The sequence below is a fragment of the Meles meles genome, chromosome 18 (assembly GCF_922984935.1).
Source record: "Meles meles chromosome 18, mMelMel3.1 paternal haplotype, whole genome shotgun sequence".
In the NCBI taxonomy this organism is placed as follows: Eukaryota; Metazoa; Chordata; class Mammalia; order Carnivora; family Mustelidae; genus Meles; species Meles meles.
Genome location: NC_060083.1, coordinates 58,593,572 through 58,709,650, shown reverse-complemented (window position 1 = coordinate 58,709,650; position 116,079 = coordinate 58,593,572). Strand labels below are relative to the sequence as shown.

Genomic DNA, 116,079 nt, shown 5'->3' with positions numbered 1-116,079 from the left:
TCAGTGGATTAAGCCTCTGCCTTCGGCTCAGGTCATGATCTCAGGGTCCTGGGATTGAGCCCCACATCAGGCTCCTCTGCTCAGCAGGGAGCCTGCTTCCCCCCCTCTCTCAGCCTGCCTCTCTGCCTACTTGTGATCTCTATCAAATAAATAAAATCTTTTTTTAAAAAACCATAAAGTTGTTCACTTGGAATACATGTAGTCAATCATATCTGTATTATACCTCAATAAAGTTATTTAAAAATTGTGATGAGCCTAGAATGTCTTGTTACACCCACAAGGGAGAAAACTAGTCATTTTGTCAAAAGGATTCAGGTGCCAACTTGAATAGGCATCTAGCCAAAGGAGGGAAAATGTGTCAATTAGGACACTAACTAGAATGGATTGAAAGAGAACACATATGTTAAATTATTTTATTTTTTTAAAGATTTTATTTATTTATCTGAGCACAAGTAGGGGGAGTGGCAGGCAAAGGGAGAGGGAGAAGTGGCCCCCAGTGAGCAGGGAACCCAACTTGGGGCTAGATCCCAGGACCCTGGGGTCATGACCTGAGCTACAGACAGATGTTTAACCAACTGAGCTGCCCAGGTACCCCTTATTTTATTTTTTAAAAGATCTTATTTATGTATTTGAGAGAGAGAGAGCATGTGCAGGGGGAGGGACAGAGAGAGAGGGAGAAGCAGACTTCCCACTGAGCAAGAAGCCCAATATGGGGCTCCATCCCAGGACCCCAACACAGGGCTCAATTCCAGGACCTCAGGATTATGACCTGAGCCAAAGGCAGACGCTTAACCTACTGAGCCACCCAGGCGCTCCTATTTTATTGTTTTTAAGTGAACTCTACATCCAACATGGGGCTTGAACTCACAACCCTGATATCAAGAGTCACATGTTCTGGGGCACCTGGGTGGCTCAGTGGGTTAAGCCTCTGCCTTTGGCTCGGGTCATGATCCCGGAGTCCTGGGATCGAGCCCCACATCGGGCTCTCTGCTCCGCAGTGAGCCTGCTTCCTCCTCTCTCTCTGCCTGCCTCTCTGCCTAGTTGTGATTTCTCTCTGTCAAATAAATAAAATATTTAAAAAAAAAAAGATTAAAAAGAGTCACATGTTCTATCAACTGAGACAGCTACGTGCCCCAAGAATAAGTTTAAATCCATGTGTTCATAATGATAGATATAAAATATGATTTATGTTGGCACCTGGCTGGCTCAGTCCATAGAGCATGCAACTCCTGATGTTCGTGAGTTCGTGAGTTCGAGCCTCATGTTGGGCATAGAGTTAATTTGTGCTCGCTTCGGCAGCACATATACTAAAAATTGGGCATAGAGTTAATTTTTTAAAAAATTAAAAATAAATTAATTAAAACAAAATAAAATATTTTGTGGTCATAACGATAATAACAATAAAAAAATCTCATTGATCAATAGCCTTTGGAATATACTAGGGAACCAACTAATGACTTTGAAACTGCTAAAAATAGTCACAAGTTTATCCTGCCTTTCTTCTATGATGTGGACCTCATGTAATTAATTGACCAATGAAGGGACGTTCCTCTGCCAGGTATTCCAGCTTAAATGCTAAAGTGATGTCACTGTGTACTGCCCCTAATCAATGCAATGATATTAATGGCTGCAAACACCACAAAATGAGAGACAAGCGTGCATTGTGATTCTTCTTATGGAGGTACACAATTCCACATAAATAATCTTGTTAAAAAAAAATCAAACGTGATTTGATCAGACTGCTTAGATCTCACCACCAATATCCAGAGAACACAGGAGGCAGAGAAAGATCTTTTTTTTTTTTAATTTTTTTTTTATTTTTATTTATTTATTTGACAGAGAGAGATCACAAGTAGACAGGCAGGCAGAGAGAGAGAGAGGGAAGCAGGCTCGCTGCTGAGCAGAGAGCCCGATGCGGGACTCGATCCCAGGACCCTGAGATCATGACCTGAGCCGAAGGCAGCGGCTTAACCCACTGAGCCACCCAGGCGCCCCAGAGAAAGATCTTAAGACAATTCCATTCAGAGGCCACCAGCAAGATCCAGCTTGCGGAAAACTCAACAGGACAAACCACCTACCTTCTTTTTTTTTTTTTTTTTAAGATTTTATTTATTTATTTGACAGATAGAGATCACAAGTAGGGAGAGAGGCAGGCAGAGAGAGAGAGGAGGAAGCAGGCTCCCTGCCAAGCAGAGAGCCCGATGCTGGGCTCGATCCCAGAACCCTGGGATCATGACCTGAGAGAAAGGAAGAGGCTTTAACCCACTGAGCCACCCAGGCGCCCCAACCACCTACTTTCTCAAAAAAGAAATGAATAGGGGCGCCTGGGTGGCTCAGTGGGTTAAGCCTTTCCTTTGGCTCAGGTCATGATCTCAGGGTCCTGGGATTGAGTCCTGCATCAGGCTCTCTGCTCAGTGGGGAGCCTGCTTCCCCCCTCCCCCGCCTGCCTCTCTCTGCCTACTTGTGATCTCTCTCAGTCAAATAAATAAATAAATAAAATCTTAAAAAAAAAAAAGAATAAAGAGAGAAAGAAAGGAAAAGAAATGAGAAGAAAATGAAAGAAGTTGCAAACAAACAAAAAAAGATAAAACGAGAGGGAAACCATAGATTTGAAAAGACTTGAGATATATTAACTAGTTGCCATGTATAGGCCGGAGCTCAATTAGACAAACTTAAAAAAAAAAAAAAGAAACACATTTTATAGACCATTCACGGAAATGTAAACACTAATTCAGTATTTGATGATATTAGGAAAATTATTAATTTTGGGGGGCGGGATGATAGTTTGGGGGATATGCTTTAAAAGGGGAATTCCTGGAGCACCTGGGTGGCTCAGTGGGTTAAAACCTCCGCCTTCCCCTCAGGTCCTGATCTCAGGGTTATGGGATCCAGCCCCGCATCCCAGGGCTTTCTGCTCAGCAGGGAGCCTGCTTCCCGCCCCCCCCCCAGCCCCCCCCCCCTCCCCCGCCACCCGCCTGCCTCTCTGCCTACTTGTGATCTCTGTCAAATAAATAAATAAAATCTTTTTAAAAAAGTGTTTAAAAGGGAAATTCTTGTCTTTTTAAAGATACATTCTGAAATGTTAACTGGTGAAAACATATGATGTCTCTGGTATTTATTTCAAAATAATGTTGGGGGAATGATGCTTTAAAATTGCGTGTCAGGGGCGCCTGGGTGGCTCGGTGGGTTGGGCCTCTGCCTTCAGCTTGGGTCGTGGTCCCAGGGTCCTGGGAACGAGCCCGCATTGGGCTCTCTACTCAGCGGGGAGCCTGCTTCCCTCTCTCTCTGCCTGCTGCTCTGCCTACTTGTGATCTCTGTCTGTCAAATAAATAAAATCTTTAAAAAAAAAAATAAAATTGCGTGTCAAAGTGATTGCACTAACGGGGAAAATGCAATTAAAAAATCAGGAAGAGGGGCGCCTGGGTGGCTCAGTGGGTTAAAGCCTCTGCCTTCGGCTCAGGTCATGATCTCAGGGTCCTGGGATCCAGCTCCGCATCGGGCTCTCTGCTCCGCAGGGAGCCTGCTTCCTCCTCTCTCTCTGCCTGCCTCTCTGCCTTGTTGTGATTTCTGTCAAATAAATAAAATATTTAAAAAAAAAAATCAGGAAGAAATACTGTCCCGCAAAACACTGATGCTACTTGGCGTGAGAGCGGTAGGATGAGTCATTTCCCCCTGCGTTTCTACGTTTTCTGTAGCGTCTGTAATGTATTTTTATTTTTATGAGAAATTAAACATAATAAACCCTAGGGGGAAACAAAATTCTACATTTTTGCCGTCCTCTTCCTGGTTTCAAAAGCCCATCTGCTCTCTTTCCCAAGTCCTCCAGCTTCAGGTAAACTTCCCACCATCTCTTTTCCAAGTTTAGATTATCGGAGTTCCGGGACTACGAGGGTTTTGAAGAAAGCGGGTCAAATTCAGTGCACCCAACCCTGCCCCGCTCGAAAGACGACAGGAGCCACGCGCCACGTAGTGTTGCGACCTCCCAAGGGCACATCCGTACTTGGAGAAGCGCCACCTTCCCACGCGTGAATAACATTCGCGCACGCGCACGTAATGAGACTACACCTCCCAGAAGGCTCTGCCCCAAAAACGAGGACAGCCTCGTTAGCAATGAACTACATTACCCAGTGATACGTTGCAAGGGGTGGAGCCCATCGGTTACCATACAACTATTGGTCCAGCCCGTGTCGGAAGCTGCACGGTGATTGGTCCGGAAGCCCGCCAGTTACTGCCAGGCTCAATTAGTTTTGCTGTGAGACTGCGTGAGGAGATAGGAAGAGAAGCGCGCGCGGAGTTGTGCCGCGCCCTTCGTGGCGGGTGAGTGACCTCTGCTTTCTCTTTCCTCGCCGTGCGCTCGGGGACTGGGGGGTCGCACACAGGCGCCGGCACTCACGTGGGGGCAGGGCCTGTACGCGCACGCGTCATACCTGACCTGAGAAGCATCTTCAGGGACGCAGGGGCCAAAACCTCGCACACATTGCGGGACAGCCATACACGTGGGTGCGTGCTTCGCGGGCGTCGTCTCGGACTTGGGGCGAAAACGCCCCGAGGCACAGCTGGACATGTGTGTCCCCGCGCGGGGACGTCAGTGGGGACCCCTCGCTGAACATAACGGACACACGGGCTCGCGAGCTCACCGCTCGTAGCCCAGCGCCCGGGGCTTCCGCAGTAAGGGAAGGGGCATGGCGGAGGCACTCCCTGTCCCGCCCCCCGCCCCCCTGCCTCACTCCAGGCGCCCCGTCTCTACGTGCTCTGTTCTGTGTATCACGCGTATACAGTCGTATTTCTTTCTTATTTTGTCTCTTTAGGTAAATATCAAGGCTTACTGGTACAAGAAGGAAATTCGAGCAAGTGGAAAAAGTAAAGTAACTATGCAGCTATATTTAACCAGCCCTTTCGCTTGTTTTAGCCTTTTACCTTTACCTTACAAAGCTTACCGCGTATGGTGTCTTGCATGATCCTCCCAGCAGTCTGGGCTGGGTAGGGCAGACATCATCCCCATGATCCAGGAGAGAGCGAGGAGAACCCAGGTTAAATAAGCGTCCCCGGGTACTGGGGGAGTTTAGCCATAGCCTGGAGGACTCGGGAAAGAGAGTATCCTAGAGTGGGTTGTGGGGCTCGATCTCACGACCCTGAGATCACGACCTGAGCTGAAATCAAGAGTCGGCTGGTCAGGCACCCCACTGTTAGACTTTTTAAAAAAATGTATTATATCTTAGAATGCTTTGCTGCGAGTGCCACGTAGAAATGCCATGTTAATGTTAAGGATGGCTTGGAGCACGACTTTCATACATGAAAGCAAATCTGGGGCTGAGGGAATGGGGCAGACAGAGTTTCAGAGGCAAAAAAGAATCCGCTCGGCCCTGTGTGGACACTGACTTTCCTGTGACTGTTGGTATTCCAGAACTAGGTGAGCTCTGCAGCCCCTTCTAAACTCATTTTATATTTAGTTTTAATTGTTGTAGGGTGGGATGGGGTGGGGTGGGGCTAACAGATTCACAGGATATAGAATTGGGTAAGGAAAGGGAAAGACGTATTTTCTCTCTCCCTTTGCCAGCCCTTCCCCCAGAGGTGATCTTACCATCCTGTCCGTGTGTGTGTTGATACAGAGTTTTCCCCTGTGCTTTCTACTACTGTACAGAGTATATATAGGTCTTGCTGTTTTTCTTTTGCAGAAATGGGGTTATACTAGACATACTGTTCTGAAACGTTTCCCCCCACGTTTCAGTGTATCGTGGTCATCTTTTCAAGTGTGTGTCTCTCTCTAGCTCATTCTTCATGGCTGCACAGGATTGCGTGGATGTGACTTACTGTGTTTATCCCATCCCTGTGTCGATAAGCATTTGTGTGATACTCAGTTTTACAAACAGTGACGTAAATCATGACATTTTACACACCCATGGGAGTGTTTCTCTAGAGCAGCGGTTCTCGGGGCGCCTGGGTGGCTCAGTGAGTTGAAGCCTCTGCCTTCGGCTCAGGTGGCGATCTCAGGATCCTGGGATCGAGCCCCACACTGGGCTTTCTGCTCAGTGGGGTGCCTGCTTCCCCCTCTCTCTCTGCCTGCCTCTCTGCCCGCTTGTGATCTGTCTCTGCCAAATAAATAAATAAAATTAAAAAAAAAAAAAGATGAATTTAGAACAGCGGTTCTCAACCAGGAGCAAGTCCTGTGAATGCTTGAGGACGACCCCTGGATTGGGGGGGCGGTGCTCTTTAGCTGAGCCGGGGTGCATGGGAGGGGCTCATCTGGGGAAGAGTGAGTGGAGATACATGGGGCAGGGGGAGGGGGAGACTGCTGTGTTTCCGACATGGGGAATAGTAGGTGCAGAGGCAAGGTTGGCAGATAGGAACCCAAGCAGTGCTTTCTAGAAACCCGTCAGGAGCAGAGCCCACCCTATTGAAGTGGCTGAAGAGAGGTCCAGGGGGAGGTTGAAGAGATCAACGGGGATCAAGTGGGCCAAGGAACATCATTTCAAAGCCAAGCATGGCTCCGTTGCTGCAGCTGGCCTGCGGTGTGCAGACAGGGGTGGGGCGGGCGGGCGGTATGGGGGAGGTCTCAGGAGTTGCTGGGTTTCTGTGGATCACGTGGGCTTATTGGGGAATCCCGCGGGGTGCTCCTAGGCCTGCATTGGGCCTCGACGTCTGCCTTGGTGCTCAGCTGCAGTGGGCTCTGCTCCCTGGCTCAGGCTGGGACTTTCCCTCCGGCCGTAAAGCCGGTGTCTCGGAAAGCGAGCCGATCTCTGGAAGTGAATGATTTCCTACCAAGCCTGTTGGTTCATTCAGTCAACAGATAGGAGCACTCACCGTGCTGGGCTGTGTTCCAGGCACTGGAAATACAGAGATGGGCAAGTGAGAGCAAGGCCATGTTTTCATAGGTTTGCATTGTAGTGGGAGAAGGTGGCAAGAAACAGATGACCAGAATAAATGTCCAGTATATTCATGCTATGCAGAAGAATAAAGCAGGGCAAAGTGGGGTGGTCAGGGAGGGCTGCTCTGAGGAGGGGGCTTGTGAGCAGAGACCCTAAGAACTTGCTCTGGTGTTTACTTCGTGTCTCTTGCTTTTAGATTGGACTGATGGACGTTGTATGGGCCAGAGGCAGGGATGGTTGGCTATGACCCCCAAGCTGATGGGAGGAATATCTCCAGTTTTGAGGTGGCGGTGGCCGGGTCTGTGTCTGGACTTGTCACTCGGGTGATGATCAGCCCCTTGGATGTGATCAAGATCCGTTTCCAGGTATCCTTTCCTCCTTTTTTTCCCCATGTACTGGGCTGGAGGACCAGTTCTCTCTTTCTCGTCAAAGCAGTTTCCACAGTTTGGAATTTCATCAAAGAGAAGCGCTTCGCTGCCTTTGTTAAACGTTTTCCAAAATTTCTCCTTCTCACCCCACACTGCCCTGTCGTCCTGACCTTTTCGATTCTGATCCCCAGCTCCAGATTGAGCGCCTGTCTCGCAGTGACCCCGGTGCAAAATACCATGGGATCCTACAGGCTGGGAGACAGATTTTGAAGGAGGAAGGCCCCACAGCCTTCTGGAAAGGACACGTCCCAGCACAGCTTCTCTCTATAGGCTATGGAGCTGTCCAAGTAGGTGGCAGGGGAATGGGCCAGGGCCCTGGGGTCATGTTGCTCAACAGAGGAGCACTGGGAAGGTGGAGCCTGCAGGGACGCTGCCTGGCTGGGGCAGCAGGAGGCGGTCTCCACACTTCTGCGGGTCTTAACGGGGACGCTACGTGAAGTTCGAAGTCTGAAACTGAAGACAGAGTCAGACCAAGCTGTACCATATGGGCGTCCCCTTCCATACGTTCCTGCCACCGTGGGACTTAGCCCAAACTGAATATTAATTAGGCGTTGCCCCAGGAGACTGTCCTGACATCGTGCCCCCAGTGGGCTTGGGGGACTGTTTGTCAATGACTTTGTCACGTGCTCTTGTAGTTTCTGTCATTCGAGCTGCTGACCGAGCTGGCGCACAGAGCCACCACGTACGATGCCCGCGACTTCTCCGTGCACTTTGTGTGCGGCGGCCTGTCTGCCAGCGCCGCCACCCTGGCCGTGCAGCCCGTGGACGTGCTGCGCACTCGCTTTGCCGCTCAGGGTGAGCCCAAGGTGAGTGGCTGGGCCGGAGCAGGGGGGCCCGTGTAACAGGCTCTTTTCCTTAGAGGGAACAGAACCCCCAGGCTTGCCGGGGTGTGCAGCTCCTGTGTTGGTCTGTCTGTAAGACCTATGATCGTGCTGAGCACCATGCCAGGCGCTCGCAGCCTCACGACGGGGACAGAGCCTACAGCTGGGAAACAGCAAGTCAGGAGCAGTAGGCTGGACAGAGAGGCGGCCAGGAGACGGAGACCTGAGATCCTATTTCTGGATTATTGTGAGAGTGTTTTTGGTTCACACAAAGCATGGATGGAGGAAATGGGATGATTGAGTCAGATTCCAGGAAGAACTTACTGAGTGGAAGGGAGGGATTAAATCCTGAAATAGACCTCCCCACCATAATCTTTGTTTCCTGGACACACATAAGAGTAGCAGCACGTGCGCGCGCACGCGTGTATGCTCAACCAAGGAAGAGTGATTTTTCCATCTCCCTTCTGGTTCAGGGTATTTGGGTGGGAAAGGGCACTGCTTAAGGGTTTGATGTGCTTTAGAATGACCGTGATTTTGGTTTGGTTCAGTTCCATTGCCCGGGGTGGAGATCCTGGGCTCGTGGAGCCCTTTTGTTTAGGAGCCATCCTAAAGGCTTTTTTGTTTTGTTGTTGTTGTTGTTTTTGTTTTTTTAAGATTTTTATTTATTTGACAGCGATCACAAGCAGGCAGAGAGAGAGGAAGGGAAGCAGGCTCCCTGCCGAGCAGAGAGCCTGCTGCGGGGCTCCATCCCAGGACCCTGGGATCATGACCTGAGCTGAAGGCAGAGGCTTTAACCCACTGAGCCACCCAGGTGCCCCGGCTTTTTTGGTTTAGAAGGGCAAAGCGTCCTGGGAACAGTCTGCAAGCAAACGAATGGGGCACGAGAGCTTCTGAATGGCATGTTAGCGGGAAATAGAGCTTTCTCCTGGTGGGGAAATGAGATGAGGGGCCCTAGCCACTGAGCAGACAGCTAGAGGAGAAGCATGTTTGTAGTTGGAGAAGACAGACAGCCGCCAGCAAAGTGGTGGCTGCTGGGATGAAAAAAATGAGTGGTGGTACTCCACTGGCTTCTCCGCTCTGGGATGCCGGCGTCCTCTTCCATGACTTCCCAGCCTTTAGTTAAGAAAATAAAATCTGTGGGGCGCCTGGGTGGCTCAGTGGGTTAAAGCCTCTGCCTTCAGCTCAGGTCATGATCCCAGAGTCCTGGGATCGAGCCCCACATCAGGCTCTCTGCTCAGCAGGGAGCCTGTTTCCTCCTCTCTCTCTGCCTGCCTCTCTGCCCACTTGTGATCTCTGTCTGTCAAATAAATAAATAAAATCTTAAAAAAATTTATTCTTTAAAAAAAAAAAAAAGAAAATAAAATCTATGAGAAGGTACACCTGAAACAAGTATAACATTATATGTCGATAAACTTCTGTAATACATTTTGCAAAGAGGTCTGTAAGAAGGAAAGGTATGAGAAAGGAGGATAAACTCATTAGCCCTCTGGCTGAGATGACTGAGATACGGATGCTAGATTCTGGAATGATCAGCAAGTTGTGTGCAAAAAGGAGTGGAAGAGATCTGTTAAAAGCTGTAGAACCTCCAACTTCCGTAGATCAGTAGCAGCTGTGGTGTCAGTCCTCACCTTTGAAATGTCTCTTCGCGGCGCCTGGGTGGCTCAGCTAGTTAAGCTTCTGCCTTCGGCTGAGGTCATGATCCTAGAGTCCTGGGATGGAGCCCTGCGTCAGGCTCCCTGCTCAGCGGGGAGCCTGCTTTCCCCCTCTCCTCTCCACTCATGCTCGCTCGCTCTCTCTTTTTTTTTTTTTTTTAAAGATTTTATTTATTTACTTGACAGAAAGAGATCACAAGCAGGCAGAGAGGCAGGCAGAGAGAGAGAGGGAAGCAGGCCCCCTGCTGAGCAGAGAGCCCGATGCGGGACTTGATCCCAGGACCCTGAGATCATGACCTGAGCCAAAGGCAGCGGCTTAACCCACTGAGCCACCCAGGCGCCCCTCGCAGAGCTTTCTCTATGTCTTTTGCAATCTCTGTCTCAAGTAAAAAAGTAAAATCTTTAAAATGTTTCTTAATCCGGGGTGCCTGGTGGCTCAGTTGGTAGAGCATCCATCCAACTCTTTGCTTTAGGCTCAGGTCATGATCTCAGGGTTGTGACAACGAGCCCTGCATCAGGGTTCCTCGCTCAGCATGGAGGCTGCTTGAGATCCTCTCTCCCTTTCCCTCTGCCCCTCCCCCTGCTTGTGTGCACGCTCTCTCTAAATAAATACATAAATAAAATCTTTAAAACTTTTTTTTTTAAGATTTTATTTATTTGACAGAGATCACAAGTAGGCAGAGAGGCAGGCAGAGAGAGAGAGGAAGGGAAACAGGCTCCCCGCTGAGCAGAAAGCCCGATGCGGGACTCGATCCCAGGACCCTGGGACCATGACCTGAGCTGAAGGCAGAGGCTTTAACCCACTGAGCCACCCAGGTGCCCCATAAAACGTTTTTTAATCAGTGATCTATATGATGTATAAAGGTTAAAAAGACAGGTGGGTCTGCATGAATTATAACAAACACTACCAGCCACCCCCGATTCCAGTCCCCAGAGGCAACCACTTTTACTTTTATTTTTATTTTATTTTTTATACTATTTTTTTGGTTTTATTTTTTGAAGATTTTATTTATTTATTAGACAGAGATCCCAAGTAGGCAGAGAGACAGGCAGGGGTGGGGGGAAGCAGGCTCCCCACTGAACAGAGAGCCCGACACGGGGCTCCATCCCAGGACCTTGAGACCATGACCTGAGCCAACGGCAGAGGCTTTAACCCACTGATCACCCAGGTGCCCTTGCAACCACTTTTCATACTTGTGCTTCTTTCCGCATTATTTAACCTCCTGATTCTCAGTGATACTCTTTTACTGCTAGTGTTCTCTCTTTCTGTTTCTTCCTAATTTTTAAATTGTAGGCATTAGCTTTTGGTGGGAGGTGAGTTTACCTCAGGTACCACCCCCTCACGTGTGCTCGCACCTCCTCTGATTTCAGTGTAACTGATTCATAGACTTTGGCTAAATCAACACCAAGTGTCTGTGCATCATGATTATGTAAATGTTACTGCTGAGCTTTGAAATACATTATGATTACATTTTCTTGTATACCTTTGTCTTGCGTGAAGTTAGTGGTTGCCTTGTATTTTATTTATTTTATTTATTTATCTACCTATCTATCTATTTATTTTTTTTTTTTTAAGATTTTATTTTTTTTGACAGACAGATCACAAGTAGGCAGAGAGGGAGGCAGAGAGAGAGAGGAGGAAGCAGGCCCCCCACTGAGCAGAGATCCCAACGCGGGGCTCGATCCCAGGACCCTGGGATCACGACCCAAGCCGAAGGCAGAGGCTCAACCCACTGAGCCACCCAGGCGCCCCTATTTTATTTACTTAGCTTTCCGCATGCATATCACAAAGTTAACCTCAAACCGTCTTTTCACTTTATTTTTTTTAAGATTTATGTATTTATTTATTTGACAGAGAGAGCACTCGCACAAGCAAGGAGAGTAGAAAAGGGGAAGCAGGCTCCCTGCTCAGCAGGGAGCTCAATGCAGGACTCAATCCCAGGACCCTAAGATCATGACCTGAGCTGAAGGCAGTCTCTCTTTTTTTTTTTTAAGATTTTATTTATTTGACAGAGATCACAAGTAGGCAGAGGCAGGCAGAGAGAGAGAGAGGAAGAGAAGCACGCTCCCCACCAAGCAGAGAGCCCGATGTGGGGCTCGATCCCAGGAACCTGGGATCATGACCTGAGCCGAAGGCAGCGGCTTTAACCCACTGAGCCACCCAGGCGCCCCCCGAAGGCAATCTCTTAACCAACTGAGCCACCCAGGCGCCCTCAAACAATCTTGATAGGGTCAGCCTGTGGTCATCAGTCCCACGTTATCAGGGAGCCTCTCCTCGAGCCCCCAACTATGGCAGCCTTCACTCTCTGGCTTCAGTATGGACTCTTTGCTTCAGGACTATTAGCAGCTGTTCTGTTAGGAATTCTCTTATTGGGTCCCATGTCTTCCATTTCTTGATTAATCCCCCACTTGGTGGAGATACTGGAGATATAGCTTCTTTAGAAAAGCCTTGGTAGAGGGCACCTGGGTGGCTCAGTGGGTTAAAGCCTCTGCCTTTGGCTCAGGTCATGATCTCAGGGTCCTGGGATCGAGCCCCGTGTCAGGCTCTGTACTCAGCAGGGAGCCTGCTTCCTCCTCTCTCTCTGCCTGCCTCTCTGCCTACTTGAGATCTCTGTCTGTCAAATAAATAAATAAAATCTTTAAAAAAAAAAAAAAAAAAAGAAAAGCCTTGGTAGAAAATGCCTTTATTTGACTCATGATTTGGGCATAGGATTCTAGGTAGCCCTCAGTGTTGCTGTAGAGAAGTCCAGAACCACTCTGATTAATGATCCTTTATATGATACTATCACCCTTCCTGCCTTGGGCAGGAATCCCCTCTTGATTTTTGGCATTCTAGAGATCTACCAGTGGTGTGCACCGGTCCTTGTCTCTTTCATTCATTGTGATGGGCACTTCTCGACCCTTTAGTCTGGACACTCCTGTTTCTCTTGTCCATAAAATGGTCATGAGTGGTTTATTCACAATTGCTACTTTCTGTTGTTGTTGTTTTTCCCTTTTCTTTCTTCAGTAATTGATGTCAGTTGGGTATTGGACATCCTGGGTCTATCCTCTGGTTGAGTTATCTTTTCCCTACTATTGTTTAACTCTGTTTTTCTGTCCTGCTTTCTGGGGGGTTTCCTTGCTTCTATTGTTTGGGGCCTCTACTGAATTTAGAAAATGTTTGCCGATGCATGTTAGTTCCCAAGAGCTCTTTGGTTTGCTTTAGTCCGGTTTATTGAAGCTTACCTTACATACACAGTAAAATTCACTCTTTTAGTATAGAGCTGTCTGACTTTTTTTTTTTTAAGATTTTATTTATTTGAGAGAGAGAGAGCACAAGTGGGGATGCGGGAAGGGTTAGAGGGACAAGCAGACCCTCCTGAGCGTGGAGCCCCACGAGGGGCTCTAATCTAGGGCCCTGAGATCATGACCCAAGCCCAAGTCAGATGCTTAACCAACTGAGCCCCCCGGGCACCCCTTTGTGACTTTCGATGAGTGCATACAGTCACATAACCACTACTAGAATCAAATTATAAAACAGAAGTTCCGTCACCCCCAAAATGTCTTCCTGCCCCGCTTTTTAGTCAGTCCCTCTCCGTTGCCTGCCTCTGTAAACCACTGGTCTGTCTTCTAAATTTCGCCTTTCTCAGAATGTCACGCAGGGAATTATGTCTCATGTAGTTGTCCGAGTAGGCGCTCTTGCCCTCCACCTGGCGTCTGGCCTTGAGATTCATCCATGCCACGTGTGAGAGTGGTCGGTTCCTTTTCCTTGCTGCACAGTATTCTGTCACATGGCCCCACCGTGGTGGTTAGTGGGAAGATGTCAGGCATGTTCTCCAGTTTTTTGGTGGTTATGAGTAAAACCACCATGAACATTCACATACAGATTATTGTGTAAGGGGCTCCCAGGTGGCTTAATCGTTAGACGTCTGCCTTCGGCTCAGGGCACGATCCCAGGAGCCTCACATCAGGCTCCCTGTCAGCGGGAAGCCTGCTTCTCCCTCTCCCACTCCTCTGCTCGTGTTCCCTCTCTCACTGTCTCTCTCTCTCTCTCTGTCAGATAAATCAAATCTTAAACACATACACACGAAACAGGGGCACCTGGGTGGCTCAGAGTGTTAAGCATCTGTCTTCGGCTCAGGTCATGATCTCCAGGTCCTGGGATCGAGCCTCACGTCGGGCTCCCAGCTCAGCGGGGAGTCTGCTTGTCCCTCTGTCTCTGCCTCTCCTCCTGCTTGTTCGCTCTCTGTCTTTCTCCCTTTCCAATGAATAAATAAAATCTTGAAAACAAAACAAACAAAAAACCCACAACAGATTATTTTGTGAACATTTTGTTTCTCTTGGGTGAAAACCTGGGTGTGGGGTTGCTGAGTTGTATGGTGAAAATGTTTAATTTTATGAGGAAAAGCCAGCCTGCTTCCTACATGGCTGTGCCATTTCGCATTCCCACCAACAGTTCCGGCTGTTCCTAATCCTCACCAGTGCTTAGTGTTACCTGGTTTTTGTTTTTATTTTATTCTTTTTAAAATTTTTAAAATTTTATTTTTTAAAATTTAAATTCAGTTAATTAACATGTAGGGTATTATTTGTCTCAGGGGTCCTGGTCTGTGTTTCATCAGTCTTTTTTTTTTTTTTTTTAAAGATTTTATTTATTTATTTGACAGACAGAGATCACAAGTAGGCAGAGAGGCAGGCAGAGAGAGAGAGAGGGAAGCAGGCTCCCTGCCGAGCAGAGAGCCCGATGCGGGACTCGATCCCAGGACCCTGAGATCATGACCTGAGCCGAAGGCAGCGGCTTAAACCACTGAGCCACCCAGGCGCCCAGACTTTTTTTTTTTTTTTAAAGATTTTATTTATTTATTTGACAGACAGAGATCACAAGTAGGCAGAGAGGCAGGCAGAGAGAGAGAGGAGGAAGCAGGCTCCCTGCTGCGCAGAGAGCCCGATGCGGGGCTCGATCCCAAGACCCCTAGATCACGACCCGAGCTGAAGGCAGAGGCTCAACCCACTGAGCCACCCAGGCGCCCCGTGTTTCATCAGTCTTATACAATACGCAGTGCTCGTTACAACACACACCCTCCCCAATGTCCTGCACCCTGTTACCCCATCCCTCCACCCCCCTTCCCTCCAGCAACCCTCAGTTTGTTTCCTAGGATTGAGTCTCTTATGGTTTGTCTTCCTCTCTGGTTTTGTCTTGTTTCATTTTTTTCCCTCTCTTCCCCTGTGATCCTCTGCCCTGTTTCTTAAATTCCACCTACCAGGGAGATCATATGATAATTGTCTTTCTCTGATTGACTTATTTTACTTAGCATGATACCTCTAGTTCCATCCAGAATTTTACTCTTTTTTAAAGATTTACTTATTTACTTGAGGCAGACAACCTGTATGCCTGTGAGCTGTGAGGGAAGGGGCAGAGGGAAAGAGTCTCCAGCAGACTCCCTGTTAGCAAGGAGCCTGACTCGGGGCTCACTCTCAGGACCCTAAAGTCATGACCTGAGCCAAAACCAAGATCTGGGCGCTTAACCGACTCAGCCAGCCCGGCGCTTCTATTTTTATTGTTTTAAATCTTAGCCACTCCACTGGATGCGAACAGTGGTATCTCATTGTGGTTTTACCACAGAGATGCTGAATGCCTTTTTATGTGCTTTTTTGCCCTCTGAGCACCTTCTTGGCCGGAGCAATCTGTTCAAATTGTTTTCCCATTTTGGTGGTTTGTTGTTTTTGTTTTACAAATTTTTTTCTGTTTCCCGGGCTGTGGCTGCCTTCACGTCCTTATAGTCTGTTTTTTGAAGAGCAGATGTTTTTAATTTTTTAAAGATTTTATTTATTTATTTGTCAGAGAGTGTGCACACAAGCAGGGCAAGTGGCAGGCAGAGGGGGAGGGGAGACTCCGCAGTGAGCAGGCAACCCGACGCAGGCTCGGTCCCTGGACCCTGGGATCATGACCTGAGCTGAAGGCAGACGCTTAACCCACAGAGCCAGCCAGGCGCCTCCGTAAAGTCTAACTTATCAGTTTGTCCTTTTATGCATTTTGCTTTCAGGTTTGCTATCTAAGAAATCTCTGTGCCTGGGCGGCTCAGTGGGTTAAGTGTCCAACTGTTGGTGTCGCGTCAGGTCATGATCTCGCAGTCATGGGATTGAACCCCACCTTGGGGCTCTGTGCTCAGCGTGGAGTCAGCTTCAGATTCTCTCTCCCTCTCCCTCCCACTCTCTCTCACTCTCTCTGTCTTTCAAATAAATAAATCTTAAAAAGAAAAAAAAAATCTGCCTGACTCAAACTCACAAAGATTTTTTTCCCTCAGGAGTTTCTCTTGTCTTCTGAATCTTACCTCCTTTTAATTTTTTTAAATTTATTTATTTTTAAAGATTTTATTTATTTATTTGAGAGAGAGAATGAGGGAGAGCATGAGAGGGGAGAAGGTCAGAGAGAGAAACAGACTCCCCATGGAGCGGGAAGCCCGACACAGGACTAGATCCTGGAACTCCGGGACCATGACCTGAGCTAAAGGCAGTCGCCCAACCGACTGAGCCACCCAGGTGCCCTCTTACCTCGTTTTTAAATAGACCCTTTCCTTTTATCACAGAGGTGATGCCTTCTTTGTGGCCTGAGAATATTAATTCCAGTTTTGAGGTTGGCCTCTGTTTCCTTTAGTTCCTTCTTCTGTCTACGCTGTCTCTTCCTTCCACACGATCTCTGTGCCCCTCTCTCCCCCCATTGATCATTTTGGTCTCTGGGGATTTTTTGGTTTTTGGTCTTTTGTAACCACTGCGGAGCTCAAACTGATGACCCTGAGATCAGGAGTCGTGGGTTCTACCAGTGGAGCCAGGCAGGCGCCCCAGTCTCCTTTTTTTTATGAAGCCTTTCCTCAGATGTCTGGTGACCTTTGGCTGCCAGCCTGGTGTTAAAGGGGGCACAGAGAAGCAGAGTGGGGGTGTGGGTACAGGGTGGGCTTGTTGCCCCGTGGCCTTCCTCTGAGTCCGGGCCCTTTCTTGGAGGTCTCACTTTCTCGGTGCAGAGAACCTCCCTCATCGCTGCGCCCAGAGCCCCTCTGGTCCCCTGCAAACAAAGTGCGGGATGGAAGGGTGCTGAGAAAAATCAGTGCCCTGTGGTCTCCCACAAGGAGATAGCCTGTTGACAAGTTACAAAAGGTTAAATACACGCACACAGCAGAAAATCCCAGTAGCGTAAAATGGTGAGAGTTGATCTCCCTCTTCCCTGCCCCGCCTCTCCCTCTGTGCAGGTCACGAAGGCCCTTCCTCGCTTCTCGTGTATCCCTGGGGGTGATCCCTGCCCACTTTTTTCTTCCACGAGCACTAAGCCCGCCCGTCAGCCTCTCGCTGTGCCTATTCAGCTATATGTTTGGGGGATTATGCCTGATCTGTTGTGTAGACCTGGTGATCCTGTTTCAGCGGCTGCTCTGTGTCCTTCGGAACGGGTGTGTCCGCGTGCATGTGACCAGTCGCCCGGGGGCAGACCTTGTGTCCCTGCTGTTCTGCGGGTTGTGGTGGCAGCGGTGCTCGGACTCGCACTGTTGCACACTTGTGCGGACATACTGGCCTGTAAATAGTTAGAAGGGGGGTTGCTGGGAGCCCCCACCTTGGGACTTTTGTCCAGCACTTTGTGCCCCCGGAGAAGTCATGTTCCTGGGGCTGGGATTTTAGCCGAGGAGAGGTGCGCGTGACGGGCCGTGTTCTAGGGCCAGATCGCCCGCCTGCCCTCACTCGAGCTGCCCGTGTGCCGTCCAGGTGTATAAGACCCTGCGAGACGCCGTGGTGACCATGTACCGGACCGAGGGCCCCTTGGTTTTCTACAAAGGCTTGAACCCCACCTTGATTGCCATCTTCCCCTACGCCGGGTTCCAGTTCTCCTTTTACAGCGCCTTGAAGCACGTGCACAAGTGGGTCTTGCCCGCCGAGGGAAGGAGGAACGGTGAGGCAGCCCTCACACAAGGGAACCCGGGTCTCCGCTGCCCCCCTCCCCCAGGCCAGAGCACCTCCTCTCATCCCTGGAGGGGCTCAGGCTTTCCTGTCCGAGGCTGGGACGTCCCCGTCCTCTGAACCCTGCTCTGTCGCGCTGTTGACCAAACCAACCGAGCCCGCTGCTGGCGGACCCTTTCTTTCAGCTCATGCCGCCCCAGCGGTGGTACTGAGGACATTTATTCCCTCCCAAGCCTTGAACCGAGTCCCAGCGCACAGCCTGCAGGCTCCCACGTCCGTTCCCGCCTTACTGCCATCCCGGCCCAGAGTGGCTGGCTGTGGTTCTCACAGATTCAGGAGGCTGGTGGCTCCTAGTTTGGTGGTGGAGGCTTAGAGCTCTTGACCTTGAACGTGTCTTTCCCCAATTGCACTTGCCTCATGTTCCCCCCTCCACCCCACTTTGGTTCAGAGAACCTCAAAAACCTGCTGTGTGGCAGCGGAGCCGGCGTCATCAGCAAGACCCTCACGTACCCCCTGGACCTCTTCAAGAAACGGCTGCAGGTCGGAGGCTTTGAGCAGGCGCGAACCACCTTTGGCCAGGTGAGCTGTCCTCTTGCAGGGGGCTCTGAGCCTTGCCCCTCACCTGCCCACTGCTCAGCATTAGCTCCCGCAGCCTGTCCCTGGGGATCCCCAAACACACCGCCCCGTGCGTGTGGGACGCCGTGGGGTGATCCAGGAGAAGGAAGGGTCAGGGTTCACTCTTAAAAAGTGTTCAGTTCAGGGTGCCTGGGGGCTCCGTAGGTTAAGCGTCTGACTCTTGAGCTCAGCTCTGGTCTTGATCCCAGGGTGGTGAGTTCAGCCGCGTGGTGAACGCCCAGCAGGGAGCCCGCTTCAAGTAAAAAAAGAAAAAAGAAAGTGTTCAGTTCAGTTTGGGACAAAGAGTATAATCACATGGGAAAGGTCCCCGGGGCGCCTGGTTGGCACAGTTGTTTGAGCGTCTGACGCCTGCTTTCGGCTCAGGCTGTGATACTGAGGTTGTGGGTCAAACCCCACGTTGGGCTGTGTGCTTGCTGGAGTCTGCCTGTCCCTCTCCTTCTGCTCCTCCCCTGCCCTTAAGCTCAAGCACGTTCTCTCTCTCTCTCTCACTCAAATGAATAAAACCTTAAGACGAGATAGGTCCCCAGAATACCAAAGAACACGGAGGAGACTCCCACCGGTGCGTGGGGTTGTTTCGTTTATGCTGTGGGCATTCCTGGAGAGGGGCGAATGGAACCTGATCCACTAAATAATATTTTAAAGGCACTAGAAGGCTTTGTCATTCGCAGAAGCCCCTGTGGTGAGTGATGTTGTAGTGTTAGTCATTCCTTAGTCTCAACCGGATTTTCACGGGCCGCGTTGGGGCGCCATCCAGTGGTGGGTGGCGGTGGGGCAAGGGGGAGAAACTGGGATGCCCACGGGGGAGGGAACATGCCTGACGGAGGACAGAGGAGAAGAGTGCTCGGGAATGGGAGTCAGGAGGGAGGGAGCACTCCTTCCTTGGGGGAGGGGAAAGTATTGAGTTAGCTGTAATACATCTGCGTCGGGAATTCAGAGAAATCCCGAGACAGGAAGATAAAACTGATAATGGAGCTCCCAGTACCCCCAACCCAGAGATAACGACTCGGAAGCTTTGGCTGTCGTTTTGTTTCTTTGCATAAACACACCCATGTACGTTTTAACACCAGGTGCAATACAAGGTTTTATAATCTCCTTTTTCCACTTAGGAACTTGTCTGGAAGGAATAGTTTGGGTTTGCACAGGGACAGTTGGTGGGAGGCCAGGACAGAGGAGAGAGCCTTGCTCCTAACAGACTTTGTAGCCCGTTTGGTGGGAGGACCTGTGGGGGATGACGGAAGATCAGGGAGGGAAGTTGAGGCCAAATGGAGCAACACCGTGAACACCAGGCTGTGGAGCTTGGATTTGATTCTTTTTTCTTCCCTCTCTTCTTCTTCTTCTTCCTTTTTTTTTTTAAAGTAAACTCTATGCCCAGTGTGGGACTTGAACTCATGACCCAAGATCAAGAGTCCCACATTCTACCAACTGAGCCAGCCAGGTGCCCCTTGATTCTTTACAACGTCATTGTCATCACAACGGGGAGTTAGTGGAGATGTGGCGAGAGTGGCGCTTGAGGGGAGTTGAGTCCTGGGGACGTGAGCCACGGTGTGTGGCGAACTGAGAAGGCCAGACGGAAGCCAGAGCTCACGAGGGCCGGGTTCGGATCCAGTGCCCAAGGGGGCCTGGCGGGATGGGGGAAAGTGTCCTTAAGAGGCCCAGTCAGGAGGAGCTCTGTCCAGTGCTGATTTCCAGGCATTGCCTCTGTTAAGTCCCAATTACCGGTCCGCTTGGAAGAGAAAGCAAAGGTCAACTGCTCTGTCCTTGTTGCCTTCGTTGCTTTGTCCAGCACGTGTTGACGAGGAGCTGTGAGGCGCCAGGTGCTGGACTGACAGAAGGACAGAGTCAACATCCGTGTGTTAATCACGTCCTCTGTCCTCTTCTGCCCAGGTTCGCAGCTATCGGGGCCTCCTGGATTGTGCCCAGCAGGTGCTGCGAGAGGAAGGCCCTATGGGCCTCTTCAAGGGCCTGTCCCCCAGCCTGCTGAAGGCCGCTCTCTCCACCGGCTTCGTGTTCTTCTGGTATGAGCTCTTCTGTAACCTCTTCCACCCCACGGAGAAGGCGCACAGCTGGCCCTGAGGGGGGAGGGCGGCCCCGAAGGAGGGCGGACTCGTCTACCATCTCTTGTTGCTCTGAGAGCTGCTGCCCGCGCCTGCCTGCCAGCCAGCTCGGCCGTCACCAGCAGGGCCAGCGCTTCTCGGGGAGAAGGCAGGACTTGGCCTATGGGGATGCGGCCACAGCGGTCAGAAGGTGGTTTTCCTGTGTGGTCCGGCCTGCAGGAAAGGCAGCAGTGGCCACCCTGCACTTCCAGCACCTTCTGCCCAGAGACCCGTCGGCGCGCTGGGGGTGGGAGGCCATGACTAGAGCCTGAGGGCTGGGATTGGGCCCTTTGCGGGGGCTGGTCCTCGCGCGTGCACTCCTCCTCCCAGCAGCTAATGTAATACACACTGAAGCTAGACGCATATTCCTTATCTCACTCCATCTTCCTTTCCACATCACATCCCTCCTCACAATGTATGAGGGGAGGAACCCTGGCCTTCCTCAGACTGTATTTTTCTCAGTACTTGCATCCCTCATAACAGCTTTGCTTCTGGTCCTGGGGGGGAGAATTAGTCACTTTATAGCCACACCCCCCCCACACCCCGGTCCTCCTGTGACGTCCCGCTCAGCCTGTTCTCTCCCTGGGTGGGACGGAGCACGGCTGAGGGTCTCTGGGGAAAACCGATCTCAGTGGCCCACAAGAAGTTGGGGGGGTGATGATGGGGAGGAGCTGCGGGTGAAGGCCGTGGCCTTTTCCCCAGCCTACCTGGGGTCACTCCACTTCCGTGGGGTCAGCGTGGGAGCCTTACAGCTGGGCCAGCTGGCAGCAGCTACCTGCTCAGTGTCCCCCTCCTGGGGTCACCGTGGTGCTGTGTGTGTCCTCTGTCACCCCAGAAGGGCCACAGCTCTGGAGCAGCCTCCTGAAGGGGGTGGTGGAAGGAAAGGGCCGAGCAGCCAGCCTGCTGAGGGCAGCGGTGTCTGCGGGTGAGGTTGTCACACAGCTACTGATCTAGGCACAGAGGAGAAACTGCAGTTAGGGGGTGAACAACAAAGTCTGCAGAACACAACCACCATCCCTTCCATCCAGTTCTGCATCCCCCACCCCCGGGAGCCTGGCCTGCGGGGTCCCTCTGCAGGGTCCCCCTCCGCAGTCAGGACGGAGAAGCACCAGAGCCCGCTGCGGGACTTCACCCTGCGCTCAGTCCGGGCTCCAGCTCCAGCCTCTGCGCGGACTTAGGAGGAAAGCAGGGGCAGAAGCAGACCTGTGTGGGTGTCATGGCCCTTGGACCCCTTCTGTCATCAGAACTGGCTCTGGCCTGGAGTCTTGTGACCGTCTGAGACCCTGAATCTTGAAGCTTCCCTGCTTCTGGCTGCTGCTGATGGAGGCCCAGGCTGAGGGTAGGGGGAGCTCCAATACCCACAGGGTCTGGGGCCCTGGAGGCCTGGGCTTGGAGCTGTAGGAAAGCAGCTGCCTGAATGTTTGTTTGTTTTTTTTTAAGAAATTCCACTTCAGTGGAATAAAGCAAACTTTATTCTCTTCATCTCTCCTACTCATTAATTGGCTGCAGCTGCCCTTTCTCATCCATTTCCTGGTGACCACTTCGGCTATAGCCCTTTTAACAGGAGGAGAGGGCTCTGGCAACAGGAAACCACCACGGAGACTTGTCTGCGCGGGACGGGAAGAGGCGCCCTTCCAGCCCCTTCTGGCTGCCCTCCTGCAGCGCGGGGCCGGTGTCGGGGATGGCCCTCAGCTGCCCGGCCCGCGCCTCTGCCACAGCCACGACCGAGTCAGGGCCTTGTTCGACTTGTCACTCGCAGCACCTGGCGGCGGCGGCAAGCTAACAGGGGTCGTGGGGAGGGTGTCCTTATTCTGGAGCTGGCTCGTTGATTTTCAACTATTTTACCAGTACCGTTTGTATTTGGAGTAGGAGAGGGGGTGTGGGGGGGTTGATCCAGCCCTTACAGGCCCCCTGCTTTGTCTCATGTTGGGGTCAGAAGTGGAGGGTAGGTGGCCGCCGCCTCTTAGTTCCTGCCCCTCCAGCCATCCTTGCCCTGCCGCAGGCCCCCCCACTGCCGCGCGGCCCCGCCTAATCTCCTTTTTGGATCCCGTTTTAACCGGAGCCCCGGGCGTGAGAGTGGGGCGGGGGCAGGAGGCGCCGCCGCTGGCGACCAAGGGCTTCCTCTGGGCCGAGGAAGGTCCGGCCTGGCGCGGACGGGTCGAGTACGGACAGGGTGGGGGCGACGTCGAAGGCCGTCCCCTCGGCCCCGCCACGGACCTCCAGAACACACGCGGCGAAGAGAGCGTTGCAGGGCCCCGGCAGGTGGCGCTGGCGGGAAGGACCCGCCCCTCCACGCTGGCCCCGCCCCGGCGCCGCGCTCGGAAATGACCTAAGCGGCGGCGAGGCCCGGCGGTTGGTTCCAGCTCTGCGGCACGGCGGACGGGGGGGCGCGCGCGCCGTGCCCGCCGAGCGGCCTCCGGGCACGCGGGCGCGGTGCCGGCCCGGCAGGTGGGTCCCGGGGCTCCTTTCCCACGGCTCCGCCTCTCCCGCCCGCGGGACCCCGGACGGCTCTCCTGCCCCGCCCGGGAGGGCGTTCCAAGCTCGGGGAAGCTGCCCGGTTCTGGAGATCCCCGAGGTCGTCCTTCGACCGGGCAGGGGGCATCGCGCCGGGAGAGGGGACTCCAACAGGGACTACCTCTCCCGTCATCCCGCTCCCCCCTTCTTTAAGAGGAAGGCTTCAGAATGGAGCTCAGGAATTAGGAGTCCTGAGTGGGCAAGGCCGGGTTTCCGCCGCCCGGGAGGCCAGTTTAACCAGTCTGTCTCCGGGAGAAGTTGTCCAGGACAGGAGCAGTTCGGGGCCCCGCACCCGCCCACACTGGCCAGGCCGAGGGCTGGAGGGGCGGGTTTGGGGACTGAGAAGAACTCTGACCAAAGCAGAAGGAAGGGTCGCCAGGGGATTGGAACCTTGCTGGGACAGACATGTCCCCTGGAAGGTGGGGCAGCAGTTTCCAGGCCGGTTTCCATAGACAAGGGGAGTGTCTGATAAGCCCCTGTCCACACTCCAGTGCAGCTCATCGCACCCCAACCTTTGTATCAACGAGAACATCCCTGCCTCCCGTGGAGACTGGACGGCTGGCACGTTCACCTTAACCTCTCTGGGCTCGTGTAATCCCAGAAGCTACAGGGGTTCCTAAACTTAGCAGCGGGTGCCTGGCTAGTGCCCAGTCTCCACCAGAGGCCAAGCTTGCTGGGCCCTCAGCCAACCAACCAAGGCAGTAGACTGGCTGGGAGCACCTGTCCCAAGCGCTGGCCAGCCCTGCCCCGGGCCTGCAGAACTAGAAACCCGGACCCCACGCTGCACACCTGAGGCCTCTCCCTTCCCCTCTCCTCCTCCCCAGGTGCTGTCTTTAGTCCCACCTCAGTAAAGAGCTGCTGGGGCTGAACGGTCATGGGGGATCCTGGTAGAGAGGAGTATAAAATCCAGTCTTTTGATGCAGAGACTCAGCAGCTGCTGAAGACAGCACTCAAAGGTGAGCACGAGAGCCCTGAGCTGCGGAGAAGGGGCAAAGGGGACAGGCCTGGAGGCCTGAGCCTTAGCCTGGTGAATGCCCAACCAACCCTGTCCCTTTGCTTTCTGAGAATAGAAGTCAGGACAGGCTGGAGGACGAGCTACATTCAGGCCAGTAATTGAAAGTATGAATCATAAAGTCACCTTTCGGCCAGTAAAGCCATTTTTAAAGTTTAATTCCTCATGAGAGTGGGGTGGGGCCCAGAGAACAGAATTCTCGTCTCCTGAGCCCTTGCATTGGACCTCGCTTCTGCGTCACCACAGCAGGCCGTCTTGAATGTGCAGAGCTGGCTGACTTGGGACAGGATGAAGCACTCTGCTTGGCAGAGGAGATGCAGTCATTGTCCTGGGTCGGTGCCTTCCGCAGCCCTCAGAACAGAAGTTTGACTCAGCCAACAATTCATAAAGCCCATCACATGCCAAGCTAAGCCTGCTGGGGAGGCCCTGCCTAGCCTGCCCTTGTCAGGGGTTCCTGTTATGTGTGTTGTAAGAACATTTTCTTCCCTGAAATTGCTGTCAAATACATTGTTATTCAGTGCTCCTTCCGCAACCCAGTGCCAGGAAATATGTGCCCTAAAAACTAGCGTTCTTTGATTAGTCTCTAACAGCCACATACACTGGCCATCAGTCTCCCAGTGGAGCTGGAAGTCTGGTCTCTTTAAATGGTCTCCCGTATCATGGGAGTGCCCTTTTGTAAAGACATCTCAGATCCTTCTTCGAAGCCAGGGGAGACAGATGTGGTAATTCAGCAGCTCTAGACTCCCCGCCTACCTCTACCCTAGATCCAGGTGCCGTGGACTTGGAAAAGGTGGCCAATGTGATCGTGGACCATTCTCTGCACGACTGTGTGTTCAGCAAAGAAGCAGGACGCATGTGCTATGCCATCATTCAGGTGGGCCGGGACAGGTAGAGAAGTGGGGAGACGCTTCAGGAAAGGCCGCCGCGGAGGGCAGGAGGCCTGGCCAGCAGGGCAGAGGTGGAGAGTCAGACCCGACAGCCCTCAGCTGCTGAAGCTTGAGTGGGGGTCACCATGGCCTGCCCCCGGCTCACCGCCCCTTCCCTGGCTCACAGGCTGAGAGCAAGCAAGCAGGCCAGAGTGTCTTCCGACGGGGACTCCTCAACCGATTACAGCAGGAGTACCAGGCTCGGGAGCAGCTGCGAGCCCGGTCTCTGCAGGGCTGGGTCTGCTACGTCACTTTCATCTGCAACATCTTTGACTACCTGAGGGTGAGGCCCCCGTCACCACCTTGGGAGGCAGAGACAGCCGAGCTGGTCTTCAGCCGCTCAGTGCTCTGGCCCCTCCCTGTTCTCCCCCCCCACAGGTGAACAACATGCCCATGATGGCCCTGGTGAACCCCGTCTACGACTGCCTCTTCCGGCTGGCCCAGCCGGACAGTCTGAGCAAGGAGGAGGAGGTGGGTGAGCCAGGGTCAGACAGCTGGGGAGGTGCGCCGGCCCTGGCTCAGCCCAGAACACCAGCCCACTGTTCCTGGAGGCGTCCGAGTGTCACTTCCCAGGGCAGGAGCCTGGTGGGGCTCTTCAAGGCCTGTCTCAGTTCCAGGACAAGCTGCCAGGCTTGGAGTTTATGCAGAACAGAGAGCAGCCAAAACCTACAGGCTCAGAGGCTTTCTGCCCAACAGAAAAGCCAACCTGTGGTGGGAGTCCAGCTGTGGATACGGATGGCCCAGAAACGCAGAGCCAGGTGGGGCGGGGGGCTGGGGGGGGTGGGGTGCTGGGTTAAGCGGCAGCTTGGAGACAAGCCCCACATCCAGCCTGGCCGGCGAGACCTTAGGCCAGTTCCGAACTGGCCTCCTTTCACGTAAGACGTGGCGAACGCCCACCAGGTGCCCGGAGCAGGACAGGAGGCCGCACAGCTGGAGCAGTGCTGCTCCGCAAAGGGGCTCCGTGCGCCCCGGGGTCACCTCCCACGCCCCCTGCAGGTGGACTGCCTGGTGCTGCAGCTGCACCGCGTGGGGGAGCAGCTGGAGAAGATGAACCGACCGCGCATGGATGAGCTCTTTGTCCTGATCCGAGACGGCTTCCTGCTCCCGAGCGGCCTCAGCTCCCTGGCCCAGCTGCTGCTGCTGGAGATCATCGAATTTCGGGCAGCCGGCTGGAAGACGACCCCCGCTGCCCACAAGTATTACTACAGCGAGGTCTCCGACTAGGTTTCCGGCTCAGGCTGCCTCACCAGCAGGAGGACTGTCCCTGCCAGACCTTGCACAGCTCATAGGGGTTTCCCACTCACGCAGCAGTCCTGCCTGAGCACTTTCCCTCCGGGTTCAGAGACCAGGCAAGACACCAAACAGACCTGCCCCTACCGTCCCATCAGCTTCCCCCCCATCACCTCCAGCCTGGGCCAGGCAGAGAAAGGCAGCTTCCAACACCCACCGTACTGTGTAACCACTGGTCCAACAGCCATCCTGGTGCCTCAGTTTCCCCATCTGTAAAAGGGGTACCCATAGCTACTGGTGGTATACTTTGGGATACTGAGGAGCAGAGCACAAGTCACACCAGAAACTGCTTTTTATATACATCTTGTACAAGGACCACTTCGGAAACAAACAAATTTCCAGTCGATTTTAGTAAACGGCAGGTACCACCACACACGCAACACCAGTTCAGGGGGAGAATTTTCTAATAAACCTTTTCTAACATTAAAACTGCTTCCTTTCGTATCTTCCAAAGTTCTACCCTGAATAGAGGGAGAGAAGCTGGATGGGCCCGAAGTACCTGGGGGAAATCCAAATTGAAACGTTCCCGCTTTATGAGGAGCTGGGACAGGAAAGCAAGTTCTAGCCCGCAAAGAAAGGACTGACGAGCACGAATACGTTGCTCCCCGCTTACAAGGCCTGCATGCACTTAAAGAGGAACCAGTTCGGCCACAAGGGGTTTTCGCCGTGACAGTGGCCCCCACTGCTTCGTGCAGCAGAGCGCCGCGCCTCCCCCCTACCACCAGCGGTAGTGAGCCAGGGCACGGTTGGCCTCGGCCATCTTGTGCATGTCATGCTTCCTCTTGATCACAGGGCCCTGGTTGTGAAAAGCCTCCAGCAGCTCATGCGACAACTTCTCCGGCATCAGCGTCCGCCGGTGCTTCTTCTCCCTGCACTCCGTGATCATCCACTTCATGGCCAAGAAGCGACGACGCCGGTCGGGAAGTGGCACAGGGACCTGGACAGGCAAGACACGGCAAGTCAGTCCAAGACTCCTCCTCCCGCCCTGAGCTCTAAGGAAGAGCCACAGGCTCCCTCTGGGCCAGCTCTGACCACACTCCTGAGGGGCCTGGCTTCTCCTTGAGTCCCCTGCAGCCCTGGGGGCCCTCACCCGTTAGCAGAGGCATTCACCGAGCACACGCTCATTAGGCACTGACCTCTCTCACCTCTAAATGGAAGCTCAGTCCAGCTGATACGAGCATCAGCTGGGAAAAGCCCCATCAAGCCGGGGTGACAGCCAACGCAGATCAGGGGTGCCTAAAAACAAGCCCCTCTTGTCCAGAATCATTTGCTAGATCGCCATTGTATGCCAGGCGCCATCAGGGACCCAGACGTTCATGAGTCTCCACCCTTATGAAGTTTACATTAAAAAAGCAGAAGCCAAGAACACTGGCTTATGACAATAACACAATTAAATGCCAGGAGAGAGCCTTGTTCAAGAAATGGCAACAAAACACCAGTCATGGGTCAAGTGCTACTCTAGACGCTGGTGTACAAAGACAAGTTCTACACGTCCCTCACCACGAAAGGCTGACAACTTACAACACAGGATCACGGACGGAACGGAAGCAGGCGTGGGGGGCTGGCGGATCCTGACAGAACCTGATCCCTATAAAACGATCAATCTAGCCCAACTCTGGGCCTTCCCACTCCCAAGTGTTCCCCACCCAACCACTACCAGCTTGTTCCGTGGGTAGGGAACTTTCTGGCCCTGCTTTCGGGCCCTGACCGCTCACCTGGTAGAAATGGCCGCCTCTGAGGATGGGCACCAGCCCTATCACAGGCTCACAGTTCTTCAGAGCTTGGTGGAAGATGGTGTAGGGGTTGCGTTCGATGGTTGCCTGTTCCTCAGCAGAAGCAGCATGGTACTTCTCAAACTGCTTCCTCTTCACAGCTTCCAGAGTCTGCAAAGGGATAGACACTGGAAGATGCTGCCCCGGGGCTCCCTGAAGGGTTTATCCAGCCGAAATAGTACCCTCTCTCAGCACTTCTAAGGCAAAGTTCTTTTTTTTTTTTTTAAGATTTTATTTATTTATTTGACAGGCAGAGATCACAAGCAGGCAGAGGGGCAGGCAGAGAGAGAGAGGAGGAAGCAGGCTCCCTGCCGAGCAGAGAGCCCAGTGCGGGGCTCGATCCCAGGACCCTGAGATCATGACCTGAGCCGAAGGCAGAGGAGGCCTTTAACCCGCTGAGCCACCCAGGAGCCCCATCTTTTTTTTTTAAGATTTTATTTATTTGACAGAGAGACAGGTGAGAGAGAGAATACAAGCGGGCGAGTGGGAGAGGGGAGAAGTAGGCCTCCCGCTGAGCAGGGAGCCCAGTGCAGGGGTCCATCCCAGGACCACCTGAGTAGAAGGCAGATGCGTAGACTGAACCACCCAGGTGCCCCTAAGGCAAAGTTCTTAAAGGCCTCCTCTTTCCTGGAGGAGGACCACAGAGATTTGTGACTGGGGGAGTGAACGGTGGTTCTGACACCTCCTGGCCTTCATTATAGCCACCACTTCCACACATATACACCAGGATCATTTTTTCCCCCAAAAAATTTTGGGAAAGAATGAGTATGAGCATGAATGGAGGGACAGAGGGAGAGGGAGAAGCAGACTCCCTGCTGAGCAGGGAGCCCAGTGTGGGGCTCCATCTCAGAACCCTGGGATCATGACCTGAGCCCAATGCAAATACCTGACTGACTGAGCCACCACGGTATCCCAGAGAAGGTAATTTTTTTTCTCTCTTTTTTTTTTTTTTAAGTAGGCACCACGCCCAGCGTGGGGCCCGACATGGGGCTCAAATTCATGACCCTGAAACCAAGACCTGGGCTAAGATCAAGAGTTGGACGCTTAGGGGCGCCTGGGTGGCTCAGTGGGTTAAGCCTCTGCCTTCGGCTCAGGTCATGATCTCAGGGTCCTGGGATCGAGCCCCACATCGGGCTCTCTGCTCAATGGGGAGCCTGCTTCCCCCCTCTCTCTGCCTGCCTCTCTGCCTACTTGTGATCTCTGTCAAATAAATAAATAAAATTTTTTTAAAAAGAAAAAAGAGTTGGACGCTTAACCACCCAGGTACCCCACACAGGAAAGGCAATTCTAATGGCAAGTATATGAACCTGTTCTTCTTTATACTAAACTGAAAGAGCCATAGACAAAGGTATACGCAAGCAGACAGAAGAGACGTGCTACTTACCTGTGTCATGAGGGATCTGGCCAGTACTTTGTTTCCTCCTTTCATCATCATGTTGGTGAATTTACTTCAAGTAGAAAAACAAAATGCTTAGATTTCCCAGGCTGTATCCCAATCCTTACTGTAGACCCTCCCTGGTACAGTCCCCGTCCCTGGAACAAAAGTATTTGCTTCCATCTAACCTGATCACGGGGTCTTCAAACACAGAGCTTGTTTTCGCTACTGGGGCAGCTTTGATAAGCTGAGTCTTCCTGAGTTCCTGTTCACACTTCTCCTCCTCAGTCAGCTCCGCCAAGGGCTTGCGGTAATACTCCTTGTCAGTCTGTGGATCCCTGTATTCAGGACTATAGCGGCTCCACCTCACCTGGGTTAGCCTGAGAGGGGGGAAGAGGAAGAGGCCGGCCAAAGCTGACTCCACAAGTGAAAAGGCTTGACTTAATAATGGGCATGTTGGCCAACCCGCCGACGAGTGAGAGGCACGGAGACCGCTGGGCAAACCTGAACACAATAATTCTGGCTCTTGTCCTAAGAGGTGGGAGGACCTCCCCCAACAGGCCAGGAAAGTCTCCCTCTCGTCAAGTGCCAACGATAAGGCGAGGTTCCTGAACCTGAGGACAGGCGCCCTGTCTAAGCATCTCCGCTTCCCGCCCCCCGAAAATCTCAGCTCTGAGCTCTTTGGTAAGGGCGCGCTTTCAGCTTCGACTCAGAACCCCGTTGGGCAGGGGGACAATCACTACGCCTTCACATTGGCGCGAAGTCACGCAGCCAATTCAGAGCTTTGGACCGAAGTATCCTGGCCCGCAGGCTCTCTCCAGGTTCCCGCCTGGTCTGACTGTGGCCCTTTCCTTCCCTACAGGTCTCTCCGTGAAGTCCCAAGGGGCACCCCAGCTTCCTACCGCCCTCTCACCCTGGAAGCCGCGGGACAGCACTCCGCAGGCCCAGCGCCAGGACCGACCACCCTCGCGCAACCTTCCCCGCGGGGGCAGCCATCTTGGCTGGCCACGAGGACCCCACGGAGGCTGCCTTTGGCGTGCCTGAGCGAGTGACGGGAGACCGGGGAAAGGCTAAGCAGGGTCCTAAATCTGTGCGTCACTGCATTCATCTCTCACTCCGAGGTCGAAAGGCAAGAGCCAAAAGGAAACATTCGGCGTCTCATTATCCGCCGCGATCCAACGCGACCCTACGCAGGCCGGCTCTCTCCTCTCAGGCCCCCATGCAGGCCCCGCCCCGGCTCCTCTCTCACAAGTTCTCGCGAGGTTTGAGGCCGCGGGGCCGGCCCGGGCGGCTGCAATATGGCGGAGGCGGAAGGAGAGAGCCTGGAGTCCTGGCTGAGTGAGTAGCCGCGGCCGGTTCTGTCTGCCCTCGAGCCCCCTCCCCGCCCCACTCCGCCCCACTCCGCCCCCCTCCACACTCAGGGGCCCGCGGCGGCGTCGCCTAGCAGCCCGCGCCTGGGCTCGCCCTGGCCGCGAGCGTTCGGTGATCACGCCCCTTCCCCAGCAGGGCGCCCCTTCCCCGCCCGGCGCCGCCTCCCACTTCTGCGCGCGGTGGCGTGAGCTCGGGTCCGGTCCGGGCCTCCGCGGGCTCCGGGGAAGCGGCGGCCAAGTGCTTCCGGCTGACACGGCATCGGCGAGTTGGGGGAGATTGTGGTGGGGCCGCGCGCCGCCGTGACTCCGGGGCCCCAGTGCCTCAGGATTTGGGCCGAAACTCCGGGAGCGGTGGGTGCCGCTGAGCATATACAGCTTCAGAATTGCGACCTTGTATTTGACAAGTGGCCGCCTCGCGCAGGCAGAATGTTTGAAGTAGAAGAGTCCAAAAAGGGACAAAGGGATAAAGAACAGCTCTACCCTTTTCCTGCGGTGTCCAAGGTTTGGTGATGTCCGTGTTGGGGACACACACACTTGAACACCTTCGCTAGTCATTTGTAGGTAACATTCCGAGCAAAGCTGAGGAGCACAGCCTAGTGCCGGAGTCACGGCGGCCTATTGCTTTAATTGCTCATTCATACTGCTATTAAGGAAATACGTGTTGACCTTGTTAGCACACAGTACTCTGCTGAAGGGTTAATAAATTAACTTTCTTACGGGCTTGGAAGAGGCCCCTGGAGGCCTCTTTAAGTGAAGACAAATTAGACGGAGTGTTAAGACAGGATGCCTGGAGACGGCCTTGTGCAAGATCCAGAGCTGTTGGAGGTGATGGCTCTTTCCTCCAATGGCCTGACCTTTCTTCCTTTTTTTTCTGACCTTTCTTAATAAGAAACCACCCCCTTCAGGAGGTTGAACCTAGGTTATGTTTGCAAAATCTGCATTTGCAGGCAGGTCATAAAGTCCTCCGTGTATGGGGAACTGTTCTCCAAGGAGCTCAGAGTGCTCCAAAAACATTCATTTAATTCATTCATCAAGGGTCCTCGCGATGTAGGTATCACTGTCACAATTTCGCAAAAAGGGGACACCCTGACTGTAATCAAACCACTTGCCCAGTGCCATCCAACCAGATACAACTACGCTGGAATCGATTTGATTCATAGATAATAATGGGGACGTTGGAGTAATTTGACCTAAGCTGAGTTTAATAGGCTAGGTTTAGAGTTATATTTTGAAATAGGAGAAGGACAGGCTTTTTTTTTTTTTTTTTAAGATTTTATTTATTTATTTGACAGACAGAGAACACAACTAGGCAGGGAGGCAGGTAGATAGAGGAGGAAGCAGTCTGTCCGCAGAGCAGAGAGCCCGATGCAGGGCTCGATCGCAGAACCCTGGGATCATGACCTGAGCCGAAGGCAGAGGCTTTAACCCACTGAGCCACCCAGGTGCCCCAGGACAGCCTTATTTTTGAGAGAGAGTGGAAGTGGTGAGTTGGAGAGTGGGATGGGATCTGTAGACCCTGGAGCTGAGACTGGCCTTTGATCTTTCCTATTAGTTAAAGTGACATTAGGGGCGGTGTTAAGATTCTTTCCATTCTTTTTTCTTTTTTTTTCTTTTTAAGATTCCATTCTTACCCGTTGTTCACCTTCACAGTTCTTATGACTTACTGGAGTGAACGTTATCAGTTGAATGAACCAGTGTTTGGGGTTTAGCACTATCTTAGTCTAGGTTCTTGTCACTCCATGGTTTGCCAGACTTATTATAGAAGCCTTAGCTGGCTCAGTGCCTCAAGTGTCTCCCTACCTCCCCTCCGTCCACTCTGCATTCTGCTCCCAGAAGAGCACTTCTGGGTAATCCGGTCGTTCCACTGCTGCCTCTTTGTGGCTTCCCGAGAGTCTCCTCGCTGTGGTAAGTCAGGTGTTCTTGTCCCCCTCAGCACTCTCTGTTCTCGTTCCCCAGAAGCCTTCTTCCCCTTTGCTCATCTAAATGCTTTAAGACCCATCCTAGATTCTCCATGCCACGGACTGTCTCTTGATGACGTCAGGGAGCTCCTGTAGGAGTGTGGTGGGAAAGAAAGTTGGGAAGTTAGAACCAAATTCTGGAAAAGCTTGAATTCCAGCCCAAGAAGTTTAAATTTCGACAATTATCAGGTCCCCATTCTTATTGTACCTGGTGAAATCCATGTTTTTAGGAGGATCAATATAGGGGTGTATAGGATGCCAAGGAGCAGAGAAGTTCTGGAAGCAGGTGAAGAAGTAAGGAGGCGTGAGCGCAGGGTAAGAAAGGAAGAGATTTAAAAAGACGTTGAGAAGGAAAGGACCCTGGGCTTCTGGAAGTGGGTGAGAAGGAAGGAGTCAGCAATGGGGGGTTCAAATCCGGATGCCTGGGCATGGGGGCAGAGCGAGCTTTTGAATGACAGCACCATTTGTAGAAATGGGGAAGTCAGGAAGGAGAAGTAATGAGTTTGTTTTTAAACTCATTTTGATCCGAGTTATATAGTTACGCTCTTAGGCTTTCGCTCTGTTTGCTTCACACGAGCAGCACCAGAAGAGCATAGCGCCCCAAAGGCAGGCTCTGCGGCTTGGACTCTGTATGTCCCATGGCCTACCATGGCCTCGTGCGCTGTGTACTCGTTTTCTTTTAGTTCCATTATTGACTGACTGAGTAGTATCGTACAGGGTAGTTGACCTGCGTAGTTAATTTTCTGTAGGTGCTCAACAAAGACTTGGCGATGAACTCTCTCTTAATTCAAGACCGTAGCACCAAAGGCTGCCTCTTGATTTCCTCTCCATCCTGTGTTGTTGCCTCTGCTCCTCTCTAAGTCATGTGATACATAGACTCTGTCATCTGCGGGACGTCTGAGTCGTGTTGGGATTAGGTAGCCAGTGCTGGCCCTACTGGAACCAACCCTGCTTGACCTTTTAAGGCCCTCCTACAGTCAAGGCTCCTGATGGAACCAAGCTGAAAATGAGAGCCCGGAATCTGGAGGCACAGACACACAAGAAAACAAGGCTTTTAGGAGAGACCTGAAAATAGAAACCTTGAGTCAGTAGAGCCTAGAGCCAGTTCTAGAAGGTGGGGCTTGCAGGGGAGGCGATGGTAACACCTCTCTGCCAGGTGATGGAGCCTGTCGAGTGGGTGGAAAGTTGTGTGCGGCTGCAGAGGGGAGGCAATGGGCAATTGAAGGGATCGGGTTACCCAGAATTATCCCCAGAACTTTCCTCCCCTTCCTAAGGCTGCTTGTGAGCTGGAGAGTTGGAGGAGATACTCAGAACTCGGACTGGCCATTGCTGAAACCAGGGCTCTTTGTGCCCACGTGTGGGCAGAGAGCTCGCCGCAGAGTTGCAGTAGGAAAGTCTCTCGAGGTGAAAGGAGGTGGGGCTCCAGGGAAGTTGAGCACAAGTACAAAGAAGTGGGCACATCCCAGACTCGGGCCTGGGGGAGCGCGCTGGGTGAGCGCCCGCTGCCTGGGTGGGTGTGGGGGCAGCCGCGTCCACGCCGTCCTCCGTACCTTGCTTTCGGGTCGCGAACAGTGCAGGCGAGAGTGTGTGATTTTTGTCTTACAGCCTGGGGTATGTGACTCTTCTCAAAATAATAAGAGCAGCAACGGGAAAGGTGGGGCCTCTCAGACCTTCTTAGTTTCGTAGCTTCTTGATGTCATGTGGGAACTTTAAGCAAGGTAGGGATTGGTAACGAAATCACCAGCACCTGAGAAGGTATCTGTCGACCAATGGGAGAAACATGGAGCCTCTGGAACGTGATAGCTTATAGGTCACTGTGGCAATAAAGAGCCGTTCTTTTTATTTATTTATTTATTTATTTATTTGACAGACAGAGATCACAAGTAGGCAGAGAGAGGGGGGGAAGCAGGCTCCCTGCTGAGCAGAGAGCCTGATGCGGGACTCGATCCCAGGACCCTGAGATCATGACCTGAGCCAAAGGCAGAGGCTCGACCCACTGAGCCACCCAGGCGCCCAAAGAGCCACTCTTGATAGAATTAACCTTGCTTCCCTCCTAGCTTGACATTTTATTTTATTTTATTTAAAGATTTTATTTATTTATTTGACAGAGCGAGAGATCACAAGTAAGCAGAGAGGCAGGCAGAGAGAGAGAGGAGGAAGCAGGCTCCCCGTGGAGCAGAGAGCCTGATGCGGGGCTCGATCCCAGGACCCTGAGATCATGACCCGAGCCGAAGGCAGCTGCTTAATCCACTGAGCCACCCAGGCGCCCTCTAGCTTGACATTTTAAAGGGCCTGTTAATTCTCTTTTCAAGATTGAGGACAGATACTTTCCTTTTCCTCCAAATAGGAACCAAACAGTCCGAATCTTCTCGAAGGCGGAGCGGAAACACTGCAGGCCTTCCCTCTGCCGCAGGGTGGCGTCTGCTGCTTTGTTGTGCTTCAGAGCCCCATGGGGGTGGGGGGAGGGGAGGGGAAGGGAGGGGGGTACGCTGGGAGCCCTTGTTAGGATCTGTTCATGGAGCTAGTGATTTTTGATGTCAGGAAAAAGGAAGTTAAGAAAACAGTCATGAGAAATCAGAATTCAGGAACTTCTGACGATGCCATTTGTGTGGAGGGGCTTTTCCAGGGTTCCGTGGCTCTGCTTTTGGCGCTGCGGGACAGCTGCCGGAGCGTGGATATTTAAAAAGGATATACGCCTTCAGCCTCCCATTTGTCTTCTGAACCTGTAGCCCTAAATTTAGCACACAGCTTGAGGGTGCTTTCTGGAAGAGGCAGATTCCCAAGATGTGAATCAGAGATGGGAACACGGTTACCCACCCTGGGTGGTGGTGGGGGGTGTCCTCCTTAGCACAGGTTCTGGAGGTAACAGGGGAAGGAGGACCCACACCAGATGCTAAGAGACTTGACACTAAGCTCCTGGCTTTTAAACCCTCCACGATCCTCTGAGAACTCTCCAACACTTGCCTTTGTCCTTAATCGTAAAACACCATTCAAGCTTGAGGGTGCTGAATACTTAAGTTCAGTTTCTGTTTCTGCAATCCCGTGGACAGATAGCACAATGGTTGGTCCTTGGTAGAGGCATGGTAAATATTAGCTCAGTTTAAAATGGCAGTTTAGGGGCGCCTGGGTGGCTCAGTTGGTTAAGCAACTGCCTTTGGCTCAGGTCATGATCCTGGAGTCCTGGGATCAAGTCCCACATCGGGCTCCCTGCTCGGCAGGAGGTCTGCTGCTCCCTCTGATCTCTCCCTTCTCATGCTCTCATTCTCTCTCTCTCTCAAATAAATATTTTTTTTTTTAAATGCACTTTAAAAAAGACATGGAATGCAGGAGGTGCCACCCAGGCGACCCTGTAATTTGTTCTCTTGATTATGGTCTACTCTAAGCTTCACAAGGCTGAGAATTTGTTTTCCCTTTCATTTATGACTTTCAAAATACTAGACCTGTTGAGGGTTCTCTATCAGAGAAGAAATTTAGAAACAAACTTATTTTTTTAAGATTTTATTTATTTAGGGGCGCCTGGGTGACTCAGTGGGTTAAAGCCTCTGCCTTCGGCTCAGGTCATGATCCCAGGGTCCTGGGATCGAGCCCCACATCAGGCTCTCTGCTCCGCGGGGAGCCTGCTTCCTCCTCTCTCTCTGCCTGCCTCTCTGCCTTGTTGTGATTTCTCTCTTTCAAATAAATAAAATATTTTAAAAAAAGATTTTATTTATTTATTTGACAGACATATCAAAAGGAGGGCACACAGTAGTGGGGGTGGGAGAGGGAGAAGCAGGCTTCCTGCTGAGCAGGGAGCCCGATGTGGGGCTCCATCCCAGGAGCCTGGAATCATGACCTGAGCCAAAGGCAGACGCTTAAGGACTGAGCCACCCAGGCACCCCAGAAACAAACTCAGCTGCATATCAGTGCCTAAAAAAACCCTCCATTATGTCCTCCTTGCTCTTGATAACAATTGTTCTCCACTTTGCTCTGTCCCAAGATAAGGCCACCAATCCTTCCAACCGCCAGGAGGACTGGGAATACATAATTGGCTTCTGTGATCAGATCAACAAAGAGCTTGAAGGGTGAGTCTCCAGGGAATTGCGGGGCAAGCGGGAGAGTTGCTGGAGAAGTCCACACTGGCCAAGGAGGGCCGGGCGCGTAGCCCCGGGCTTAGTGCCTGAAAGCGTGGTCTGCTTCCTTGCAGGCCGCAGATCGCCGTCCGACTGCTGGCCCATAAGATCCAGTCTCCGCAGGAATGGGAGGCAGTCCAGGCGCTGACGGTAGGTCCTTTCGCTCTGACCGTGGATTTTCATGAGCCCAGGCCTTTCCTCGTGCACCCACTGGGCTCTCAGAGGTTTTCAGGGCTCACGTCCTATGGCAGCTGAAAGTTCTTGATACTAATGTCCGGAACGTGTTCCATAAACTACGCCACAAATGTGTGTGCCCTTGTGTGAGGCACCGAGGCTGCAGAGAGGCCCGGGGTGCGGTCACTGCGGGCCCGGCGGCTGGTCCAGTGGGAGAGGCCGAGTGACTGTGGGCGGGAGCCAGAGGCCGGGGCCCTGAGCCCAGGGCGGAGCTCCCTGGTGGCTCCTCGCGGAGATGCTGACAGACCTGTCCTGCTGTTTAAGGAGTTGGCAACCTAAAGAAGAGGCCGGCGGGTGTGACTCGTTCCGTAGCTCCAGTAATGCTCGTTCCCACTCAAGGCATCACACCAGCCGGCAGGTCTTAGTTAGAGGATTCAGAGCAAACCACGTTCACAGGACCCCCGGGGCTGTCCCCTGGCTTCATTCGGGCCGTGGGAAAAGACGTTGAGAAGGAAAGGACTCTGGGCTTCTGGCTGGCGCACGTGCGCACCTGTTTTCGCTGTAGAGCGAAGGCCTGTGGTTCTCAGCCAGGGGTGCGTTTGCTCCCCAGGGGACATTGGGCAGTGTCCGGAGACACTGGGTTGTCACCTCATGGGGTGCTGCTAGCACCTAGCGGGTAGAGACCAGGGATGTCGCTAGACGTCTTCTAACGCACAGGACAGGCTCCCACGCAAAGAAGGACGTCACGTAGCGTCAGTAGTGGCGTGGCTGAAAAACCCAGCTTGACAGAGTTGCAAGCCAAGGAAGGGAACACGGTGGAGCGCGCCTCGGCACGAACTCCAGCCGCAGAGCCGCGGGCAGCACAGAAAGCACAAGGCAGTTTCGGGTGCCCCAGGAGGGAAATCAGTGGGAGCGGGAGGAGGGAAAAGATCACATCATCAAAAACGAACTCCGTTTCGGCATCCTCTCCCACCGCACGACGCCCGTCAGCCGGTAGAAGGCGCCGCAGACCCTGAGTCAGAGAGACTTTGTACCTCTGGGCCTCGTTCCCTCTCTAAACTCAGGGCGCAGTCTTGCAGGCCCGCAGCTCCCAGGACAGACAGGCACGGTCTTGGTGTCTGGGTCTCGGTATCTCTTACTTCAGTTCTCGTTCAGCTTCCGCAGAAGAGGTTTGCGGTTGGAGGGACAGGAGGTGTCCGTAATCCTGTCACCCTGACCTTCCCGGGGGCTGTGGACACCGCCGTCCTGATCCGCTCCTTCCTCAGTGGAATCGTCCGGCGATCTGCGCGCAGGGCCTGGCTGAGCGCCAGCTGCGACCACGCAGGCCGCCGGCGCTGAGCCCCGTCCTGTGGCCGCAGGTGCTGGAGGCGTGCATGAAGAACTGCGGGAGGAGATTCCATAACGAAGTGGGAAAGTTCCGGTTTTTGAATGAGTTAATCAAAGTCGTCTCTCCAAAGGTCAGTCGGGGCCGCGTCCTCATTCACGAACTCCTTTGCGTCCCCCCGCCCCCAACTCCCTGGCTTCCTGGTGCAACCGCCTCTCCACAGAGCTGTCTTTAGAGAGCTGGCCGTGTCCGGGCCTTGGGGACTAGGCCCTGAGGGCAGCACAGGGGCCAGGAGGCCACGGGGGCGGGCGGCCCTCTGCTGGACTCGGGGCCCGGTTGTGAGAGGCGATGCGGCAGCAGGTGCACGTGCCTGTGGGCGGGGAGGGCTCCTGGGGTCGGTGGTCACTTGGGTCCGTCTCGCGGAGTTAGGCTCTGCTTCTCAGCTTCTGTGGCGCACTGGTGTGGCTTTTGCTCTGGGCACCACTTAAAGCACAGGGAGCAGTTTTTCATACTTAAGACATTCTCATTAATTCCTTTGAGATAAAATGCTATTGTTTCTAGGAGATTGTGCGTGGAAACGCAGTGGCGGGCTCCCGGCTCCCTGCCCCAGCAGACTGGATCCCTGAGACCGCTTTGTCACGGGCGCTTCCCTCCCCTCCCCGCACTGTGTCACACACACACCTAACACGTGCTGGTCTGGGTAGGCCTGAAGACTGGAGCGGACTGGCAACCTCTCATTCCCACGCTTCCTGCCTCCGGACGGCAGTTGTGAGGTTTTCCCATTTCCTTTTGCCTCTTAGTACCTAGGGGACAGGGTGTCCGAGAAAGTGAAGACCAAGGTTATCGAGCTGCTTTACAGCTGGACGTTGGCCCTGCCGGAAGAAACCAAGATCAAGGATGCTTACCACATGCTGAAGAGACAGGGTATGTGCTTACCTTCCCTCAGCCTTGAAGCAGCCCCAAAGGCTGGCTAAGGCCAGGAAGAATGAGGGGTGGCGCCAGCCCTTTCTTCCTCCTGAGGCCGAGAAGGGCTCAGCTGCGGTTTGATGGGCTGACCCCTGGCAGGCCTTCATCCCAGGCATGGTCCTTGCCTTGCTGTGTGAGAAAAGGCATCAGAATGACCCCAGTGTGAGCCAGCACTCTGCCCGCCTTGTGCTCCTGTCAGGCATCGTGCAGTCGGACCCACTGATCCCTGTGGACAGGACGCTGATCCCGTCTCCACCACCTCGCCCCAAGAATCCTGTTTTTGATGATGAGGAGAAATCCAAGGTAAAGCTCACCCCAGCCGATAGCATCCTCAGATGGGGAGGGAGGGAGGCTCGCTCGGTGCTGTGGGAGCTCCGGTTCCGCCGTGGTCTCTCCAGGTGGGGCGCTACCTTTCCCTTGCCCTTTGGTACCTCCTCTTCCAGCTTTTAGCCAAGTTGTTGAAAAGCAAGAACCCAGATGACCTACAGGAGGCCAACAAGCTCATCAAGTCCATGGTGAAGGAAGTAAGTGGCCCAGGGTCTTGGGATGGAGGAACCCGCGACCGCAGAGCAAGAGTCCCTTCCCCCAGCGTGAGGCCGGAGAGCGGGAGGCGCCCTGGAGCTTGGGGGGTAGAACGCATTAGAGGAGCACGCACGGAGGGGGGCAGTTGAGGGCTGGGGGCGGCCATTATTTTAAAAGAAAAACTAGGTTGGGACTGAGGCCTTAATGGTTCCCAAGAACTGTGCATTAAAAGGAGCTTCCAGGGGCGCCTGGGTGGCTCAGTGGGTTAAAGCCTCTGCCTTCGGCTCAGGTCATGATCCCAGGGTCCTGGGATCGAGCCCCACATCGGGCTCTCTGCTCAGCGGGGAGCCTGCTTCCTCCTCTCTCTGCCTGCCTCTCTGCCTGCTTGTGATCTCTGTCTGTCAAAACAAACAAACAAACAAACAAACAAATAAAAGGAGCTTCCACTGGGACCAGCTTTTGCTCGTGTTCTCTGGTGCGATCCTTGCTGTGGGGCGTCCGGGGCAGTGGGATGAGTCTGGTTAAGCTTTTTCTCCTTGATCATCTTTGCTGTAGGATGAGGCGCGGATCCAGAAGGTGACCAAGCGTCTGCACACTTTAGAGGAGGTTAATAACAACGTAAAGCTGCTCAATGAGATGCTGCTTCATTACAGCAAAGAGGACTCTTCGGAGGCCGATAAAGAGCTCATGAAGGTAGGCGCCTCCCCGGGATGGCCGCGCTCCGGGAAAGCGAGCCAGCCTGTGCCCAGTACCAGCCCTGCTGTTCCTTGATCAGCACAGCCACCAGGTTTGGGGGTGGCGCCTTTACACACGCTGTGGCTAACCTACTCAGAAGAGCTGTGGGTACACCCGAGTCCGGGGGGCTCTGCGGACCCGCCCCTGGGGCTCACTTCTCTCTGCCGCGCCTTCTGCCTCAGCAACATTTGGGCAGAGACACCCATCACATGTCTCTGATGCTGCACCTTAGGCCTTGGTTCTGTACTCGGAATTCTGAGCCATAATGCCGGCCTCAGGGACAGGAAAGGACCTATTTCCCCTGGTTCTAAGCAGATATCGTAGGTGACACGGCACGGTGGAAGCTGGCAGCAGGAAAAGGCGTCCTCAGAGCCCCGTGACCAGGGACTGACCGTGGCAGTAGAGGAGCCCTTGACTTTCTGGACGTGGACACTGGATTAGGTCATTGCCAGGGGACCCTGTAGCTCACTTGAAGGTCTGGGATTCTTTCAGGAGCTGTTTGATCGGTGTGAGAGTAAGAGGCGGACATTATTCAAACTAGCCAGTGAGACAGAGGACAATGACAATAGTTTGGGTGAGTCAAGGAATAGCTGACAAGGATGACTAGGAATTTGGATTTGGCCAGGGAGGTGTGGGGAGTGTCATGGCCAAGAGTGAGAAGTACCTCTTTCTGCTCTAGGGGACATCCTCCAGGCCAGTGACAACCTCTCCCGGGTCATCAACTCTTACAAAACAGTTGTTGAAGGGCAGGTTATCAATGGTGAGATAGCCGACTCGGCCATGCCAGACGCAGAAGGTAAAATGTTCTAGTGCCCCATTTTGGACCCATCCAGACCAGCCCCAGGCCCCACCAGCCAGCCATGAGTACGTGACCCGCATGTCATCCCGCGTGGCCCAAGGGCACTCTAAGCCCTTCCAGGTGCTCCTCCAGCTCCCCAGGGGCCAGGAGCTGTGGATAGGGTTTTCTGTGCTTGCTTTTCTTCAGTAGTAGTTAGGCTGGAGGCTGCAGTCAGGGTTCGCTTCCTGCTGTGCAGCCCCTAGAGTGGCCCCCAATCATTCGTGTCCCCTTCCTCCCACCCCTCCAGGAAACCACTCTAGGAACCAGGGCGCACTCATCGACCTGGCTGAGTTGGACACACCAAGCAGTTCATCCTCCGCGTTGGCCCCAGCCCCTGCCCCACCGGCCTCTGGCATCCCTATCCTCCCTCCGCCCCCCCAGACCTCGGGTCCTGGGCGCAGCCACCCATCCAGCCAGGCTGAAGCCGCGACGGGACCCAACGGCACAAGCAACGCCCTCTGCCTGCTGGACGAGGAGCTGCTCTGCTTGGGTGCGTCCCGGAGGCAGGCTGTGAAGGGCTTCCGGTGGGCTCAGCAGAGCCAAGGGTGTGTGGAATTGGGAAGAATCGGGAATGCCTCATGTACTTAGCAGGGGCAGGGAAGGGGACTTCAGGTGTAAGGAGGGTCAAGTTCAGTGCACTCAGGCCTGCAGGACAGCGTGTGCACAAGCTCCAGAATGGACGTGGTGCACAGTCTTGCTTCGTCCCCTCTCCCCTGGAGGCCTCCCCCACTGGATGAAAGGACTGAAGAGCATCCCTCTCCCTCTGGAGGCTACCTGGAAAAATACCTTGTCCCCACCTGTCACCCTTTTGTCAGCGACTTTTATCATGTTACTCTTCAGGGGTGAATGGGGCTACCCCTGGGCCAGAGCCCCTTCACCTTTGTCTTCTTTTGTTTCCAGGCCTTGCTGACCCAGCCCCCACTGCTCCTCCCAAAGAGTCAGCTGGAAACAGCCAGTGGTCCCTGTTCCAGGTAGGGACAGCACCAAAATACTCAGCCGGTTCCACAGACGTCCTCTTTCCCAGCTCATCCTCCGCTGTGGTTGGCTGCGGCACAGCCCCAGCTGCGCTGGAGAACGCTGATCCCATAAGGGCAGGCCCGAGCCCTTCAGGGGGCTGCTAGTCCAGTGGGGTCCTAGTAGGGCCCCCAGCTGGAGACCCTAAACCCACCAACTGCAACAGCCCTCCCTGCCTGCCCTGAGCTCACACACACTTTCTTCTCCTATAGCAGAACGAGCAGCCGGACCTGGACTTCTGCAGCCCCAAGCCTGGGAGTGCTTCCTGCAGCCCCTCAGACGGGCCTCTTGTCCCAGCCTCAGCGCCCTCCACAGGCAGCTCCCAGGCCCCGATGCCTCCTCCCTTCCCAGCTCCTGGGGTCCCAGCCAGCGTTCCTGCTCCCAAAGCAGGCTCCTTCTTGTTCCCGACTGGACTGGCTCCGGCCCCAAAGGCTGAGTCCACAGCCCTCGGGTACCATGGCTCCGCTTTGGGGGATAGCAGCCTGCACCAGCTAGATGCCCTTGACCATCTTCTTGAAGAGACCAGAGCGTAATGACTGGGATATGTGGGGGTCGGGGGGGCTGGGCCTGGACTTGGCAGAACTGGAAAGCAGCTCCGGAGGGTCCAGGGATGTTCCTTCTGGGTCTACTGGCTGGACTCTGGAAATGGGTGGGGGTGGAAAGAACCACCGTGTGCCCTGGAGGACAAGTGAGGGTTGGCCCCACAGCTGCCCCTGGTCTCTGACTTGCCTTGTCCTCCTTCCTGCCTCTCAGGACCTCAGGCCTGGTGAAACCTGTCTCTTCCATCTTCTTTCCTGGGGCTACCACCTCCCCTCTGATCCCTACCAGCACCACTGCTAGGCCTCTCCTCCCCTTCTCCCCAGGGCCTGGCAGCCCTCTCTTCCAGCCGCCTGCCTTCCAGTCCCACGGCAGCCCCATGAAGGGCCCAGAGCTCTCCCTGGCCAGTGTCCACGTCCCCCTGGAATCTATCAAGCCAAGTAGGTGTGGGAAGCTTGGGGTGGGAGGGGGAGGCGGGGCCCACCGCTTGCAGTGATTGGGGAGAGGGGTGGGCCCAGGCTCTCCTTGCCGACACCACCCCCCCCCCCCCATCTCCTAGAGCCAGATGTGACTGGTTTTCCTGCTGTCTCAGCCTCTGCTTGTTCCCACTGTACCCTCTCGGGGGGATTCTGGCTGATTGTTCCAGGGAGCTTGCTGGCCAGGGGTTGAGCCCAGGCCCGACCACACACCCTCCCCTCAGGGCACTGTGGGGTTTCTCCTTCCACACCCACCTGGTCTCTGCTTACAGGCAGCGCCCTTCCGGTGACAGCCTATGATAAAAACGGCTTCCGCATCCTCTTCCACTTTGCCAAGGAGTGTCCGCCTGGACGGCCTGACGTGCTCGTGGTGGTGGTGTCCATGCTGAATACCGCTCCCTTGCCTATCAAGAGCATCGTGCTACAGGCCGCCGTGCCAAAGGTACCCCGGCTTCCTGGGGCCTCTGGAACCCCACTGTGTTGAGGGACCCCGAGCCCAGTGGGCAGCAGCATGTGTCCTTTGGGATTCTAGTGGGCTCCTGCTCAGGGGGCACCTGCCGTGCTCTTCAGAAGAGCTTCTCTTTCTCTTCAGTCGATGAAGGTGAAATTACAGCCGCCCTCTGGGACAGAGCTGTCTCCATTCAGCCCCATCCAGCCCCCTGCAGCCATCACCCAGGTCATGCTGCTGGCCAATCCACTGAAGGTGAGCTAGAACCTGGCTCCGGCCTGAAGCTACCACCGCCCCCCATCAGGCCCTCAGCCCCCGCTTTTGAAGTGCCCTGATTCGGCAGCACTCGCCGTGTCCCTCCCCCGCCCGGGGTTGAACTGGCTGAATGAGGACAAGGTGGGAGGAGTGGCTGGGAAAGGGCCCTCAGGTCCTGTCTTTTTTTTTTTTTTAAAGATTTTATTTATTTGACAGAGATCACAAGTAGGCAGAGAGGCAGGCAGAGAGTGAGAGGGAAGCAGGCTCCCTGCTGAGTAGAGAGCCCGATGTGGGACTCGATCCCAGGACCCCGAGATCATGACCTGAGCCGAAGGCAGCGGCTTAAACCACTGAGCCACCCAGGCGCCCCCCTCAGGTCCTGTCTTAACATCTTCTGTCCCTCACAGGAGAAGGCGAGGCTTCGGTACAGGCTGACTTTTGCCCTGGGAGAGCAGCTGAGCACGGAGGTGGGCGAGGTGGACCAGTTCCCCCCCGTGGAGCAGTGGGGTAACCTATGACCCCGGAGGACTTTCTGTCATCACACTGAAGCCAGGCAGGCTGCTGTGAGACGGGAGGGAGGGCTCCCTGCTCCAGTCATCCTCCACATCCTGGATACAGCGCTTGGAGCTTGGATATGGAGCAGGGGCCCTGGGCATCGCTGCTTGGAGCCGGGCTGCTGCTGTGATGCTCTCTCCCTTGGCCCCCTAAAAGGACCTGATTTTTGTCTACCTGTGTGACTTGAAGTGGCCATGTACTGTCAGGGGTGGGGAGTGGCCCCAGACTCCACACTATGGCCCTGGCGGGAGCAGGCTTTCCCCCTCATGCTGGCATCCTGATGCTGTAAGGGGGGAGGTCCCTAAGAGACTCAGGGCTCTCCCTCAAGGACATCTTCACGCCCTTAGAGGCCTCAGCCCCACATCACTACTCTGTGCTTCCCCTGCTGGCAGACTCCAGGGAGGCAGGCAAAGCTCCGTCCTCAACAGCCCTGGGCATTGCATAAGTTGGCATCTCCGGCTCTGCCTCCGTGGGCAGCAGCATCCTGGAGCAGCCACTGGGTGATGGCTTGTGTGCTTGTGTCTGGTGGTGGCAGGCCGTGTCCTATGGACATCTCAGTACAATGGGGAATTAGCCTGTCAGAAACAGAACTTGGCCTTGTGACAGTCAAAACTAGGGACACAGAAGAAAATGGAAAAGAAGCAGTATTTCCCCTTCTCTGGAAGTGTGCCTCCTGCCTTGGGAACAGGCCATCCTACTCACTACCTCTTGCTTGGCATGAAATAAACTGCTCTTCCGCCCTTCGAGTCTCTGAAGGGGAGAACAACTCCCATCACCCTGTGTCCTCCTGCTTGGGCCCCCCCTCTTCCCACCAGACGACCTGTGGTGTGGCATATGTTTGGGAACTGGAGGCCTCAGGCAGCTTGCACTAGACTTCTCTCCGTACCTGCTGCCCAGGAACCTTGACTGTCCCCAGCTGCCAGCGAGATACGGGGACTGGAGGTGGTGAGATTAGGGACCATGCTGGAATCGAGTCACTAGACCCTATTTCCACATGCTCGGCTCCAAAACGCTTGGCCCGCTTGCTCCATACACCAGGTACAACCGGGCCAGGGACTCTAGGCCTCACCGGGCAACAGGCCAGTGAGGATCACCAGCTGCGGAAAGAGCACACCGCTCGCCTGAGCTCAGCTGGATGGCACAGAGCCATCTCTGGGGACAGGTGGCACAGACCACACTCCCTTATCCCTCCCGGCACTGTGCCAGGTTTCCTTACTATGTCCCTTCCCCTCCATCTTAGCAAGCAGGTTTCACTGCTTCATTAGGACAGATCAAAAGTGTATCAGTTTCACTACTGACGGAAGAAATCCAAGAGCTTTCCAGAGACCAGCTGCTTGCAGTCCTGGGAAGGTTTGTGGAATTACTATATGGAAATACACCTTTATAATAAGCTTTAGACATCAAAATTAACTGAGTGTTACTACTGAGGTCACTGCTTTGTGACAAACGGCTGTATACAATATACCAATCTGCTGCCCTTGTTCTGCTGCATGTTAAATAAAACCTTTTCTGCCCTTCCTGGACTCCGGATACAGACGCCATCCTCGCCACTGTGGGAAGTGCCACTTACGAATTCCAAATCCAGACAAATAGGCTGGCATCACCTGACGCTTTAGCTGATGAAAGTACAGGTTCCTGGACCTTTTCTAAACGAAAGGATAAATGTTACAGTTGATTGTAAAGGCTGGATTCCTGAAGCATAAACACTCACCACCTTGCTTGAGCTTCTAGTAGGAAGGAGAGCACTGGACTCCCCATCCTAACTGCCGGGAGTGGCTTTTTCTCTTGGGAGATAGAAATCAGTTCCATCCAAGCAGCAGCACCTTCTCAGCTTCTACCACCTCAGGTTCACAGTAGAGGCAGCGAGAACTCCCCAGCTGGACGCTTAAGAACTTCCCTTCTATTAGGGGGGAGGAAATTTATTCTTTCAAAAATGTATATACATTGCCATACAGAGATGCCACGTTGAAGCCGCTCTCAGGTGGTCTCAGGAGCCTTCCAGAGAGCCTTCCTTTATAATGGCACGGCCAAGATTGCGTGCAAGAGCAAGTCTCAGCATTTCCAACTTGGTGTTCTCGACGTCCTCCTGAAAACAAAGGCAGCCAGCATGAGACACGGCAGGAAGTGTCCCTTCTTTAAAGCTCTGCAAGGCTCTATCTGACCTAACGGCAGACCAAGGGCATTTGACATTTAGTAGGAGCTTCCAGCAAGTTGCTGACAGAACTGCAGGCAAAGGCCCACTGTGACTGAGTGCCAGAAAAGTGGAGATGAGAACGCCCAGAAACCCCGCTTCCTCCTAAAGGAAGTTGGTGTGTTAATTACAGGGTAAGCGGTAACTCAAGAAGCACAAGTCTATGAGGGGCCAGCGTTTCTAGAGGAAAGCAGGGGAGTCCAAAATAGAAGAAGCCTTTTCTCGCTGCCATTATGGAGTCAACAATAGGAAAGCTAAAATAACCTGGATTCGCTGAACACCAGGCTCCCTCCACACTGGCCTTCTTGAGGCGAAGTCCTCTAGACATCTCATCAACTCGTATGTTTGCTCTGCTGAAAAGACCACCTAAGAGAGAGGAGAGATTGCTTTGCTTAGCTGCTCCCCAGCCAAGGGTTCCACTGGTTTGGGCACGTGCCCAGGTTCAGAGATGGGCTTCTGTGCGTGCCCTCCAGGAGCGGATATGCAGCCCTGGGAGGACAGAGAGCCCCTATGCTCACTCCCAGCCCTTCTTGTCAGGGCCCTAAGCTGAATACTGTCAGTAGACAGCGGCCTCCTTTCAAATTAAGTAGCTTTTCTTGTGCAGATACTGGCTTTCCAGAGTGGGCATTATGCGGGAATCCACCCGCACGTGCAGGGCCCTGCTTGGGAGAGGATGTACAGAGGTGCGTCTGCAACAGCTAAGGAAGGAAGCACAGTCAGAGACTGTAAGACAGAGAAGAAAATCATTCAAACGGTACCTCTTTCTCTTCCAAAAGGGGCAAGGCATCTATCAGTAGTATTACCCAGAAAGACCGTGGGGCAATCTGGGAAGTCATCAGTGACAGGAGAAGAGAAGCCGCATCAGTAAGACGCTTCTCCCCATAAAATCGGTGGAACTCGCGGTACTTTCCTAGTGAGAAAACAGAGCACTAGTTCACCTCTGGTCCAAAACAAGAAGATCCCAGGCTCCAGAGCAGGGAGATCCTTCCAGAACTGTCTCCAAACTCATGGACCAGTGAGACCAATGGGACTGAAAAACACATATTTTGAAGGGACTCCAAAGAGCCAAACCTGGGAGAATGTAACCATCAAACGAAACAAGAGACCCAGATGACAACAGAGTGAAGAACACCTAAGTCTCAATCTGATCATGAGGAAACACGAGATAAATCCAAACTGAGGACATTCTTCAAGGGAGCAGAACAGACTCTTCAGAAATGTCAAGGTAGGGGCGCCTGGGTGGCTCAGTGGGTTAAAGCCTCTGCCTTCGGCTCAGGTCATGATATCAGGGTCCTGGGATCAAGCCCTGCGTCCCGCTCTCTGCTCAGCAGGGAGCCTGTTTCCCTTCCTCTCTCTCTGCCTGCCTCTCTGCCTACTTGTGATCTCTGTCTGTCAAATAAATAAATAAAATCTTTAAAAACAAAACAAAACAAAAAACAAAAATGTCAAGGTAAAGAAGGATCAAGAGAGGCAAAGACACTAGAGAGGAAAACTGAATTCGTGAATGAATAAAAGTCACCGCTGGGGGGCGCCCAGGGGGAATCAGTGGGTTAAGCCTCTGCTTTTGGCTCAGGTCATGATCTCAGGGTCCTGGGATTGAGCCCCACATCGGCTCCCTGCTTCCCCCTCTCTCTGCCTGCCTCTCTGGCTGCTTGTGATCTGTCTCTCTGTCAAATAAATAAAATCTTTAACAACAACAACAAAAAGCCACCGCTGGGACCACAGATTTGATAAGAGCAGGGCATTCAGGCAGCTGGTTCTCTAAGAGGATGTTCTTGTTCTTAGAGAAACAAAGTCTCCAACTTACTTTCAGATTGTCCCCAAGAACCTGCGTGAATGGGGCACCTGGGTGGCTCAGCTAGTGTTCCCAGGGTCCTGGGCTTTAGCCCCTCATGGAGCTCTGCACGGGGCTCCCAGCTCAGCCAGAAACCTGCTTCTCCCTCTCCCGCTGCCCTTCCTGCCCCCCATTACTGCTCACTCTTCTCTCGCTCATGCTGTCTCCAATACATAAATAAAATTTAAAAAAAAAAAAATTTTTTTTTAAATGGTGCATTTGGAGAAAGTGTGCATGGGAGTTCCTTAGTCCTTATACTACTTTCAGACTTTTAAGTTGGACATAACTGGGAAATGTCAGAAAATATGCTTTGCAGAGTCAGGCATACATGGTTCTATGAGTTTGGGCTCAACAGGAAGGAACACTGGAGAAGCCTAGATCAGTCCCTCCCATCTGCACAACCCACCACTATGCCAAAGGTCCCAGGCACAGAGTCCAGAGACTCACCCAAGAAGGTCAGTCGATCACTGAGCATCATGGCCGGCCCTAGGTTGTCAATGAGATCCAGGTCAGAAAAGGAGCCTCGCTCACAGTAATCTTTGAGGAACCTGCAAGGCCAGGCCCAGAGGTCTGAGCAGTGGTCCCAGGGCCCCTTCCTCAGCCTCCCAACTTCCTGGACAGTCCCTAGAAAGCCAGGAGCGGTTGAACCCACCTGTCTGACACCAGCGTGGCAAAGGCAGCATCTTTGGCTCGGATGCTCCAAGACAGGGCAGAGCCCAGGCGATTGTTGCGGACAGCGTTCATGGCTAAGATCTTACAAATGCTGCGAACTTTGCAGGGAAAAGAGAAAAGATAAACTTTTCACCCTGCCAATCAGGCCATTCCTGAACTCCGCCAGGTAGGAGCAGGCGTCCCACCTCCTCTGAGTTTTCTGCAGCCTCTCCACAGGCTCCAAATACAACTTGTCTGGCAACACGGGGGATTCTGGGATTTATAAATGTCTCCTGGCTTTAACAACACCATGACCCACCCCAGCAGGATTGGCGTTATGAGTGGGCTTGATTTCGAGGATGGCAAAAAGATTTTTATGGCTCCCATAGATCAGCTCCTTCATGATCTGTCCAGGTGCCAAAAACATCCTTTGGGTCCTGAATGGCTGTATGCTTTCAGAGATGGTCATAAGCAAGCAAATGCCTCTGGAAAGAACAACTTGGGTTTTTAACCACTCAACGCAACTCAAGCAAATATCACTGCTTTCTTTCTGCGCTCTTCCTGAGCTGCCTCTGGTCCTGCTTTCCCTTAGCCTTAGCTAGCAACAGCAACCCACCTGGGAGAAGTGAATTACAAGTTGACCCAGTCCTGACCTTCTCAGAGTAAGCAGGAGAGAGAAGTGGGTCAGGATCTTTTTAAAAGGCAGTGTGTTCCATTGCTTACAAGTCCTGATGGATCCCTAGTTGTTTGTCCTTCCTCAGTAATTTTCCTGTTCTGGCTTATTTATTGACCCCAATAAATAGTCTGGCCGGTGCAGCATGAGCAGAAAGTACGCGAGGGGCAGGGCGGGCTCACCTTGCTCGGTCATCTGCCGCTGCTCACATATCCGCAGCACCTTAAGGGCTTTCTGCTCCGTGCTCAGGGGGATGCGTTCAATGTGCAGCTCCAAGGAAACTCGGCCGAGCTCAGGGCAGTAGTCAAAGTAATCCACTCCCAGCTGCCACAGGCTGCAACGGTCCGAGGACAGACATGAGAGCCCGGTGAGCCCATGTGCTGCCCCGCAGCTTGGGGACGGTACCAAGATGGCTTCTCCCCTGAACCCCTGTAACCTTCAGGGAGTCAGACGGGCAAGAACACGGTCCAAGATCCGGGGGCACGTGCATGCTGAGAAACACCGTGCTGCCACCTCACACCCTTGGGCCTTCCTACCTGTGATGAGCAAACAGTCCCGAAGCATATTCCAGCAGGAGGAACTCTCTCATGTTAGATCCGAAGCTGGAATAAAACATAACAGGAGACCAAAACCCCTGGCCTGGTGCATTCAGGGCCCTCCCGCAGCCCCTCCCCGAGGGCCGCACGGCGGCCACACACTTACTAGAGGTTGTGCGACTGGAGGAGCTTGCAGTGGTCCAGCAGGTCTGTCAGATGGGCCACGAACCACCAGTTGCTCAGTGCGATGCTGCGGGTCCAAACGCCAGGGCAAGGAGGAGAGACAGGGTGACAGAGTGTGGCCCAGGTAAGCAGGGACCCCACACATCCCTTCCGTAAAAGGATGGGAGGGGCCGTGACAAGTGGAAATCTGTCTGGAAGCACATAGAAACTTCTCGGCGCTATGTGGGGACTGACAGCGGACACCTAGGATGGTCAACCCTAAGCGGCCGCCACCAACCGAGATCTCTGGAGACTCACAGTGAAAGTAAAATTCAAGGATCCAATCAGATGCAGAGAATATGGATACAGAAAAATGTGTAAGAAAAAGAATAAAAAGGAACAGACATAAACAGAACAAACTGGTGGTTGCCACAGGGAGGGAGGTGGGGGGATGGGAGAACGAGGTGAAGACGTACAAACTTCTAGTTACAAAATGAGCAAGTCATGCAGGTGAGAAGTACAGCCTAGGGACCACAGACAATAATACAACTTTATGTGGTCACGGCAGTTTGTAATCCACAGAACTGTCAAATGTTGTAAACCTGAACCTAACATGTCAACTATACAGCAATTAAAAAAAAGGAAAACACTAAAAGTGTTTTTAAACATTTGTCCAGTACTTGATGCTTGTCCGGTGCTTGATGACACATGGAATTCAGGGCTGCCTGGGTGGCTCAGGCAGTTAAGAACCTGCCTCTGGCTCAGGTCACGATCCCGAGGTCCTGGGATCAAGCCCCGCACTGGCAGGGAGCCTGTTTCTCCCTCTCCTCCCTGCTTGTGCTTTCTCTTGCTATCTCTGTCATTCTCTCAAAAATAAATGAGATCTTAAAAAAAGAAAAGAGAGGGGCGCCTGGGTGGCTCAGTGGATTAAGCCGCTGCCTTCGGCTCAGGTCATGATCTCAGGGTCCTGGGATGGAGCCCCACATCGGGCTCTCTGCTCCGCAGGGAGCCTGCTTCCTCCTCTCTCTCCGCCTGCCTCTCTGCCTACTTGTGAACTCTCTGTCAAATAAATAAAATAAAATCTTTAAAAAAAAAGAAAAGAGAGACACCTGGGTGGCTTAGTTGGTTAGGCATCTGTCTTTGGCTCGGGTTGTGGTCCCAGGGTCCTGGGATCGAGTCCTACATCGGGCTCCTTGCTCAGCAGGGAGCCTGCTTCTCCCGTTACCTGCTCTGCCTACAGCTCTCCGTACTTCTGCTCTCTCAACAAATAAATAAAAAATCTTAAAAAAACAGGGGCGCCTGGGTGGCTCAGTGGGTTAAAGCCTCTGCCTTCGGCTCGGGTCATGATCCCAGGGTCCTGGGATCGAGTCCCGCATCGGGCTCTCTGCCCCGCAGGGAGCCTGCTTCCTCCCCTCTCTCTGCCTGCCTCTCTGCCTAGTTGTGATTTCTCTCTGTCAAATAAATATGTTTAAAAAAAAAAAAACTTAAAAAAATCTTAAAAAACAAAACATGGAATTCAGAAGAGTATCTTTACTTGCATCTGGCTTCGCTGTTAATGTTTCTTATATACCTTTTAATTAGTATACTTACTTTATGAATATGACTATATACGTAGGACACTTTTTTTTTTTTTTTTTAAGATTTTGTCAGAAAAAGCACAACCAGGGGGAGTGGCAGGAAGAGGCAAAGGGAGAAGCAGGCTCCCCACTGAGCTAGGAGCCTGATGCAGGAGCCAATCCCAGGACCCTGAGATCATGACCTGAGATGGAGGCAGACACTTAACCAACTGGGCTACCCAGCATCCCAATCCTTGACTATTTTTTTTGAAGATTTATTTAGAGAGAGAGCGAGAGCGTGAGAAGACCGAGGTGGGGGTGGGGGGCAGGAAGAGACTCTCAAGCAGATTCCCTGCTGAGCACAGAACCCTCTGCAGAGCCTGATCTCAAGACCCCGAGAGCTGAAACCAGGAGTCGGACACCTAACTGACTGCACCACCCAAGTATCCGAATATTCGACTAGTTTTTAAAATCTTGGGTAAGGGAAGTTTTTTTTTTTTTAAAGATTTTTATTTATTTATTTGGCAGAGAGAGATCACAAGTAGGCAGAGAGGCAGAGATAAAGAGAGAGGAGGAAGCAGGCTCTCTGTTGAGCAGAGAGCCCGATGTGGGGCTCGATCCCAGGACCCTGAGATCATGACCTGAGCCGAAGGCAGAGGCTTAACCCACTGAGCCACCCAGGCGCCCCAAGTTTTTTTTTTTTAAAGATTTTATATGTGTATTTGACAGAGAGAGAGATCACAAGTAGGCAGAGAGGCAGGCAGAGAGAGGGGGAAGCAGACTCCCCGCTGACCAGAGAGCCCGATGCGGGGCTCGATCCCAGGACCCTGAGCCCACGACCTGATCTTTAACGACTGCTTTTCTGTAACAAAATCAGGCACAAGTAAAGTGGAAGCGGACTATCCGCAAACAGTGTTGAGGTGCACCTGTGCACTAAGGTAAAAATACTCTGCTTCCGTAATAAAAAAGAACAGGGATGGGGCACCTGGGTGGCTCAGTGGGTTAAAGCCTCTGCCTTCGTCTCAGGTCATGATCCCAGGGTCCTGGGATCGAGCCCCACATCGGGCTCTCTGCTCTGCGGGGAGCCTGCTTCCTCCTCTCTCACTGCCTGCCTCTCTGCCTAGTTGTGATTTCTCTCTATCAAATAAATAAAATATTTAAAAAAAAAAAGAACAGGGATTGGTTTACACTGAATTACTGGGCAAATGTTTAAAACTTCTGCCTTGTTTGTAGGGCTACAGATCCTTAGATACGCCCTATGTTTCAGGATTTCACCATTACAGAATGTCCCTGTTGGTCTTCCTAACATTCACTTTGAAGAATAGCTTTTTCAAACGTTATTAATAACCTTATCTATGGCATTCAAACAAATGTGTGCTGGGGCGCCTGGCTAGCTCAGCGGGCAGAGCATGTGACTCTTGATCTCAGGGTCATGAGTTCAAGCCCCACATTAGGCACAGAGATTACGTAAAAGAAAACCGGGGTGCCTGGGTGGCTCAGTCAGGTGTCTGACTCTTGGTTTTAGCTCAAGTCATGACCTCAGGATCAGGGGGTCGAGCCCCATGATGGGCTCCCTGCTCAGTGGGGGGTCTGCCACTCTCCCTGCTTGTGTTCTCACTCTGGCTCACCCTCTCGATAATCTTTAAAAAAAAAAAAAAATTATCTCTGCCAATTTTCCAAAACACCTGCATTTCTATAATCATCCTCAAATACTAAGAGGTCTATAAATTCATTATGAGCTACACAAAGTCCTATCATGCTCAAGATTTTGTTTGTTTGTTTGTTTTTAAGATTTTCTATATTTGACAGAGAGAGAGGGAACACAAGCAGGGAGAGAGGGAGAGGGAGAAGCAGGCTTCCCGCTGAGCAGGGAGCCCCATGTTGGGACCCATTGCAGGGTCTTAACTAGATAGTGATTTAACAAAAAGTACCACAAACGGTACTCGAGACCACAGTTTCAGTCAGTCTCTACCTCTCTGTTCCCTTCATCTAGAAAAAGTGATTTTATCGTTTATCTACCTGGACTGTTCTAAGAAAAAAAAAAAAAGAGAGAAAATGGATATAACATTGCTTTAAAAAGATTCTTTTGGGGGGGCGCCTGGGTGGCTCAGTGGGTTAAAGCCTCTGCCTTCGGCGCAGGTCATGATCCCAGGGTCCTGGGATCAAGCTCCGCATCGGGCTCTCTGCTCCACGGGGAGCCTGCTTCCTCCTCTCTCTCTGCCTGCCTCTCTGCCTAGTTGTGATTTCTGTCAAATAAATAAAATATTAAAAAAAAAAAAAAAAAGATTCTTTTGGGGGCACTTAGGTGGCTCAGTCGGTTAAGCATATGCCTTTGGCTCAGGTCATGATCCCAGGGTCCTGGGATGGAGCCCCACATTGGGCTCCTAGCTCAACGGGGAGCCTACTTCTCCCTCTGCCTGTGCTCTGTCAAATAAGTAAAATCTTAAAAAAAAAAAAAAAAAAACAAAACCCAAAAACCTCTCCCTTTTAACACCTTTAGAAAGGATTCCCCTCATTCCCCTTTGCAGGGCAGTCACGACCCCAGCTGACACCACACCCAAACAAAGCAGCAAGACTTCCCTACACCACCAGCCCCGGGCCCAACTCCAGATGTTCACCACTTTCCAGGAACCTAGCCTGGGTCTGACTGGTATAACTCAGGAGAAACCAAGTGCTCACAAGACCAAAAATCCAATCCTTCCCCACCCAGGAGAGCACACTTCCAAAACTCTGCCAGTCTCTCATACTTCAGGCTTTCCTCTAACGCCCGAGATAAGGTCGCAGAACCTGCATTACGGTACCACCTTCAAAGCAGAGTAGGGAGTAGCTTCCTAATCAGAAAAACCCTAGCTCCAAAGTTTATACGGAACAGACATACTTTAGACCCTTTCCTATTTGCCAGGACAGATCGATGTTCAGACTAACGAACTGGGATCTTTCTTTATGTGTGACTGGCAGGAGGGCGAGGCCATTTTCTGTGGCATTCATGAAAGCCACGCCACTGGCACCCCTCTCTTTTTTTCTTTTGTCACTGCAGAGAACAGGGTGCTTTCCCTTTTCACTGTCCTTCCTCCTGGTTGTGCTCAAATCTGATTTGTTCCCAAAAATTGAGATGTGGCTTATGAAGGAAGCCCTGGTGGAAATAACCCACTCCGGTAACAGCCAATATATTTAGGAATGCCCATGACTTCAAATTACAGGCAGAGACAATGACAAAGCCAAATAATGACGTGTGTGCGCGCCTCTGTAAGTTACTCCCATTAACCACTCCGTGCAGATAGCCCCCCCACAGCTGGATTCTGAAAGTCATCTGCCAGCTCCAGCTACACGTCTGTGAAAAGAATATGGACACAAAACCTAGTTTTCTTCCTCCAAATCTAGCACCACTTTCTTCAAGCTCCAACTTTCTTCTAGCTCAAACAGGAGGAGCATAGCAGGAGGGGAATCCCTTCCCATTGCCCAGATCTACTGAAAAAGATCTGGTGGAGGTCAGTGAATTTGATACTGAGCAAGGTCGTCTGCTGTAGTTCCCAACAGTCGTCTGCTGGGGGTCTTCAATGCAATACCCACGTGTCCAGGCTGCACAAGAAGGGTCACAAAATGACGTCCGACTTACTACATACGAAAATTCCCGACAAGCTGTACCTTTGATCGTTATGTCTGGCACTCCCTTTCTCACCTTGCTGAAGCGTCAATGCACTGACAAGACACCCTTATGAGGAGGGGGTAGCTCTAAACAGACTCAGCCAGGAGCCTGCTGGTTCAGCAGCTCATGGCTCACTAGACAGTGAGGCTACTGAGAAGTGCGCTCCCTTAAGGCAGTCTGCATAACCATCAGGTTCCAAGAAATAGGCTTGCTGGCTTTTTCTGGATTTTAAATATCAAAGTAATTTACTACAATGCTGTTCAAGTAAACATCCCTGAAAACTGTTACAAATACAGTAAACATAATACCTCAGGAAGGTCCCCAAGCTTGTCCAGAAAGAAGCCATTATCTACATCCATGTGGCTCAGGAGGGGAGGATGTGTGTGGGAAGCAAGTTAAGACACCAGTAAGAGGGGCACCTGGGTGGCTCAGTGGGTTAAGCCTCTGCCTTTGGCCCGGGTCATGATCTCAGGGTCCTGGGATTGAGCCCCGCATCGGGCTCTCTGCTTGGCGGAGAGCCTGCTTTCCCGCCCCCCGCCTGCCTCTCTGCTACTTGTGATTTCTCTGTGTGTCAAATAAATAAACAAAATCTTTAAAAAAAAAAAGACACCAGTAAGAAGGAACAAGACCGGGATGCCTGGGTGGCTCAGTGGATTAAAGCCTCTGCCTTCGGCTCAGGTCATGATACCAGGGTCCTGGGATCGAGCCCTGTGTCGAGCTCTCTGCTCCGCAGGGAGCCTGCTTCCTCCTCTCTCTCTGCCTGCCTCGATGCCTACTTGTGACCTCTGTCAAATAAATAAAATCTTAAAAAAAAAAAAGAAGGAACAAGACGTTCTAAGAAAAGATAGTGGTCCCAGCTGCACAACACTGACTTCACTTGGCCTCACTGAACTGCACACGTAGAGACAGAAAAGGAGGTGACGCGGCAGGTCCTACCTGCACTCCTTGATCACTTGGTGGATGTCAAACTCAAAGGCTGCCAACAGGATGTTGTCCAGGGGTTCTGGGCTGCTCTCACCTCCCAAAAACAGGTCAAGGCTGGACTGTGGAAAGTTGGTGACCCACTCAATTCCCAGATGGAAGCAGAGACTCAAGGGGACAGGCAGGACTGCTGTGTAGGGAACCCTGGAGAAGGGCGACGGGGTCCTTCAAAAAGGGCCAAAGGAAGGGCTCAGCTGGAAGAACGTGCGACTCCGGATCTCTAGAGTCATGAGTCTGAGCCCCGTTTTGGGGGCAGAGATTACTAAAAAAATAAACTTAAAAGGAGGAGGGAGGGGCAAAGGAAAGACCCTTCCTGTTCTCCAGGGAGGTTCAACTCAAAGAGGCCGCATACTGACAATAACCTAGCCCACAGGATTCGTACTCCCCACCACCACCCCTTGGAGTTCAGACTCACCTGGGCATAGAGGTGCAGGTCAATGGGTTTCACTGTGGGATGGGAGTACAGGAGCCGGGTCACTAGGAAATGATACCAGTTATTCAGCAGCTCCTTCTGCTCCAGCAGAGCGGCTTCATCTCCCAGCATGATCTAAGGAAAGAGATATTTTCCTTCAGTTCCAGACCAACTTCTCTGTTAACTCTCCTGGTCTCGGGGCTCCTAGGTGGCTCAGTTGGTGAAGCCCTTGCCTTCAGTTCAGGTTATGATCCTGGGGTCCTAGCATGGAGCCCTGGGTCAGGCTCTCTGCTCAGCGGGGAGCCTGCTTCTCTCTCTCCCTCCACCCCCCTCCCTCCCTCCCCACCTGCTCGTGCTCTCTGGAGCACAGGCTCTCTCTGCTAATCTCAACCAGAGCATCCAGTCTGGGAGCCCTCTTCTTCCTGGCAGAGCTGACGGACAGCTTTGTCCGGAGAGGATCACGTTCCTGGTATTGCCGTGGTGGATGTCACGGCCCCAACTTGGACCCCAACCCCGACTTCCCTCCCACAGACCTTGCAGAGAGACTCCAGGTGGGGACTGGCGGCAAACGTGCTGTCCTGGAGGCGACGCTCGCACTCCTCGTGCCAGTGCTGCCACTTGAGCTCCAGCTCGGTCAGCGTCTGGGTGTTACCAGGCTAAGGGGAGAGACACAGTGAGATCCCATCGCCACAGAAACGCTTTGTGCTTAATGAACGAACCCCTCTCTTGTGACCCAGCAGAACAGGGCTGCTCCCACATACACTGAGAACGGGCATTGTCCTCATCAGGTCCCCTAGGATTCGGCACATGCCTGCAGAGGAGGGACTGGCGTCAGCTTCCTTGGAGAGCATCTGCCGAGCCTCGTCCAGCCGGCCCTGTAGCACCAAGATGGTCACCTGGAGGACACACAAGAGCACGGACATTCACGGACGCCCAGGAGCCCGTCTCCTCAGTCCACACTTGGGCTTCCTAGCCTTACGCAAGTGTGCTGGTTCCTTCCCTCCAGCAGTCATCTGGTCTAAGGGTTTTAACCTGGACCATGCTTTTCAAACTGCATGTTTTAACACATTACAGATTGCAACCAACTTCTTAAAAATAAAAGAAATGGGGAAACCTGGCTAGATCATTCAGTAGAGCACAAAACTCTTGATCTCACAGTCATTGAGTTCGAGCCCCACATTGGATGTAGAATTTACTTAATAAATGGTGAATGAATGAAACAGAAAACAGAAAATGGCTGAGCTCCCTGCTCCCTGGGAACCTACTCTGCCTGCCTGTTCTCCCTGTCAAATAAATAAATAAAATATTAAAAAAAAAAAAAAGAAAACGGCAAAGTACATCAAGTCAAGATTAGTTCATAAAAGGCTCAGTTCAAATAAACACACAGCCGCACACATACGCTCAACATCAACAGTCAGTCCTCTTACTCAGATTCCGCATCTGTGAATTTCCGCACTTGTTAACGTCCGTTTGTAACCCCGCAGTCAGTATGTGAGGTGGTGTTACTTGTGGATGTGTGCAGAGTGGCAAAAACCAGCTACCTGATGTGCACATTCCCAGCTGAGGATGAACAAGGCAGAGCTCTACCTTCTTGTATCAACTCTCACACCAAACAAGGGTCTTTTTCAGGATCTACCTAGGGCCACTTTTTTGGTATTGTTGTGCTTTTTGCTGAGCATCGTGCTAAAGTGCTAAGCGCTAAGGAGGGATGGCGGCCCACAGGGAGAAAGTGTGTTAGATTAGCCCCGTTCAGGCACACGCTACTGTGTTATTCGCCATGAGTTCAGTATTAATGAGTCAACAGTATATATTAAATGAGGTGTCCTGGGGCGCCTGCGTGGCTCAGCAGGTTGAAGCCTCTGCCTTTGACTCAGGTCACGATCCCAGGGTCCTGGGATCGAGCCCCACATCAGGCTCTCTGCTCAGCGGGGAGCCTGCTTCCTCCTCTCTCTCTCTGCCTGTCTCTCTGCCTCCTTGTGATCTCTGTCAAATAAATAAATAAAATCTTTAAAAAAATAAATAAATAAATGAGGTGTCTTTAAGCAAAACCATACATAAAACAAGGTTATACACTGATCAGCTGACAAAAATGGGATCTGACAAAAATGGGATCAGAGGCTGGAAGAATCTGTATTATAATAGTAATACAATGTTCAGGCAACTTTATAGACTTTAACTGTCATGAATAATGACAGCCAACAGTACATACACACTAACAAATACGTAAAACATACAAAGTAACATTTTCCCATACTAAGTCATGCTCAAAAAAGCCAAAGATGGGGCACCTGAGTAGCTCAGCTGTTAAGCATCCGCCTTCGGCTCAGGTCATGATCCCAGCATCCTGGGATTCCTGGGATCGAGCCCCGAATCGGGCTCCCTGCTCAGCAGGAAGCCTTACTTCTCCCTCTCCCACTACCCCTGCTTCTGTTCTCACAATCTCTGTCAAATAAATAAACGAAATCTTTCTTTTTCTTTTTTTTTTAAGCGCCGAAGATACATATGCTGACAAATCCCCCATTTCTCTCTAGCCTGTACTTCCTTCTCTGGATTCCAGACTTGCACACAGCACTGCCCGAGAAGTGTCTCCACTTAGACCTCATGGACATCTTAGATGTAGCATCTCTAAAGCAAACACCCGGCTGCCTCCAACTCCCCAACCTGATCTTCCCACATTCTCTCATTTCTTACACATGCACATCTCATCTATCAGCCAATCCCATCAACAGTATCTGTAAACTGCATCCAGAATGTAATCACTCCTCACCACCTCCTCTGTTCAGCTCCCATCCTTGTCCAAGTCACCACCATCTTTTCATGGTTCAGTACCATAGCCTCTAGACTGGTCTCTGCTTCTGCCCTTGCTCCATCCTTGGTAGGGAAGCCAGAGAGCCTTGGAAACCTACATCCAATCACGGTGTGAATGCTCAGCTCTCCTATGCGCGCCCCCACCACATCTGACTCAGGGGCTGTGTCCATCAACTAGCTTACACACATATATGTCTTTTAATCAAAATATAATCTTTATTTGAGAAGAGAGCATGAGTGGGAGGGAGGAGCAGAAGGAGAGGGAGAAGCAGGATCCCCACGGAGCAGGGAAACCCAATGTAAGACTTGATTCCAGGACCCTGAGATCATGACCTGAGCTGAAGTCAGATGCTTAACTGACTGAGCCACCTAGGAGCCCTAATCATAACATAATCTTAAACATAACCTTAGGGGCGCCTGGGTGGCTCCGTGGGTTAAAGCCTCTGCCTTCAGCTTGGGTCATGATCCCAGGGTCCTGGGATCGAGTCCTGCATCGGGCTCTCTGCTCGGCGGGAAGCCTGCTTCCTCCTCTCTCAGCCTGCCTCTCTGCCTGCTTGTGAATTCTGTCTGCCAAATAAATAAATAAAACTCAAAAAAACCCCAAAACAAACAAAAAAACATAACCTTACTATCTGCACTGTACAGAAGAAACTGAAGGATATTAAGTAGCACATTTAACACCCCACAGCTAGCAAGAGGCAGAGCTGGCATGCTAACTCGGACAGTTTGGCACCACAGGCCATGTTCTCACCCACTGCTCTACTGCCTCTAAGTCCCTACGACAGTCCAAGGAACCCTCTGATCTGACCCCGTGACTCTCTGCCCTTGCTCACACTGCTCCTGATCTCCCGCGCCTCCAGGCGAGAGCATGTGCAGGTCTCACTATCTGCAACACTCTTTCCCCTCCTTTGGCCCAGCGCCCCTCCCCCCATCGCCTCCCGAGGGAGGCCTTCCTTGATTCCCGGGCTCCAGCACTGCCCATGCCCCACCTCGGCTTTACTGCGCTCCACACCGCAGTGCCTCCCTGTTAGCATGCTACATATTTCACTTGTCTCTGTACTTATTTCCTGTCTCCCCACCCAGGATGTAAAGCTTCCTAAGGACAGTAATCCTTGCCCGCACTGTTTCCTCAGTGCCTTGCAAACAGGAGCACTCAATAAATACTCAGTGAATGAATCAGACACAAAATCTGGGCCTAATACTTCCTGAACAAAGGCTCTCCCCACACTTGCACAGATCTCCCAGCAACAAAAGGCCCAGAAATAGCAGCCAAGGCAACAATTCTTTACCGGAATTCCAGATTTTCTAAGTTTAATCAACTTTCCATTATTCAGGTCAACTAGCAATCTCTCCCCAGTCCCTCCCAATTGGGTCACAGGTCAGTAGGCACAGAGTACACACATACCCACCCACACACACACTCACAACCCCAATACACACACTGACTTCCACACTGATAATCCAAAATAACTTCAGGATCACCCATCTTCTTGTTTTCAGTAGCGATTTGGAGCTACAATTTACACACTATAAACACTCACCTATTTAAGTTGTACGTTTACAGAGTTGTGCACCTTCACTACAATCCAGTTTTAGAACATTTCTATCACATCAAAACTCCTCCTGCTCATTTAACCTCTGACCCCCTCCAGCTCCTATCAAACAGTTCTTATCACGTCTTTTCTTCCTTAGGCTCACAAAGAAATTAAACGTCCCTGCTCACTGGGACGTCCACAAAGCATTACTTTTCTTACACGACAACTTAGTTCTAAACTCTCCTTTGGAGCAGGGAAGAAAAGATCTAAGAGCATCCCCATAATCACAGACCCAAAGAGCCAGTCTGATTCTGAGCAGGCTCAGCAGGCAATCGTCAGGCCCGCCTGAAGCACTGGGAAAAACAGATCCTGAGATGAAGTCAGGAAGGCCCAGCCTGCAGGAGACGCTTACCAACTTCCAGAAGCTGTCATGTTTGCTTGGACTCTCACTGCCCAGGACATCTGCCAACAAACTGTCCACTTCACACACATGCAGTCGGACCCAGTCAAGGAGGTGCAGGAGAAGAGGGCCAGCTGGGAGGAAAGACTCCTGTTAGACACAAAATCCTCAGCTTCATCTGCAGCAAATTCCACTTTCCCATCGTACAGACAGAAAATGTAGGGCAGACAAGATGACTAGGTAGGAAGTACTTTATCCCACTTAGGTGGGTACCCATATGGTCCTGAAAACAGGACTGGACTAGCAAATGGACTTACGAATAGTTCCTCTGAGCCAGGCAGCAACACATTTCATGCATTTTTGAAAGGGCTGAATCTCACCTTCCACCTCTAATTCTTCATGACTATGCAGTACTCAGTGGCTATGTAAGGAACGGCCACTTAGGGATTGCTACTGACTAGGTGCTAGGTATGACAAAAACACAGCAACAGCCCTCAACATATACGGGAGAACGTAAAAACAGAATCATCTAATTTTATTTTCACATTGCTCAGGGCTTTAGCAGGAGTAGGAGTAAAAAGCTATGACTGCACAGATTATTAACATTCATTTATGGATAAAAGCAAACGTAAGTCATCAAGAAAATGCAAAAAAGCCTGCAGCACCTCGACTGAGAGCCCACTCAGGCCAGGATACCACACCAACCACAATTTAGTTCAAGAACGTGGAATAATTCAGAGTGCACAGTTCACAGGTCGGGCTGCCCCCTCCGCCAATCTCTGGGGACAGAAGTCTCCAAGTGACTTTGCCTCTCACCATCGAATCCCCCTTCACAGCTCTAAAACTTTGTTCCTTTCTTTTAATTTTTAACTTTAAACAACCGACATTTTATTGCTTCACATTTCTGGAGGCCAGAAGTCTGCGATCAAGGAGCGGACACAGTTGGTTCTTTCTGAGGCTGGGAGGGAGACCCACTCCATGCCTCCTCCCTGATCCTAAACCTTTCTTCAGCTTGACCAGTCCACCATATGAATCCTGACCGCCCCTGCCACACACGAGTCCAGTGAGCTTTCCTGGTGTTTTTCAGGGGTCACCTGCCCAACATCTTAGGTTTTTAGAAGGCATAATCTCGAGGTTTTTTGGTAGTATCTGACAAAACAGCAGGGTTTTTTGGGTTTTATATATAGCTTTCTGCTGGTTACGTTGATGAAGAGTGAGGAAAAGAGCATTCTTGACAATAAAATGCTCATCACGACACACAGGAAAGACAAAGAGGAAAGGACAGGAGGACACCTTTGGTATTATGAAGGATGACTTCTTGCTCACCTGGAGCTACTTCAATAAAAAGAATTTCACAAAGGTTCCAAATGAGCTCCATTGCTGACAAAATGGAGACCTAAAGAAGAAATGGAGACAAAGTTTTTTAACTGAAAACATTCCTGACCTGACATTTCTCTTGGAGCAAAGGAATGAAGCAGGGCTTGAAACATATGAGGTCATTCATTATTAACTCAACAATTACTGAGTATTTCTATAGCAGGGTTTCCCACAGGGAAGCCAGTGAGTGAATTTTAGGGGGTGGTAGGCAGATTAACTTTTTTTTTTTTATTTTAATGGTTCTTGTTTTACTTTAACGTATATTATAGGAGAATATAATTAGCTCATCACACCTAAAGTCTTCATGAACATTTTGATTTAGAAAGAAGCTCTAAGTAACTGAGAAATGATTCTTAGAAAAATATTCAGTAAATTATACACACACACACACATATATACTTTTTTGGGGGAGGGAGAGTGAGAGAGCGAGCGAGCGCACAAGTAGGCAGAGTGGCAGGCGGAAAGTGGGGGAATCAGGCTCCCTGCTGAGCAGAAAGTCTGATGTGGAGCTTGATCGCAGGACTCTGAGATCATGACCTGAGCTGAAAGCAGAGGCATAACCCGCTGAGTCACTCAGGTGCCCCAATAATTTATATATTTTTTAAGACTTTATTTATTTGAGAGACAGAGAGAGAGAGAGAGAGCATGAGAGGGCCAGAGGGAAAAGCAGACTCCCTGCTGAACTGGGAGCCGAATTTGGGACTTCATCTCAGAGCTCAGGATAGTGACCTGAGCCCAAGGCAGTAGCTTAACCACCTGAGCCACCCAGATGTCCCTTCAGTAAATAATATTTAAAATTCTAATACAAATCAGGGCACCTGGGTGGCTCAGTGGGTTAAGCTGCTGCCTTCGGCTCAGGTCATGATCTCAGGGTCCTGGGATCGAGTCCCACGTCGGGCTCTCTGCTCAGCGGAGAGCCTGCTTCCCTTCCTCTCTCTCTGCCTGCCTCTCTTATGATTTCTCTCTGTCAAATAAATAAATAAAATCTTAAAAAAAAAAAAAAGAATGCTCTAAAATTCTAATACAAATCAAAACCACAGTGAGATACCCCCTCACATCAGTCAGAATGGCTAAAATTAACCAGTCAGGAAAGGACAGGTGTTGGCAAGGATGTGGAGAAAGGGGAACCTTCCTACACTGTTGGTGGGAATGAAAGCTGGTGCAGCCACTGTGGAAAACAGTATGGAAGTTCCTCAAAAAGTTGAAAATTGGGGCACCTGGGTGGCTCAGTGGGTTAAAGCCTCTGCCTTCGGCTCAGGTCATGATCCCAGGGTCCTGGGATCGAGCCCCGCATCAGGATCTCTGCTCAGCGGGGAGCCTGCTTCCTCCTCTCTCTCTGCCTGCCTCTCTGCCTACTTGTGATTTCTCTCTGTCAAATAAATAAAATATTAAAAAAAAAAAAAAAGTTGAAAATAGAGCTACCGTACAACCCAGCAATCGCACTACTGAGTATTTACCCTAAAGATACAAATGCAGTGATCCAAAGGGGCACGTGCACCCGAATGTTTATTTCAGCGATGTCCACAATAGCCAAACCACGGAAAGAACCTAGATGTCCATCAACAGATGAATGGACAAAGAAGATGTGGTATATACATACAATGGAATAGTATGCAGCCATCAAAAACAAAACAAAACAAAACAAAACAAAATCGGGGCACCCGGGTGGCTCAGTGGGTTAAGCCTCTGCTTTCGGCTCAGGTCATGATCTCAGGTCCTGGGATCAAGCTCCGCATCAGGCTCTCTGCTCAGCAGAGAGCCTGCTTCCCACCCCCCAACCTCTGCCTGCCTCTCTGCCTACTTGTGATCTCTGTCAAATAAATAAAATCTTTAAAAAAAAAAAACAAAAACCTGAAATTTTGCCATTTGCAACCACATGGATAGAACTAGAGGGTATTATGCTAAGTGAAATAAGTCAGAGAAAGACAATTATCATATGATCTCTGATAGGAATTTGAGAGGCAGGGCAGGGGATCATGGAGGGGAGGGAGGGAAAAATGAAACAAGATGAGGAGGGAGGAGGGAGACAATCCATAAGAGACTCTTAATCTCAGGAAACAAACTGTGGGTTGCTGGAGAGGAGCAGGGTGGGAGGGGTGGGGTGGCTGGGTCATGGACACTGGGGAAGGCATGTGCTGTGGTGAGTGCTGTGAAGTGTGTAAGCCTGAGGATTCACAGACCTGTATCCCTGAAACAAATAAAACATTGTATGTTAATAAAAAGAAAAACAAATTCTACAAATACAGCAAAAATTGTGAAGTTGGTACTCAAGGGACTAAGTTTAAGAAAGTCTATTAAAAGGCAAACTAGGGGCGCCTGGGTGGCTCAGTGGGTTAAAGCCTCTGCCTTCAGCTCGGGTCATGATCTCAGGGTCCTGGGATCGAGCCCCACATCCGGCTCTCTGCTCAGTAGGGAGCCTGCTTCATCCTCTCTCTCTCACTCTCTGTCTGCCTCTCTGCCTACTTGTGATCTCTAGCTGTCAAATAAATAAATAAAATCTTTAAAATAAATAAATAAATAAAAATAAAAGGCAAACTCAATATAAGACCCAAAAATAAAAATCATCTGCAACCTGCCCTTAGGAACATGCAGTCTCCTCTTCCCCACATCCTTTCACACGCAGACGCAGACTACCTGCTTGACACAGGAAAACAAATGCTTTGCTGACTGTGAACTAGACTGCACCAGAGACAATCCGCTAGTCCCTATTCACTACTGAGTTTGAACACCATCAAGTTTCTACAAAAGAAAGAGAATTGTTTCAGTCATCTTCCAGCTCCAACTAAACAACTGAGTAAAAATACTGGGAAAATGAGCTGAGTACAGTTTATTAAATAACTGGTGATTCCAAAAGCTCAGCTCACTATCTCAGGTGACACAGCGTGATTAGGACTGACACTTCCCATTAAGAACTGGAAACTCAGGGCACCTGGGTGGCTCAGTGGGTTAAGCCTCCACCTTTGGTTCAGGTCATGATCCCAGGGTACTGGGATCGGGGCCTACATTGGGCTCTCTGCTCAGCGGGGAGCCTGCTTCCCCCACCCCTCTGCCTGCCTCTCTGCCTACTTGTGACCTCTCTGCCAAATAAAGAAAATCTTAAAAAAACAAAACAAAAACAAAAAACCATCTGCCTTTGGCTCAGGTCATGATCCCAGAGTCCTGGAATTGAGTCCCACACCAGGCTGAGGATGCAGGAGGACACAATGGCCCCAGCAGGACAACAAAGTGGGCCCCCCTTACCTGGCTGCTGAACTGACGACCACTGGCTGGATCTTTAGCAGCAACTAACAAAACACAAAACATTTTAAGTGAGCAATTAAACTTTTAGTCTCATAGTTACAGCTTCATATACCAGGTTCTTTGGCTTGTGCCTTTGTTTCCTTTAATGACCACCCATTTTCACTACAGATTTTTATTTTTTACGAGCGTGCACTGGTGGGGGAAGGGGGTTGAGAGAAGAAAAAGAGAGAAACTTAAGCAGGCTCCACACTGAGCATGAGCCCGAAGTAAGGCTTGATCTCACAACCCTGAGACCATGACCTGAGCCAAAACCAAGAGTAGGACGCCTAACTGACTGGGCCAACCAGGCACCACTTCACTGTTGATTTTTTAAAATGCTTCGTATCTTTTTGTTGCAGATCAATGATTTGCACACCCAGTGCCCTCAAGCTGTAAGTGACACTTTCAACTGCAAACTACAAACAGAAACCATCAGGTTATAAAAGACTCTACTCAACATCCAGGAGTCACGAGGCTCTCATGGTTATGGTGACTTTAAATCACCAAGGTTAGGGACGCCTGGGTGGCACAGTTGGTTAAGAGAACAAGTCAGCTCAGGTCATGATCTCAGGGTCTTGAGACCAGGCCCCAAGTCGCACTCTGCGATTGGCACAGAGTCTAAGACTCTCTCTCCCTCTGCCCCTCCCTCAATGCTCACGCATGCTCTCTCAAAATAAGTCTTTTAGAAAGTAAGGAAGGGAGGAAGAGAGGGAGGAAGGAGAAAGAAACAAAGAAGTCACCAAGGTTAAAGAACCAGGAATGTGATTTTCTAAGATTGTTAATCTGGCCCCTAGTCTCACACCTGTCGGCTCAATATGTTCTAACTTGAAAAATATACTCAAGACAACTGCAAAAAAATTAAGAATTATGGAAGACAGGAAAGTAAGAATTTTAAACTGGAGAGTCAAATAGATTCTACCTTGCAGTATTTACAGCTAGATAAACATTTCAATTACTATCACATATACACACATAAAATCCTTACTTGCAACCTGGTGCATTTCCTCCATACATGCCCTTATGACTGATCGGTAGTTCTTACTCACTCGGACCAATCTACAAAAAAAGAAATGACATACAAGATGAGCCTGGGGCATCTTGTGGTGACAAAAAGCAGGAAGGTCTCAATAGAAGGTAGGAGCTTGCTCAAAGACAGGAACCAATCTGAAAGAGCTCCTAACAGCTAAAGCTGGAACTTGAGCAACAAAATAAGTAACATATGAGATAATCAGTGGGGTAAAATAAATATCCATGAATCCATATTGACATTAATTGCTGCAGATGAGATCCACTGATGGACACTAAAACTAGTGGTTGAAAATTTAAGGAGAAATAGGATTTGCATAATCTCAAAGTTTCTGCTATTAACAATGACTCTTGGAACACTGAATAAATTTAAAAAAAAAAAGTTTCTGCTACAAAGGGAAAGATAGTAACTTTATAGTCAAGAAACCCAGTAGAAACCACATCAAGCAAGTGATCAAGGTCAACAAAACCACAATAAAACATCAACATCATGAACCCTATGACATGACATGCTAAGGACACATACCAGCTCTGTGGTATTCTTACTAAAAATGAATAACCTTTAAAAAAAATGCATAATCTTTATCGATTCATGAGAAAACATGGAGAAACCCAAATGGAGGGACAGTCACCAAAATAATTGGTCAGTATTTTTCAAAAGTGTCAAGGTCATTAAAGAGACTAAGAAAAGAGGGGCTTGGGTGGCTTAGTGGGTTAAGGCTCTGCCTTCGGCTCAGGTCATGATCTGAGGTCATGATCTCAGGGTCCTGGGATTGAGCCCCTTGTCAGGCTCTCTGCTCGGCAGGGAGCCTGCTTCTTCCCACCCCCAACACACCTCTCTGCTGACTTGTGACCTCTGTCAAATAAATAAATAAAATCTTGGGGCGCCTGGGTGGCTCAGTGGGTTAAAGCCTCTGACTTCGGCTTGGGTCATGATCCCAGGGTCCTGGGATCAAGCCCTGGATCGGGCTCTCTGCTCAAGAGGGAGCCTGCTTCCTCCTCTCTCTCTCTGCCTGCCTCTCTGCCTACTTGTGATCTCTACCTGTCAAATAAATAAACAAAATCTTTAAATTTTTTTTTTAAAGATTTTATTTATTTATTTGACAGAGATCACAGGTAGGCAGAGAGGCAGGCAGAGAGAGAGGAAAGGAAGCAGGCTCCCTGCTGAGCAGAGAGCCCGACGCGGGGCTCGATCCCAGGACCCTGAGATCATGACCTGAGCCGAAGGCAGAGACTTAACGCACTGAGCCACCCAGGCGCCCCTTTTATAAGATTTTTTTTTTAGTATTTTATTTATTTATTTGACAGACAGAGATCACAAGTAGGCAGAAATGCAGGCGAGAGAGGAGGAAGCAGGCTTCCTGCTGAGCAGAGAGCCTGATGCAGGACTCGATCCCAGGACCCTGGGATCATGACCTGAGCTGAAGGCAGAGGCTTTAACCCATTGAGCCACCCAGGTGCCCCTCAAAATCTTTAAATTAAAAAAAAAAAGAGAGAGAGAGACTAAGGAAAAAAAACTAAATACAACCTGAGTTGCAGCAGAGAAAAAAGGACCTTAGTGGAAAAACTGGTAAATTCAAATGAGGCCTTGAATCATAACCCGTTGATGTTTTAAGTTTCCTGGTTTATGTAACAGTAACATGGTTATGTAGATATTAACGTAACAAAACTAAGTGAGGGATGAGTAGGAATCTTTAATTTTTGTACCTTTTCTGTAAATCCAAAATTAGTTCAAAACAAAGTCTTTTAAAAAGGAAACAGGGGCGCCTGGGTGGCTCAGTGGGTTAAGCCTCTGCCTTTGGCTAAGTTCATGATCTCAAGGTCCTGGGATCGAGCCCCACATCAGGCTCTCTGCTCATCAGGGAGCCTGCACCCCGCCCCACCACCTGCCTCTGCCTACTTGTGATATCTCTCTCTCTGTCAAATAAATAAAATCTTTAAAATAAATAAATAATTAACTAATTAATTAGAAAGGAAATGACAAAACTAAACAAATATCCACAAGAAAGCAACGGTTTAGTTATTAAGATGCAATCTTTAGCAAGAAAAACAGTTCTAAGGGGGTCTGGGTAGCATAGTAAGCCAAGCTGCTGTCTTCAGCTCAAGTCGGCATTCTAGAGTACTGAAATGGAGCCCTGTGCCCCATCATGTTGGACTCCCTGTTCAGCTGGGAATCTGCTGCTCCTTCTCCCTCTGCCCTCCCCCACCACTCCTGTGCTTGCTCCCTCTCTCTCTCTCCCTCTCTCAAATAAATAAAATCTTAAGGAAAAGAAAAAAGAAAAACAATGCATTTCATTTGGCTTTTGTAATTTAGTTGTGAACTTCAGCACCTATCAGCAGTCAACTTACTGAGCTTTTCTGGATTTTCCAGTCAATTCTTCTTCAATTCTCTGGAGGCCCACAAAGATTCCATGTGATTCATTGAAGAGTTTTCTCAGGATCTGAGAGTAAACATCTATATCCTTTCGGATGATATAGATAAAGGGGCAGCCTGGCCCGGTCTCTGATTCTTCTAAAACAGAAAAAATTAACATAAATCACCATTACCCTCATACAAGAACTCACTTCAAAATTTTTTAAAATATTTTATTTATTTGAGAGACAGAGAGAGATCACGAGTACAGGGAAGGGTAGAGAGAGAAGCAGACTCCCAGCTGAGCCAGAAGCCCAATTCGGGACTTGATCGCAGTATCCTGGGATCATGACCTGAGCCAAAGGCAGACGCTTAACAGATGGTGCCACCCAGACACACTAAATTTTTTTTAAGATTTTATTTATTTACTTGATAGAAAGAGAGAACGTGTGTGCAAAAGCAGGGGGAGTGGCAGGCAGAGGGAGAGGGAGAAGCAGGCTCCCCGCTGAACAGGGAGCCTGACGTGGGGCTCAGTCCCAGGACTCTGGGATCATGACCTGAGCCGAAGGCAGATGCTTAACTGACTGAACCACCCAGGTACCTCTCACTTTAAATTTTTATTTATTTATTTTTTGAAAGATTTTATTTATTTATTTGATAGACACAGATCACACGTAGGCAGAGAGGCAGGCAGAGAGAGGAGAAGCAGGCTCCCTGCTGAGCAGAGAACCCGATGTGGGGCTTGATCCCAGGACCCTGAGATCATGACCCGAGCTGAAAGCAGAGACTTAACCCACTGAGCCACCCAGGTGCCCCAGACTTTCAATTTTTAATTGAGTTATCTAATTACAAAAGCTTCAGCTTCTTTGCTACTGATTTCATGTTAAAAAGTATCAACTGGGGGTGTCTGGGTGGCTCAGTTGGTTGGGTGTCTGCCTTTGGCTCAGGCTATGATCCCAGTGTCCTGGTATGGAGTCCCGCATCAGGCTCTCTGCTCAGTAGGGACTCTGCTTCTCCCTCTGCCCTTCAATGCCCCCTCCGCACTTACGCTCCTCTCTCACTCCTGGGATCAAGTCCTACATTGGCTCCCTGCTCAACAGGAATTCTGCTTCTTCCTCTACCCTTCCCCACTGCTCGTGAACTGTCTCTCTCAAATAAGTAAAATCTTTTAAAAAATTTAAGTCACTTAATTTTAGCTTATGGATAACTCAATAAATAAGATAAACCTACATCTGAGGGGCACCTGGGTGGCTCAGTCAGTTAAGCGTCTGCCTTCAGCTCAGACCACGATCGGTGTCCTGGAATAGAGCCCTGTGTTGGACTCCCTACACAGGAGTCTGCTTCTCCCTCTCCCTTGGCCCCTGAGCCCTGCTCGTGTATATACACTCTTGCTCTCTCATAAATAAATAAATAAATAAATAATCTAAAAAAAGGAAAAGAAACCTAGAGCTGAAATTTTATATAACCTCAAATTCAAATAAATATTATTTCTATATTTCTTTGTACTGCCATTACCCTAAAACAAAGAATTAAGAGTTAACTAAATTATTCTGTGGCAGTGATAAAAAAGATCTATAATGAGAAATTATAAACCACCAACTTGTAGATATTTCTCATATAACAGCCTCTTGAAAAAGCTGTGACGATGTTCAACGGCTTGTCTCTATCCAGATTTCAATAGACATAAACAAACAGAAAACTTCATGTTTCCAACAATGGAGGACAAACTAAAAATGCTGATAAGCTTTCCCATTAAGTATGAAGAGGCTAGACATATTCAAAGAAGGTTCTCTCCTGAGTAACTGTCCCTTTGGCAGCTTCTAGAGCTCTGCCAAGCTTGAGATCTTTAATACTAAAATATGCCATAGGGGCACCTGGGTGGCTCAGTGGGTTAAAGCCTCTGCTTTCGGCTCAGGTCATGATCCCAGGGTCCTGGGATCAAGCTCCGCATCGGGCTCTCTGCTCAGCAGGGAGCCTGCTTCCCCCTCTCTCTCTGCCTGCCTCTCCGTCTACTTGTGAGCTCTCTCTGTCAAATAAATAAATAAAATCTTTAAAAAAAATAAAAATAAAAATAAAATAAAATAAAATATGCCATAAACATTTGGCAACATCACGGAGAACTGTTAATGATAAAATTAAGAAAAACTATACTGAAAAATAATTTTTTTAACTACATCACTTCAAAATGCAGGAACTGCACACCACATGATTGGCCAAAATTGTAAGACTTCCATTAGATCAATTCCCTCCTTATAGAAGAGGAAAGCCTCCACATTTGGATAAAGAACCTGTCGAATATTTGCAAGAAAATCTCTTCCAACATTTCCAGAGACTCTTGAAATGGAGAAAGCAAAATCAAATGTGAAAATTTAGTTTTCTCTTGCTAGTAGAAGAGTCTGTAACAGAAAGAAAAGATCCATGTCCAAAATCTGAAGGAGCTTAGAGAAAAGGGAAGAGTCATTTCACTCTCCAGATCTTTTATGCTTTATATCAACAGCTAACAGAATTCATCAAGTTTACAGTACTACAAAAGCAAGGACTATGAGGACTATGTGGAAACTTTTCCACAGTTTCGTGGAAAGAGGGCTGCTGTGAAGGGAATTTAGTCATTCTGGACAAGGGGAAAAAAACTTGAAAAAAAAAATTTTTTTTTTTTAACTTGAAATTTTTAAATATAAAGGAATACCACAGACATTACTAATTTTTTTTCCTGTACTCAACACCTTCCAGATCCCATAAATTAATGAGAATCTTAAACAGGTAACGGTTTAAAAATGAAAATGGTACAAAGTTAAGTTCAACTGTTTCTTGCTTCAGTTAGTTAAATCTGAGAATAAAGGAAAAAAACAAATGTGCCAAGACGGGTAACCTAGAAGAAAAAAACAAAAACCTACCTTTTTTGTTGAAGGAGGTTTCACACACCAGCATCTCCCCTGGACCCCAATCAAAACACATTTGCTTCTTCTTTGAATTCACTCCTGGAATCAACTAGTTTAAAAAAAAAAAAAAAAAAAAGGGGGCACAGACACTGTTACTTTTACTAAAGACTGTTTTCAAATGCTTTGCAAGCAGAGCCCTAGAAATAAGTGATCATGAAAGTTAAGCGCTAATCTACATATACAGGTAAGTGTGGTTGAGATCAGCCCAATCTGTTAAAACCTGAATAAGCAAGAGAGCTTTCCTGAGCACCTCAACCCAGCCTGCCACTTTGCAAGTGTTGATAAAAAGGAGAGCTATCTATAATCAACTGCTATATTGTAATTTAACGATCTCCAGTTCAGAAAAAGGGAATTTTTTTAAAAATAGAAAAGAAATTGAACGTTTAGGGCGCCTGGTTGGCTCAGTTGGTTAAGCCTCTGCCTTCAGCTCAGGTTGTGATCTCGGGGTCCTGGATTGAGTCCCGCATCAGGCTCAGAAACAGGAGCCTGCTTCTGCCCCTTCCTCTGCCTCTCTCTCATGAATAAATAAATAATATATTAAAAAAAAAAAAAAAAAGAAACTGCACTGTTTGTTACTTACTAAAAGGAGCCCTCCAATACCATGGCTTCCGTGCCCTCTTTTTTTCTTTTAAAGATTTTATTTATTTATTTATTTGACAGAGACAGATCACAAGTAGGCAGAGAGGCAAGCAGAGAGAGGGGAGGGAGGGGAGCGGGCTCTCTGCCTAGCGGGGAGCCTGCTTCCCCCTCTCTCTCTGCCTGCCTCTCTGCCTACTTGTGATCTCTGTCTCTCTTTATAAGTGAATAAAATCTTAAAAAAAAAAGGACAAGGGCAGTTAGTTCTTAGGAAGGGCTAATGCAGTCATTTAACAACTAAGCAATGTCTAGTAAGCCTTTATCTGTACTGTGCTCTAGAAATACAACACTGTATAATACAGTTACTACCCTCCAAAAGCTAGCAGTCTACTGAGGAAGTCCAATTAAAAAAAAACAGGCAGTAGGTGCCTGGGTGGCTCAGTGGGTTAAGCCTCTGTCTTCAGCTCAGGTCATGGTCTCAGGGTCCTGAGATCGAGCCCCGCATCGGGCTCTCTGCTCAGCAGGGAGCCTGCTTCCTCCTCTCTCTCTCTCTGCCTGCTTGTGATCTCTGTCTGTCAAATAAATAAATAAAATCTTTTTAAAATAAAAAAAAATTAAAAAGAAAGAAAGAAAATGCCTCTCTGTAAGACTGTGTCAATCAATTTCCTTCCTGGTCTCCCCAACACCAGCGTGGAGCTGAGCTATCACAAGCCCATCACCACTACGCGTGTTAAAAATATGCTTGGGGACGCCTGGGTGGCTCAGTTGGTTGAGCGGCTGCCTTCGGCTCAGGTCATGATCCCAGCGTCCTGGGACTGAATCCCGCATTGGGCTCCTTGCTCAGCAGGGAGCCTGCTTCTCCCTCTGCCTCTGCCTGCCTCTCTGTCTGCTTGTGCTCACTCTTGCTCCTCTCTCACTGACAAATAAATAAAATCTTTTAAAAAAATATATGCTTGGCTCATCTTCATTCAATTTGTAAAAGCAAGGCTAATTATCATGGCTCAGTATCAAAGTTGTGACTCCCCAGGGTTGTGCAGGTTACTGGAAAGGTGCCCCCATCAAAAGATTCGGATATAAGAGGAGGAGGGAAAGGCAAGATGATGTTTGAAAAAGTTCCAGTGATTCTGGATATTCTAATTTTTCTTCCCACTGTCACTGACACAGCCTTGATATATAACATTTAAAGTAATTTATATGGGTCTTAAAATTTTAACACGCTACAATAGTAAGTTTTATAGAGTAACAGCCCACATTAACTGCTATTTACGATCTCATGCCTCCTTTTGTCCAGTTAGCTTTGAAATGACCCCATCTTTGGTTTTGTCAGGCACTGCTTTTCCATCTGTTGGCTTTAGCAGAAAACTGCAGGCATCTCAACCTTCTCAAAAGCAATAAATCCAAGATCAGGCAACCTGCAGTTCAGCGAAGCTTACCGCTTACCAAGAGCAAAGAGGTGCAGACCAAGCCAATAATGGACAGAAATATTTGCCCTAGCCAGCGAGGTAAGGGAAGGCTTTCCTGAGGGAGAGGATGCTGGTTCTTGCATTTGAAAAGCGAGGAGATAAAAAGAGAGTGTTCCAAGCGGAGGATCGGTAGGTATCTCCTATCTAAAAGCCAGGGATCTATTTTCGAACATCATAGATCGTTCACATTTGTCACTCTCTTGAATGTCCAGACAGAACTGAAAGCAAGCAGGGCAATAAGTACAAGAAGCAGAACAAATACTTCTAGTAAATCCTGGGCTAGCACGGCACAAGAAGCAGCAGACGCCGAGCCCATGGTGTTGCCATGTGAAGCTTAGTTCCGCGGAAGGTAAAAGCCCCTTCGACCTCGGCTCGGTCGGAGCCCGCTCACTAGAGCACTAGTCCAACAGGAGAAGCGACGGAAGTGGGATGGGGAAGTCGCGAAGACAAGAAAGGGTGAGGAATGGAGTGAGGAGTGAGGCCTCCGAGCCAGGCATTTCTGAGTATTCAAAGAAAGAGTAGAAAGCTAGCGACAGTGCGACCCAAACACGAGCACCTAGCTAATGGGACCTCCGAACTGTGGCTACTGAGTCGAGAGAGGAGGCCAGGAGCCTCGCGGGAGGTAGACAAGCCTACAGTGACAAAGAAGACACATTCCTCGGACCGCAAAGGCAAGACTGTTGCGGGCGCCCTTACAGTGACGGTCGGCTCGCCGTCGAGCTCCTCCATAGCGCCTCGCCTCAGCCCCCTGGAACTTGCGCGGCCGCCGATGCTGCCGGCTCAGGCCTCCCGCTCACAGCCGGCTGCGAGAGAGGACCCCCTGGCGAGCGCCTCGTGCACTGCCTGCAGGTCCAAGCGCCCGACGTCGCAGGGGCCTCTCATCTCGGCCACGATCCTCCCTCCGCGACACTCTACACATGTCCCTCTTTCCTGGCCGGCGACAAAAGGGCAGTGAAAACAGAGTCAGGGCAACCGGTCCTCACAGTAACCCTTCAGCCAGCTCAGGCGCCGCTGCGGACAGCCCCGCGCCGGGCCGGGAAAAGGCCCCCGGAGAAGGCGGGAGCCGCGGCAGTGAGGCTGCGCGTGTGCGGGCTGGGGCGGCTGCTCTAGGGCGAGCGCAGGACCTGAAGTCGCGGTGAGCGAGCCCGTGGTGTCTGTCGAATCTGGCTGTACTCGGCCCTGTTTGTTCTGCAAGTTAAGGTCGTCGCAGCTGCTTCTCTGAACGGTATCCGGGCCTTGCCCAGTCCCCGTTGATGCAGTGGGCTTGGGTACGAAGGCGGTTGCCGCCCACTCCCACCCCAAAACGTTCGTAAGGCACATAGACAGAATTAAAGCGGCTGAAACAACTGTGAAATCGAGACAGCTGGGCTTGCTTAATTAAATACAAATACTAGTTTGTTGTCTCACCAAAGCAAAGCAGAAAAGAGGACTCAAATCAGGGAATCCCAGACCTTGTTATGGAAAGCTCAGAAGTGCTCCAGTAACTTAAAGGAGTGATTTATTTTGTAAATGCCATATTTGCAAATACACGGGGAAGAGAACAGGACTTTCTAAGTTAGCAAATAAGTTTTTTAACGAATTGAAGATAATAAGTCTGAAAATGTAGCAGCTTCTTTTATTTCGAAAAGAAATTTGATCCGAAAACAACAATTTCAAAACGCTCCCTTCCCTGAGGCTCTTCTGAACGGCGTATTTGAATGGGTAGGAAAAGATGACTTGGAGTGATTAGGAAAATCCTGTCACCCCAATAGTTCGTTCTTTCGAAGTACAGATTGTGAAGCAAGGGAAGAAAAATCCTTGTCTCTGAAGACAACCATCCATACGATGAACTTATGCAGTTTTGCACAAAATTCTGCACTGTTCTACCATCTATGTCTTAATGCATTTTCCAGATGTTTCAGTTTCACCGATCTGAGTATTTCGAACAGCAGTGGTGTAGCTACAAGTATGAGGAAAGTATTCATGCCCATTTTCCAGGGAGTGAGAAGAGTCCTCTAATATTTTCTGAAAGTAAAACGAACATTCAGGGGTGCCTGCCTGGCTCCGTCAGTAGAACATTCAACCTTTCTTTTTCTTTTTTTTCTTTTTTTTTTTTTTTTTTGGCGCATGTGACTCTTGATCATATCGAGTATAGAGATTACTTAAAAATAAAATCTTGGGGGGCCGCCTGGGTGGCTCAGTGGGTTAAAGCCTCTGCCTTTCGCTCAGGTCATGATCCCAGGGTCTTGGGATCGAGCCCTGCATCAGGCTCTCTGATTGGCGGGGAGCCTGCTTCCTCCTCTCTCTCTCTGTCTGCCTCTCTCCCTACTTGTGATCTCTATCTGTCAAATAAATAATTAAATAAATAAAATAAAAATTTAAAAAAATAAAATCTTGGGGCGCCTGGGTGGCTCAGTGGGTTAAAGCCTCTGTGTTCAGCTCAGGTCACGATCCCAGCATCCTGGGATCAGGCCCACATCGGGCTCTCTGCTTAGCAGGGATCCTGCTTCCTCCTCTCTCTCTCTCTGCCTGCCTCTCTGCCTACTTGTGATCTCTGTCAAATAAATAAATAAAATCTTTTAAAAAATAAAATCTTGGGGTGCCTGTGTGGCAATGGTTTAAACATCAGACTCTTGATTTTAGTTAAGATCATAATCTGGGTGGTGAGATCAAGCCCAGAATGGGGCTCTGCCCTTAGCATGGAGCCTGCTTAAGATTCTCTCTCTCCTTCTCCTTCCACCTCTCCCCCACTCTCTCACTCTCTCTCAAAAAATAAAATTAAAATAATAATAAAGGGGCACCTGGGTGGCTTAGTCAGTTAAGTATCTGCCTTTGACTTGGGTCATACCAAGGTCCTGGGATCTGGTCCCGCATCAGGCTCCTTGCTCAATGGGGAGCCAGCTTCTTCCTCTTGCTCTGTCCTTTCCCCCTAGTGTTCATGCTCTGTCTCACTCTCTCAAATAAATGTAATCTTAAAAAAGAATAATAACAGGATGAAAGACCAAAAAGAAAAACCACCTTTCTCAAAGGGAGACCTGAGAAAAAACTATTTGAATGACAAAAGACCTTGGAAAATTTTAGTAGTATGGCTTCTTGATATTTTAAAACTGTTGTTGGGGCGCCTTGGGTGGCTCAATGGGTTGGGCCTCTGCCTTTGGCTCAGGTCATGGTCTCAGGGTCCTGGGATGGAGCCCCACATCAGGCTCTCTGCTCAACAGGGAGCCTGCTTCCCCCCTCCCTCTGCCTGCGCCTCTGCCTACTTGTGATTCTGTATGTGTGTGTGTGTGTCAAATAAATAAATAAAATCTTTAAAAAAAACAGACCTGTCATTTGTAAGGTGTCTGGCTGGCTCAGTCAGTAGAGCATGTGACTCTTGAACCTGGGGTTATGGGTTCAAGCCCCACGTTGGGTGCAGTGATTACTTAAAGATTAAAAAAAAATTTCTATGGGGCGCCTGGGTGGCTCAGTGGGTTAAAGCCTCTGCATTTGGCTCATGTCATGGTCCCAGAGTCCTGGGATTGAGCCCCACATCGGGCTCTCTGCTCAGCAGGGAGTCTGCTTCCCCTCCTTTCTCTCTCTGCCTGCCTCTCTGCCTACTTGTGATCTCTGTCAAATAAATAAATAAAATATTTGAAAAATTAAAAAAAAAAATCCTAAAAAGACTCATTTGAAAATAAGAGAAGCATTGAAATTGTCTGACTTAGGGCTGGAGAATACTGGGAAAAAGTATTAGAAACATATTTTGGCGGCGCTGGGGTGGCTCAGTTGGTTAGCATCTGCCTTCGACTCAGATCATGATCTCAGGGTCCTGGGATTGAGCCCTGTGTCCTGCTCCCTGCTCAGCGGGGATTCTGCTTCTCCCTCTTCCTTTGCCCCTCACCCCTGCTCACAAGTGCGTTCCTGCTCTCTCGCAAATGAATAAATTTAAAAAACATTTTTTTAAGATTTTATTTATTCATTTGACAGAGATCACAAGTAGGCAGAGAGGGGGGGGGAAGCAGGCTCCCCGCTGAGCCGAGAGCCCAATGCGGGGCTCGACCCCAGGACCCCGGGATTATGACCTGAGCCGAAGGCAGAGGCCTAACCCACTGAGCCACCCAGGTGCCCCCAAAATTCTTTTTTTAAAAGGAAGATTCCAGGCTCCATTCTGGGACCTTGGGATCATGACCTGAGTCGAAGACAGAATCTTAACCAACTGAGCCACCCAGGTGCCCCAAGAATGATGTTTCAGTTACATAGTTTATAAATCCTTTTTCTCTTCAGGTGCGTGAGTGCCTCAGTCGTTAAGCATCTGCCTTTGGCTCGGGTCATAATCCCAGGGTTCTGGGATTGAGCCCCCAACAGGCTCCCTGCTCAGCGGGAAGCCTGTTTCTCTCTCTCCCACTCCCCCTGCTCATGTTCCCTCTCTTGCTCTGTCTTCTATCAAATAAAATCTTTTTTAAAAATTCCTCTTTTCGGGCGCCTGGGTGGCTCAGTGGGTTAAGCCGCTGCCTTCGGCTCAGGTCATGATCTCAGGGTCCTGGGATCGAGTCCCGCATCGGGCTCTCTGCTTGTCAGGGAGCCTGCTTCCCTCTCTCTCTCTCTGCCTGCCTCTCTGTCTACTTGTGGTCTCTGTCAAATAAATAAATAAAATCTTTAAAAAAAAATTCCTCTTTTCTTACATATAATCATAAAGGAGTACTTCTGGAAAAAACAGATGATCAGTATACAAATCTTTTTGTCTTCTTTGTTCTCCCCTCCTCTCCTCTCTCTCCTCTTCTTACATTGGTTGGTTTAACTCCTTAATTCCTGTATCTATACTGAAGACTCTTCAATTATGCAAGAGAAATTTCAACCTGTGGTATATCAGAGCCCAAGGAAGACAGAAAGAATAAAATACGTTTGGAATCAAATGAAAGTCTCCTAAAACAAAACATATTTATTGCCCAAAAGTCAAACCAGAAATCACTTTCAGTCACTCCAAAGTCAAACTAAGAATCATTCTCAGATCAAGCCAGAAGAATCGTGCTCTAGCACAATAGCTCTAGATGTGGCTTTATAAAAGTGCTAAGTGGATACATTTCATCCATCCTAGTAAAATCAAATCTTCCTAGCCTACAGAGGAATAAATACATAATCGTATCAAGCAACATAACTATTTTGGAAACAAGGTAGAAACCTACAATCAAGAGGGGCGCCTGGGCGGCTCAGTTGGTTAAGCATCTGCCTTTGGCTCAGGTCATGATCCCAGGGGCCTGGAATCCAGACCTCCATGCACAGTGGGGAGTCTGCTTCTGCCACTCCCCCTGCTTGTGCTCTCTCACTCTCATTCTGCCCTCTCTCAAATAAATAAATAAATAAAATCTTAAAAAAAAAAAACCCTTCGGCGCCTGGGTGGCTCAGTGGGTTGAGCCTCTGCCTTCGGTTCAGGTCGTGGTCTCAGGGTCCTGGAATCGAGTCCCGCATCGGGCTCTCTGCTAGGTGGGGAGCCTGTGTCCCTCCCCACCTCTGCTGCCTCTCTACCTACTTGTGATCTCTCTCTGTCAAATAAATAAATTCTTTAAAAAAACCTTTATTTCGAATAACTTCAGTACAAAAATGGTACATGAATTTTTATATGTGCTATACATAACAAAAAAAAATTTCTCCTATTGACACATTGGACCAGAAAATTCTGTATTGTAAGAGCTGTCCTGTGCATTGCAGGATGTTTAGCAGAATCCCTGGCTTTTACCCACTAGATGCCAGTAGTACCCCTCAACAATTTTAACAACTGAAAATGACTCTAGGTAGTCTCAGTGCTCCCTAGGAGATAAAAATCACCTCTGCTAACAATTGCTGGTATCGATGTTCGACTGTAGAGGAACAGAGGAACAACTAAACCTAACAGCAATGAGATTGCTCAGCTATTTCGAAGAACCATGAAGAACATGGAAAACTCTCTCAAGATGTTTTAAAATGTTCACCGTTTTTGTCTCTATAATTGTACTTCCAGGAAATGATCAAGGACATTTTGAATAATGACCAGAAAAAAGAAAGTAATCTAAATGTCCCACAGAAAAGCCTTATGTAATCATTAAAAGGTAATTTTAGCAAAATTTTACGAAGATAAAAGTAAAATTTCATTTTTTAAAGACTTTATTTATTTATTTGACAGACAAAGATCACAAGTAGGCAGAGAGGCAGGCAGAGAGAGAGAGAGGAGGAAGTGGGCTCCCCAAGGAGTGGAGAGCCCGATGAGGGGCTTGATCCCAGGACCCTGAGATCATGACCTAAGCCGAAGACAGAGGCTTTAACCCGCTGAGCCACCCAGACACCCTAAAAGTAAAATTTCCTAAAAAATAAAAGATATCTATCAATATTCATGTGGGAAAAAAGACTAGGAAAGAAGGGCGCCTGGCTGGCTCAATTGGTAGAGCACGTGACTCTTGGTCTCAGGGTCATGAGTTTGAGCCCCACACTGGTTGTAGAGATTACTTCAAAAGAGAATTTTGGGCACCTAGATGCCTCAGTCCTTAAGTGTCTGCTTTTGGCTCAGATCATGATCCCGGTGCCCTGACATGGAGCCCCATACCGGTCTCCCTGCTTGGCGGGAAGCCTGCTTCTGCCTCTCCCACTCCCCACCCCCCGCTTCTGTTCCTTCTCTCACTGTTTCTCTCTGTCAAAAAATAAATAAGATCTTGGGGCGCCTGGGTGGCTCAGTGGATTAAGCCACTGCCTTCGGCTCAGGTCATGATCTCAGGGTCCTGGGATCGAGCCCCGCATCGGGCTCTCTGCTCTGCAGGGAGCCTGCTTCCTCCTCTCTCTCTGCCTGCCTCTCTGCCTACTTGTGATCTCTCTCTCTGTCAAATAAATAAATAAAATCTTTAAAAATAAATAAATAAATTAGATCTTAAGGCAAAAAAAAAAAAAGAGAGAGTGTCTTAAAAAAAAGAAAGAAAAAATGGATGGTATTTTGATAGGGATTGCATTAAATGTGTAGATTGCTTTAGGTAGCATAGACATTTTCACAATATTTATTCTTCCAATCCCGGAGCATGGAACATTTTTCCATTTCTTTGTGTCTTCCTCAATTTCTTTCATGAGTACTTTATAATTTTCTGTGTATAGATTCTTAGCCTCTTTGGTTAGGTTTATTCCTAGGTATCTTATAGTTTTGGGTACAATTGTAAATGGGATTGACTCCTTAATTTCTCTTTCTTCTGTCTTGTTGTTGGTGTACAGAAATGCAACTGATTTCTGTGCATTGATTTTATATCCCGACACTTTACTGAATTCCTGTACAAGTTCTAGCAGTTTTGGAGTGGAGTCTTTTGGGTTTTCCACATATAGTATCATATCATCTGCGAAGAGTGATAGTTTTACTTCTTCTTTGCCGATTTGAATGTCTTTAATTTCCTTTTGTTGTCTGATTGCTGAGGCTAGGACTTCTAGTACTATGTGGAATAGCAGTGGTGATAATGGACATCCCTGCCGTGTTCCTGACCTTAGCGGAAAAGCTTTCAGTTTTTCTCCATTGAGAATGATGTTTGCGGTGGGTTTTTCATAGATGGCTTTGATAATATTGAGGTATGTGCCCTCTATCCCTACACTTTGAAGAGTTTTGATCAGGAAGGGATGCTGTACTTTGTCAAATGCTTTTTCAGCATCTATTGAGAGTATCATATGGTTCTTGTTCTTTCTTTTATTAATATGTTGTATCACATTGATTGATTTGCGGATGTTGAACCAACCCTGCAAAAACAATGAATACTGTTACTCTGAAAAAATAAATAAAATGGAAAAAAAAAAAGAAAGACTAACAGGAGTGAGTGTTGTTACCTTAACATCAAAAAAGTCATCTTGGGGGGGCGCCTGGGTAGCTCAGTGGTTTAAGCTGCTGCCTTCGGCTCGGGTCATGGTCTCGGGGTCCTGGGATTGAGTCCCGCGTTGGGCTCTCCGCTCAGCGGGGAGCCTGCTTCCCTCTCACTCTCTCTGTCTGCCTCTCTGCCTACTTGTGATCTCTCTCTGTCAAATAAGTGGATAAAATCTTAAAAAAAAAAAAAGTCATCTTGGGGCGCCTGGGTGGCTCAGTGGGTTAAAGCCTCTGCCTTTCGCTCAGGTCATGATCCCAGGGTCCTGGGATCGGGCCCCGCCTCGGGCTCTCTGCTTGGCAGGGAGCCTGCTTCCTCCTCCTCTCTCTCTCTGCCTGCCTCTCTCCCTACTTGTGATCTCTATCTGTCAAATAAATAAATAAAATCTTTAAAAAAAAAAGTCATCTTTTATGAACTTGTAATTACTATGTAATGCACATGGAACTAATATCACACTTTATGTTAACTAACTGAAATTAAAAACTTAAAAAAAGAAAGAAAGAAAGAAAAAGTCCTCTTTCAGCGCTGCCTAGGTAGCTCAGTTGGTTAAGCGACTGTATTTGGCTCTGGTCATGAACCCAGGGTCCTGGAATCAATTCCCACATCAGGCTTCTTGCTCAGCGGGGAGCCTGCTTCTCCCTGTGCCTGCCACCCCCTGGTCCTGTGTTCATTGCCCCCCGACAAATAAATAAAATCTTTTAAAATAAAAGTAAAGGAGTGCCTGGGTGGCTCAGTGTCTGCCTTTGGCTCAGGTCATGATCCCAGGGTCCTGGGATCCAGCCCCACATCCGGCTCCCTGCTCAGTGGGAAGGCTGCTTCTCCCACTCCCACTCCCTCTGCTTGTGTTCCCTGCCGCTGTGTCCCTCTCTGTCAAATAAATAAATAAAATCTTTAACAAAAAATAAAAATAAAAATAATTCCCTGGAACACCTGAATGACTGTCATTTGGGCATCTGACTCTTGATTTCAGACCAGGTCTTAATCTCAGGGGTGTGAGTTCAAGCCCCACATTGGGCTCTGCACTAGGCGTGGACCCTACTTAAAAAAACAGGGGCGCCTGTGTGGCGCAGTCGGTTAAGTGTAGGCCTTCGGCTCTCTTGGGTCATGATCCCAGGGTCCAGGAATCGAGCCCCATGTCGTGTTCCCTGCCCAATGGAGATCCTGCTTCTCTCTTTTCCTCTGCTGCTCCCCCTTCTTATGCGAAAGCTCTCTCCCTCCATCAAAGAAATAAAAAAGCTGTAAAATTTTTTTTTAATTACAAAACTACAGAATTAGGGGGCGCCTGGGTGGCTCAGTGGTTTAAGCCGCTGCCTTCGGCTCAGGTCATGATCTCGGGGTCCTGGATGGAGTCCCGCATCCAGCTCTCTGCTCTGCAGGGAGCCTGCTTCCCTCTCACTCTCTCTGCCTGCCTCTCTGCCTACTTATGATCTCTCTCTCTGTCAAATAAATAAATAAAATCTTTAAAAAACAAAACAAAACAAAACTACAGAATTAAAAGTAATTTCCTGGTAAACGTTTTAAACACATACATATATACGTATATTGAAACATACATATGCGCACGTACACAAATAAGGCCTTATTTGCGAGAACTTGCTTTACAGCCCCATGTAAGACTTCAAGTTGAGAAATAAAATTATAAACGTGACAAAGTCACTGCTGAAGGAGTAAAAGCTGTTCAGTCCTGTGGCTCTCAAATTTCAGGGAGCTTCAGAATGATCTAGAGTGCTTATTAAACCACTGGCTCATGGACTCTATCAACAGAGCTTCTTATCTGGAAGGTCTAGGGTACCACCCAGGGATTTGCCCTTCTACCCAACTCACAAGTAGAGGTGATGTTGTTGCCCAAGGGACCACTACTCGAGAACCATTCTCCCAGCTATCTTCTCCACAGCGGGGTGAGAGGAATCACTCACAAACAGGAGCTTGTAGAGTATGGATATATATATTTTAAACATTTTATTTATTGATCTGAGAGAGAGAGACATAGCGAGAGAGGGAACACGAGTAGGGGGAGTGGGAGAAAGAGAAGCAGGCTTCCCGCAGAGCAAGGAGTCCGATGCGGATGGAGCAAACAGCTTTGAGTCACTGGGCCCTGTTAGAGTCCGGAAATGGACAGAGAAGAAGGACTGGAGCATTACTGGGCTAGAAGAAATTGTCATTAACAGTGTAGAAGCTGCATTCAGGAAACCCACCGTAGGCACTTTTGGTATTCTCATGACAAGTACTATCTAAGTATTGCTCTGTCAGTAAATATTTATCGATCACTGGGTCTCAGGACTTTGTTACCTGCCGAGACTACGAAGATGAATAGCAATGATACCTGCCTTCAAAAAGGTCCCTACAGGGCCATCCTCTAAGTTATGTGTGTGCTCTATGTATATTACTACATAGTGATGTATGGTATTGTGATGTGGGACAATATTTCCCTACAGTTATACCCCAGCCGACACATTGAAAGTGCAATATAGCAGGTTCTTGGCTTTGGCTGTTGGCACTATCTTGAGTCCCATCTTTGCCATGACGCAAAGATAGAAAGCTGGAAGTTTTCTATAATATCACCGTTCTGCCTCCAGATTTCCTGCAGTATTTAGGCATTCAGTATTCAGTGTTCTTACAGTGTTCACACACATAGCTCAAGGACTCAACTAACCTTTGTTAGAATGGGAAGGAAATTTGAGGTTATAAACTACACGCTTTAGTTATCTGTGTCATAAATTCAGTTATGTGTTTCTTGGGGTTTTTGGCAAAGACTTAAAGCTCTAAATAAGACTCTGTGATTCTTGTTTTCCTACTGCTTGTAGGAATATTTTTTTTAAAGATTTTATTTATTTATTTGACAGAGAGAGATCACAGGTAGATAGAGAGGCAGGCAGAGAGAGAGGGAAGCAGGCTCCCTGCCGAGCAGAGAGCCCGATGCGGGACTCGATCCCAGGACCTGAGATCATGACCTGAGCTGAAGGCAGCGGCTTAACCCACTGAGCCACCCAGGCGCCCCAGGAATATTGTTTTTCCTTTGGCAGCTGGCCCTGAGAAGTACCTTCTGGCAGGTTTACCCTACCCTTACTTACCTTCTGACACCAATTATTGATATTTAATTAGATTTCTAGAGGAATGAGGCCTTTCTTTGCCCAAGTTCCTACTCAACCCCTAATGGTGAAAACACTCACCACACAGCTCCTCTCCTCACTTACCACTTCTCTCATCCTTCAGAATCCAAGAACTACGCAAGGTGTTGGGGATAAATCTACAAACGAGACGGACAGGTCTCTGCTGTCGTGGAACTTTCATTCTGCCGAGAGAATACCAAACAAAAATTTAAGTCAAAACAACTCAACTGGTGCTCCTGGACTATTCTAGGATTTTTTTTTTCTGCCTGTTTTTTCTCTTCCTTGCACAGGGATCTATATGTGGTTCCACAGGAACTAAGCACTAGGCTCTGAGTTGGAAAGCCCACGTTCCATAGGATTCTGGCTCTGCCATGCCAAGCTGGGTGACCAAGTTGGCCAACCTCTCTATGTCTCATTTTCTTCTTCTATAAAATGGGGACAATAATAGAGGTTTGGTGGGGATCAAGGGGTTAGCACAGAATCCCCAGATAATCACACGATGAAAATCTGCCATTGGCGGTGCCTGGGTGGTTCAGTGGGTTAAGCCTCTGCCTTTGGCTCAGGTCCTGATCTCCGGGGCCTGGGATTGAGCCCTGTATCAGGCTCTCTGCTGGGTAGGGAGCCTACTCCGCCCACCCCCCACCCCCTGACCGCCTCTCTGCCTACTTGTGATCTCTATCAAATCAATCAATCAATCTTTGGGGGAAAAAAAAAAAAGAAAATCTGCCATTGTTCTTTTCTGTATCTGCTACCCCTTCTACTTTTTTACTCTAAAGCACCCTCTTCCAGTACACAGCCACCCCCTTTCCCTCCCCTATAAAAATGATGGTGGGAGGGGCGCCTGGGTGGCTCAGTGGATTAAGCCGCTGCCTTCGGCTCAGGTCATGATCTCAGGGTCCTGGAATCGAGCCCCGCATCGGGCTCGCTGCTCGGCGGGGAGCCTGCTTCCTCCTCTCTCTCTGCCTGCTTGTGATCTCTCTCTCTGTCAAAGAAATAAATAAAAATCTTTAAAAAAAAAATGATGGTGGGAAAAAAAAAATGATGGTGGGGGGTGCGTGCCTGGGTGGCTCAGTCCTTAAATGTCTGCCTTTGGTTCAGGGTATAATCCCAGGGTCGTGGGATCAATCCCTGCATCAGGCTCCCTGCTCCATGGGAAGCCTGCTTCTCCTTCTCCCATTCCCCTTGCTTGTGTTTCCTCTCTCACTATCTCTTCTCTCTCTGTCAAATAAATAACTAAAATCTTTAAAAAAAAATGATGGAGGGACAAGCTTATGTTGGGAAATTTCTATCTTTTCACATTTTCGCCCTTTGGAAATTGGAAAGAGATTCTCGTATACAACTTTAATAGACCCCCTAGGTTCAGCTCATAGAATTCCAGTCTGCCATTGGAATGTATTATATTTTTTCTTTTTTTTTTTTAAGATTTTATTTATTTGGGAGGGAGGGAAAGAGGGAGAGAGAGAGAGCACACAAGCAGTGGGAGTAGGAGAGGAAGAAGCGGACTCTGCTGAGCAGGGACCCTGATGTAGGGTTCAATCCCAGAATCCTGGGATCATGACCTGAGCTGAAAGCAGAGGCTTAACAACTGAGCCACCCAAGTGCCCCTGCCATTGGAATATATATTGCTCACACATTTGAATATGTTAACTACTTTTAGTAGGAGTTCCTCCTTTGCCTGAAGGTAATTTTGTAACTTAGCATAACTTTGGAGAGGAAGGATATTGTAAGACACACCTGTCGCCTAAAAGCTAATGACTAAACAACCACTTGATTATTGGAGGCCCACATATACGAAACCAGGGTAAGTTTAACAGGACATATTCCTTTTTTTTTTTTTTAAGATTTTATTTATTTATTTGGCAGACAGAGATCACAAGTAGGCAAGAGGCAGGCAGAGAGAGAGGGGGAAACTCCCTGCCGAGTAGAAAGCCGGATGTGGGGCTCGATCCCAGGGTCCTGGGATCATGACCCGAGCTGAAGGCAGCGGCCCAACACACTGAGCCGCCCAGGTGCCCCGACATATTCCTTTTTGATGGTTCTCCAGTCTTATCAGGCTGGGAAGGTATGTGATGGCAACAGAAGACCTAGGTACAGGAGAGCAAGGGGAGCTTCTCTCTTTCTCGGTAGTACCTGGCATAGCACCCAGCTTGTTCATTCCTTGGCATACAGCAGAACCTCAATCAACACTACTTGCCAGCTGTGTGATATTGGGCAAGTTATTTAACTCCTTTGACCCTCAGGAGCAAATAAATACTACACCTACTTGGAAGGGTTTGTGTAAGGAGAAAATGAGCTAATATTAGTAAAGCCCCACTCAGTGCCTGATGCCCAGAAGTTGGTTCTCTTCCCCTTTCACTTCTTGTGTATTTCCTACCCACCCCTGACCTGATTATAAGTTACTTTGAGTCGGGGACTTTGCCCAATGCCTAGCATATGACCTTACACATAGCGATAGCTTCAATCTATTTACTCATTCACTGAATCTTTGAGTACCTACAATGGACAAAAGCTTAGAGTTGATAGAGAGCTGGCACATTCAGGAACCCCAAGTAATTGAACATGACTGAAGCAGAGACTTCCAGGAGGAAATGATGAGAAAGAGCCAGAATGTTTAGCCTGGATTAACTCTCAAAGGGCTCTGTAGGCCTTATAGGAATTTTGGACTTTACCCTTCAAGGCAGAGGACTGCCACTGAACCAAGGAGTGGCAAAAACTTTTTTTTGTTTGTTTTTACTTTAGAATGGTTTGTGCGGGGCGCCTGGGTGGCTCAGTGGGTTAAAGCCTCTGCCTTCGGCTCAGGTCATGGTCCCGGGGTCCTGGGATCGAGCCCTGCATCGGGCTCTCTGCGCGGCAGGGAGCCTGCTTCCCCCTCTCTCTCTCTCTCTCTGCCTGCCTCTCTGCCTACTTGTGATTTCTCTCTCTGTCAAATAAATAAATAAAATCTTAAAAAAAAAAAAAAAAGAATGGTTTGTGGTTCTCAGACCAGTGTGTGTAAGAATCATCAGGGGGGACAAAAAAGAATCATCAAGGAAGTTTATTAAAAAGGGGGGATTCTAGGGGCGCCTGGGTGGCTCAGTGGGTTAAAGCCTCTGCCTTGGGCTCGGGTCATGATCCCAGGGTCCTGGGATCGAGCCCCACATCGGGCTCTCTGCTCCGCAGGGAGCCTGCTTCCTCCTCTCTCTCTGCCTGCCTCTCTGCCTACTTGTGGTTTCTCTCTGTCAAATAAATAAAATACTAAAAAAAAGGGGGGATTCTAGGGTACCTAGGTGGCTCAGTTGTTTAAATAACTGCCTTCAGCTCAGGTTATGATCCCAGGGTCCTGGGATTGAGTCCCACATCTCTATTCCTCTCTCTCTCTCTGTATTTCATGAATAAATAAATAAAATCTTTTTTTTTTAAAGATTTTATTTTATTTATTTGACAGAGAGAGATCACAAGTAGGCAGAGAGGCAGGCAGAGAGAGAGGAGGAACCAGGCTCCCTACAGAGCAGAGAGCCCGATGCGGGGCTCGATCCCAGGACCCTGAGATCATGACCTGAGCCGAAGGCAGCGGCTTAATCCACTGAGCCACCCAGGTGCCCCATAAATAAAATCTTTAAATAAAAAAAAATGGGGGATTCCAGAGCCACACTGCCCAAGAATATGCATTTATTTTCCTACGAATATGCATTTAAACTGGTACTCTAGGGGCACCCATCTGCCTCAGTTGGTAGAGCATGCAACTTTTTCCATCTACAGGAGGTGAGTTCGAGTCCCATGTTGGGAGTAGAGCTTGCTTAAAACAAAACAAAACAAAACAAACAAAAAATGGTACCTCAGATGATTCTGAGCCACTCGAATACACAGGCACAAGAGGGACTTACCTTACAAAAACAATTACAAAACAGGAGGCTATTGCAGTGGTCTCGGGGTAAGCTGACTTGAATTCAGGCTTCCCCCGCCTGCCCTGATTAATCGGCCTTCCTTGGCCTGTCTTTCACGTAGGGCCTTAAGCCTCCTCTTCCCTATGGAGGATCAGCTGGAAGTCCAGCAAATGCAGACTGGCTCGGAGACCAGACAGAGACTGAAGAGAAGCAGCTAGATTTGGTAGGTATTTAGAAGGTGGAATAGACTGGACTCTGAGATCCATTGCGTGGGGAGGCGAGGGGGTGAAGAAGAGCAAGAAGTCAAGGAAGCCCCCTGGCTCTCCAGCCTGGAGGAGCAACAGTTGTAATGGTGTGCCATTCAGTGAACCAAGAACTCAAAGGAAAAAGGCAGTGGGTTCCCAGAAGGTGAAGTGAGGAATTTTAGTTGAGATTTGCAGACTTTGACGCGCCTCTGGGACATCCAGGTGGAGATGTTTGCAGGTAGGTTGGATTTATGGGTTGGAAGCTCAGAGCAACACCTAGTTTAGAAACACATATTTGAGAAGCCTTAGCTAATAGGTGGTGATAGATGGGGGAAATCATCCCAGGAGAGGGAATAGAATGGTAAGAGAAAAGGATCTAAAACGCAACGCATGGAACATTCAAGGGAAGGCCTGAGTAAGAAAAGAATTGCAAAGGGATCAAGGACAGGCCGGAATCAACAGCCCAAAGTCACGGGGAGGGGATTCCGAGGAGTGAGGATTGGGGAAGCACACTGGATTCCGCAGAGAAGTCTGTGGTGACCTTGCAGAGAGCAGTTCTAGGGGAGCTCCAGGGACAGCACCAGGCTGCAGTGGATTGAGGAGTGAGTGGGAGGTGAGGGAGTGGAGGCAGCTGGCATGGACAGTTTTTCAAGATGTTTGGCCAAGAATGGAGCGAGATATGTTGGTAACTTAAGAAGGAAACAGAATCGAGAGAGGCTTTTTCTATGCTAAGGGAGGAGTGGAAGAAAGCATAAAGATGAAGGGAATAATAAAACCTACCTAGAGTAGCGGAAGGAATCCACTGCTCCTAAGACAGGAAGGACCTACTTCTATTTTTTAACCTGACCGATTGGTCTGGAAGCTCGATATTGGGTGGTTCACTGTCAGGGATCCTGTTTCCTCTTGGAGGTTGGGACCCAGGCCATGAGTAAGGAGTTTGTAGGATGAACATTTTTTCTCAGCTAGCACAGTACGGATTTACCAGCAAGAAAGGAGTAGGCACCGCACTGAAGCAAGAGCCCGGTGGGAAGCGCGTTGAGGTGAAGCTTTAAAATTCAAAGGATGAGAGGCTGAGTGAGTGTGATGTTCCTCCAACCATGTAGAAAACTGCATTTGGGCCACCAACAAGAGGGTTTTTTCCCCAGAACCTCATGCTAAGGCTTTGACTTAGGCTCCCCCTTCCTCCTCTAGTCAGTCTGCCTTCCCCAGCCTGAGTCTCAGGTCTAGGCCTCAAGCCTCCTCGTCCCCACCGAGGACCAGCTGGAAGCCATTTTGATTAAGCTCCACCACAGAAGGAGGACAATACAGCCCCGCCCAGAGCCAGGCGCGCCCCCGCGGCGGGCCGGGTGCGCGTGTCCGCGCCTCTTCCCGCCGGCCTGGCGGGCGCCGGGCCCAGGCCGGGGCGGTGCGAGGCGGGGGGTGGGGGTGGTTATGTAAGCGTTGCGCGCTCCCGCGAGGCGGCAACCAATGAGAAGCCCCGGCGGCTCGTGCTCGCGCACGCAGGGTGGGGGGAGGGAGCGCACGACGTGCGCGCGCCCTCTCCCTCCTCCACCGCTGCCGCCTCCTTCTTCTGCCGCTCCTGGTGCTGCTTGTGTGCTCGTTCGGTGCGGACCTGGTACCTCTTTTGTGAAGCGGCAGCTGAGGAGACTCCGGCGCTAGCCATGGCCGACGAAAAGCCCAAGGTGAGCTCGGCGCCGGCTCCCTCGGCTCCCGGCGCGGTCGGGGTCACGGCGCGGGCCGGGGTCCGGCCTGAGCCCGCCGCGGGCTCCCCGCGCCTTCCTGGGCCCCCCACGGGGCCGGCCGCGGCTCAGGCCCGGGCGCTCCGCGCCATTTTCCTCCCTCCCCTCTTCCTCCCTCCCGCGCCGGAGGAGGCCCCGCCGCCCTCCCCCGCCCCCGGCAGCCTCGGAGTGCGCGCCGGGCGCGAGTAGGGCGGGCGGATCGCGGACGCCCGCGGCCCCACCGGCCGCGAGCGGAGCTCCTCGGGCCCGGCCGGCCGGGCGCGCGTGCGGAGGGGCGTTAGGGCGCGCGGTGTCCCCACCCTCCGCGGACCCCGCGCGGAGCCGCGACGGGTGTTGCCGCCTCCGCGGTGGCGGGGAGTTCCCTCTGCTCCGGGCTTTCCCTTCAGGGATAGGGGGCTGCGGGCATCTGGCGACCCCTGCCCCGCGCCGCGCTGGCCTGGCGAGGGCTCGAGGAGAATCAATGGGCTGCCGATGGGTTCCCCATCGGGCCGTCATGAGGGGTCGGGGGTTCCGGGATTCCCGGGGAGTATTTCCCACTTTCCCGGCTTCGGGGTCCCCAGGGGGCTGGGCAGGGGCTTTTCCGTTGGTGCCAGATCACCCCAACCTGCCGAGACCATGAGGTTTCGAGAAGTTGCAGGCAGAGGGGAGAGCAGAAAGACTTGGTCGGGCTGAACTTTTTAACGCGGGTTTTGAGGCACCGGGAGGCTCTTCCCGTGAGGACTGAGGCTCACACTTCTTCCTGGCACACGGGACTTCGGTAGGGTTTGTTCTGTGACACCCTCTACCCCTTCTTTTCTGAAGTGACTTGGGGGCTACAGAATCCCATCAGCCCTTGATTTTGGCGAACTTCAGGTTGGGTGGAAATCTACGAGGAAGACTTGGAAGAAAACGGCATTTGACCCATGACAACAAAGGGGAGGGGAGAATAAGAGCCCTTAACTGAAAATAAACAAAAGTGAGGCTGCGAATAGGGGCGAACAGGAATAGTGGTTCTCAGTTATTACCGCTGCTTCAGAGAGAATCGGGGGATATTCCTCACTTAGGTTTTTTTTTAATGTAGCTGAGATATGTTATTAAACTGAGTTTAGTAACTTTTTAACAAGACACTTGTAATGAGTTTTCAGTTGCGAGGTCTAGATTTTTATCCGTGCGTTCTGTATTTTATAAAGAGAAAAGATAGTTATGTTTAATCTTTTTAAGGGAAATGACATATTTTGGGGGGATAAAATAGGCCATTTTAGAAAATTCAGATACGGGGTACCTTTCAGTGCATTAAGGGGGACCCATCTTTAAAAATCGATGGTTATCGCTGACGGTATTGCGTGCAGTCTGCTTTTCTGTTTCTGTGACAGCTATTTAATATCGTTGCTCCAGGATTTTCCATCTTTCAGATTGATTTCAGCGGCTGAAAACAGCTGTATACTCTTTTATCATACAGAATGAGAAACCTGTTGATTTCTGAAGCAAGTTGGGCTGCTGCTACTTTAAAAGGTGTTTGTTTTTCACATTTTCCAAATTATACTTTTATTTTTCTTTCAACAGGAAGGAGTCAAGACTGAGAACAACGATCATATTAATTTGAAGGTGGCGGGGCAGGATGGTTCTGTGGTGCAGTTTAAGATTAAGAGGCATACACCACTTAGTAAACTAATGAAAGCCTATTGTGAACGACAGGTGAGGAACTGACATATGCACTTCCAATAAAACTTTTTAAGAAAAACTTAATTTTCTTGAGAATAGAAACTAGACTAGCATAATATAATCATCTTTGGTTGAATGAATGCATTTATATACTTGACATATCAGTTCTGTCCTACACTTGGTATGTTGATGCTTCATGAAAACCCTTAGGATGGTTTGGTTAATATTCTGTATTATTCTGGTCCTATGCCAGAATTCATCAAATTATAGTTACAACATGCAATTTGTTCCCCAGGGGACTTGATTCTACTTTAATAAGAGAATAAGAATGAACTTGATAAAATTTCATCTCAGGCTCTTTTTTAATTTTTTTTTTTTAAAGATTTTATTTATTTATTTGACAGAGATCACAAGTAGGCAGAGAGGCAGGCAGAGAGAGAGGAGTAAGCAGGCTCCCTGCTGAGCAGAGAGCCCAATGTGGGGCTCGATCCCAGGACCCTGGGATCATGACCTGAGCTGAAGGCAGAGGCTTTAACCCACTGAGCCATCCAGGCGCCCCTCTTTTTTAATTTTTTTAATCCATTTAAAATTTGTGTCCTGTCAGAACAGTTTACTTTGAGCATTTAAACCAATTTGGAAATTTAAATTGTGAGTTTAACAACATTGCAATTTTCCTGAAGCATGTAAAATTGTAGTATTTTCTAAGATAATGGTAGAGGTCAAGAAATTTAACCTCCTGAGTCAGGTGAAAACATTCCTATGTTATAGGGACATTTGCGTTTTACTCAGAAATTAGTAAATGGACAGCAAGAAGAGGAAGTAGAGATGAATAGATGCTGGGAGGTGAATGCAGGGTTTAAGACAAAGAAGCTTCCCTTTGTGAGGTTGAATCTGTAACAATAAAGAGGTGACTTTATTTTTTTTATTTTTTTTATTTTTTTTTAAGAGGTGACTTTAAAGATGACTTTTGCAAGTCTAACAAAAACTCTGATACCTTTATCAGTTAATAATAACCTGGTAGAAGGTTTGTTTTGTTTTGTTTTTTTTTGTTTTGTTTTTTTTTTTAAATTCAACTCTGAATGCATACCATTAAAGTTGGGAAAGGCATTCTTTTAGACTAAAACAAGTTGTCTGCGATGCAAATTGCCTTAAAAATAGGCTCAAAATAGAGTAAGACTTAAACCTGTAGAAGTTGAAAAACAGCAACGACTGTGGAAGTTGGGAGATTGAGTTTGAGCTGATACTTGTTGGACTCCTGCATGAGCTCTAAGGCCATTTGGAGGAAACTGGAGATAAACTTCATTTTGCGATTGAAGCTTTATTTTACGCATAATTTATTTGTAATAGAACACTGTGTTTCTGGGTTCTTTTAGCTTCATATGTAAACTAATCCTACAGTTCCTTAAAAGATAATGATTTTCAGGGACGCCTGGGTGGCTCAGTTGGTTAAGCGGCTGCCTTCGGCTCAGGTCATGATCCTAGCATCCCGGGATCGAGTCCCATATCTGCTCCTTGCTCGGCAGGGAGCCTGCTTCTCCCTCTGCCTCTGGCTACCTCTCTGCCTACTTGTGATCTTTCTCTCTCTGTCTCTCTCTAAAGAAAAAAAAAAAAAAAAAGATAATGATTTTCAGTGTATCTTATTTGAAGAATTTTGGTAAAATTCCTTTAAACAAATAAATATGTACTTCCTACTTGTGCTAAAGAATTTTTGCTCTAGCATTTTCCATATTTGAACACTAGTGCCCCTTCAGGTTACAGGGGAATTTTAAAAGGAAATCATCTTGCAGAACTTTCACATAATACACTTCTTACAAAGTAGAAACTCATGTTTAGATTTAGTGGGTTTTTTTTTTAATATTTTATTTATTTATTTGACACAGAGAGAGAGAGAGATCACAAGTAGAGCAGGAGGCAGAGAGAGAGGGGGAAGCAGGCTCCCCGCGGAGCAGAGAGCCCGATGCGGGGCTCGATCCCAGGACCCTGAGATCATGACCTGAGCCGAAGGCAGCGGCTTAACCCACTGAGCCACCCAGGCACCCCAGATTTAGTGGTTTTCAGCAAAGTTTTCTGCATATCTTCTTACTAAAATTTAGATTTTAAATCGTCACACATTTTTTAAAAGGTCCTACTTTTCAAAACTTAATATGGAAACTCAAATGTCGAGCAAAGTTGAAAAAACTTTACATTGAATACCCATATGCTTACCACCTAGTTTAACCATTACCATTTTACTATCTATTGATAACCTCTATTAATCCTAAAATGTTCATATTTAAGACTTTATTTCCTGTAGGGGCCCCAAAGGAACTTTTTACTTATCTGATACTTATCAGATGCCTACCATGTGGTGGGGCATTACACTGTGCACCAGAAAAACAAAGACACATAGTACATCCCATATGGAGATTGTTTTTATAAGCACCTGGGTGGCTCAGTTGGTTGAGCGTCTGCCTTCGGCTCAGGTCATGATCCAGGGTCCTGGGATCGAGTCCCATATTGGACTTATGCTCCGCGGGAATCCTGCTTCTCGTCTCCTACTCCCCTTGTTTGTGTTCCCTCTCTAACTCTCTCTGTCAAATAAATGAAATCTTTATTAAAAAATTAAAAAAATACATAAAATTGTTCTGTAGGATTGAGTTGGTGGGTCAGTGAAGGATTAGGTAGTTTTCCTGGTATGTTAAAATTCAGTATATTACTCATGTAAATAAAGTTTTTCTTGAATTTTCTCAGGTTGAAGTTGACTAAACTTGGGGCCACTCTTAATTTGCACTAGGGGAAAAGAAGCATTAGTAATCCATTAAAAATATAATTCTAGGGGCGCCTGGGTGGCTCGGTGGGTTAAGCGGCTGCCTTCGGCTCAGGTCATGATCTCAGGGTCCTGGGATCCAGTCCCACGTCGGGCTCTCTGCTCAGCAGGGAGCCTGCTTCCCTCTCTCTCTCTCTGCCTGCCTCTCTGTCTACTTGTGATCTCTCTGTCAAATAAATAAATAAAATCTTTAAAAAAAATATATATATAGGGCGCCTGGGTGGCTCAGTGGGTTAAAGCCTCTGCCTTCGGCTCAGGTCATGATCCCAGGGTCCTGGGATCAAGCCCCACATCAGGCTCTCTGCTCAGCATGGAGCCTGCTTCCCTTCCTCTCTCTCTGCCTGTCTCTCTGCCTACTTGTGACCTCTCTGTGTCAAATAAACAAAATCTTAAAAAAAAAAATATATATATATATATATATATATATAATTCTACTGCATATCCCTTGGAATGCAAGTATAATTTGAAGATAAGATTCAGGAAGACTTGGAAAGATTAGTTCCTTTTTATTATTATTTTTTATATATATATATTAAAAATTTATTTGAGACAGATATCACAAGCAGAACAGCAGGCAGAGAGAGAGGGAAGCAAGCTTCCTGCCTAGCAGAGAGCCTGATGCGGGGCTCCATCCCAGGACCCTGAGATCATGACCTGAGCTGAAGGAAGAGGATTAACCCACTTAGCCACCCAGGCGCCCCCCCCCCCCCGCCCCCAATTTTCTTTTAAGTGTAGGTATAGCCTCTCAAAAGTCTAGAATATTTAGTCAACTTAATTTGCATAGCTAAAGGGTTTTGTTGTTGTTTTGTTTTGGACAGTTGAGGATTCTTGACTAAGGATTTCCTATCAAGATTAATTGAATGCTCATATTTCTTTTCTTTTTTTTTTTTTAAAGATTTTATTTATTTGAAAGACAGAAATTACAAGTAGGCGGAGAGGCAGGCAGCCAGAGAGAGGAGGAAGCAGGCTCCCTGCTGAGCAGAGAGCCCGATGCGGGGCTGGATCCCAGGACCCTGGGATCATGATCTGAGCTGAAGGCAGAGGCTTTAACTAAACCACTGAGCCACCCAGGCGCCCCTCATATTTATTTTTTAATGAACTCAGTTGGCATCGGATCTTTGGAGGAGTTCCAGTAGATGTCTGATAGGCATCTCAAAAGTGCATGTGCAAAAGACTTTTTTTTTTTTTTTTTTTTTTAAGATTTTATTTATTTGACAGATCACAAGTAGGCAGAGAGGCAGGCAGAGAGGGAGGAAGGGAAGCAGGCTTCCTGCTGAACAGAAAGCCTGATGTGATGTGGGGGCTCCATCCCAGGACCCTGGGATCATGACCTGAGCCAAAGGCAGAGGCTTTAACCCACTGAGCCACCCAGGCGCCCCCCCCTTTTTTAAAGATTTTATTTATTTATTAAAAGACTCTTGATTGTACTCACAGAAATCTTTTTCTCAGGTGTCCCCACTCAGTAAATAGCACTATGTCATATCTAGTTGGGAGGTCAAAACCTTGGGATCATCCTTGATGATGCTTTATAACTCCTATAAAATCCATCAACAAATTCTGTTCTCTTTTTAAACCTGTGCTGTTCAGAACAGTAGCTAACAAGCCATGTGTGACTGCTCGTCTCCTGAAACATGGCTAGTCCGAATGAATATGTGCTGGAAAGTGTACAGTATGTGCCAGATTTTGAAAGCTCATAGTGGGAAAAGTAAAGTATCTTAATTTTTCAAATGTCAATTACATGTTAAAAGGATTTTTAACACATTGATTTAAAACATTAAAATTTTACCTGATTTTAATGTAGCAATTAGAAAAATTAAAATGACATGTAGCTCACATAATAAGATTTTTCTTGGATAGTGCTGAGCTCTTAGCCATTTTATTCCACTCCTGGTTGATTACTATCTTCGGGGACTTTTCTGATTAATTCACAGTGCTTCTGCTCCCATCACTCGGTCCTCTCACTGTTTTTGTTTCTTTGCCTTGATCACTGTATTTGCCTCTCCATTAAAATGTAAGCTACATGAGCATGGGGCCTTGTTGTTCACTATTTTTTCTAGAACTTAAACCAGTACTTGACGTATATATGAGTGTGTTCAGAAAATGCTTATAAAATGATAGCGAACATTTAAGCTGCCTCCAGAAGTTGGATTGTTAATAAATTTTCTATTCACATGTAGAATTGAGTTTGCCCACTTTGTCAGCTCTGTAGCTTTGGCTGAGGGCATACTGTTCCATTCTACTGTGCATTTACTATAACAAATCATTTCATGGAAGGTTAAGTGGCTTTAGAGAGCCCAGACTGATTCATTGGTTTAGTCCTTTAGTCGTTTTTGTGAAATGAAGAAGTAGGGATCCAAAGAGATACCCTACGCAGCTCTTCTGTGGCACAACTCTGAAGGTAAAGCTCAGAGGTAAGATTTACTCAGAAGTGGAACCCAAATACTGGTTTCCAAATTCATTGTTTGAATTTACATGGTTTATGGAATCTGAAAGGCAGGTCTCCTGAATTTTAGACTGTTGGTCTGTAGCAAAATAAAACATTTTATTGATAAGGAAAAGCATGCTAACAGGTGGTAATAAAGGAATATGATGCCTGTTCTGGCCTCGTGTTTTTTCCCCTTTCTTGTTTTGAATGGCCATGCCATTGACATTAGGACCTTACTAGTGGACATAGTAGAGGAAGAAACCAGCATATGGCTTGGTATTTTGTTAAAGCAATGGATCTTCAATGGAGTGTTTGCAAATGTGTAATTAGTAGTTAATGGCTTGGCATTTAATTCATGGTTGCTTGGCATAATCACAGATTAAATTTGGATGTCATGAGGAATGAATTAAGGTTGTGTCCCCTATCTGGTCTGGGAATCGCATTCTTCAAGACAAAGGCTAGTCTGAAAGTGGTATGTGTCACAGGTTAGAGTTTTCAAGGTAGGTAATAGGATCTTGATGTTAGGGCTAGCTTTAAAGACAGACTTAATGAATCCATGTTTAATAAAGGAATACAGGAGTCAAATAAGTATTGAGCACTTTGTTTCAATATTCTAGTCCTAGGAACTCAGTTTAGTTGAAGCAGGGATTTGTGTAACAATAGTTACACAAACAATAGTTACAGTTTGTGATATGAGGATGATAGAGGAGTGATATTTATTTATTTATTTATTTATTTATTTATTTATTTTTTGGTAGGGTGCTTCCTAATAAGCTCTTTTTCCAGTTAATATATTTACAGCATATGTCCAGAGAGACTTTATTTTCCCATCTTGTCTTCGTCTGGCAGCAGTTGCCAGCTTTGCTCCTTTCCCCTTTTCCCCACCCCTATGTCAGGTAGGTAATGATTAGTAAAACACTGGAATCTGTTTTGCAGAAGGGGCATGCTTAGGCTCATTTATCTCCTTAAATACATACAAAAATTTCTTGAAGCTGAGCTCGTAATTTTAAAATTCCCTATTTGTAATAAAGCCTCTCCTTAACTTAGTAGGCTTTAGATTTACTTTAAATTGATTTATTTTAAATAAAATGAAGCATGGTAAGGTAGGTACTCCTTTTCATCCGTTTTATTCCATCAGTAACATATCCATTAGCACCTACTGTGTGCAAGGAATGACCAAGACAGTCAGCGGTTCTTGTCCCTCCTGGAGCTTACTTTTCAGTGAGACGTTGACAAATAATCATTGCTGATCTGGGTAAGTACTAAGAAGGAATTTTAAAAGCAGGTGGTTCTTTTGAGGTATTCCACGTTTTTAAGCTTACATGCTTACGGATAGTTTTAGGACAGTAATGGTGGAAATGTTGATTACCCAAGGGTTGAATTCTTGTGGCATGCCTAACATTGTGCTTGGTTACTCTTGCTTGGTGATAGGAATTACTTGGATAGAAATGAAGGTTAAGTAGCTTTTCTTAAGATTTTATTTGAAAGAAAGAGCATGAGAAGGGGTAGGGTCAGAGGGAGAAGTAGACTCCCTGCTGAGCAGGGATCCTGATGTGGGACTTGATCCTGGGCCTCTAGGATCATGACCTGAGCCAAAGGCAGTCGCTTAACCAACTGAGCCACCCAGGCATCCAAAGTTTAAGTAGCCCTAAGGCAAAATTTTAATTGTTATATTTAGGTGACTTCCAGTTTTCATTATTAAGGGTGGGTTTTTTTCTCCCTTTTTGAGAGCTCTTTATGCAGTGGAGAATGTTGCTCTGCATATATATGTTACTTTAAATTTCAGTATGTTGGGGCGCCTGGGTGGCTCAGTGGGTTAAAGCCTCTGCCTTTAGCTCAGGTCATAGTCTCAGGGTCCTGGGATCAAGCCGTGCATTGGGCTCTCTGTTCAGCAGGGAGCCTGCTTCCTCCTCTCTCTGCCTGCCTCTTTGCCTACTTGTGATCTTTGTCTGTCTAATAAATAAATAAAATCTTTAAAAAAAATAAATTTCAGTATTTTTCTAACTCATTTAAATGCAGTTTGACTCAAGCTATGATCTGTTCAAACTTGGGAGTAGCTGTGGTCTCTAATAATACACCTTTTTTAAAACGACCCTTTTTTTTTTTAAAGATTTATTTGAGAGAGTGAAAGAGTAAGTTGGGGACAGGTAAAAGGAGAGGGAGAGAAAATCTCAAGTAGGTCATGACCTGAGTCAAAATCAAGAGTTGGCTGCTTAACCAACTGAGCCATCCGGGCACCCCTAAAAAAGACCTTTTGATCATTTTTCGGGCGCCCAGGTGGGTTAGTCGTTTATGCGTCTGCCTTTGGCTTAGGTCATGAACCTGGAATCTGGGAGAACACCAGAGATTCAGCCTCCCCGCTCAGCGGGGTTTCTGCTGCTCTCCCCCTCTGCTCCTCCCCCAGATGGTTCCCTCTCTCAATTAAATAAATAACATCTTTAAAAAAAAAAAATCATTCTTCCTGAGAAGTTCAAACAGTTCATGCCAAATCTTTTTACCCACATAGAAATGAGAACATGTTGATGATCATTTATTTAGGTTACTCTTTTAATATATTTATGGCTAAATATGCATATAATTTTAGTTATTACTGTTTCTTTGCATTCTTAACTGCTTTTAAACTCTCTTGCAGGGTTTGTCAATGAGGCAGATCAGATTCCGATTTGATGGGCAGCCAATCAATGAAACAGACACACCTGCACAGGTAAAAATCTCTTTGTGCTAACAAGAAAAGGCAGTGTGTTTTGTGATTTGCTCAGCAGCCTTGGTTTTTTTTTTTAATTATTTTTTTTTTTAAGATTTTATTTATTTATGACAGAGAGAGATCACAAATAGGCAGAGAGGCAGGCAGAGAGAGTGAGAGGGAAGCAGGCTCCCTGCCGAGCAGAGAGCCCGATGGGGGACTCGATCCCAGGACTCTGAGATCATGACCTGAGCCGAAGGCAGCGGCTTAAACCACTGAGCCACCCAGACGCCCAGCAGCCTTGTTTTTATTTGTAGACTTTTAGACATTGGAATACAGTTTCTCACCAGAGTGCAAAACTCTAAAATATCATGAATATTAGTATGTCTTCAGGAAATGTTAGTGGTTTTTAAATATCCAGTTACCATTTTGTAAAGCTGACAGGTCATTTAGTTGATTTAGTCTATTCTTTCCCATTGCCAGCACTGTTTGGCGACAGTACTTCAGAGTGCTGTTTTTGTCGCCACAGCTCTTGATCATGCTCCAGCTTCCCCACAGGTGATTGGTTGGTTGGCTGAGCATTTTCACTTATGCTGAATTCTCTTTTACCAGTCCTGGTGAACTTAAGGGACCTTGGGGGCTCTAACTGGAAGTCTCTTGATGGTTTAGCTTGATCAGTAGGGTTTTTGATAATAGGTGACTTTCTAAAGCCTTCTGCAAAAGGTGATGCTGTCTGATTCTTTAATGTTTTTTAATTTTTTAAAAGATTTTATTTGAGCCAAAGGCAGTCACTTAACGACAGGCACCTAGGCGCCCCTCCCTTAACCTCTTCGCATGTCCCTTGGCAAGGGACCCGCTGGGTGGTCTCCTGCGGCAAAAGCTCTTCACATTTGTTTCTTTTTATCCTCTGAGATTCCACTCAACACTTAGTTTAGGGGAAAAAATTTTTGATAGAAGTTTAAATTGAAGCCCGTCTACTTTCAAATGTTTTATCAGTCCATAAAAACTAGAAAGAAATATGGTATGAGTGAAGCAGCCTATTCTGGTTGTGTTTTAAAAATTTGAAATGTGTGGGTTGAAATTGAGGGAAGAATGTTTTGAAGTGATTTCCCGTGGTGAGTCTCTAAGAAGCAGTTATAGTAGATAGCCACAAGGAGGAGCTGGATTCTCTTGGTGAGTGAGAGACAGGAAAGACTTGTATCCTTTGAAGGCATTTCAAGTTTCACTGTAAAATGTAACATCCCTGGGGTTTTATTTCAGTAGATAGGCTGAAGACATGTTTTGATGGTTTAAAAAGAATAAAAACCTATTACACTAGGGGCACCTGGGTGGCTCAATCGGTTAAGCCGCTGCCTTCAGCTCAGGTCATGATCCCAGGATCCTGGGATGGAGTCCCACATCAGGCTCTCTGCTCAGCAGGAAGCCTGCTTCTGTGGGCCCCCCCCCCCCGCCTCTCTGCCTACTTGTAATCTGTCTGTCAAATAAATAAATAAAATCTTTAAAAACAAAACAAAACCTATTTACACTAAACTCAGGTGTTTAGAATGCGTTTGCTGTCTTTTGATGCTCTCATGTGCCACCCAAAACAAGTTATGGTCTCTACATTGCTGGCTGTGAATATTAAACTGTGAGGAGGATTTGTTTGGAACTGCATTATGAAATTTTACGTTGAAAGTGGACTCGAACTCCTTTGAGTATTTGAAATTGAATTTACTGTAGAATGAAACTGATTCATTTTAGAATTATTCTCCCAATGTTTATTAAGTAGTAGAATTATATAAAATAGAATATTTTGGGGTGCCTGGATGGCTCAGTGGGTTAAGTGTTTGCCTTCAGCTCGGGTCATGGTCTCAGGGTCCTGGGATCAAGTGCCAAGTTGGACTCTCTGCTCAGCAGGGGGCCTGCTTCCCGGTCTCTCTCTGCCTACCTCTCTGCCTGCTTGTGACCTCTCGCTGTCAAATAAATAAAATCTTTAAAAAAAATAGAATATCTTAATGATCAGTTTTGTTTTGTTTTTTAAGGTTTTATTTATTTATTTGACAGAGATCACAAGCAGGCAGAGAGAGAGAGAGGTGGAAGCAGGCTCCCTGCTGAGCAGAGAGCCCGATGCGGGGCTTGATCCCAGGACCCTGAGATCATGACCTGAGCTGAAGGCAGAGGCTCTAACCCACTGAGCCACCCAGGTGCCCATTAATGACCAGTTTTAATAGTAAAGTAATTATGTGTCCACCATTCTGTTAAATACTCTCTTCGACTCATTTAATTCTCATAACTGAATGCTATTTCATTTTACAAAAGAGGGAATTGAGACTTAGTCATTAACATTTTATTTTATTTTAAAGATTTTATTTATATATTTGACAGAGAGAGACACAGTGAGAGAGGGAACATATAGGCAGGGGGAGTAGGAGAGGGAGAAGCAGTCTTCCTGCTGAACAGGGAACCTGATGTGGGGCTGGATCCCAAGACCCTGGGATCCAAGGCAGAGGCTAAATCCACAGAGCCACCCAGGCGCCCAAGTCATTAACATTTTAACATTTAATGCTATGGTCCTACTTCTAGTGTATTTGAACTTTGTTAGAAATGATTCCGTTTCTTGTCTTTAGGTACCCAGGGTTCTTGTTTTGTGTTTTTTTTTTTCCTTCCCAAATTACCAGTTTTAGAATATACATAGATTTTTAAAGATTTTATTTATTTGACAGAGATCGCAAGTAGGCAGAGAGAGAAGGGGAGGCCGGCTCCCTGCTGAGCAGAGAGCCCGATGCGGGGCTAGATTCCAGGACCCTGAGATCATGACCTGAACCAAAGGCAGAGGCTTTATTTAACCCACTGAGCCACCCAGGCACCCCTATAACATTTTTATTTTCAATAAGTTTCAATAAGTTTACTTATTGAGTGAGGCGAATTAACTCATGGACATATTCAGCTTTTTCACTTAAAATTCTTATTTTTTTAAGATTTTATTTATTTATTAGAGCACACAGAAGCAGGGAGGAGGGGCAGAAGAAGAGGAAGAAGCAGACTCTGGTGAGCAGGAGCCTGATGTGGGGCTCCATCCTAGGACCCTGGGATCATGACCTGAGCCAAAGGCAGATGCTTAAGTGACTAAGCCACCCAGGCACTCCCAAGCTTTTTCACTTAAAAACTAAGCTTTCTGTAATCTTCATATAAGGAAGACCAAGTGAAAAATCAACTTAAACCGAAGACTGATGCTACATTAAGCTGTAGGATGTCTATAATAATGAACACTGGATTTGGGTGCAACTTGTGCAGTTTTGGGGGTACGTAAGTCCTAGAGTTACAAATCTTAAGAGCTGATAATCAGTGGCCTTCCATTTGTTTTTCTTCTCTCCTATGCCAGTTGGAAATGGAGGACGAAGATACGATTGATGTGTTCCAGCAGCAGACAGGGGGTGTCTACTAAAGAGGGAACCTGCTACTTTACTCCAGAACTCTTCCTCCAGACCAAGAAGACATTCTCAATTAGAAAGCCGCAATTTGGTTCCACCACATCCTGACTACTACAGTATAGTTTTCTCTATTCTTTCATTTTCCCCTTCCCCATTCCTTTATTGTACATAAAGTAACTGTGTATGTGCACAAGCATATTGCATTTTTTTTTTAACTAAATGGCCAATGGTATGTTTTGATCGACATCAAATGGAGATGGGATGGGGGAAAATACTGCTTCTGTGAAAATCCCCCTCTCTCCACTAGTGGCATGCTCAGTCAGCTCTTATCTTTATATTCCAGTAAGTTATTTTGCTCTCACTGTTTAACAAAAAAAAGAACAACATAAAAATCCTTGCATACCTTGTTCGATTGGAGAATTTTAATGTTTTTCATTTATCATTGTAAAACCAAGGACAATTTTATAACTTTTTTGTACGTAGCTGTTACATGTAGGGCAATCTGTCTTTAAGTAGGGATAAATTACTCTAAAAGAAATGAATCCTAGATAGTTTTCCCTTCAAGTCAAGCGTCTTGTTGTTTAAATAAACTTCTTGTTTAAAATGAGCTGTTTTCTTTATTCTGAAGAATATTGAGAAGCTTAGGAAAAAACCATGAAATGAGTAGGCCTACCAGAAGTAACATTTCAAGGAAGACATAAAGCTACATTGCATTCCTGACAGACTGATACAAAACAAAGAATAACAAAGTTTTTAGTATATGTGCTGCCGAAGGGAGCACAAGAATAACAAAGTTTATAAGTGACTAGCAACTAATGTTTCAGCCTCTTTGTTTAAAAAGCTTAGGCAGTTCCAAATATGCAACTTTACTAGCAAAAAAAAAAAAAAAAAAGAATTGGGTCATAATGTGGATTTATTCCCAAGTATTCTTTTCTGTAACCACTACCTGGCAGAATGGGTTAGTACATGGAGCTAAGAGAAAGTTCTGAGTTTGCTAACTGCTGATAAATCACTTAAACATGCTAGCCTCCTTTGATGAGTAAATATTCCCTAACCCAAAATAGAGTCTTTGTTCCGTGAGGATGTTGAAGGACAGTAAATATTTATCCACATATATCCACTCTTAGAGCCTTAAATGTGCAGGGCACCACAGTTTTTTAATCAAATGTATGAGCAAGGGTAACAGCTATAGAACCAGTAAATAGAATCTTAGAGCTGGAAAGACAGATTACCTAACTCCAACCCCTGTTTTAGAGATAAGGAAGCTGAGGCCCTGAGGGTTGTTAGTTGTCACACAGCCAGATGATTGTGAAACTAGGACTAGAGAACAGGTCTGATGCCTGTTAATTCGGTTCTTCTGTATTGGTTCTCAAGAAACTGAATTTCCACCCCTCCTATTCACCAATGTGGCCTTTTGGGATCAGTCCCATGTGCTTTCATGCCTTGTCATTCACTTAGTTCGCTCTACCACTGTTGTAGTATGGTTTGTTGTTTTTTTTTTTACATCCATTTTTATGGTGAACGAGCTTCCCTAGACAGCAGGTGTTCTGTAGGTTTTTAAAGTTTTCTTTATTAAAGTAATCTCTGTACCCTGTATGGGGCTTGAACTCATGACCTCAGGATCAAGCATCGCATGCTTTTCTGACAGTCAACCAGGCTCCCCTATTCCATAGTTGTTTCTCTCTGTATGTATGAGTTAATCTCGAACCAACAACTTTTATTTTCCTGTATGTATAGTGTTACCAACCTCCGTTTACAATTTGTGTTGTGCACCTGTGTGGGAAGGCTACCACCCAAGAAATCTTAGATCAGGTAAGTGCATGTCTCCTGAGTTGCTGCACTAGGTACTGTTGAATGGTGGACTTTGGTGGTGCCCTAAAAATTAAAAATTAGGATTGAAATTCAAGCCAGGGAACTTTATTATATAAAGGGTCTTGAATTGTATTCTGATTTAATTAGGAATTTACTGATTAATGTCTGAGCTTTTGCCCTATTGGGTGGGGGGATATAAACTTTATAGTTGGAAAACCTGTTAGAATTTTAAAAGCCAGAGGGGAAAGCATGGAAAAGGCACTGTTTGATAATATGGTGTTGTAGCTTATTAATAGTTGGGTCAGTGTATAACTACCACTGTTCTTTTTTTTTTTTTTTTTTTAAAGATTCATTTATTTGACAGAGACCACAAGTAGGCAGAGAGGCAGGCAGAGAGATAGAGAGGAGGAAGCAGGCTCCCCGCCAAGCAGAGAGCCCGATGCGGGGCTCGATCCCAGGACCCCGGGATCATGACCTGAGCCGAAGGCAGAGGCCCTAACCCGCTGAGCCACCCAGGCGCCCCACTACCACTGTTCTTAACTATTCATTGTTCCTGTTTCACGTACCTTGTTACCATAAAGACAGATTTTCTATGCAAAAACTTAGGGAGGTTTTTTTTTTGTTTTTTGGTTTTTTTTTTAGTTTTTTTGTCTTTCTTTTGTTTTTTTGTTTGTTTTTTTAACGATTTTATTTATTTGACAGATAGAGATCACAAGTAGGCAGAGAGGCAGGCAGAGAGAGAGAGGAGGAAGCAGGCTCCCCGCAGAGCAGAGAGCCCGATGCGGGGCTTGATCCCAGGACCCTGAGATCATGACCTGAACCGAAGGCAGAGGCTTAACCCACTGAGCCACTCAGGCGCCCCTGTTTTTGTTTTTTTTTTTTAGTAGTCTCTACCGAGTGTGGGGCCTGCACTCATGGCCCCAAGATCAAGAATTGCCCCTTCTCCCAACTGAGCCAGCCGGGCATCCCTGAGGAGCGCTCTTTTCTTTCTTTCTTTTCTTAAATTTTATTTATTTATTTGAAAAAAGAAATCACAAGAAGGCAGAGAGGCAGGCAGAGAAAAAGGAGGAAGCAGGCTCCCTGCGGAGCAGAGAGCCCGATGCAGGGCTCGATCCCAGGACCCTGGGATCATGACCTGAGCCGAAGGCAGAGGGCTTTAACCCACTGAGCCACCCAGGCGCCCCTCTTTTTTTTTTTTTTTTTTTTAAGATTTTATTTTTTTTTTTTTTTTTTTTTTTTTTAAAGATTTTATTTATTTATTTGACAGAGAGAGAGAGATCACAAGTAGGCAGAGAGGCAGGCAGAGAGAGAGGGGGAAGCAGGCTCCCCGCTGAGCAGAGAGCCCGATGCGGGGCTCGATCCCAGGACCCTGAGATCATGACCTGAGCCGAAGGCAGCGGCTTAATCCACTGAGCCACCCAGGTGCCCCTAAGATTTTATTTATTTATTTGACAGAGATCACAAGTAGGCCGAGAGGCAGGCAGAGAGAGAAGGGGAAGCAGGCTCCCTGCTGAGCAGAGAGCCCGATGTGGGGCTCGATCCTAGGACTCTGAGATCATGAGCTGAAGGCAGAGGCTTAATCCACTGAGCCACCCAGGAGCCCCTGAGGAGTGCTTTTTAAAGAACACTTTGAAAATAAGTGAATTGTTGAAAATACTGGAAGTAATCTTTGCGTTTTAATTTTTTTAACCTTTGGTGGGGAGGTTCAAATGATGGGATGCCATTTTGATTAAACCTGGGTGGCTCAGTGGATTAAGCCGCTGCCTTGGGCTCGGGTCATGATCTCAGGGTCCTGGGATGGAGCCCCACATCGGGCTCTCTGCTCCGCAGGGGGCCTGCTTCCTCCTCTCTCTCTGCCTGCCTCTCTGCCTACTTGTGATCTCTCTCTCTGTCAATTAAATAAATAAAATCTTAAAAAAAAAACAAAAAACCTGTGTTTAATTGTTGGAACAATTTAACTGAACTCTTTCTGGCTGCTCTCACATTAATACCCCCATATTTATATCCTGAAAGAAGGAAGTAGTGACTAAAGAAACACAGTTCTGTACAGGGAAATGAGAATTTTTCTTCCCCTCCTATCCATCCACACTGCTTGAGGCCAAAACAGAAGGTATTCGCAACTTTTCAGAAATAGGAGTGTCAAGTTGGTTTTTTTTTTTTTTTTTTTGCTTGTTCATGTTTTTGTGGAAATTACTGTAACCTGATGATCAGTTTATTTATTATTTATTTAAATTCGATTAGCCAACATACAGTACATCATTAGTTTTTGACATAGTGTTCAATGATTCATTATTTGCATTCTAACACCTAGTTTATATTCTCCCGAAAGGGGATGATATGGAAGGGAAGGTGGCGAGTAGCAGCATAGAGGAGAAATGGTAGACTTTGGTCAGAGTATGTAGGGCTGTAGGAGATTGTGCCAGCAGGAGGTCGGTGGAAAGTGGAATCCCGGGATAGGAGGGAAGCCTATTGGGGCCCTTGTAGGTGTTAGGGTGTACTGGAGAGGGCCAGCTGTGCTGGTTCGGGTTATTTTTGAGTTCAGATACTGCTGCTTTTAAATATGACTAACAGTGATTCTGGATTGTGGTTTTGCATTAGAATCCCCTGGTGAGCTGTTAAAATCATACCAATGCCTGAGTCCTATCCCAGACATGTATTTTCACAGCAATGGAATGTGAAGAGATTCTGGGAGGCATCATCACAACTCTTAAGAGTTAATAAACAGGGGCGCCTGGGTGACTCTGGGTTAAGTGTCTGCCTTCAGCCCAGGTCATGATGTCAGGGTCCTGGGATCGAGCCCCATGTCTGGCTCTCTGCTCAGCAGGGAGCCTGTTTCCCCCTCTCTCTCTGCCTGCCTCTGCCTACTTGTGATCTCTAGCAAATAAATAAATAAAATCTTAAAAAAAAAAAAAAAAAGGAAATGGGCGCCTGGGTGACTCAGTGGGCTAAGCCTCTGCCTTCAGCTCGGGTCATGATCTCAGGGTCCTTGAATGAAGCCCTGCATCGGGCTCTCTGTTCTGTGGGCTCCCCTCACCCCCACCTGCCTGTCTCTCTGCCTACTTGTGATCTCTGTCAAATAAATAAAATCTTTTTTTTTTTTAATATTTTATTTATTTATTTGACAGAGAGAGATCACAAGTAGATAGAGAGGCAGGCAGAGAGAGAGAGAGAGGGAAGCAGGCTCCCTGCTGAGCAGAGAGCCCGATGCGGGACTCGATCCCAGGACCCTGAGATCATGACCTGAGCCGAAGGCAGCAGCTTAACCCACTGAGCCACCCAGGCGCCCCCAAATAAATAAAATCTTAAGTAAAAAAAGTTAATAAGCACCTAATGGATGGTGAAGATTACATGAGATAATAAATGTTTCAGCCGCCTAGCACAGTGCCTCCCACGAACTCTTTAAATAAAAGTTACTGTTTTCAGCGTGCGGTAAAGGCTGTGCCATAGGATGCTGAGGCTTCAACAGAGTTCCGTGATCTGTGCCCATGCCTTGTATTTAACATAAAAAGGCCGAGAATTTTCTGTTCACTTCTGAAACAATATACTCTTCATCTTGTTAACGTTTTTAAATAAATGTTTAGTGCTAAATTGTGCCCCAGTGAATCTTTAAGGAAAAACAGTCCTCAGGATTTTAATGATTCTCTAATATTCTAAAAACCAAAAGACCTAGCCACAACATGCTTCGGCATTCTCATGAGGTAGGTGGTGATCTGAGGGCCGGCCCTCCGTGCAGCGGCATACACAGGTGCTCTTTTAAGACTTTAGTCTGTAAAGTGGTTGGTTAGCTAATGAAAAGAGTCCCTCAGAGTGGAACATAATGAGAATAGAGCATATAAGCAGGTTAGGAATTTAATCTATTTGGAATGTGGAGTGTTACTTCCCTGTAAGCAGTGACATGTGACAATGAGATCATTTTAGGATTTCCTATACCCCTCGGGCCTTTATGAAACCGTTTAAAGTCTCAGAATTGTTGTGTAATGTTTGCTTTCTTTGTAGTTTGTATTTTAAGGCATAGTATATGGCTAACTTTGCCACAAGTTACAGAATTTGGAATATTAAGGGAAGAATTTTCTCACATTTTTCAGGGCATGCTGTTTAAAATTATTTGATGTTTGTAATTTCAGCAATTATTTTTGCAAAGGAGGCCAAATTCATCTCTAGGAGAGCAGGACAGATGGGTTAGGGGAGTTTTTTGCTTGCTTATTAAATAAAGAAATAGCTTGGGGTTGGGGAAAGCGAATAAACTTAATCCACATCATTTTATTCAGGTCAGTCTGAGAGAAGGGGAAAGGATGAGGAGATAGGAATCAGGCTGTCCCTCCACAATCCAGTGATTAAAAAGGATGTGAGAGGGGCATGTCAGATCTAGTAGGGAGTATGTGGCATTTTGTTTACCTTTGACAAAGAGAAGGCAAAACATGACCACCATCTTCCATATCTCAGGTGGTTGGTTTGTTTTATGGCAAATGAGTTTCAAGAGAACATAAACGCCTTCAGTTGTCTCTCTGTGACATTAATCTGCCTTTGTGTGTGTGAGGATACAGCTAAGAAAAGAATGGACAGATGCATACTAAATTTGGCTTTGGGAGTGATGGATACAGAATGTATGTGTAAATATGTATGGCTAAGTCACACAGAAGTAACATGGGGCACCCTGGAATCCTGGAGTTGAAAAGCTGGTTAGAAATACTTGTCAATGAGTCATTAGTTCAGTTACTTCGTGAAGTTCAAAGGCACAAGAGCAGCACATTCTTTTGACAATAGGAGGAATAGAAAATGGGAAGAAAATGTGTTGGGGCACCTGGCTGGCTCAGTCTGTGGAGCATGCAACTCTTGATCTCAGGGTCATGAGTTCAAGCCTTACGTTGGGCATAGAGATTATTTAAGAAAACAAAATGCATTAAAGTATGGTTGAACAAAAACAATTACTGTTCTTGTAGGTCAGAAATAGTCAAATGTCTGCAATTTCATTTGGGTTCAGACTAGTTGTGTGTTTTGGATCAGAGTGCGAGACACTAAGAAATTGGTTCAAACTTGATTGCATAATCTCGGTACAGTAAAGCCCAATAATAAGGTGCCGGAGATTGCCCATTTCCTCTGGCATTCTGGGATAAATTGGGGCAGGTTGAAGTGGGGATTCAGAACAAAGTTGGTATCGTTCAAGGCAAAAAACATGCTTGAGAGCTAAGAGATGCTATGTCAATACATCTTTTTGTGTTTCATTTAAATTTAGTTATTACCTTAGTAGGCTTCAAGTGGAGAAGAATGACTTCCAGATTATTATATTCTGAGTAAGTTGTACATTGCATTCTTTTTTTTTTTTTTTTTAATATTTTATTTATCTGACAGAGAGAAATCACAGCTAGTCAGAGAAGCAGGCAGAGAGAGAGGAGGAAGCAGGCTCCCTGCGGAGCAGAGAGCCCGATGTGGGGCTCGATCCCAGGACCCTGGGATCATGACCTGAGCCGAAGGCAGAGGCTTTAACCCACTGAGCCACCCAGGCGCCCCTGTACATTGCATTCTTTTTTTTTTTTTAAAGATTTTATTTGTTCATTTGACAGAGATCACAAGTAGGCAGAGAGGCAGGCAGAGAGAGAGGAGGAAGCAGGCTCCCTGCCGAGCAGAGAGCCCGATGCGGGACTCGATCCCAGGACCCTGGGATCATGACCTGAGCCGAAGGCAGCAGCTTAAACCACTGAGCCACCCAGGAGCCCTGTACATTGCATTCTTGAATAAAACTCTCCACATACCCAGTAACAAATTTAAAAACCAACAGGATTTATGTCCATGTTAAAGGAAAATTATTAGGGCTTTAAACATTATCTGACATCTTTTAAATAGTGATTTCTTGCCACCTGCTTCAGAACAATAGATTGTGTTCTGAGGAAATTCTGAGAATACTGGGTTTACAAAAACCTTTTGGGAACGCTGATTACTAGGCTTTCTGAATTGAATTACAGATGAAAGACTAGTACTTGGAAGATAGTAGGGAAGTGGCAGCATGGGACTAAGTGAAATCAGGGGCCACTGACTGCTTAAAGATACGAGAAATTGTGCAGAGTATGGCTAACTGCTCATGCCCCCCTTCACTGTGTTCAAAAAGCAGGTGAAAACGGAATATGCATATAGGGCAGTGATTTTGAAATTGCATGGAACCATGGGGTTGTGCAAAAGAGGACAGTGGAGAGAGGGCCAGTCAGGGATGGAGAAGCAGAAGGGGCCAGGATTTCGGACCCTCTGCTCAGTTTCAATCACAGCTGGTCTGTTCATCTATTTTATATATTTGGGTTCTGCTTCATAAATGTTTGAAAACCATTGCTTATAGTCATGAAATAGCTGTTGGACCATTCCTTGTCCTAAGAAATCATCTAATATTTCATTAGGTTTTTAGGTTAACTTAAGGGTTCAGAACAAATTTTGTATTGACTTAGAGTCCTCAATATGAATTTTACAAATCAACGATGGGCCTTTATGATTTGGAGAGCACCCATCCTTTTGAATCTTTTGATACCAATCTGATCTGTGTTGATCTTTTGAACAGACTGTAATTTTTTTTTAAATATTTTATTTATTTGATAGAGATCACAAGTAGGCAGAGAGGCAGGCGGAGAGAGAGGAAGGGAAGCAGGCTCCCCGCTGAGCAGAGAGCCCGATGCAGGGCTGGATCCCAGGATCCTGGGATCATGACCTGAGCCTAAGGCACAGGCTTTAATGCACTGAGCCACCCAGGCGCCCCGAACAGACTGTAATTTTATTAATGTCCCGTTTTCAATGGATTTGGTCATCTGGTGCGAAGGTCATTATAGCAAACCTATATGTCATATGTTTTATCCCAAATCTCTGACTTGGAGAAAAAAGTGGAGTGCAGTGATTTTAGTCAAAACTATTATGGACATGAACAAGTCAACAGGAAGGCTTGTTATTCTGGAAATTTCTGGCAATTTTACTTAAGGCAGGATTCTTTTTTATTTTTTCAAAAGCTTTCATTTATTTGAGAGAGAGCATGAGCAGGGGGAGGAACAGAGGAAGAGGGACAAGCAGACTCCCCGCTAAGCAGGGAGCCCGATGCGGGGCTCCATCCCAGGACCCAGGGGTTATGACCTGAGCCACAAAGGCACCCCTATTTTATTTTTAAGTAAGCTGTACGTGGGGCTTGAACTCCCGACCCAGAGATGCAGAGTCACATGCCCACCATCTGAGCCAGCCAGATACAGCCAGATACCCCTGGCAATTTTACTTTAAAATACAATGGGCCAAACAGGCCTTGCCTATGGCCTTAATCAGATATGCTTTACATAATTTATTCTTTACAAATCATTAGATTAAAAGGGTTCCCTGGGACTGATCTCTTACCTTTGAAGCAAAGGTTCTCAGCCCAAGCCACATGTGACCTGTTTAGGTTCTTAAAGATATCCGTGGTTAGACTCTACCCACCCTGCCTCCCCCAACTGAAATTCCAATTCAGTATATCTCAGATAGGGCTGGCATTTGTTTGTATTCCTAAAAAGGTTCTAGGTTATTCTGATGTGCAGCCAGGATGGAGCAGCTCTAATAGAAAGCTTTAGTTTACCAAGTACAATTTTTTTTTTTTAAAGATTTTATTTCTTTATGACAGAGAGGGAACACAAGCACAGCGAGCTGGAGAGGGGGAGAAGCAGGCTCCCCGCTGAGCAGGGAGCCCAATGCGGGCTCAATCCCAGGATGCTGGGATCATGACCTAAGCCAAAGGCAGATACTTAACGACTAAGCCACCCAGGTGCCCCATAATCTTTTTATTAAAGATTTTATTTATTTATTTTTAAAATTTTTGTTTATTTGACAGAGAGATCACAAGTAGGCAGAGAGGCAGGCAGAGAGAGAGGAAGGGAAGCAGGCTCCCTGCTGAGCAGAGAGCCCAATGCAGGGCTTGATCCCAGGAGCCTGAGACCAGGACCTGAGCTGAAGGCAGAGGCTTAACCCACTGAGCCACCCAAGTGCCCCAAAGATTTTATTTTTTTAAGTAATCTCCACACTTAATGTGGGGCTCAAGCTCAACCCTGAAATCAAGGGTCCCATGCTGTACTTCCGGAGCCAGCCTGACGTCCCTACCAAGTACAACATTCTTAAAATTACCTTGTTTCAACCTTTACAACAACTCAAATGGTTAACCCCATTTACAGATGAGGAAACTGGGCTCAAGAGTATAAATGAAGGGCGCCTGGGTGGCTCAGTGGATTAAGCCGCTGCCTTGGGCTCAGGTCATGATCTCAGGGTCCTGGGATCGAGCCCCGCGTCGGGCTCTCTGCTCTGCAGGGAGCCTGCTTCCTCCTCTCTCTCTGCCTGCCTCTCTGCCTACTTGTGATCTCTCTCTCTGTCAAATAAATAAATGAAATCTTTAAAAAAAAAAAAAAGTATAAATGAAAAATAAAAAAGGAAAAAAAAAGAACGTAAGTGGCCCAGACGTGCCTCTTATGGGAGAAGTGTCTTTTTAGGCACGTCTGGGTGGCTCAGTTGATTGACCATCTGCTTTTGACTCAGGCCATGATCCCAGAGTCCTGGGATGGAGTCCCGCATCAGGCTCCCTGCTAAACGGGGAGCCAGCTTCTCTCTCTCTCTCCTGCTCCCCCTGCTTGTGCATGCTGTCAAAATCTTTAAAAAAAAAAAAAAAGTTTCTCTTTAAGGGAGGAGAACCAGAACCTAGGCTTTCTGGTTTCCAGTCCAGTGCTGCATTGCCACACCAACTTGCCTTTTGTACTACAGGGGAGGGAGGAAATCAGGCAAGTCAAGCAGGAACTCAAAAGTTTAGACCAAAAGGGGGACCCACCTTGGGGTGCCTGGCTGGCTCAGTCAGTAGAGCAAGAGACTTGATCAGGGTCATGAGTTCAAACCCCATGTTGGGCGTGGAGCCTGCTTAAAAACAAAGACCCACTGGAAGATTTGTCCAAACCTCTTATTTAACCCATAAGAGACAAATTCCGATTAATAATAAGTTTGTGATTACTTTCCAAGTATGTCTGGCAATCAGCATGGCTATCCCTTTGATGACCTCTGACATTTTGAGCCCATCACTTCCCATACATTACCTTATTCAGCCCTTACAACTCTGCAACTGAAATACTATTTTGTCCTTATTTTACAAATGGGAAACCAGCTCTCAGAAGAAAATCCAGATTCAAGGTCTGATTTCTCCAATGGAAACCTGAGATAGCAAGCAGCCTACACTGCTTCACCTCCGACTTGATCTTTATCTGGCTCACAAGGAAGGCACGCCTGCTCACTGTCTAGCTTGGCCTGAAGGGATTTTTGTTTTTTACGTTTTGGGAAAAAATAAATGATTAAAAATAAAAGTTTTGGAAATTTAAGCCCAGCCTTTAAGAATGGGCGGATTTTAATCCAAACAAGTGGTCAGCACATACAGACATGATCCATGCCTTCTAGAAGAGAACTTATCTCTGGATTTTCATGAAAACCCAGAAGAGTGGTCAACCAAGAATACAAGCTTCCAACTGCCGGGAAAGAGGAGGCTACACAAAGAGGAATGTGGCTTAATTTTAATGGAGATACTGAAAAGGGT

General features: G+C 48.4%; 6 protein-coding genes and 1 long non-coding RNA gene across 17 annotated transcripts; 4 read left to right on the top strand and 3 right to left on the bottom strand.

The window, feature by feature from the left end:
- The first annotated feature begins 4,230 nt into the window (after nt 1-4,230).
- On the top strand, nt 4,231-21,958 carry SLC25A19 (solute carrier family 25 member 19). Of its 6 annotated transcripts, none has more exons than XM_045985562.1 (8): nt 4,231-4,317; nt 4,809-4,860; nt 7,063-7,231; nt 7,426-7,581; nt 7,930-8,100; nt 17,493-17,676; nt 18,133-18,263; nt 20,205-21,958. In XM_045985562.1, the coding sequence occupies exons 3-8, from the start codon at nt 7,100-7,102 to the stop codon at nt 20,391-20,393; spliced, it is 963 nt and encodes a 320-aa protein (XP_045841518.1). In that variant the 5' UTR covers nt 4,231-4,317; nt 4,809-4,860; nt 7,063-7,099; the 3' UTR covers nt 20,394-21,958. The 6 variants fall into 6 exon arrangements, with proteins under 6 accessions (XP_045841518.1, XP_045841519.1, XP_045841523.1 ...); XM_045985563.1 differs by having other exon boundaries at nt 4,276-4,317; nt 4,809-4,865; XM_045985561.1 differs by lacking the exon at nt 4,231-4,317 and adding an exon at nt 4,482-4,500.
- A 777-nt stretch (nt 21,959-22,735) lies between these two features.
- Nucleotides 22,736-26,584, top strand: MIF4GD (MIF4G domain containing). Its single transcript, XM_045985570.1, has 6 exons — nt 22,736-22,861; nt 23,752-23,883; nt 24,704-24,813; nt 24,993-25,148; nt 25,244-25,336; nt 25,862-26,584. The coding sequence occupies exons 2-6, from the start codon at nt 23,802-23,804 to the stop codon at nt 26,087-26,089; spliced, it is 669 nt and encodes a 222-aa protein (XP_045841526.1). The 5' UTR covers nt 22,736-22,861; nt 23,752-23,801; the 3' UTR covers nt 26,090-26,584.
- MRPS7 (mitochondrial ribosomal protein S7) lies at nt 26,430-30,473 on the bottom strand. Of its 2 annotated transcripts, none has more exons than XM_045985569.1 (5): nt 30,343-30,473; nt 29,491-29,682; nt 29,312-29,375; nt 27,871-28,038; nt 26,430-27,092 (listed from the first exon to the last, which is right to left on the bottom strand). In XM_045985569.1, the coding sequence occupies exons 1-5, from the start codon at nt 30,408-30,410 to the stop codon at nt 26,871-26,873; spliced, it is 714 nt and encodes a 237-aa protein (XP_045841525.1). In that variant the 5' UTR covers nt 30,411-30,473; the 3' UTR covers nt 26,430-26,870. The 2 variants fall into 2 exon arrangements, with proteins under 2 accessions (XP_045841525.1, XP_045841524.1); XM_045985568.1 differs by having other exon boundaries at nt 30,216-30,344.
- Nucleotides 30,474-30,525: 52 nt separating this feature from the next.
- Nucleotides 30,526-45,874, top strand: GGA3 (golgi associated, gamma adaptin ear containing, ARF binding protein 3). Of its 4 annotated transcripts, none has more exons than XM_045985557.1 (17): nt 30,526-30,640; nt 36,607-36,691; nt 36,814-36,889; nt 38,272-38,370; nt 39,038-39,161; nt 39,403-39,506; nt 39,647-39,727; nt 40,281-40,418; nt 40,953-41,034; nt 41,140-41,256; nt 41,546-41,788; nt 42,199-42,269; nt 42,528-42,841; nt 43,066-43,289; nt 43,598-43,767; nt 43,918-44,028; nt 44,436-45,874. In XM_045985557.1, exons 1-17 carry the CDS (start codon nt 30,601-30,603, stop codon nt 44,544-44,546), a joined length of 2,190 nt encoding a protein of 729 aa, XP_045841513.1. In that variant the 5' UTR covers nt 30,526-30,600; the 3' UTR covers nt 44,547-45,874. The 4 variants fall into 4 exon arrangements, 3 of the variants coding, with proteins under 3 accessions (XP_045841513.1, XP_045841512.1, XP_045841514.1); XM_045985556.1 differs by having other exon boundaries at nt 42,525-42,841; XR_006815942.1 differs by lacking the exon at nt 44,436-45,874 and having other exon boundaries at nt 42,525-42,841; nt 43,663-43,767.
- LOC123929652 lies at nt 38,801-39,658 on the bottom strand. Its single transcript, XR_006815943.1, has 3 exons — nt 39,518-39,658; nt 39,174-39,332; nt 38,801-39,040 (listed from the first exon to the last, which is right to left on the bottom strand). It is a non-coding gene; the product is annotated as an uncharacterized LOC123929652 (long non-coding RNA).
- Nucleotides 45,875-46,015: 141 nt separating the features above from the next.
- NUP85 (nucleoporin 85) lies at nt 46,016-75,901 on the bottom strand. 2 transcript variants are annotated; one of them, XM_045985560.1, is made up of 19 exons: nt 75,678-75,901; nt 72,898-72,991; nt 70,000-70,159; nt 67,610-67,680; nt 66,586-66,629; nt 63,295-63,364; nt 61,981-62,102; nt 57,987-58,121; nt 57,759-57,881; nt 57,229-57,360; nt 56,769-56,875; nt 50,635-50,718; nt 50,469-50,534; nt 50,115-50,266; nt 49,261-49,378; nt 49,056-49,156; nt 47,533-47,684; nt 47,039-47,140; nt 46,016-46,669 (listed from the first exon to the last, which is right to left on the bottom strand). In XM_045985560.1, exons 1-19 carry the CDS (start codon nt 75,708-75,710, stop codon nt 46,571-46,573), a joined length of 1,965 nt encoding a protein of 654 aa, XP_045841516.1. In that variant the 5' UTR covers nt 75,711-75,901; the 3' UTR covers nt 46,016-46,570. The 2 variants fall into 2 exon arrangements, with proteins under 2 accessions (XP_045841516.1, XP_045841515.1); XM_045985559.1 differs by having other exon boundaries at nt 70,000-70,162; nt 75,678-75,897.
- A 15,626-nt stretch (nt 75,902-91,527) lies between these two features.
- SUMO2 (small ubiquitin like modifier 2) lies at nt 91,528-105,321 on the top strand. The gene is made up of 4 exons (XM_045986313.1): nt 91,528-91,692; nt 93,292-93,423; nt 101,254-101,325; nt 104,666-105,321. Exons 1-4 carry the CDS (start codon nt 91,672-91,674, stop codon nt 104,726-104,728), a joined length of 288 nt encoding a protein of 95 aa, XP_045842269.1. The 5' UTR covers nt 91,528-91,671; the 3' UTR covers nt 104,729-105,321.
- The last annotated feature ends 10,758 nt before the right edge of the window (nt 105,322-116,079 follow it).

Excerpts from the sequence above, each read along its gene's own strand:
- SLC25A19 (XM_045985562.1), top strand. The coding sequence starts at position 7,100 with ATGGTTGGCTATGACCCCCAAGCTGATGGGAGGAATATCTCCAGTTTT. Across the intron at positions 7,582-7,929 it reads TAGGCTATGGAGCTGTCCAA|TTTCTGTCATTCGAGCTGCT; the intron begins GTAGGTGGCAGG and ends GTGCTCTTGTAG. Across the intron at positions 8,101-17,492 it reads CCGCTCAGGGTGAGCCCAAG|GTGTATAAGACCCTGCGAGA; the intron begins GTGAGTGGCTGG and ends TGTGCCGTCCAG.
- MIF4GD (XM_045985570.1), top strand. The coding sequence starts at position 23,802 with ATGGGGGATCCTGGTAGAGAGGAGTATAAAATCCAGTCTTTTGATGCA. Across the intron at positions 23,884-24,703 it reads GCTGAAGACAGCACTCAAAG|ATCCAGGTGCCGTGGACTTG; the intron begins GTGAGCACGAGA and ends CCTCTACCCTAG. Across the intron at positions 24,814-24,992 it reads TGTGCTATGCCATCATTCAG|GCTGAGAGCAAGCAAGCAGG; the intron begins GTGGGCCGGGAC and ends CCTGGCTCACAG.
- MRPS7 (XM_045985568.1), bottom strand. The coding sequence starts at position 30,298 with ATGGCTGCCCCCGCGGGGAAGGTTGCGCGAGGGTGGTCGGTCCTGGCG. Across the intron at positions 29,376-29,490 it reads TTTGAAGACCCCGTGATCAG|TAAATTCACCAACATGATGA; the intron begins GTTAGATGGAAG and ends TTCTACTTGAAG. Across the intron at positions 28,039-29,311 it reads CCAGATCCCTCATGACACAG|ACTCTGGAAGCTGTGAAGAG; the intron begins GTAAGTAGCACG and ends ATCCCTTTGCAG.
- GGA3 (XM_045985556.1), top strand. The coding sequence starts at position 30,601 with ATGGCGGAGGCGGAAGGAGAGAGCCTGGAGTCCTGGCTGA. Across the intron at positions 41,257-41,545 it reads GGCCATGCCAGACGCAGAAG|GAAACCACTCTAGGAACCAG; the intron begins GTAAAATGTTCT and ends CCACCCCTCCAG. Across the intron at positions 42,842-43,065 it reads CTTCTTGAAGAGACCAGAGC|GACCTCAGGCCTGGTGAAAC; the intron begins GTAATGACTGGG and ends CCTGCCTCTCAG.
- NUP85 (XM_045985559.1), bottom strand. The coding sequence starts at position 75,710 with ATGGAGGAGCTCGACGGCGAGCCGACCGTCACT. Across the intron at positions 63,365-66,585 it reads GTCGTCAGTTCAGCAGCCAG|GTCTCCATTTTGTCAGCAAT; the intron begins GTAAGGGGGGCC and ends TTTCTTCTTTAG. Across the intron at positions 62,103-63,294 it reads TTTTATTGAAGTAGCTCCAG|CTGGCCCTCTTCTCCTGCAC; the intron begins GTGAGCAAGAAG and ends CTTTCCTCCCAG.
- SUMO2 (XM_045986313.1), top strand. The coding sequence starts at position 91,672 with ATGGCCGACGAAAAGCCCAAG. Across the intron at positions 91,693-93,291 it reads TGGCCGACGAAAAGCCCAAG|GAAGGAGTCAAGACTGAGAA; the intron begins GTGAGCTCGGCG and ends TTCTTTCAACAG. Across the intron at positions 101,326-104,665 it reads AAACAGACACACCTGCACAG|TTGGAAATGGAGGACGAAGA; the intron begins GTAAAAATCTCT and ends CTCCTATGCCAG.